This window comes from Phacochoerus africanus, chromosome 12 (assembly GCF_016906955.1).
Source record: "Phacochoerus africanus isolate WHEZ1 chromosome 12, ROS_Pafr_v1, whole genome shotgun sequence".
In the NCBI taxonomy this organism is placed as follows: domain Eukaryota; kingdom Metazoa; phylum Chordata; class Mammalia; order Artiodactyla; family Suidae; genus Phacochoerus; species Phacochoerus africanus.
In genome coordinates, this window is record NC_062555.1 from 36,511,032 (window position 1) to 36,628,742 (window position 117,711).

At 37.4% G+C, this 117,711-nt stretch overlaps 1 protein-coding gene across 2 annotated transcripts; it reads left to right on the forward strand.

Moving 5' to 3' along the window:
* Positions 1 to 3,264: 3,264 nt before the first annotated feature.
* Positions 3,265 to 89,345, forward strand: GKAP1 (G kinase anchoring protein 1). 2 transcript variants are annotated; one of them, XM_047755242.1, is made up of 12 exons: positions 3,265 to 3,517; positions 15,557 to 15,809; positions 19,171 to 19,314; positions 29,186 to 29,263; positions 35,253 to 35,376; positions 37,646 to 37,668; positions 62,451 to 62,603; positions 75,868 to 75,969; positions 81,222 to 81,285; positions 85,251 to 85,321; positions 85,813 to 85,890; positions 89,027 to 89,345. In XM_047755242.1, exons 2-12 carry the CDS (start codon positions 15,591 to 15,593, stop codon positions 89,072 to 89,074), a joined length of 1,104 nt encoding a protein of 367 aa, XP_047611198.1. In that variant the 5' UTR covers positions 3,265 to 3,517; positions 15,557 to 15,590; the 3' UTR covers positions 89,075 to 89,345. The 2 variants fall into 2 exon arrangements, with proteins under 2 accessions (XP_047611198.1, XP_047611199.1); XM_047755243.1 differs by lacking the exon at positions 62,451 to 62,603.
* The last annotated feature ends 28,366 nt before the right edge of the window (positions 89,346 to 117,711 follow it).

Below are 117,711 nucleotides of genomic sequence, written 5' to 3' on the forward strand. Positions count from 1 at the left end.
CCACATGGGAACTCCCCAATTTCACTTCTTTTCCTCTCTCCCTCTCCCCCTAAATCCCCTCTCATTACTTCTGTTAATAACAACACTAGCCATAGTAGGCTAAATTGTTATAACAAATAAACAGAAATGTGATGGCCCCCATTCAATAGAAATTTATATCTTGCTTACAGAATAATCCTGAGTGGGTGTTCCAGATCTGTGGGCAGCTCTCCTGCATCCCTGCACCTTCTTTCTGGTGGTCCTGCCAACCCTGGGGGACGTGCAGTCATCTGCATAATCCAGCTGGCGGGAAGGAAAAATTCATGAAGGAGGCACACTGGGCCGATAGTGGCAGACAGCATCTCTGCTCACTCTCCACTAGCAATAAACTTCACATGTGACCATACCTAACTGAAGGAAAGACTGAGAAAAATAGCGTGTGCCCAAGAAGAAGGGAAGAAATACATTGTGATGAACAATTAGCAGTCTCTCCAGATGATCCTGTTTTCTTATTTCACTGAGAAAATAGAAGCAATTAGAAAAGAACTTCTAGGAAGTTCCCATGGTGGCTCAGGGTAACAAAACCAGCTTAGTATCCATGAGGACGTGGGTTCAATCCCTGGCCTCGCTCAGTGGGTTAAGGATCTGGCGTTGCCATGAGTTGTGGTTTAGGCCACAGATGTGGCTCAGATCTGGTGTGGCTGTGGCTGTGGCCGGCTGCTGTAGTTCTGATTCGATCCCTAGCCTGGAAACTTCCATATGCCTCGGGTGTGGCTCTAAAAAGAAAAAACAAACAAACAAACAAACAAAAAACTACTTTGTTCCACTATCAAATCCACAAGCCTACTTTAATGAGTCCCATATATGTGGGGACTGGAGGGCTTATATTTCTAGGCTGTTCTCAATCACAAAGGGGCAGTTTTCAACCTTTCATTTGAAACAACATGGTCACGATGACCACACACCACCTAATCACAAAGTTTAAACATACCTTCTTTCCTTGCGCTAGTCCACCTCTTCGGTTTTGGATATTGTAATCACCATTTCTTCCTGCCCATCTTTGTGACACTCCAATTTATCTTGCTTTGGTGATTCCCCATTACTGTGGTTCTCCTCCTACTTCCTCCTCTCTTGGCTGGCTTCTCTATCTAGATTAGTTCCCTCCTTTATTCGTTGGCTTTTCTCAACTAGGTCTGAGCGTCTCTAGTTTTAATGTGATATAAATCACCTGGGGTTCTTGTTAAATCAAAGGTCTGATTCAGCAGGTCTGGGGGTCGGGGAGGCCTGAGACCTGGTGTTGCCAGTGCTGCTAGGCCCTTAACCACACTCAGAGCAACAATTTTCTAAAAAGCTGCTCTCCAAGATTCTGCCCTTTGTTTTCTTTTTTTTTTCTCACAGTGATAGCACTGCTAGGAGGATAGCTCCCCAATCTATTTTTCCAGTTCAATCTACTTTCCCTTCCTTCAAAATCTTTACATCTAATTTCTTAGTGTCCATTTCTAACAACCTTTCAAACTCATAAGATGTCCAAATCCCAAGTGATTCCTTAAAAAGCAGTTCCTATGCCTAGCTCCGTCTTTTTCTCCATCTTCTATACTTATCACCAAACTCAAAACCTCCACTACCTTTGATTTTTCTCTTCTTCCCTCATGTATTCTCGTGTTACCCTCTCTGACTAGAAATCCAATTAATCAATTGCCAAATTCTGTAGATTCTGCTTCCACATCATCTTTCAGCCAAGCTCTTTTAAATTCCGCCTGCCTTACCTTTAGTTCCAGACCTACCATTACCGCTTACCTGGTCTATTGCAAGTCTGCCTGACCATTTTTCCACCTCTAATTTCTATATTCATTCAGAGAGAGATCGAAGATTAGCAAGGCTTTCAAACCTTCAAACTTTTAAAGGTGAAAACAAAGTACTGAATTCAACACAAATTCTTCCACTTGGCCTCCCTCCGTGTCTGCCACTTCTTAATATGCCCTAGAATCTTACCATTTGCTTTTCCTGAACATCACTTTCATTGATTTACCTTCCTAATATATGCGTGTGTGTTTTCAGGGCCGCACCCACGAGCACATAGAGTTCCCAGGCTAGGGGTCGAATCGGAGCTGTAGCCGCCAGCCTACATCACAGCCACAGTGATGCAGGATCCGAGCTGCGTCTGAGACCTACACCACAGCTCACGGCACCGCTGGATCCTTAACTCACTGAGCGAGGCCAGAGATTGAACACACGTCCTTACGGATACTAGTCCAGTTGGTTAACCGCCAGGAACTCCCATACATTTTCTCATGGTCTCTTTTCTTGCTGTAAAACCATCCTCATCCCCTTCAAGGTCAATCCCCAGGGCAGCCTCCTTGCTGCCTTTCTTTCCTAATCCGCTAGACCGGTCTGAGCAGTTCAGTAATCTGCAGTACTCCCTGTATTTTTCACGTGGTACCTATCCTGGCTTTTCCTTACTCTGAAGACAAGGATAGCATCTTCAACTCCTCTCTGTAACCCTGCAGTGTCTCACCTATGGGGGCACCTACTAAAAGTTGAATCAAAGTGATTTGGGGAGATAATGTGATGTAACCGTAAGCAGCACAGAATTTGAAGTCAAGACAGCTGGGTTCCAGCTCTGCCATTTATTAGCTGCGAGGCTTTGAGTAAGTCACTCAGCTAGGCTTGTAAAGTGAGAGTCCTACTACCTGATGGAACACCAAGGGAGATAACGTGAAAGTGTTGTAACTCTACAGAAAACTGAGCAATATTCGTTATTTTCCTTACAGAGATCTGATGCAGTCTTTCTATTCAAACCTTGATCTGGAGGACCATCCTTACTTCACTAACAGGGGGTCGAGCCCCGAGTGGCCCCCACATTCCACCGACCCTTTTCTACCCCAGGGGCTCTCTAACTGCTCTCCGCGATGCAGGTGAAGCCGCAGAACTGCTGGTGAACGGCCTGGAGTCCTATTCTCTAGGGAGGCCTCCTTCCTTCCATCCGCTCCGGGAAAGCCCTTCTCTTCCCGGTAACCCCTCGAAGACCGCGGCGTCGCCGCCTACGTGAGACGTTTGGACCCTGCCCGGCCCCCGTAGCTCCCCTTCTCCAGCAGGTGGTTCTGGCCCTTTCCCCCAACTCCGGGCGCTCACGTCACCGGAGAGCCTCTACCCACGCGCCAGCGCCGCAACCAACCGAGAAAATAAACAAACCCCCGCGCGCGGCGGCAGACGCGCCAGGCCCCGCCCCCGCTCCGCCCCGCGGCTCTCACGCCGCCCCCTCCGCCGGGACTTCCCTCCCGCCCTCGGCTCGCGGCCGCGCTCTCCCCGCCCCTCACCGCAGCCTGCAGCCGCGGTCCCGGCTGTGGTCCGCCCGGTCCGGCGCCACGGGGCCCGTTAGTGCCCGGCGCTCGCCCGCCGCGAGCCCACCTCTGCCCCCCGACACGTGACCCAGCCCGGTCCCAACGCCCAGTGCGGCCGCCACGGGAGTCGAGTCGCGGAGCGGCGGCGGCAGGGGGAGGAGGGAGAGGAGGGCCGAACCGGCGGCTGGGGAGGCCCGGTGAGTACGCGGAGGGCGGGCCGCCTCGCTGGGTCCGCTCGGGCGCCTCTGAGGCGGTGGCGGTCGCTCAGCCGCGCCGCTCTGTGCGCCCGGGGCTCAGCGGTAGGGGACTTGGCCTGGGGGGCAGCGGGCCCCGCTGGCCACAGCCGCCGGGCAGAGTGCGCGGGAGGGCCGCTCCTCGGGAAGGGCCGCGGCCGCGACGCTCGGCTTCGGGCTCAGGGACGAAGGAGAGGGTCCGGCGGAGACCCCAGGCCCCGGCGCCCCGGGCCGTGCCTGCGCCTCTCGAGACCCCGCGGGGGCCGGGGTCGGGGGCGACCACAGTGGCGGGGCCGCCGGTTGACAGGTGCCGCCGTCCCCTCCCCGTCGCGGGGAGCGGTCTTCCTCCGGGGGAGGCAGGCGCTCGGAAATTTCTGGAGCGACGACCTGACTCGCCGTTCTCTCCCTTTCAGGTTTTGAAGCCGTTTCTCTGCCCGGGTTAAGTCTTGCCCAGCCCCGTTTCTTTCTCTGTGTACTTTGCGCGAATAAGTTTTGGAGCATCGGTTAACAGCCTATGGGCGAAATTTGGCTTTCATTCATGAATGAGTGAATTTCATTCATGAATTACTTTTTGAATAAAGTGCTCCTCCTCCACGCTAGCTGTTGAAAACTAAAAAAGAAGGGTGTTGAATTTTGTTGGGTTTTTTTTGCAATTATTGTTTGGAACAAGCAGTCTTCCAGAATTTTTGTCATCTCTAGCACTTAGGGTGCTTGGTAGATAGCCAACAAGGATAAAAATGACTTATTAAATTTTCTATCCACTTTCTTTTTAGAGTTTTCCATTCTTACCTTAGCCAGATTTTACAGTTGCCTACCTGCTACAACTTTCATTAGAAGCAGTACTGAAAGTGTCTTTCCTCTACTGAAAAGCCAGTGAAATTTTTTCGACACTGTTCAGTATTGTCAGTTTCTTTACATCGTAAACATGCTTGTGACTGTAACTTGAATCACCAGTTTAATAAATTTGACTTTCAGCTATAAGAATATTAAAGAAACTTTATGGCAATCAAAAATATTAAAATCTTTAATCTGTGGAAATACAGATGTTTTTTCTCAGCAGGCTTATATACGGCATTACATGGCATTAGCAAATCCTTATTAATGGAAGATATTCTTGTCATAAATGGTTACAACAAACTTAAGGTATCAGTCAGGTGGCTTTGCTCTGTGGTCTAAGAGCAGAAACCCAGAAGTTGACTGAGAGATCACTGGGGCAAAGGAAAATATGTGTGCTTTATTCAAGGGAGAATCCCTTAGGTCCTCACACAGTACCAGCTTGTGCTTTTTGCTCGGTTTTTCAGCCCGCAGAAATTAGGTGCTGCAGATTGGAGTGGGGAGGCAATATTTAACTATGAAGAAAGACATGAAATTTAGGGCATACACATTTATGTGATTTGTTTACAGCGAGTGTGTTGAGAGCAAAGTTTTTGGTATGCACTTGGCACTTGGTTGTGAACCTTAGTTTATAAGAAGTCAAAGTGGAGTTCTCATGGTGGCTCAGGGGAAACTAGTATCTGTGAGGACGGGGGTTAGACCACTGGTCTTACTCAGTGGGTTAAGGATCCACTGTTGCTGTGAGCTATGGTGTTGGCTGCAGATGAGGCTTGGTTCTGGTGTTGCTGTGGCTGTGGTCTAGGCCAGCAGCTGTAGCTCCAATTCCACCCCTAGCTGGGAATGTCCATTTGCAGCAGGTGCAGCCCTAAAAAGAAAAAGAAAAAGATATAAGAAGCCAAAGTGAAAGATGTTTAGTTGTGTTATTTGACATAATACAATGAAAATTTTTTTCACCAGATATGAAGTCACTCATACTCAGTGCCATTTCATTTTATGGCTTTTTTTTTTTTTTTGAATCTAAACTGTATTTCAGAGAAGCATCTACATTATATTCATTTCTTTTTTTTTCATAGGCTTACTGGTTGATAGGCTTAATGGAAGAAAGAGAATATATTGGGTTGTTCTTGATTGAGGATTTTATACATAATCAGTTTTGAAATGCCCTAATTGTGATTCCCAGGAATGAGGTATGGCTACTGCTACCATCTTTCTTGACCTTAGAGTGATTATAGTCTAGAGGGATGACATCATAGTGGCAGTGAACCTCAGAACCTTGGTAGAAGAGACCAAGAGGATCAGCTGTTTAGAAATCCTGCTGCTGGCAGTTGAGGCTGTTCATTTTAAAACGTAGTTTGCTTAAGCTCCTGTATCCTAACTCTTTTTAATCAATATTTTGAAACCAATTATGCTTCCTAAATGCAATTAATTGTGGTGATCAGTTAGAATGACACTTAGAGTAAAACAACTTTAAACTGCTAATAATCATTGTTAATGCACACTTGCTTCTAAGGATTCGGCATTATGTCTATCACACTTTGCATTTTATTTTGCTGTCCATTCTACTTGAGAGCACGTCTTTGAACGCATAGATAGTTGTATACTTGGGCAATTTCAATAATCCTTCTAAAAAACCAAATACAATAAATGTATCCTTTTTTGTGCCAGGTTTTATTTGGGGTGGAAAGAAAAAGCCTTTGTCTTTCAGGATGTTGAAATCAGAATTATGAGGGGCTAGGCACAGCAGCAAACATCATTTTAATGAACTCTATTCAGTAATAAAAGTAAATATAAAGCACAGAAATATCACAGAGGAGAGAATGATTAACTCAACAAGCAGGTTAGAGAAAGCTTTACAGAAATGTTGGCACCTCAGCAGGATTTTGAGGAACAAATACAAATTGTAAGTGGAAGATAGGGCGTTTTAGGCAAAAGACACAGCAGAAATATACGAACAACTAAATGTGTGGTCAGGAAATTGTAAGTAGTTTGTTTTGCTCGAGTACCAAATCTGAGGAAGGACTGTTGCTGTAGAAAGCTGTAACATATGCTCAAATGTTTGAAAATGGATTAGCTTTTTAAGTATTGAGTATATATAAAGTGGAGACTTCACTGTAATTTGACATAGCTGCAATCTCAAGTATAAAGGAAATAATAGTTTTTACTAATGGTATTCATTAAGAAATTATAGAATATTGCACTTAGATGTATATGAGCTGCCAGCATATTTATATTTGTGAACTTGTTTAGTGTACATTTGACCTGAAACATTTCTCTTAAAGTTATCTTGGAATTTTCTTTTGTCTTGCTTCAACTACTTAAATTAGCTTTTAAATTATTTTTAAAAGGAGACTCAGGAGTTCTCGTCGTGGCTCAGCAGAAATGAATCTGACTAGTATCCAGGAGGACACAGATTCGATCCCTGGCCTCACTCAGTGAGTTAAGGATCCAGCATTGCCCTGAGCTGTGGTGTCTGTGGCAGACGCTGCTGGGATCTGGCGTCACTGTGATTTTGGTGTAGGCCAGCAGCTACAGCTCCAATTCAACCCCTAGCCTGGGAACCTCCATATGCTGCAGGTGCAGCCCTAAAAAAGCAAGGAAAAAAAAAAGTAGACTCAAAGGGAAGAGGGAGAAACATAGGAAATAATCATTAAATTTCTGAACTAAAAAGCCTGATTTATGTAGTATTTTAGTAATATGTGTTTAATATAGAGCATTAGCCATTGCATTCCTGACAAAATGTAGATAGCTTAGTGAATGTCCACTATATTTTTGCATTGTATACTTTAATTATATCCATGTTATTTAAGTTTATGTATATAAATGAGCATTTGAATATCTGGATTTTAAAGACCATGTGATAGAGAAAGAAAGGGAAAATAGTAGGGGGAGGGAGAATTTTGTTTGAATCTATTTATTCAAGTATCTCTGAGATATGACTATAGGTGGAGAGGTAGAAGTTTAAGACATGAGACTGAAAGGAGTACTTTCTCTGAAATAGTATTTTTTAAAAGTCTGATGCTTATATGGTCAGCTTACTTATTTTCCTTTCAAGATTGGGAAAAAAAAAAAAAAAGCAGTTTCAAATGAATTCTTGGGTGTTCTTGTTGTGGCGCAGCAGAAACGAATCTGACTAGGAACCATGAGGTTGGGGGTTCGATCCCTGGCCTCGCTCAGTGGGTTAAGGATCTGGTGTTTCCGTGAGCTGTGGCGTAGGTTGGTGGTTGCAGCCCTGATTCGACCCCTAGCCTGGGAACCTCCATATGCTGCAGATGTGGCTCTAAAAAGACAAAAAGACAAAACAAACAACAACAACAAAAAACAAATGAATTCCTGGATTGTATAACATGGTTATCTTTTTGCAAATTCTGAAAACTTTGTTAATGAAGACAATGTTCTCCTAAAACCATGCAGCATAATCAGTCTTTGACAGTTGCTGTCTGTCATTTATCTTCTCAATCACTTACGTAAGGGACCAGAGGCATCTCATTATCAATTCTGACCTGTAGTTGCCCTTTCTAAGTTTTGACACAGGGCAGAAAAAAAAAAATCAATATTGCATTGACTAGATTATGTCTTCCTTCTTGAATTTGAGTGTAGATGACCTTGTTCCTTTTTTTTTTTTTGACCATATATGGAATGCTATTATATCATTCATGCAGTACAATTGTTTCATCTGTATCAAAGGGGATTATTGTCCTCTTTGCACTCTGAGCTATGGGATATTCCCCCAACTTTTTTCTTTTTAAAAAAAATTTTTTTTAAAGAAGTAACTATTGGAGTTCCCACCATGGTGCAGTGGGTTAAGAATCTGACTGCAGGGAGTTCCCATCATGGCGCAGTGGTTAACGAATCTGACTAGGAACCATGAGGTTGCGGGTTCGGTCCCTGCCCTTGCTCAGTGGGTTAAGGATCCGGCGTTGCCGTGAGCTGTGGTGTAGGTTGCAGTCATGGCTCGGATCCCGCGTTGCTGTGGCTCTGGCGTAGGCCCGTGGCTGCAGCTCCGATTCGACCCCTAGCCTGGGAACCTCCATATGCCGTGGGAGCGGCCCAAAGAAATAGCAAAAAGACAAAAAAAAAAAAAAAAAAAAGAATCTGACTGCAGCAGCTTGGGTCAGTGCGGAAGCGCGGGTTCGCTCCCCAGCAAGGTGCAGTCGGTTAAAAGATCTGGCATTGTTGCAGCTATGTTCTGGAGCTGTGTCATAATTCTCAGCTGCAGCTCGGATTCAGTCCCTGGCCCAGGAACTTCCATATGCTGTGGATGTGGCCTTTAAAAAAAAAAAAAAGAATGAAAATATTTTTAGGAGTTCCCTGGTGGCTTAGTTAAGGATCCAGTGTTTCACTTCTGTGGCTTGGGTCCTTGCTGTGGCATGGGTTTGATTTGTGACCTGGAAACTTCCACATGCTATGGGCATAGCCAAAAGAAAATAAGAATGTAACTTGTAGTTTGTTTTTTTTTTTGTTTTTTGGGTTTTTTTTTTTGTCTTTTTGTCATTTCTTGGGCCACTCCCGTGGCATAAGGAGGTTCCCAGGCTAGGGGTCTAATCGGAGCTGAAGCCGCTGGCCTACACCAGGGCCACAGCAATGTGGCATCCGAGCCGCATCTGCAACCTACACCACAGTTCATGGCAACGCCGGATCGTTAACCCACTGACCAAGGGCAGGGATCGAACCTGCAAACCTCATGGTTCCTAGTCGGATTCGTTAACCACTGCACCACGACGGGAACTCCTGTAACTTGTAGTTTTGATTCGCATTTCTCTAATAATTAACAATGTTGAGCATCTTTTCGTGTACTTTCAGGCCATCTGTCTGTCTGCTTTGGAGAAATGTCTATGTAGATCTTTTGCCTATTTTTTGACTAGGTTTGTTTGTGTTTTTGATATTAAGCTGTATGAGTTATTTGTATATTTTGGAGATAAGTCCTTTGTCAGTCTCTTCATTTTCAGATATTTTCCCCCATTCCTAGGCTTTCTTTTTGTTTATGGTTTCCTTTGCTGTGCAAAAACTTTTAAGTTCAGTTAGGTCCGATTTGTTTATTTTTGTTTTTATTTTCATTACTCTAGGAGGTGGGTCCAAAAAGATATTGCTGCGATGTATATCAAAGAGTGTTCTGCAATTTTTTTTTTTTTTTCCTTTTTAGGGCCACATCTGCGGCATATGGAAGTTCCTGGACTAGGAGTCGAATCTGAGCTGCAACTGCCGGCCTATGCCACAGCCACAGCCATGCCAGATCCGGGCTGTGTCTGCAACCTACACCACAGCCTCCAGCAACGCCAGATCCTTAACCCACTGAACAAGGCCAGGAATCAAACCTGCATCCTCATGGATACTAGTCAGATTCATTTCTGCTCCACCACAACTGGAACTCTCAAGTTCTACCAATGTTTTCCTCTAAGGGTTTTAGAGTATCTGGTTTTATATTTAGGGCTTTACTCCATTTTTACTTTATTTTTGTGTTTTGTGTTTGAGAATGTTCTAATTTAATTCTTTTACATGAGGCTGTTCAGTTTTCCCAGCTCCTCTTTGTTTGTTTTTTTGTTTTTCTGCCTCTTCTAGGGCCGCTTCCCGAGGCATATGGAGGTTCCCAGGCTAGGGGTCCAATTGGAGCTGTAGCCACAGACCTATGCCAGAGCCACAGCAATGTGGGATCCAAGCCATGTCTGCAACCTACACCACAGCCCACAGCAGCACTGGATCCCCAACCAGCCGAGCAAGGCCAGGGATTGAAACTGCAACCTCATGGTTCCTAGTTTACTAACACTGGGTCGTGATGGGAACTCTCCCAGCTCCACTTATTGAAGAGACTGTCTTTTCTCTATTGTATATTCTTGCCTCCTTTGTTGTAGTTTAATTGACCACAGGTGTGTGGGTTTATTTCTGGGCCTTCTATCCTGTTCCATTGATCTATGTTGTTGACTGTACTGTTTTCAGTACTGTAGCTTTGTAGTATGTATGATCTGAAGTCAGCAAGCCTGATTTCTCCAGTTCCATTTCTTTTTCTCAGGATTGCTTTGGCTATTTGGGGTCTTTTGTGTTTCCATACAAATTTAAAAATTTTTTGTTCTAGTTCTGTGAAAAGTGCCATTGGTAATTTGATAGGGATTGCATTGAATCTGTAGATTACCTTGGATAATATAGTCATTTTGACAATGCTGAATCTCCAATTCAAGAATATGATATATCTTTCCATCTTTTCATTTGTGTCATTTTCAGTTTCTTTCATCAGCATATTACAGTTTATATAGAATAGGTCTTTTGCCTCCTTACTAGGTTTATTCCTAGCTATTCTTTTTGATGTGGTGATAAATAGGGTTGTTTCCTTAATTTCTCTTTCTGATCTTTCATTGTTAGTGTATAGAAATGGAAGAGATTTCTGTGTATTAATCATGTATCATGCAGCTTTACTGAATTCATTGATGAGCTCTAGTAGTTTACTGGTAGCTTCTTGAGGATGTCATATATATAGTGTCATGTCATCTGCAAACAGTGACGGTTTTACTTCTTCTTTTCCAATTTGGATTCCTTTTATTTCTTTTTCTTCACTGACTGCTGTGGTTAGGACTCCCAAAACTCATTTTCATTTTTTAAGATGAATTTTTTTTTTTTCTAGAAGGAATATGGTCATTAGAATACTTGGGGAAATAATGAAAACTATAGAAAGGAAAATAAGCATAGTGAGTAGTCCCATGCATTTCTTTCTTTTTTTGGTATGTGAATAAGGAATATACACATTTACAAATTAGGGATTGTTTTTATGTTTATTCCCTTCTTGTAAAATTTGCATTTCCCCCTCTTCCACTTCTAAAGTACGGCTTAGTTTATTTTTTGACATTTTATATAAATTTATCTCATGGCTGTTGAGGTAGTTGATGTGTTGGCTGTTTATCCTTTTTTTTTCGTCAGTACAGTGTGTAGCATAGATGATGGAGCCCTTCAAATTATCCCACCTTTTTTTTCCCCTCAGCTGCTAAGTAGAGCTATTTTTTGCCTTCAATATTTACTGTTGTGTAAGGTATAGTGCATGTGGCTACCACTTTACTCTTTTCCCATCTGTACTGCTGACCAAACCAAGTGATCACTGGAGGTGAACATATCCCCCTTTCCATCTACCCTTTCATTAGTTAAAGTATTTTAAGGTGTGAGTTGCTAAGGCGTAGCATATGTAGCTGCTTTCTCAGTAAAATAATTATTTTGGATGTTTATCACAGATTCTTTCCTCAGTTAACAGTGTTTGTTCTAACACTTTCTTTTCATTTTATCTTTCGTTATTTCTCTTCATTAATTCAGGAAACATTTGTTGTTTGTCATGTGTGGCCACTGTGTAAGACAGTAACTCCTGTGATTCTTGGGTTTCAGGTAGATTGGTGTTTTCCTCTGTAGTATGTTAGGTATTATCTTTGACTCTTTTCAGTGGCCAACTGTTCAGCCATAACTTCCCAATGCCTAGAAACTTTTCCCCTTTCATTTAAAAAAAAATTTTTCTATGAGCTTTGGAGAGATGTTTAGAACATCTGTAAACATTTATTCATGCAGAACAATCCAAATATGAAGTTCACGGTTTTGATATCAGTCCTAAAATAGAAAATAAATTAATTTATGTAAGCTATCAGTGATGATAAGATTAAATTATATTGTAATAACAACCTAAAAGTCTCAGCAGCTTTAAAGCAGCAAAGTTGCTTTCTTGTTCAAGCTATATATCTATTACAGTTTAGTAAGGAGATACTGTTCATTGTAGTTTGACTCCATCAGACCTGACCGATGGAGACTTCATCTCAACATCTGCTTCTGCAATCACAGAAGCAGAGAAAAAAGAACATGGTAAACCATGTTCTGGGTTTTAAAGCTTTTATTATCTTTTTTTTAAATGATTTTCATTTTTTCCATCATAGCTGGTGTACAGTGTTCTGTCAATTTTCTACTGTATAGCAAGGTAACTCAGTCACACATACATATGTACATTCTTTTTCTCACATTGTCATGCTCCATCATAAGTGACTAGATATAGTTCCTAGTGCTATACAGCAGGATCTCATTACTTATTCACTCCAGAAGCAATAGTTTGCATCTATGGGTTTTAAAGCTTTTTTTTTTTTTTTGATCTTTTCTAGGGCCACTCCTGCGGCATATGGAGGTTCCCAGGCGAGGGGTCCAATCGGAGCTGTACCTGCTGGCCTAAGCCAGAGCCACAGCAACTCGGGATGCGAGCCGCATCTGCAACCTACACCACAGCTCACGGCAACACCGGATCCTTAACCCACAAGCAAGGGCAGGGATCTAACCTGCAACCTCATGGTTCCTAGTTGGATTTGTTAACCACTGAGCCACGACAGGAACTCCTATGGGTTTTAAAGTTTTTTAAAGCTTATATTTCACTGGTAAGTCACATGGCCATGCCTGCATTCAGCATGAGAGTGATCCATAATTCTCATTTGGGGAGGGGCAGTGACAGCTATCACATGTAATTTATAGTCCCAACAGTTAAAATTAACTATAATAATTTAGAACAGGTATGTAGGATACTGAATCTAAAGTGCTCAATTCTACTAAAATATAATATTTGAACATGGCATGCTGATTTTGAAGCAGAATGAATGTTTTCCATAATATTTTTGAGTCTGGAATTTCTATTTCATTTTGCAGTATTTTCTTCCTTGTAATAACTTACCAACTTTTAATTCTTACTTTTGTGGGAAAGATTTAAGCCTAAAAGTCATCATAATTTTATTGGTATGTCATCTCTGTGTGTTGTGGTATTTTCATCTTGATGTGTATATTTCTGAGTAGAGGAGCAACAGGGTATTAACACGGTGTTATAATAAAAATACTTTGATTCAATAGCTACTAGATGATATCTTCAGGTATCAGCTCTTCTTTTGATTTTTCTTTATTGGTTAACAAAAAACTGAAGGATTTCCAAATAATTTTCTGGCTTCTTAAGATGGACGATTGAACACATGCTTTTCATTTTTGTTCCCTCCTGAAAACAGGCAAACTGTAATGTGTGCTCAGCTTTCAGAATGGACCTCAGTGATCCTCACTTCCTAGTTGTCATACTTTTGCAAAGTCCCCTCCCGCAATAAATAGGGTGGACCTGTGTAAACAATAGGATATTGTGGAAATGACAGTAGTCAGTTCAGATGTGAGCACTGTGACCCAAGACAAAAACTGTAAACAAAGGAATAAGTAGCACAAAAATTAGAATAATAACAGGGTGGGAGCTGGGGGGATTCTTTTGGGGAGAGGCATGGGAGTGGGTTAACATTCTGTTAATCTTAGTGTTGGGTACTTGGAGTGTTCATTTATTTTTTATTTATTTTTTATTTTTTTTGTCTTTTTGCCTTTTCTTAGGCCACTCCTGAGGCATATGGAGGTTCTCAGGCTAGGGGTCAAACCAGTTACAGCTGCCGGCTTATGCCACAGCCACAGCAACGAGGGATCCGAGCCGCGTCTGCTACCTACACCACAGCTCACGGCAACGCCGGATGCTTAACCCACTAATCGAGGTCAGGGATCGAACCCACAACCTCATGGTTCCTAGTTGGATTCCTTAACCACTGAGTCACGAGGGGGAACTCCTCATTTATTTTTTTAAACTTAGTATTTTACTCAGTTGTTATGTACCTGATACATTTCAACCCCCCCCCCAACACACACAAATTTCTGAGTTTCACAGTCGGTTACTCTGTCTAGTCTATTTCTTTTGTCTTGAGAGAGTACTATGTCTTCTAGTAGTTAGTTACAAGGCTTCTTACTTTGAACTTGCAGAGTAAGGTTCAGCAAATCTAGTTTCAGGTCCTGACTTTGTCAGTAATATGCAGAATGACTTAACAAGTTGCCTTATCTGTGAAACAAGACAATTTGTGTTTGAAAATACTAGCGGACTTTTTTTTTTTTTTAATTAAAAAAATTTGGGGGGAGTTCCTGTTGTGGCTCAGTGGTAACAAACCTGACTAGTATCCACAGTGATGCGGGTTCAATCCCTGGCCTCACTCAGTGGGTTAAGGATGCAGTGTTGCAATGAGCTATAGTGTAGATCAAAGAAGTGGCTTGGATCTGGTGTTGCTGTAGTGTGGGCTGGTAGCTGCATCTCCAATTCAGCTGCTAGCCTGGGAATTTCCATATGCCACAGGTACAGCCCTAAGAGGCAAAACAAAACATTTTTTATTGAGGTATAGTTGATTTGCAGTGTTGTGTTTCTGGTGTACAGCAAAATGATTCAGATATTTGTTTATGAATATATTATGAATATATATATTCTTTTACTAGAGGACCTTTAATATCCTAAGTTTAAAAGGTTCTTAAAAAGCTGAAAGAGGTAGAGTGTGCTCAGACTAGTGAACTAAAACATGATGATGGAAGGTGATTTTGCAAAGTTTCTTTAGGTTGAGAGAATTTAAGTTCTCTATTTTGCTGTCAATTCTGAGACTGAGAGCAGTTTTCTGGAATCAAACTTAAGGCAGAATTTGTATATCATAAAAATGTTCTTCCTTTTCTACTCCTTTTTTCCTGTCCTGGAAGTTGGGGATAAGCATGTAGTTGAACCAATGGTTTCTGTGTACAGTGAAAAATGATATTGTTACTTTGCATTGTAAACCGTATTGATTTAGACTGTCCTCCATAAACTTGTATTATGACAGATTTAGGATGTCCTACATAAATATGTAAATATACAGCAGTACATTTAAAATAAAGAGGAAAATCATTAATTTTTAGAAACTGTATGTGGAAAAATGAATACATTGTATTGGTGGTAGTCTTATAATAACTGTGTAATCTCTGTATATACCATTTTTCTTTTTTTACGTTTTATTGAAGCATAGTTAATTTACAAGGTTGGATAATTTCTGCTATACACCAAAGTGACCCATTCATACATTTACACATATTCATTCTCTGATTCTTTTCTATATATCATTTTTCTGTTTTATATTATTCAAATTTATGTTGTTTACTTAAGTTTAAAAAGTATGTTATTGCCAGTGGGACTGTGGGCATAAATCCAAATGTTACTAAATCCAGTGTTAGGAAAAGTGTCTATATATACATATGTGTGTGTGTGTGTATCTATAGATACGTATATATATATATATATATATGTTTATATTCTAAAATGTAGAACAGATTTTGCTGACTGTGTTAACTCATTTTCCTCCTCCTTTCTCACAGGAATTATTCTTGACAAAAGTATTTTAAAAGAGAAATGTTTACAATGGCCTCAGCAGTACTTAGTTCTGTTGGCACTACGGCTTCTCGCTTTGCCTTGTTGCAAGTGGATAGTGGCAGTGGTTCTGATTCTGAGCCTGGAAAAGGCAAAGGTCCGAATACTGGCAAGTCTCAAACAAGTAAATCAACTATAAATGAGAAAAAAAGAGAGAAAAGAAGAAAAAAGAAGGAACAGCAACAGAGTGAAGCAAATGAGGTAGCATTGATAATTATTCATGTCTGCTTTCCATCTAGGTTGTAAGCATCGTGAGGACAGGTACTATCAGTTCCTGATCCATAGGTACTGGTAAACATGACTTGAATGAGTGGATATAAATTTGTATGTATTTAGGAGTTCCCACTCTGGCACAGCGGGTCAAGAACCTGACTGCAGGAGTTCCCGCTGTGGCACAGTGGGAGCCACAGCATCGTTGCACCGCCAGCATTTAGGTTCGATCCCTGGCCTAGTGGGTTAAAGGATCTGGTGTTGCTGCAGCTGTGGCATAGATCACAACTGCGGCTTGGATCTGATCCATGGCCCAGGAACTCCATATGCCGTGAGGTACCAAAAAAGAAAGAAAAAAAAAAATCTGTCTGCAGCAGCTCAGGATGCTGCAGAGGTGCTGTTTTGATCCCTGGCCCAGTGCAGTGGGTTAAAGGATCCAGTGTTGTTGCAGCTGTGGTGTGGGTTGCAGCTGCAGCTTGAATTCAATCTCTGTAATTTCCCTATGGCACAGATATAGCCATTAAAACAAAAATTTGTGTGTATTTAAAGTCAGATGTAAAGAAAGTTTTTTAAATGCCTTTTTTTTTTCTGTGTATGGAAGTTATCTGCTCATTCTAAAAAGTTTTTGAAAAACAAAGTTTTAAAAGGCAAAAAAGGTCATTGGTAACTATAACTAGAGATATAACAAATTAATGCTTTGCTATTTGTTTTCTGTAAATGTATGAAAGTTTATTTGAATATATAGATATGTATATACCCACATATCTATACATTCATATTTTACCTATATAATAGACTTTCATGACTGGCTTTTTAAAAGTTAGTATGAGCAGTTTTTCCTACAAGCAAATAAAGATCTATATTGTTTAAAATGATTTCACGTTATTTAAAATTATGTGACTTTGTCATAGTTTACTTTATTGAACCCTTGTGATGAACATTTAGGTAGTTCCCCCTCCCCTTTGTTTTTTTTCTTTTTGCTATTGTAGACAATAATCCTATGACTAGCCTTGAACATACATTTCTATCTATTTGATGGTCACCTGTTTCTTAAGGGTAATAAGTGCATGGCAGGCCCTTCTTCCCTAGACATTCCTAGCATGAGTTACATGACCAACATTTGCTTTTTTTTTTTTTTTTCTTCTTTTTAGGGCTGTACCCTCAGCGTATGGAAGTTCCCCACCTACGGGTCAAACTGGAGCTGCAGCTGCTGGCCTACACCACAGCCACAACAATGTGGCAGCATGAGTCAGTATTGGCTCCTTAACCCACTGAGCGAGGCCAGAGATCAAATCCACATCCTTATGGATACTAGTTGGGTTCTTAACCCACTGAGCCACAGTGAGAACTCCGTTACATGACCAACATTTAATGTACTCATTTATTTTGAGAAGAAATGCTAGCCTGTGTTTGTCTTTTACTAGGAGCAGTCAGGTATATAAGAATGGCAACCTACACCACAGCTCACAGCAGCATCAGATCCTTAACCCACTGAGTGAGTCCAGGGATCAAACCCACATCCTCATGGATACTAATCAGGTTCCTGACCCGCTGGGCCACAATGGGAATTCCCTTCAATATCATTTAATGAGAGAAGTAGTGAAAGTTTTTTTCTGCCTATATTCATTTCATAATTACCAAGACTTAGAAAAATATTTTCAGTTTATTTCTATTACATTTCCATCACCATTGCTTTAAAAAAAATTCTGTACATAGTCACTTTAAAAGACATATTTCTCACCGTACAATCTTTCAGAAGTCCAATCTTACAAAAATTTTGATTGCCTACCATTTTCTTTTTGGATTTAAAGATGATGTGGGGGAGTAGAAAATAAGATAATAGTGGGGCTTATGTGACATTACTGGTAATGAGCCTGAGCGTCCTCCTTTCCCACTGCCGCACTGTGGATCTGTTGGTCTGCCCTCTATAATAAATCCACAGTCTGCCTCCCAGGGCTTCATCTCCAGCAGCATCTCTCCTACTCTGCCTTTTCTGTGGCAGAAACCAGCTACTTAAAGCAGTGTTTATATCTCATCTCTGATAATCTCTTATCAGTTAAATTGTTAATCCTCTAAAACCTTTTTATTGGTTTCCTAGGGCTGTTGTAACAACAAACTAGGTGGCTTAATGCAACAGAAATTTATTCTTTTAACATTTCTAAAGGGTAAATGTCCTATCCAGAGGTCAGCAGGGCCATGCTCTCCCTGAGACTGAATAGAATTCTTCCTTGCATCTTCCTAGGTTCTTGTAGTAGCCATCAATCCTTGGCATTCTTTGGCTTGTGGTTACATCACTCCAGTCTGCCTTTTTTGTTACATGATGTTCTCTTTGTGTATCTTTGTCTCTACCCTTCTTATGAGGACCCTAGTCATTGGACTAGGGCCCACCTTAATTCAGTATAACCTCATCTTAACTCGATTGCACAGATTTCCAAATTAGGTCACGTTCTCAGACAGCAAAGGTTATGCCTATATTTTTTGAGGGAATACAGTTTAATCCATAATAGCCTTTCAGTATTTTTCTCACTATTTCAACTTCTATGTCTCAAATTAATCTTACTATCGGGAGTGGCTTGGCCAGTACAGTTTTAGTTCACTATGTTACTTTGTGGATGAGGCCCTGTATTTTTTCGCACTAGCAAAGTAGTTGCTAGAGTTCCATAAGCTATCTTCTCTCATTATTTAAACTTTTAAATTTGTAAGCTATTAAACTTTAATCTTATTGAATCCTATTGTTTTGCATTTTATTTTTTAATTAATTGATTAATTAATTTATTTTTGTCTTTAGGGCTGCACTCAGGCATATGGAAGTTCCCAGGCTAGGGGTCAAATTGAATCACAGCTACATCTGTTGGCCTCACCACAGCCACAGCAACACAAGATCCAAGGCGCGTCTGTGACCTATACCACAGCTCACAGCAACAGTGGATTCTTAACCCACTGAGTGAGGTCAGGGATTGAACCCACTCCCTTATAGATCCTGGTTGGGTTCATTACTGCTGAGCCACAACGGGAACTCCTGTTTTGCATTTTAAAAGCATACTTGTTATTCCTGATCTCTATTCCTATAAACTTCTCTTTAGTAAAGCTGAATCATTAAAATGGTGGTATAATAGAGTATAATCCTTTCTCACTTATTAATCATTTCATCTAGAAAGCCACCAAAATTATCTCAAATGCTGGCAAAATTAACATTTTACAAAAATTACAAAAAATACAAATAGTGACTTCATCAGTTAGCATAATGAGTATTTAGGAGTATAAAAATACTGATTTCTTAAATCCAAAAAAAACCATTGGTATCCCCGGATTGATAAACTGAGTTTAATATATTTTTTTATTTGTTTCATAGCTCAGGAATCTTGCTTTTAAGAAAATTCCCCAGAAATCCTCCCATGCCATTTGTAACCCTCAACATGAACTTTCATTACCAAACCCAGTACAGAAGGATTCACGAGAAGACAATTGGCAAGAGTGGAGACAAAGAGATGAGCAGGTACAGCTAAGTAAAGCACATTGTTTTGCTTTGTTTTTCAGTGAATTTTTATGTTTTTAAGATAGCAGTACATCTGATCATGACACCACCTTTCTGGGGATTGGATTAACTCACTTGTATTTGCTACTTTTAACAAAGAGATTCTGTTTATTATCTATTCGGAAAGCCAATTGACGCATTTATTGTTTGTTTGTTTTGGTAATTTCAAGCAGTTATTTTTTGGGGTTTTTAACTCATCTGCCTTTTTACAAATGAGAGATAAGGAAGGTAGAACAACAGGATTAAATTATTTCAAATAAAAAAAAATCACACTCCTAGAACCAGATGTCTCTTGGTAAAAAATACTCAATGACAGTTTTGCTTAAAGAAAGAAAAAATTGGAGGGGAAACTTTTCCTTTTCAGCCTTGTTGTAAAATAGCTTATGACATTTGTTTTTTTTTCCTATTTATATACTGTTTTGTTCTTTTATGCCTCTATTAAATGTGTCATTAATAACCAAAGAGATAATTTAATAAAGCCAATTTCTTTTTGTATGTATCATATCCAGGAGAACATACTAAGCCTGGAATGTACTCTAGGAGATGTTGTATGTATGGGAAATGAATATTTGTATATCTGTTAAGCTGTCATTTGATCTGGGTGTAGATACTGTTTTAGCAAATGTTTGGCTTAATGGAGTGGTTATACCTATGATGCTTGGGTTACCAGTTCTTAAAGAATTAGGCTATACTAAAACATTCTTAACATAAACTGTGTTAATTATAACATTTTCTGTAGAATTTTGTAGTGCCTCAGGCTTGTCATATGAGCATCAGTTACACATTAGAACTGTGCAAAAATGATATTTCCAGGCACTGGTAAACTGGATAAATCATCTTGTATTATTCTAGGGGAGGAGAATTGATTCTTGTTTTTCCTTCTACAACATTAACTTTCACAAATTTTTTCTGGCTTACAAGATCTATTTGTTTAGAAAGTAATAGAGGAGTTCCTGTTGTGGCGCAGTGGAAAAGAATCCGACTAGAAACCATGAGGTTGCAGGTTCGGTCCCTGGCCTTGCTCAATGGTTAAGGATCCGGTGTTGCCGTGAGCTGTGGTGTAGATTGCAGACTTGGCTCAGATCTGGCATTACTGTGGCTGTGATGTAGGCCAGCAGCTGTAGCTCTGATCAGACTCCTAGCCTGGGAACCTCTGTATGCCGCAAGTATGGCCCTAAAAAGCGGAAAAAAAAAAAAAAAAAAAAAGGGAAAGTAATAGAATTTCCCACTGTCTTCACCAGAGGGAATTTCTCCCAGTGGCCCAAGGAGCACTGGAAAATTAATGAAGGATAACTAGTCAACTTTGCACCAAAATAGATTCCATTATATTATGGGAACTTAAGTACAGATATTTGATTGCCCTTCTTCCTGCCCCTATTGATTGCTACCAAAATGACCAGGTAATTATGAAAAGGAAATAGTCAACTTGGCCCTGACCTTAGATTCCCGCTGTGGTGCAGTGGATTAAGAATCCTGTTGCAGTTGCTTGGGTCACTGCTGGGCTTTGAGTTTGATCCCCTGCCCGTCACAGTGGTTTAAAGGATCCGGTGTTGCCTTGACTGTGGCATAAGTTGTAACTGTGGCTTGGATTCAATCCCTGGCCCAGGAACTTTCATATGCTGCAGGTGTGGCCATAAAAAACAGATATCATCCAAGGCTCAGGCACTTTGAGGAAATTCTTCTGGATATAGTACTGATGGGGCCCTTAGGAAAACCCAGTACCTTATTTGGAAGTCTCACTTGTAGGAAAATAATCAAGGTCATAAGAAGTAGAGTCATTCCTGGGATAATTACACTGACAAGTGTAGAAGAAATAAGGGCAAGCCTTGGAACTGATGGGCAGTATACCACCTGGAATCATTTTAACTCAGTGGAGTAATAGGTTTTAAAAGTAGGAACCAGGCAGTGCCTGTAATAGGCAGAAGGCATAGGTTATGGTGGGTGTTCTCCCTCACAGAGAAAGGGCATTGTGAGAAGCTCTAGATACTGAGGACTGAGCCAGTCACAAAGCTGGACATAGAAATCTTGCCTGTTATGTGGCTGCTTGTTTTAAACATAATAGAGGAATGCTAGGACAAAGTTTCCTACTCCTAAATTATCAAAGCGATAATATAAATTTACTTCAGCTAACCCCCAGCATAAAATCTGAGGGCTGAGGAGTTCCCGTCATGGCGCAGTGGTTAACGAATCCGCCTAGGAACCATGGTTGCGGATTCAGTCCCTGCCCTTGCTCAGTGGGTTAACCATCTGGCGTTGCCGTGAGCTGTGGTGTAGGTTGCAGAAGCGGTTCGGATCCCGCGTTGCTGTGGCTCTGGCGTAGGCCAGTGGCTACAGCTCCGATTCGACCCCTAGCCTGGGAACCTCCACATGCTACGGAAGCGGCCCAAAGAAATAGCAAAAAGACCAAAAATAAATAAATAAATAAATAAATAAATAAATCTGAGGGCTGAGATTAAACAGCATCTAGGTAGATGGTAAAGAAGCATCCACTCTACCTACTTAGGGGCAAATCCTAGATCTTCGTTGATCTCGTGTCAGCTGAAGAAAAGCTTCTGCCTCATAAAAGGAAAAGAACATTGTATTTAATGTCCAAAGTGAAAGTGTACTTTGGAAAAGATTTGCTATAGGGAACAGAAATTGATTTTAGGCAGCACCATTTTTTTGCTTTAATAAAAACCAAGGAGCTAGAACATTTTTTTAAAAAGTCAAGGTGACAGTAATGTTATATGAAAAGGTGAAATAATAGTGAAAAATTGGGTAAGAGAAATTGAAGGAGAGACGGGTGAAAATTTTCTTTGCAGAGATGTATACATGAAAGGAAGTATATGCTTCACACTTGAAATGGGTGAATTTGAAATGGGTGAATTTTCTGTGATGTGTGATATATAAAATATATGAATTATATCTCAGTAAATCTTTTTTAAAAAAGATGAATAGGCCCTGACTTCGATTTGATTGTATTCAGAATTTTTACCATTTCTTTTACTGTTGAATCAAGATCAAGAGACATACTGTTCACCACGTTGTTGCCTGGGAATAAATCTCTGTATTGTTGTTCAGGTATAACATATTACATTCATGATTGTGCATTGTTAACACTGATTCGAGGGTACCTTCTTAAAATTTTACATTGTGGCTCAAAAATAATGAATGAATAGAAAAATCTCTTCTCATGGATTTTCAGTGATAAATAGATCAAATTTTATTGTGGGAGTTCCTGTTATGGCTCAGAGGTAATGAATCCAACTAGTATCCATGAGGATGTAGGTTCGATCCCTGGCCTTGCTTAGTGAGTTAAGGATACTGTGTTGCTGTGAGCTTTGGTAAAGGTTGCTATACAGTTTGGATCCCGTGTTGCTGTGGCTGTGGTATAGGCCAGCAGCTGTAGCTCTGATGCTGCAGGGTGGCCCTAAAAAGACCAAAAAAAAAAAAAAAAAATGTGTATTTCTGTCTCCTGTTGTGGTGGGTTTTTTTTTGTTTTGTTTTTTTGTTTGTTTGTTTTTTTGGTCTTCTTGTCTTTTCTAGGGCTACTTCCCACAGCATACAGAGGTTCCCAGGCTAGGGGTCTAATCAGAGCTGTAGCCACTGGCCTATGCTAGAGTCACAGCAACGTCAGATCCCAGCTGCGTCTGCGACCTACACCACAGCTCACGGCAACACTGGATCCTTAACCCACTGAGTGAGGCCAGGGATCAAACCCACAACCTCATGGTTCCTAGTCAGATTCGTTAACCACTGAGCCACGACGGGTACGCCTCTCCTATTGTATTGATTGAAACTCCACACATCACTGGTTTTGTCCATCTCTGAAGTGAAATATCTGCTGGCATGTGCATAGTAATTGTTTTATCACACTGTATACACCAGTTCATCTGATAAGGGCATTTTTGCCAAGAGCTTTTTCTTTTTTCTTTTTTTTGTTAGTTTGTCTGTGAGTGTGATATTTCTCATTAACCTCATGGATGGTATAATAAGTCTATTGGTGATAGTTTGTCTTGTATCTAGTGTACCTATAAGGAGTGCTCTGTGTTGTCGACTTTTTCTTGAGCAACAAAGTTCATCACTTCACTTTTGTTCTGGAAAGCATTACTTGGTACTTGTTCTGGAAAGACTCATACAGGTCATTGTGCTTTGAAAGTGAAACAAAAACTATAATGTTTTTAGGTCACTGCTCTGACCGTGTTTCATAGAAAGAAGCTAGGAATAAATAGATTGATGACTGAATAAATTGAAATGTCAAATTTTCACTATCTTAATTTTGTATTTATAGTTTTCCCTTTCAGTTGCTTATGTGATATCGCTCTTGTCCGGACACATACAGATTTATATTCTGTATTAACTGTATTGGAGTCCGGTTCATTTTTAAATTTTTTGTGTTTTCTTAAGTTGCATTATTTACTATTTTCATTACTACTTTTAATTCTTCAGTGATTCATGGAACCGTTTTTTTTTAACCTTGAAATGTAATCAAGTATACAGCAAAAATGCGGACTTAATAAACAGCACTCAAACAACATGAAGCTACATTAGCTGAGATGAACTGAACCTGATCATTAGTATAAACACATAGAAACAGCTTTTGTAGAATATTAACAATCTTTAAAATCATAATGATCATAAAACTTTTGGAAAAAATCTGGGAAAATAATTCCGCTTTCCACAGTAATGAAAGGTAATGTGGTCCGCACTTTGAAAATCACTTAATTAGAAAAATTGGGTAAGAGAAATTGAAAGGGAGATGGACGAAAGGAGGATTGGAAGGTGCTCCTGCTCCTGTGGTAAACGCTTGGCTGCAAGTGTTAGATGTCTTGAGAATGATGTTCTGTGTTGATTTATAATGATTCTGTTCCCATGATACCAATGGGAAATTCTTCATTTGGAAAATTTTTATGGTACTTCAACTTAAAATTTTTTAAAAATCTGAAATATTTTAGATAGTATCTGAAATATTTACTGTCCTCATTCTTCTTTTTTTCATTCTTTTTTTTGCCTTTTTTTAGGGCCGCACCTGCAGTGCATTGAGGTTCCCAGGCTAGGAATTGAATTGGAGTGTAGCTGCCAGCCCACACCACAGTCACAGCAACGCAGGATCCGAGCTGCGTCTGCCACTCATACCATAGCCCATGACAACACCAGATCTGTAACCCACTGATCGAGGCCTGCACCCTCATGGCTCCTCGTCGGATTTCTTTCCACTGCATCACAAGGGGAACTCCTACTGTCCTCATTTTTCATTGATTCTTCATAAGCCCCTGAGCTATAGGTTTGTTTAAATAGAAAAAAAAAATGTTTTACTACTAGGTGGGGGAGTAGGAGACTATGAGGAAGCCAAGAGGGAGGGAGGGGATCTGAAGTATTCCATCTTGGGCACATGTAAGTATCTTCTCCAGTTCTGTAGGCTATTTCCTTTTTTTCTTCTTTTCTTCCTCCTCCTCGCATAACTGTAAATAAAATGATGAACGTTCAATTTGAAAACTTAAATATAAGATATTTTCTTAAAAATCATGGTTTCATTTGCATTTTCTTGCCTGGTTTGTGTCTTTCAGGCCCAGACTCTCCTACCCCCACCCCCAGTTCTGCCTGTGCATGTACTGATTAATCAGATTGACAACTGTATTTACAGCAGTCTTGTGATTAAATAGTCTTCTAATTAAGACAAGGTTAGGGAATGTAGAATCATATTTTCTTTCTGTTTCCTGATACTGGAATCTTATGCTACTATTCTCCCTGTTGTCTGGAGTCAAAAAATCTTATTTTTGATTCTTTCTCTTTTCATTTTTCATATTTAATCAGTGTTCCAAAACTTGGTCATTCTTTGATGAGAAATGGGCTTCTTTGTTTCCTGCACTATTGTATTGAGATCCAGGTTCCTGCATGCTGAGACTGCACTGGTTTAGCCAGACATATAGATTCTAAGTTCTCATTCTTCTCACATGCCGATTTATTTCTTTAAACTTTACTTTTATCGGTGTTCCTCTTTCCTGAATGTCTAATTTTTAGGGAGTGTCTGGAATCTAATTCTACCCTTCTAAGCAATCTTATTTTATACTGTTCTCCAGCATAAAGAAGGAGAGTTCTGATTTTCTGTGTAACTTTTGTGCCAGGTAGGCATTGTACTAGGTGCTTTACATATACTATAGCCTTAAATCTTTGAAACTACCTTGCAAAATTGATATTTGTGTGTCCTTTTTATGTATGAAGAAACTGCGATTCACAGACATAACTTGCCTCAGGTCATAGCTGACATGGGTGGAACAGGAATGTAAATTATCCACCTGTATGATCTTCCAAAGACTTTTTTCCACATCTCTCTTGTTGCATAGAATTCATTTTTAATCCTGTATCCCATAATATATTCTTAATATCATACCTTTGTTCCTGTGGCTCTTTCCTCCTGAAATTCTTCCATTCCTTTTTCTACCTGTCCAAAGTATATTTATCTTATAAGAACCACCTTAAATTAGTTTCTTTTCTGTATGCTTCTTTGAGTTCTATTTGTTGTTTACCCTCAACTTTTGTAGCAGTTTTAATGTCTTATTCTGTTTTCTTTATGTTCTGTGTGTTAGTTTTCTATTCCCAGCTGGAGTAGAAATTCTTTGAGGGCAAAAGCCAAATTTATGCTGCTGCTTTAAAAGCCTACAGGCAAAGGTTCTCTGTGAATCCTTAATACGCTAATTGATCATACAGTAATATTTTTGGAAGTTTTTTTCTAGTTTTTAAAGAGTTAAACTGAAATCATCTTTGCCTAGTTGTATTTTTTTATATACTAGTTTTTGTTTATAATTAAAAGGTAAATGTAAGTTCTGAATTGCTGTATTTAGAGTTAAATGCTGGAGAGAGCTATATTTTTCACTTCAAAAGTTTCATTTCATTCATGCTCTTTTATCATACTCTTAGAATCAACTAACTTAATATTTAAGTTCTGTGAGATAGTATGAAAAAAATAATGACATTTTGCAAGATTCCCAACTTCCTAACTCGTTCTTCTGCCCAGTGATTTATTTTTGGAATATCTGTCAGAATATGTCAAATATTGGAAATAATCTTAAATGCCTTTCCTGTAAATGTTAAATGTCATTAATATGGATTAAAAGTTTAGTGGTAAATTGAACCAGTGTTGCTCAGAATAAACTCAAGTAGTTTTGTTACTTTTTCTATGTTGAGATGATACTATGCTTTAATTATAGTGAAATATTTTATACTCTGCTTTGAGTTTAGGTGGAGAAATTGATATAAACTTTTTTTGTATAACACTGACATGAATTCAGTTCTTTTTTTACCTTATAACTGTATATTGTTTTATTTTTTATATTTATTTATTTATTTTTGCTTTTTAGGGCTGCACTTTTGGCATATGGAGGTTCCCAGGCTAGGGTACTAATCAGAGCTACAGCTACCGGCCTATGCCACAGCAACTCAGGATTTGAGCTGCGTCTGCGACCTACACCACAGCTGACAGCAATGCTGGATCCTTAACCCACTGAGTGAGGACAGGGATCGAACCTACAACCTCACAGTTCCTAGGTGGATTCATTTCTGCTGCGCCATGACGAGAACTCCTGTATATTGTATTTAATATCCATTTGTATAATAAAGTATTTAAAAGGTTAACCTTTTAAAAAAGTTACTTTTTCCTGATTGTATGAATTTACATTGAATTAATTCTTCACTTTTTAGTTATTCTGTAAAGTATATATTTGAGGCTTAACCAGATTTTCTAGTGTTATATGCCCTTATTTTACCATTTTAATTCTAATCATATTTTTCTCTGGGTTAGATTCATTTTTTTCCATGATAAACCTAACTTTCCCTTCCTTTTTTTTTTCTTTTTTTTGTCTTAGTATAGGATTGGATGTTTTCAAAGGGATAACTTTGGTTAGAAAAAGTTTATTAGTTCATGGTGTCCAGTGTTAACATTTTTCTGATTTTTAAGGTATGCCTTTGAAACAGATTACTCCTTTTTGGAATTGGTTTCTATTTTGGTTTAGTTTTTTTAATCTTTAATCAACAGAAATGATTCGGAATACCTTTGGCAAAAATAATTTGACCAAAGGACACTGAGTGATTCACAAATTTGAATTAAAAAATAAAAACTAGGCCTTGGGAAAGATGGAAACTACGGAATTTTGGGGTGCTCAGAGCCATGAGCCTAGTAGAACTAGTAGTATACTTACTCACTTTTAGAGGCTGTCATCAGATGATGGAACTCCAGTTTCTTTGTGTTTGTTCTCAAGTTTTAATTCCTAGGAGAACACAAAAGGGTTGGGTCCTTTGCTCTGACGCTGTTTTTGGTGATGGCAGCTGGGATATTTGTGTGGGTATGGAAGTGGGTAGTATACGGGATTAGGTGATTGGCTGTCTTGCTAGAATCATAGGTTATAGGAATGAAGTGTAGTTATTCAAAAGAATAAAGGAAGGAATTATGGACAAACAAAAATAAGCAATGTCCACTGAGTTTATGCTTGTATATACGGTATATGTAGATAGACACAGAGATGTAGACAAATCCAGAATGTTTACTCCTATCGTTTTTCAACTATCCTATATTCAGCTACAGATATACTTTATTCCCAAAGGTTGACAACCCAAAGTCCTATCCTTTATACTGTAGCAGTTCTTTTTGGCAATTAGGAAAAGTAATTCTTGGAGAGTAATTTTATTAGAGGGTGGTGGAAGCTAGGTTGTAAGAAGTTAAGGTGAGATTGAGTGGTGAGAAAGAAGAACCAAAAGGTATAGATCACAAAGAATCATGTTATTATAGTATTAAATGATTTGAGGTTAGGGTAGTCATATAAGAGGAATAAAAAGATAGTGAATTCTGTAACATCAGGCATATACCAGAACAATTGGTCCCCTTATTTAAAGGTTCTATACATGTGGATTAGTTTGTATTAAGGAAACGGTATGTTTTGTAATGCTTATGAGTCTTCAGTATTCTTATATTTTTGAATAATAATCACTATTATATTTTCTGTGTCCTAAACAGGATACTGTCTTTGACATCTATTACAGTGTCAATTTCTTTGTAAAGTTTTTTAAATTTTTTTTGGTCTTTTTGTCTTTTCTAGGGCCACACTCACGGCATATGGAGGTTCCCAGGCTAGGGGTCTAATCAGAGCTGTAGCCGCCAGCCTCTGCCAGAGCCACAGCAACACCATTCCGAGCCTCCTCTGAGACCTACACCACAGCTCACGGCAACACTGGATCCTTAACCCACTGAGCGTGGCCAGGGATGGAACCCACAACCTCATGGTTCCTAGTCAGATTCGTTAACCACTGAGCCACGACAGGAACTCCAAGTTTCTTTTTTTTTTAATTAAAGTAAAATGATGGTGTTCCCATCGTGGCACAGCAGGAACGAATCCGACTAGGAACAATGAGGTTGCGGGTTCAATCCCTGGCCTCGCTCAGTGGGTTAAGGATCTGGTGTTTCCGTGAGCTGTGGTGTAGGTTGCAGAAGCGGCTTGGATCCTGCATTGCTGTGGTTGTGGTGTAGGCCGGCAGCTACAGCTCCCATTAGACCCCTAGCCTGGGAACCATGGGTGTGGCCCTAAAAAGACAAAAAAAAAAAAAAATATATATATATAATGATTATGTGATATATACACAGATAATTGACAAAAGAAATAAAAATCTCAAAATTAAAAATTTTTACTTTGTTATCTCCTATAAAATACAGAGTTCTCTCCTTTGGCTTGGATAGATAATTTTGGAGAACCCAGACTGTTTTTTTAAGTCTTTGTTTTTTTATCCTGTATGTATTGTCATGGTTACCTTGCTGGTGTAGTATAATGCTATCATCTGTTTATTGTGAAACTCTGTTTATTTTTAGCTGACATCTGAAATGTTTGAAGCAGATCTTGAGAAGGCATTGTTGCTAAGTAAATTAGAATATGAAGAACACAAAAAGGTATTTACACATCTATTGATTTAGCTATTTTATTAGATTTAAATTGCCTTAGTATAGGATTGGATTTCCAGAAGTTAGTACCTTCCAAAATTTTGTGTAAAAGTTTTCCTTTAAAGTTTGTCCTAAATAATCATTATTGTAACCAAATATTAACATAAGATTTTTATAAGATTTCTCTTCAAGGTTTGAGGGACAACAGAAACATGTGGACTAAGCTTTATCTGGTGATTTGGGATATTTAAGAAATTTCTCCTCCCAGAGTTTACTTTGTGACTCAGTGGGTTAAGGATCTGGTGTTGCCACAAGCTGTGGCATAAGTTGTAGATGCTGCTTGGATCCAGTGTTGCCAGGGCTCTAGAGTTGGTCAGCAGCTGCAGCTCTGATTTGACCCCTAGCCTGGGACCTTCCATATGCTGCAGGTGCCGGCATAAAAAAGAAGAAGAAGAAGAAAAAAATTTCTCTTCCCAAGGTGAAGGGAAGACAGGAAATGAACTTAATTGCAGGTGATTTATTTTAACTCATTTATTTATTTGTCTTTTTAGGGCCACATATGGAGGTTCCCAGGCCAGGGGTCAGATTGGAGCTGAAGCTGCTGGCCTACACCACAGCCACAGCAATGCCAGATTCGAGCCGCATCTGCGACCTACACCACAGCTCATGGCAACGCCAGATCCTTAACCCACTGAGCAAGGCCAGGGATCAAACCTGCGTCCCCATGAATACTAGTCAGGTTCGTTTCTGCTGAGCCACAATGGGAACTCCCCGATTTTAACTCATTTTAAATTAACATAGAAAACAATTAAATTTTTAAAATTTAAGTGTGAATACAGAGGCGTCCATTAAGAGACCTTCTGCTAGAGGTACACTGTAATTAACTAAATTAGAGGACAATTCTGATAATTTGACCTTGTGAACTCAGTATTTATCACTAAGCCTTGATATCGGACTGTATGCCAAAGTGCATTCCACAACTTGTAACTGTAGGAACATTTAAGCAAAATATAGTGTTGGTTTCTATTTTCTCTATTTTGCTTTTTAGGGCTGCATTTGCAGTCTATGGAAGTTCCCAGCTACAGCTGCCGACCTACACCACAGCCACAGCAACAGAATCCAAGCTGCATTTGCAACCTATACCACAGCTCACAGGAATGCTGGATCCTTAACCCACTGAGTGAGGCTAGGGATTGAACCTTCATCCTTACGGATACCAGTTGGATTCATTTCCGCTGAACCACAATGAGAACTCCCAGTTTCTATTTTCTTTATTTAAGTTGATCATTTATATTATCCATATTTAACGTTTTATTCCTTTACATATATAGGGGTTTTTTTTTTGGTTCATAATTTATTCACCTTGTGATTACTGAGTGGTTGATTATAAATGGTTTCTGGTTTAAGGGCCTTTAGACTATGTCATTGTACACTCGCTTCCTCACTCAAGGTGAGAGTTAACTAACATTTACCGCAGATGACTTTTTTTTATTTACGGCTCAAGGGAAGAGAATGAAAGTTGCTGTTAGAGCGGACATGGTACCCTTTGTATGTCAGTTTCATTTTCCATGTCCCTGTACCTGTTATCCCGAATAATCAGTAATTGTAATTGTTATTGTAACTTGTCCATTTAGACACAAAGCTGGCAATTACAAAAGTGGATATAGTTAGCTTTACTATGATTTAATCATTTAAATGGACTTTCAGATTACATTGAAAAAAATTCTGACTTGCTCAGTTCAAAAATAAAATCTATCAAATAGATATTATCATACAAATGATTCATTGTTGTTAGATATATGTCTAGATTCTAAAACTAAAAAGATTAGCTTTGCCTATAGAAAAGGAGTAGAGTAGATGGTGTTGGTAAAATATGCTTACAGCCAGTTTTCTTGGCACAGTCATAGGCCTACTATGTAAAAGCATTGATAATATCAGACTGTAATGAATCTCAGAGAATGGAAAAACTCCTTTTGTATGCAGTGGCTCGTTTGATGTGATTACATCGAATGTTAACTCAGTATTCCAATAAAATAATTATTTTAGCCTAAGGATTTTTATAATACCTAAAATTTGGTGTGGCATTTTCTATCCTGAAACTCATTCACCAAACATTTTTTTTTTGAATTCTCAGAATTTGCTAGGCACACAATACAAAGATAAAGACATGGTCCAAGCTCTTGAGCTTAGTGGAGGGAGACACACATATAATTGTTGTGTATAGTATTTAGAAATGTATGTTCTCAGTGCAGTTGGAAGTCAGGAAAATAGAATTTTCTGTGCCTTTGATGGGAGTGGGTTTAAGGAAAGGATTATTTTTAATTTGATAAATCTGATATTTTACAATTTATAAATTTAAGGTGTATAGTATGTTACTTTGATAATTTATATATTATAATATAATTGCCAGATAAGCAGTATTTATCATATTACATCATTATAGTATAGGGGTTTTAAAAATTTTTTTTGTTATTTATTTATTTATTTTTCGGCCTCACCTGCAGCATGTGGAAGTTCTTGGGCCAGGGGTTGAGCCTATACCACAGCTGTAACCAGAGCTCCAGCTGTGACAACTGGATGCTTAACCCTATGAGCCATGAAGGAATGCTTCTTATAGAATAGTATAGAAATGTATATAATATATATTTATTTATATATAAGCTATAGAGATCTAATACAGTATATATTAATTACACTGTACCTTGGATCTCTACAGCTTAATTATTATGCATTACACATTTGTATCCTTAAATACCATCAGTTTCATCTCCTTACCCCTTCCCCTGGTAACTACCACTTTACTTTTTTTTTTTTTTTTTAAGCAGGTTTGGCTTTTTTAAGATTACACATATAAGTGTTAGCATATAGTACTTGTCTTTGTCTTATCTCAGCATAATGTTCTCAAGGTCTACCCCTGTTGTCATATAAGTGGCAGAATATCTTAGGAAAGGGTTCTTTTCTTTTTTTCTTTTTCATCTGCATGCTCAGCATATGGAAATTCCTGGACTAGGGATGGAATCTGAGCTGGAACTGTGACCTGTGCCACAGCTGCAGCAGGAATCTGAGCCAGAGCCATGACCTAAGCCACAGCTGCAGCAAGGCCAGATTTTAACCTACTCTGCTGGGCTGGGGATGAAACTATCACCTCCACAGAGACAAGCCAGACCATTGACCCACTGTGCCACAGCAGGAACTCCAGGAAAGGGTTCTTTTTTTCTTTTTCTTTTTTCTTTTTTTTTTTCCCCCTCTTTTTGTCCTTTCCTAGGGTCACACCTGCGGCACATGGAGATTCCCAGGCTAGGGATCCAATCAGAGCTGTAGCTGCTGGCCTACACCAGAGCCACAGCAACTCGGGATCTGAGCCGTGTTCTGCAACCTACACCACAGCTCATGGCAATGCCAGATCCTTAACTCACTGAGCGAGGCCAGGGGTCAAACCCACAACCTCATGGTTCCTAGTCAGATTCTTTAACCACGACGGAAACTTCAGGGAAGGGTTCTTAAAGAGGAGTCGTACTGGGCTGTATAGCAGTCCATTGGTAGGCAAGATAAAGTAGGCCTTCCCAGTGAAGGAGTGTCATGTATACAAAATATGTGCATGTGAAAGAGTGGAGCATATTTGAAAAACTAATTTAGGGACTTAGAGTTGCTAGAGGTACTGCTACTAGAATAGGATATAAAGAACCTCGTGTACAGGTGAAGGAGATTGGGTTTTACACATTTGTTGGCACAGAGCTGTTGAATATTTTTAACGTGATTTTCATTATAGAAACTCATGCTATAATAGTGCGGAAGATGATTGGAGGGACTAAAATTAGAGGGTGTTGCAGTGTCAAGCTAGAAAAAGATAGGGGAAATGACATAAGTTATGAATAAAAGGGAATAGATTTAAAAGGTCTTTAGGAGATAAATTCAAAAAGACCTAGTTGCTAATTTGCATATAAAGTGCGTAGGAAGAATAGGCCAGGATGACTGAGGTTTCTAGACTAGACAGTTGTGTAGATGATGGTGGCATTAAACCAGGTACTTACTATAGGATCAAGTAAGGAAGGCAGGGTGAACATACTTAATTTGGAGATGCTTTTCGAACATTCAGGTCAAGTTGTCTGTACATACCCAAGTCATCACATAGAACTTTACGCTTTGAGTTAGAAGAATGAGTATAAAGCATAAGAAGAAGAGGTTAATAAAGAAATAATAGGAAGTTACCTGGTGGTGCAGTGTGTTAAGTATCCAGTGTTGTCACTGCTGTGGCTTGGGTTGCTGGTGTGAATCGAATTGGATCCCTGGCCTGGGAACTTGGGAATGCCGCAGGTGTAGCCAAAAAGAAAAAAAAAAAAAGAATAATAGTGAACAGAGGCTGCATTTTAAAGAATAGAATTAGGAAAAGAGAAGCCAGTGAAGGAGACTTAAGAATAGTCAGAAGTAGGAGTTCCCTTGTGGTACAGCAGCTTAAGGATCCAGTGTTGTCACTGTAGCAGCTTGTCGCTGCTGTAGTACAGGTTTGGTCCCTGGCCTGGGAACTTCCACATTCCACAGTGTGCCCCTCCCCCAAAAGAATAATCAGAAGTAGATAAATGGATAAAGAAGATATATTTATACAGTGGAATATTGCTTAGCCGCAAAAAGAATGAAATAATGCCATTTGCATTATTTCAGGTCATGGATGGACCTAGAGATTATCCTACTAAGTGAAGTAAACCAGACAGAGACAAGATTCATATGATACTGCTTATATGTAGAATCTAAAAAAAAAATGTTAATATGGGAGTTCTCATTGTGTCTCAGCAGTATCAAATCTGACTAGTATCCATGAGGATGTGGGTTCGATCTCTGGCCTCACTCAGTGAGTTAAGGATTCAGTGTTGCCATGAGCTATGGTATAGGTCACAGATGTGGCTTGGATCCCCCATTGCTGTGGCTGTGGCATGGGATGGCAGCTATAGCTCCGATTCCACCCCTAGCTTGGTAACTTCCATATGCTGCAGATGTGGCCCTTAAAAAAATGGTACAATGGTACAAATGAATTTATATACAACACAGAAACAGACTCACAGATATATAAAACATACTTATGGTCACCAAAGGGGAATGATGGGGGGGGGGATAAATTAAGAATTTGGGATTAACATATACACATTCTTTATTATAAAATAATCAGCAAGGACCTACTGTATAGCACAGGAAACTCTGCTCAATATTTTGTAATAACCTGTAAGGGAAAAGACTCTAAAAAAGTACATATACATGTATGTATAACTGAGTCACTTTGCTGTACACTTGAAACTAACACAACATTATAAATGAACTACACTTTGATTTTTTTTTAAAAAAAGCATTTATAACCAAAAAAAGAAAAGAATAATCAGAAATGTATTGAGAAAACAAGGGGTGCTAGAAAAAATGTCTTTGTATTTTACACTGTAAAGGAGGTTGACCTTAATTTTAGTGTCAGAACAGCAGATGCCAGATTTCAGTGTGGGTGAGAAAGGAAATTTATTGTTGAGTATCACCTAAAGTTTGGTCTTGGTGTTCCCGTCGTGGCTCAGCGGTTAATGAACCTGACTAGTATCCAGAGGACCTAGATTCTGTCCCTGGCCTCGCTCTGTGGATTAAGGATCCGGCATTGCTGTGGCTGTGGCGTAGGCTGGCAGCTGCAGCTCCGATTCGACACCTAGCCTGCGAATTTCCATATACCATGGATGCGACCCTAAAAAGACAAAAAAAAAAAAATTAAGTTTGGTCCTAAAGTGAAGAAGAGTGTGGCAACTAGGAGTTATAAACCAAAGTATAGCTTTTTATTTTAGTTTTTAAAAGGCAAGAGATTGAGTGTAAAAGAAAGTGTCTTTTTATATAGTTTGGATAGCCTATGTTTTGATTTTTTTATTTGCTTCTTATTTTAAAAAAATAAAATTTTAAGGAGCATATTACTTATTGGTAAGTTGATTTTACTAGTGTAAACCAAGCTTAATTATTGTTGGTAATTTTGCTTTTTTAGGAATATGAAAATGATGAAAATGTTTCAACTCAGACAAAGGTTATAAATAAAAAAGGTAAAAGAAAGACTCATCGTGGAAAAGTCAAACCTCTCACAGTAACATTAAAAGAGTTTCAATCTGAAGGTAATATATGTACAAAATCTCTTATACTAGGGGAACTATTCTGAGTCTTTGTATACTTAAGTTGTAAGTACTTTTCTGATTTTTAAAATAAGTAAAGATTGTCTTATTAATATTACTTAGAATGTAAAGAATATAAACCTGTTTGGAAATAAACTGTTTGGGGGTTAAAGTAGTTTAAAATCAGTCATTAAATAAAATTTCATTAAGGATTTATCTTTCTAAATTTTCTAATTTCTTTTCTAAATTTTCCCTTTTCTAAAACTCACTGAAAATAAAAATTGACATTTGTAGTTTTTGAGTCATCTTGAAAGATATTATTGTCCTTATAAAAATAAAGTGATTTGGCTTATGCTAGACCAGAAATACTATTTTCAGATTTCATCCATTATTGGTCAACCTCTTCAGGTTATCTGGAACTATATCTTAGAAAATTGAAATACGGATTTTTAGAATGAGACTTATTACCAGAAATCCCTATACAATATCGTTTGTATTGTTTTTATTGAGCAGGGAAGACCGAGGAAATTATACCATCCACCAGACTTGTTAAAATAGACCACAAAGCACATTATTTTTGGTATGGGAAATGGCAAAAACTTCAAGTCTATGCTGTATAATATGGTAGCTACGATTCATGTGTGGCAAACTATAAGTTAATTAAAATGCATTGAAGTTAAAAATGCCTTAGTTGCATTAGCCACATTTGATGCTCAGTGCCGTATGTAACTAGCAGCTTCCATATTAGACAGCACAGGTATGTTACATTACTGTCATCACAGAAAATTTTAGCGATGAGTGCTGTGCTAATAATACCAGTTATAATTATTGATGACCAAATGAACAGCTGCTTCTTCACTGACTGAGAGTTTAATACACTGGGCATTTGTTTCATGAGGATTAATAATACCTTAGGAATAATTAAAAGGTAAACAAAAGGACGTTTTCATTAACAAACCTGTGGAGTTAGGAATAAATTTAGAGGATTGTATTGCTTTCATTTAAAGATGAGGAAAGTTTTTCCTATAGCCTGCCTTGTTGATTAGGTTGCTTTGTTTGGGGATTAAAAGAAGAGATGTATGTTAAATTTCCAACTTTGGTAAGAAAGATTTTATATATGAATTATTAAAAACTAGGCAGAAACATGAAAAGAATGCTTTCTAAAACTTAATTTTTTTTCATGTGTTTAAGCTATGTAAATTTATTAGCTACATCGAGAAAGACATTAGTATAATACTGTTAAAAGGAAGCTACACAACTGTTTCAAAACCATGATTAACACAGTCATGATTCTTCCTTGGCTTTGGGCATCACGTTGTATGATGCTAAGTAGAACATGGCTAGAAGAATGACTGTATAGCCCACCAGGATTTGGGAGTTTGATCTGATACTTTTGATTTTGACATTTACTGTGTTTGTGGACAGTATTCTGGGTGCTTTAGAGAACTGGACCAGCTTTTAGATTCTCAAATAGATTTCTCATAAGAAACTGTTCTATTAAATTATTTTAGTCCTCATGAATGAAAAATTTCTGCTATGCATGAAAAGCATTATTAAATATTAGATATCCTGATCATCTCCAATTTAAATAAGAACACTTGCTTCCTATTTGTACTTCAGTTTCAACCTTATATCTGTGTGCATTCCTACAATATTTCAGAAACACTTTGTTGTTACTAAGTCAGTGATTTGTTTAATCTTGATATAGATATGCCATCTTTTTGTATTTATAAATATTCATCAATTTTAGGACTTTGCCACAGTATTATCAACTCACTATGATGTGTATTTTTAAAATTAACAAAAAACTAGCTAATAGTTTTAAAAGACACAAATTGCTATTCTGTGTTGTATTTATTCCACAAAGGCAGTGACCTGTACAATTTTTGGCAATAAGAGTACCCTGTGATTTGATTTTAGACATATTTGTTCCTCCTTCAATTCCCCCCTCCCGAATTATGTGAAGCCATAAACCTAAAATATATGGAATTCAAATGTTTAAAATTTAATAGTACCATTTGGTGTAGGTGGCATTTACTGGGATAAAAATCCTTAAGGAGAGAAAATTAGTAATTATGTGTAAATTTTAATAGCATATCCCTAGAAAAGTAAATCTGATGTGAGTCCTAGAGAACCTACAAATGATTTCTGTAACTATTATTATAATTTTGAAAATTTTTTCAATAATTTTGTTGAAATATTTTACATATTGAAATATTTTTATATGTTAATGTCCTCCAATGAAGTCTCACCATTTTTTTTTCATTTACAGATCCCATTAGTAAAAAGACTGAGGTAAGTGTTATTGTAACCGTCTTTATTCTAGAAGACATTTGATAAAACTTCTGATGATTTTAAGAATAATGCTTTAGTGTTTAGCAGTAAGTCATGAATGAACTCAAGCATGTTTCTGGCAATTAAAAGGATATAAATTACATTACAGTAGTATAAAAATACTATTTGCAGGAAGTATAATAGAATTTGATTTAGCGTCCTAATTAGTGTGTGTTTAAAGGTTACCACATGTAAGCTTAAAATTTTAGGGAAAAATGGTATAATATTCCAATCTTTATTAAAAACATCCTAAAACCATGTCTCAGGATTTTTTGGAATTATGGAAATTGTGAGGTAAACTGTGATTTTATAATTTATATCTGTAGATAAGATAACCTGATCGTATACTTCTCTTGCCATTCATTATTAGAGGGTAGTGCAGCCTACACATAATTTCCTAGTATTATAGGTCATTTTTTAAAGACTCTAATATAGCTTCTATAAACCTTTTAGAATTAGAAGATAACTACTATAAAATATCTTCTAATATTGAGGAAGGCACTAATAAAATGTTAAGAGTTCCTTTGACTTAAGTAGTAATTTGAAAGTTTCATTTTTCTTCAGTTATCTAGTATTTTTGTTATTCATTCCCTTAATAGATTTTTTTTTTTTTAGGCCTGCACCCATGACATATGGAGGTCCCCAGACTAGGGGTCCAGTTGGAGCTACAGCTGCCAGCTACACCACAACTCACAGCAATGCCAGATCCTTACCCCACTGAGCGAGGCCAGGGATCAAACCCACCCCATGGTTCCTAATTGGATTCATTTCTGCTGCCCCACAACAGGAACTCCTTAATTGATTTTTTTTAATGGTCAGATGTTCCTTGATTTCACTTTAGAAAACATACATGGTTTTGACCATTTTGTTTTTTGATGTTTCAGATATTTGCTTGACAGGTCAGGGAAATGAAATCTATCTCTGTGAAAACCACATCTTAAATAACTCTGTGACTATATTAGTAATATAGTCCTCAACCATACACACAAGCACAAAATCGATTTGTTAAAACGGATGATAGAAATTCTTTTAAAGTTAATTACAAACCACTGTCACCATTTTTAGATTAAAATTTAAATAATCACAAATATAGACTGAGTATTAATTTTATGTTTGAAAGTAGAAAACGTACTTTTGGACTGATTTCAATTTTTTTATTATGCATTGATTTATTTGGAAGATAGCTTTATACAAATGAGGAAGCAGATACCAAAGGTGCACCCTATTCCTAAGAGACTACCAGCAGCTATTAGTGGAAGGAATAATAATTTTTATAAACAATTCATGTTTACTTTTTCTTCTTCAGTGATTGAAAAGAAAAAAATGCAGGCTGGCAGGATCTCATCTATTTAATATATTTAATACAAAATTGTATTTAAACAGGCATAGGTATGTGATATAGCATATGTTTTGTCTCTCATTATAGTTTTAGAACTGTTTTATTTTTCTTCTATTAAATGATTTGCTATGTAATAAAATTCACTTTGAATAATCCTGATGATTAAGACATTTTGTACATTTATAAATGAAATCTAATTATAATTTATTTCGTACATAACAATTTTAAGAAATTGGTCAAAAGAATATGTAATTCACAGTATCTTTTGACACTTGTAAAAAATATACCAAAGTTGTGTTTGATTTCCATTGAGGTATTACTCACTTTCTTGGGACTGGAATATATAAATATGTAATGGTTATGCCATTACTCTAGGAATTTAGAAGAACTTTTAATTTTTTAATTAAACAGTAATTGATTTACAATGTTGTGCCAGTTTCTGCTGTACAGCAAAGTGACTCAGTCATAAATATATACACATTCTTTTTTAAAAAATATTATTTTCCATCATCATCTATATATACCAGAAGATTGGATATAGTTCCCTGTGCTGTACATTAGGACCTTGTTGTCTATCTGTTCTAAATGTAATAGTTTGCATGTATTAACCCCAAACTCCCAGTCTGTCCCACTCCACAAGTCTGTTCTCTGTGTCTGTGAGTCTGTTTCTGTTACATAGATAGGTTCATTTGTGCCATATTTTAGATTCCACATAAGTGAGATCATGTGGTATTTGTCTTTCTCTTTCTGACTTCTCTTAGTGTGGTAATCTCTAGTTGTCTTCATGTTGATGCAAATGGCCTTATTTCACTCTCTTCTTTTTCTTTTTTTAATTATGGCTATACCTGTAGCATATGGAAGTTCCTTGGCTAGGTGTTGAATTGGAGCTGCAGCTGAGGCCTATGCCACAGCCACAGCCACAGCCACAGCCACAGCCACACTCTATCCGAATCACATCTGCTGCCTATGCCACAGCTTGTGAAAACATGGATTTTTTTTTTTGCATTTTATTTTATTTTTTAATTTTATTTAAACAATTTTTATTATTATTAATTTTTTTTTGCTTTTTAGGGCCACATCCAGTGCATAAAGAAGTTCCCAGGCTAGGGGTTGGGTCAGGGCTACAGCTGCCAGCTTACGCCACAGCCACAGCAATGTGGGATCTGACCCGACTCTGCGACCTACACCACAACACTTGGCGGTGCTGGATCCCCAACCTAATAAGCAAGGCCATATCCTCATAGATACTAGTCACATTTGTTTCCGCTGTGCCACAATGGAACTCCATATTATACTTTATTTTTAGTTGAGTGAGTTTTATGATATTTATAGTTGTACAGCCATAATCACAACATAATTTTACAACATTTCTATCCCAAATCCCAGCCCATATCCTCCCACCTGTCTCTTTTCGGTAACCCTAAGTTTTTCAAAGTCTGTGAGTCAGTTTCTTTTCTGCAAAGAAGTTCATCGTATTCTTTTTTTCCCGTATAAGTGATGGCATATGATGTTTGTGTCTCACTGTCTGACTTACTTCACTTAGCATGATAAGTTCTAGGTCCATCCATGTTGCTGTAAATGCAGTTATTTCATTCCTTTTTATGGCTGAATAATATTCCATTGTGTATTTGTACCACATCTTTTTTATCCTTATTTTCTCCTCTGTTTACCACATCTTCTTTACTCATCTGTCAATATTTAGGTTGCTTCCATGTCTTGGCTATTGTATATAGTGCAGCAGTGAACATTGGGGTACCTGTATCTTTTAGAGTCATGGTACTCTCTGGATAGATGCCCAGGAGTGGGATTGCTGGATCATATGGTAGTTCCATTTTTAGTTTTTTGAGGCATCTCCATACTCTTTCCATAGTGGCTGCACCAGTTTTATTCCCACCAACAGTGTAAGAGGGTTCCCTTTTCTCCACATCCTCTCCAGTATTTATTGTTTGTAGACATTTTTATGATGGCCATTCTGGCTGGTGTAAAGGTGGCACATACATAATTACTCTAGTAATTAGTGATGTTGAACATCTTTTCATGTGTATTTTGGCCATCACAATGTAGATTCTTAACCTAGTGAGCGAGGTCAGGGATGGAACCTGCATCCTCACAGAGACAACATTGGGTCCTCAACCCGCTAAACTAATATGGGAACTCTTATTTGGTTCTTTTTATGGCTGAGTAGTATTCCATTGTATATATGAGCTACATCATCTTAATCCATTCATCTATTGATGGACATTTAGGTTGTCTTCATATCTTGGCTATTGTTAATAGTGCGGCAGTGAACATAGGGGTGCGTGTATCTTTATGAATTATAGTTCTGTCCAGATGTATGCCCAGAAGTGGGATTGCTGGATCATTAGGTAGCTCCATGTTTAGTTTTCTGAGGAACCTCCATACGGTTTTCCATAATGGTTGCACCAATTTACATTCCCACCAACAGTGTTAAGAGGGTTCCATTTTCTCCACACTCTCTCTGGCATTTGTTACTTGTAGACTTGTTAATGATGGCCATTCTTTCTTTTTTTCCTTTGCATTTTATGGCTGCACCTGTTGCATATGGAAGTTCCCAGGCTCAGGGTTGAATTGAAGCTGCAGCCCCCAGCCTACACCACAGCCATAGCAATACCAGATCCAAACCACATCTGTGACCTACCCCACAGCTTGCTGCAAAGCCAGATCCTTAACCCACTGAGCAAGGCCAGGCATCGAACCTGCATCTTCCTGGATACCTGTTGGGTTTTTAATCCACTGAGCCACAATGGGAACTTCAGTGATGGCCATTCTGACCAGTGTGAGGTACTATCTCATAGTAGTTTTGAATTGCATTTCTTTAATAATTAGTGATGTTGAGCATCTTTTCATGTGCCTACTGGCCATCCATATGTCTTCTTTGGAGAGATGTCTCTTTAGGTCTTCTGCCCATTTTTCAATTGGGTTGATTTTTTTCCTGTTGAGTTGTTTGTATGTTTAGGAGATTAAACACTTATTATCATTTGCAACTGTTTTCTCTCATTCTGTAGGTTGTCTTTTTGTTTTTTGAATGGCTTCCTTTGATGTGCAAAAGCTTGTTAAGTTTGATTAGGTACCATTGGTTTATTTTTATTTTTATTTCTGTTGCCTTGGGAGACTGACCTAAGAAAACTTTTTTTTTTTTAAGGGCCATACCCACAGCATCTGGAGGTTCCCAGGCCAGGGGTTGAATCAGAGCTGTAGCTGCTGGCCTACACCACAACCGTAGCAATGCCAGATCCAAACCACACCACAGCTCATGGCAATGCCAGATCCTTAACCCACTGAGCAAGGCCATGCATCGAACCTGCGTCCTCATGGATACTAGTAAGATTCATTTCTGCTGAGCCATGATGGGAACTCCCTCAGAAAACATTTGTAAGGTTGATGTCAGAGAATATTTTGCCTATGTTCTCTTCTAGGAGTTTTATGGTGTGATGTCTTATGTTTAAATTTTGAACCCATTTTGAGTTTATTTTTGTGCATGGTGTGTTGTAGTTTCACAGATTTACACGCAGCCATTCAATTTTCCCAGCACCACTTGCCATAAAAAGAAAAAGGCGGAGGGTAGCAAAGATATGATGCATATTGTTCTTGACAGAGGTTAGCAATTTTAGAGTATAGTAGGAAAAAAAAATCTCTTGGCATAAGTAACATATTAAAGATGGAAAAAATTAATTACTGAGTAAAATGTAAAATTAAATATTACATTTTAGGAGTAGAAAACAAATCTCATTTTAGAGTTGAAATCAGAATTTTTCCACACTTATTTTTTTGAACTTTTTGAAAAAAGTTTTACTAAACAAAAAGTACAGGATCAGATGGCTTCACGGACAAATTCTACCAAACATATAAAGAAGACCTTACACTAATTCTTTTTAAACTCTTCCAAAAGACTAAAGAAGAAGGAACACTCTCAAAGACATTCTTTGATGCCACCATCACCCTAATACCAAAACCAAAGATACTACCAAAAAAGAAAACTATACACCAATATCTTTGATGAATATAGATGCAAAAATTCTCAACAACATTTTGGCCAACCAAATCCAACAACACATAAAAAAATCATACACTATAACCAAATGGAATTCAACCTGAGTTCATTAGGATGGTTCAGTATATGCAAATCAACGTGATACATCATATTAACAAAAAGAAAAGTCAGAAACATATTAACAAAAAGAAAAGTCAGAAACCACATGATCATCTCAATAGATGCATAAAAAGCATTTGACAACATCCATTCATGATAAAAACTCCTACCAAAGTGGATATATTATCTCAACATAATAAAAGCCATTTATAACCCACAGCCAATAAAATACTCAATGGAGAAAAGCTGAATGAATGCTTTCCCACTAAAATCTGGAACAAGACAAGGATGCCAACCTACTCTCACCACTTTTATTCAAATGTAGTATTATAATTAGACAAAAAAAAAAAGGAAATAAAAGGTGGCCAAACTGGAAGAGGAAGAGGTAAAATTGTTACTGTATGCACAGGACATGATACTATATGTAAAAAACCCTAAGTACTCCACACAAAAACTACTTGATATGATCCATGAATGCAGAAAAGTAGCAGGATACAAAGTTAACATAAATTGATCGCATTTCTGTATACTAACAATGATTATAAAAGGAATATTAGAAAAGGAGTGTAACAGTGATTAGAAAAGGAATATTAAAAAGTACCATTTAAAATCACACCAAAAAAACCTAAATGCCTAGGAATAAACCTGACCAAGGAAGTGAAAGACTTACACGCTGAAAACTATAAAACTTAAATCAAGAAAATTAAAGAGGATTCAAAGAAATGCAGAGATATCCCATGCTCCTGGATTGGAAGAATATCATTAAAATGTCATACTACCCAGAGCAATTTACAGATTTAATGTCATTTCTATCAAAGTGCCCATGATATTTTTCAGAGAATTAGATAAAATAATCCAAAAATTGCTATGGAACCATAAAAGACATGGAACTGCCAAAGAATCCTGAGGAGGAGAAAACAGAGCAGCAGGCATAACTCTCCCAGACTTCAGACAATGTTACAGCACTACAGTAATCAGGACAGTATCATATTGGTACAAAAACAGACATATGGATCAGTGGAATGATTTGTTGCTTTACTGCTGGGTAATGATGAGTACTTAAACTACCTGTATATTCCTCTAGCTGCTAGCTAAACTTGTTCTCATGTTAATTTCATCATCCCCCCCCACCTCATTTTTTTCTCCATCCATCTTGGTTATGTGTTATTAATCTCTGTGTTTTCAGCCTTGAGTCTTGGTAATTTCTTTCATCTTATAACAATTATAATAATGACACTAGCAGGAGGACAAGTTGGGAACAAATTATCTTCATTAAATGTCCAGATGTTATACCTTTAATTCAGTACCCTCCCCATCACTTACTACAATAGTCAAGATCCAAGAGAACTGTAGGCAAGCAGAGTGAATAATAGAATAGGTCCTTATACATACCTCTTAAAAGCCTCTTAATCATGCCTTTAAGGAACATCATTTGATCCTTAAAGTGCTCCTGTTTTTTAATTTTGTTGCCTTTTTAAATTCCATTGCTTCTGGGTGGAGTATCTTATAGCTACTGCTTTCTCTTTTGTCCCTTTTTCATCAGGCCTCTCTAACTCCAGTCCTGCTCATGCCATTGAATAACTTTAAAAATTTTAGTGGTCATCGTGTATCTTGACATTTAAAAGGTCAAGTCTTCAACAATCTTAAGTAGACTGTCTCTAGAAGAGTCCCAAGAGGTTGTAACAGTGGTTGCGAAAGTGTGGGGAAGGAGGTATAACAGTTCCTGGGACAGGGATAGGAGAAAGGCTTACTTTTTACGTTATAAACTTGTGAATTTTCTATCTTGTCTCTGTACTCCCTACTAAAAATTATATTAAAAAGAAAAAGCACTGGATGAGAGAAGGAACTGGGGAACAAACCCAATTCTGCTGCTTCCACAGCCTATTTCCTTTTTTACTGCACTGTGCTTTCAGCATATCTACCTTAGATATATGAGCTTGTATAAATAATTTATTCATCTTATGCCTGAATTAGCTAAAAAGTAAAATCTGTTGATTTCCAAAATTATGATAAATGGTCAGTATGTGACTGAAATAAATATTAAAAAATGAACCCTATAGTCAATACTACTAAAACACAGGAGAATGGCAATGATAGCTCATTAAATTTTAAAAACAAATAAATTCTCCCTAGCTTTAAAAAATTTTAACCTAAAATCTGGCTAAATTTACCTAAGCAAATCAGCTTTTACCTTACTCCTCTCAGTGTTCCTTTTTTTTTTTTTTTTTTTTGCTTTTTAGGGCCTCACCCATGGCATATGGAGGTTCCCAGGCTAGAGGTCAAGTCGGAGCTGCAGCTGCTGGCCTACACCACAGTCATAGCAATGCTGGATCCTTAACCCACTGAACAAGGCTAGGGATTAAACTCGCAACCTCATGGTTCCTAGTTGGACTTGTTTTTGCTGTGCCACGACAGGAACTCTGTCAGTGCTCTGAATCCATTTTTGTGCCCATGCCTCTCCTTATTTGTATTTATTATATTTGTTAGCTCTCTTGGTTATAAGCAACAGAAGCCAAACTCAGTGTAAGCAAAAAAGACATTTATTTAGTTCGTATAGCCAAGCCATGAGAGAACAGGGAAATAACTGGCTCCAGATTTGACCAGAGCCATAGATTTATATAGCCTTAGGACTCTGGATTTTGCTACCACATCTCAATTGCCATTTATGGCTTCATCTCATGATTATCTGTGGACCTCAGGGGTACATAATTACAGGATTTCCTATAAATTGTTAATTATCTCTTGAGGCTTGATAGAGTCAATTTCAGGGTTTGTTTTTTGTTTTTGTTTTTTGCTTTTTAGGGCCACACTTGTGGCATATGGAAGTTTTCCAGGTTAGGGGTTGAATCAGAGCTGCAGCTGCCGGTTTATACCACTGCCACAGCAATGCTGGATCTGAGTCTCTTTTGCAACCTACACTGCAGCTTACTCATGGCAGTTCTGGATCCTTAACCCACTAAGCAAGGCCAGTGATCAAACCTGCATCCTCATGGGTACTAGTCCAGTTCATAACCCACTGAGCCACAACAGAAACTCCCTTTCTTTCTTTTCTTTTCTTTTTTTTTTTGAGAAGATGAGGGAAGCAAAAATATTTCCTTGGTGGTGCATCCCACTTTCTGTCATATCAGTATCAGGGGGCATAGACTGACTGGGTTATTGTTATGATGTTAAGATTGATCAGTGGGTCTAACATTCACCAATAAAAGGAACCAGGATTCCTTAAATGGCTCTGCTTCTAGGGCTGCAACAGAGCATATATAAGATGAGCCTGGAGCAACTGATAGTGCTATAAAGTAAGAAAGTACTCAAAAAACCAAAAAGATAGGGATTTGGGGCATGTCAGAAGGGCATGGGAACTAACCTACATACCTTCCAATGGCCAGAGCAGGGACACTTTGAGAAACAAAATCCCTGAGTAGATACTAATATAAATAAGTGGGAGATATATCTTCTATATGTAAATTTCAAATAACTTATGTAGATATTCTCTCTCCAGGAGAGGGAGCTTAACCCCTCCTCTTCCCTTGAGTGTGGGCTACACTTACTAACACTTCCAAAGAGTAGAGTACAGAAAAGGAGAGAGAAAAACAAACAAAACCAAAAGAAAAAAAAAAAAAAAGGAGTTCCCATCATGGCTCAGTGGTTAACAAACCCTACAAGCATCCATGAGGACGTGGGTTCGATCCCTGGCCTTGGTCAGTGGGTTAAGGATCTGGTGTTGCCAATGAGCTGTGGTGTAGGTTGCAGACACAGCTCAGATCCCGCGTTGCTGTTGCTGTGGCTATGGTGTAGGTTTCCTAGCCTGGAAACCTCCATATGCTGAGGGTGCAGCCCTGAAAAAGACAGAAAAAAAAAAAAAGGACAGAAAAGGAGAGGAACTGACTTTACACTGCAGAAACCTGCAAACACAACCATGACCAGGTGATCAATAATATTATTAGTGATAAGTAATGTTGATAGCATGTACCCTTGATGTGATGTGATAAGAATGGCTTCCCCCTGAGAACATATGTCTAATCATGAGAAAAACATCAAACAAACCCATATCAAGGGACATTCTACAAAATACTTGACCAATGTATTAGTATAACATGAAGATATCAAGGTCATGAAAAACAAAGTCTGAGAAAATACTATGGATCAGAGAAGGCCAACTCTACATAATAATTAAATGTAGTATATACTGAATGAGATCTTGGAACAGAAAAGGGATATTAGGGAAAAACTAGTCCTCGGGAAAGCCAAATAAAATGTGGAGTCTAATTATAGTAGTGTACTAATGTTGTTTCTTAATTATAACAAATATAATAATGTTAAGATGTTAACTGGGGGAAACTGGGTGAGAGAGATATGGAAAGTGTACTGTCTGCAACTTTTCTATAAATATAGGAGTATTCTAAAATTAAAAGTTTATTTTAAAATTGATCAGTGGGTTGAGGTGTTGTGAGCCAATGTTAAAGTTTCCCATTAGACTTTCACGCAATACTGTTAGCAGCTATTTATGATTATTTCCTTTTTTTTCTTTTTTTGTCACCCCATGGCATATGGAGTTCCCAGGCCAGGAATTAGTTCTAATTCCTAAGCTGCAGCTGTGGCAATACCAGATCTTTAATCCACTGTGCCGGGCCAGAGATGAAACCTGTGTCCCAGTGCTCCCAAGATGCCATCCATCCCGTTGCGCCACATTGGAAACTCTGGTGATTATTTCCTTGACCCATTATTTCTTCAGAGCTCATTCATTCTTCATTAAATTTAAATTTTTACTTCAGCAGTACATACATACAGTAATAATTATAGAGTTTATGAAACCAGTAGTATCCCAGTTATTGTCATTCCCATACTGCATTTAAAAAACCCCTCCTATTTCAGGATTGACTCTGTCAAGCCATGCAAGAATATTTAGAGTTTCTGTATTTTTTCATACTACCTTGCTTCCCATGTATTTATTCCCTTTCATCTTTCTCAGTGGTGTCTTGTCCATGAATAGTTGTTTGTTCTTGTGAGGGGAAGTGAAATAAGGAATGACCTATGTCACCATCTTGGTGACATCACAAACCTTGCATCTTTGTTTGGCTAACTACAGAACTTGGCCAAAGAGTCACTTTTTCCAGGAAAGTTTTCCTCTTCATGGTCTTACTTACTAGATGCCCAAATACCTGTATATACATCATAGCATTCAAAATCCTGTGTTGTTTTCTTCACTAGAATTTGAGTTCTTGGAAGACTGGGACCATATCTTACTGATTTAATGTCTCTGGTACTCCTAACTCCTTTCACATAGTAGGTAATGTAAATGAATGTTGGTTGATGAATGCATGTTCTGCCTTCCAACTAAAACTTTCTCTAGCCTTTTTTGGCCTGTTTCTTTTGTGTATTTTTAAAACACTGTAAGAGATGCACATAGGTTTTAATTCCTCTGCCAATTCAAGCACATTGTTAGGGCCTTCATGGAGCTCTGCATTGGGAATACTGAGACTACATCTTTGCTCAGCAAGAAAAGTGCCAGTACCAGTAAATTATGTTTGCCATTTATAAAAAGAGAAAGAAGTGGCTGCATGCTTTACCTGTATTTGCCATCCCTGATGTGTGTGGAAGAGTGCTTATAAATTATTGTGTTTATTATTATATCATATGTTAGTTTTTGTCTTTCTCAGTAAATTGTGAGTTCCCTAAGAAAGAGTAGCTGATGTGTAGCACTCTAACTAATTGCATACTAAGGGTTTAACAAATAGTTATTTCAAGTCAGGTTCAAGAATTGTCCATCAGAGTCTAGAAGAGACAAAAGTAGACTTATCCCATGTATAATGTCATCTTTAATATAATGCTCATGTGAAAACATAATTATTTAGATTTTCTCTTGGAATAAATTCAAAGCACTTAAGTGTGGCATAAGAGAAATAAACAGCATGTATAGATGGAGCTTTTTTTTTTTGCTGTCCTTTTCTTTCTTTTTTTAAAAATTTTATTCAAGTTGTGTCCAATAACCCGATCCCTCCCACTCCCTCCCTCTCCCTCCCACTCCCTCCCTCTTCCCCAGGGCAGCCGCAAGTCTATTCTCCAAGTCCATGATTTTCTTTTCTGTGGAAAGGTTCATTTGTGCTGGATATTAGATTCCAGTTATAAGTGATATCAGGTGGTATTTGTCTTTCTGACTGATTTTACTCAGTACGAGAGTCTCTAGTTCCATCCATGTTGCTGCAAATGGCATTATGTCATTCTTTTTTATGGCTGAGTAGTATTCCATTGTGTATATATACCACATCTTCTGAATCCAGTCATCTATTGATGGACATTTGGGTTGTTTCCATGTCTTGGCTATTGTGAATAGTGCTGCAATGAACATGCGGGTGCATGTGTCTTTTTCAAGGAATCTCTTGTCTGCATATATGCTCAAGAGTGGGATTGCAGGGTCATATGGAAGTTCTATGTATAGATTTCTAAGGTATCTCCAAACTGTTCTCCATAGTGGCTGTACCAGTTTACATTCCCACCAGCAGTGCAAGAGGGTTCCCTTTTCTCCACAACCCCTTTAGCACTTGTTATTTGTGGACTTTGATGGAGCATTTTAATTACAAGCCCTACAGAAACTTGCTGTTGTGTCCTAGGAACTGTGTATAGGAATGTTTATGAATGTGTAATAACCTAGCCCCCCTCCAAAAGATCCAAATGTTAATCTTCAATAGAATGGATACATTTTAAGTATAATCACACAGTGGTTTATGCAGTAGTAAAAATGGATATAGCTCTAGGCAACAAAATGGATGAATCTGAAAGAACGTTAAATGAAAAAGTCTTCTAAAATTTTTTAATTGATACCAATTTTATAAAACTTAAAATCAAGCAAAACTGAATACACTTCCCAAAAATGTTTAAGCTATGTATAAATCAAGCCTGAAGATCTGACTTCCATTTTACAGGAAATGTAGGAATTACAAGTTAAGTGTAATTAGTGGAAGCAATCAGGCAAATCTAGAATATGGTCACTTTGCCTGGTCTCTATGACAAGAAAGTATTATGGAGAAGAAAAGGTGGAATGTGGAGATGGAATGATCTGAATTAAAGGAGAGTTAAATGACTAATGTAATGTTTAGACCCTAATTAGATTAGCAATAAAAGATATTTTTATACAATTGAAGAAATTTAAATAGGGGTATAAGGTGATATTAGGAAATAGTTTTGTTAGGTGTGATGATATTATGGTTAAATTAGAAAATTTATTTCTTTGGAGCTAGCTGCATTTGAATTTTTGAGATGAAGTTGTGGGATTTCAAGTTCTCTCCAATGAGATCAACTCAAAGAGCCTCTGGCCAGGTTAAAAATTACCATATCCTAATGGCCTCTTCTATCCCATTGCAATTGTCACATAGTTCTCAAGCCCCTCTTGAGCATCCTGGCATATACTTCTAAGGGGAGTATATGCCCCCAACCAACCAGCATGTGTATCCTAAGACCTCTTCCCCTCTATTTTGTCCATGGGCTATAAAAACAGACATGACCACGCACTTGGGGCAGCTCTCCCTGATTATCAAGAGGTCGTCCTGCCGTGCTGGTAGCATTTCTTTTTTTTTGTTTGTTTGTTTTTTTTGCTATTTCTTTGGGCCGCTCCCACGGCATATGGAGGTTCCCAGGCTAGGGGTTGAATCGGAGCTGTAGCCGCCAGCCTACACCAGATCCACAGCAACGCGGGATCCGAGCCGCGTCTGCGACCTACACCACAGCTCACGGCAACGCCGGATCGTTAACCCACTGAGCAAGGGCAGGGACCGAACCCGCAACCTCATGGTTCCTAGTCGGATTCGCTAACCACTGCGCCACGACGGGAACTCCTGGTAGCATTTCTTATCTCAGTAAACTCCTTTCTTTTCACTGCAGTATGGGTCTGGAAGTTCTTTTTCTAACCTGTTCATGGACCACAACAGAAATGTCATAATGTCAGTACTTTAAAATACCTAAGTGAAAAAGAGGGTTGGATAAATTGTTAAGGAAGATCTTAACAATTGTTAAACCTAGATGTAGAGTATTTGGAAATTTTTCATAATAAAAAGTAAAACAAGCAAAATGAAAACATTGTTTCCTGACATATCTATAAAACAGTAATAAAAGATAGAAATGATATACACTAAATTTGTATCAACAGTTACTCTTGTGGAGGACACATGGTATAGGTAATAGTCCAGTTATTAAGTAAAATAGTGCAATCATGGGTGTTCTTTTTTAAAAAAGAAACAGTTTATTGAGTTATAATCTACATGCTGTAATATTCACCCATTGTTACGTGTATAATTCAATAATTTGTAATAACTGTGCAACCATAACCATAGTCTACATTTAGAACATTTCTGTCATCCCCCAAATTTCCTCATATCCATTTGTACACAATTTCTACTCCACTTTCAGCCTTTGGCAACTACTGATCTTTATGTCCCTATAGATTTGCCTTTTTTGGTAATCTAATGTGAACGGACTCATATAATATGTATTCTTTCATATCTGGCTTCTTTCACTTACCATAATGTTTTTGAGGTTTATCTGTGTTTTAGCATGTGTCGGTAGTTCATCTCATTTTATTGTTGAATAGCATGCCATAGTATAAATGTTATTTATTCACCAGTTGATGGACATTTTGCTGTGAACATTTGATACATGCCTTTGTGTGGAGGTATTTTCTCTTAGGTGGATACTTAGAGTGAAATTGCTGGGTTGTATGGTAATTGATGTTTAACTTTTATTTGTCTTGTTAAACTGTTTTCCAAATTGACTGTACTGTTTGTTGTTCCCATCAGTAATGTATGAAAGTTCTTCCAATTTGTCCACATCCTTGTCAACACTTGATGTTGTTTCTCAGTGTGGTTATAGCCACACTAGTGGCTTATGAGTGGTTATCTCATTAAATTTGCAGTTCCCTAAGTGACTAAAGATGTTGAACATCTTTTCATTTACTCATCAGCTATTCTTACATCTACTCATATCTTTTGCCCATTTTTAAGTACATTGTCTTGTTGTTTTGTCAAGTTCCTTTAAGTGTTCTGGGTAGGGGTCCTTCACCAAATACATGACTTGCAAATATTCTCTCCTAGACTTCAACTTGCCTTTGTACTTTCTTAATGGTGTCTTTTGAAACACAGAAGTTTTTAATTTTGATGAAGTGTAGTTTATTGATTTTTTTCTCTTATGGGACATGCTTTTGGTATTTATTTAATAAGTCTTTGCCAAACCCAAGGCCACAACGATTTATTCTAGAAATTTTATGGTTTTAATTTTTTCTTTAAACTCTGTGATCCATTGTTACTTTTTTTTTCACTGTGGTAAAGTATACATAGAATTTACTCTTTCGACCATTATTAAGTGTACAATTCAGTGGCATTAATTACATTCACGTTCTTCACAACAGTGCAGTCATCACCACCATGCATCCCCATAACTCTTTCCATCTTGTAAAACTAAAAATTCTACATCTATTAAACAATAACTCTTCATTGTCCTCTCTCCCCAACCCCTGACAACCACCATTCTACTTTCTGTCTCTTTGACGTTGACTACTCTAAGTACCTAATGTAAGTGGAATCATAAATATTCGTCTTATTGTGACTGACTTATTTCACTTAGCAAAATGTCCTCAAATTTCATCTTTTATAGCATACCGCAGAATTTCTTCTGTTTTTGGTTTTTCTTTCTAGGGCTGCACCAGTGGCCCGTGCAAGTTCCCAGGCCAGGAGTCGAATCAGAGCTACAGCTGCTGGCTTACACCACAGCAAAGCCAGGTCTGAGCCACATCTGCCACCTACCCCACAGCTCACGGCAATGTCAGATCCTTAACCCACTGAGCAAGGCCAGGGATCAAACCCATATCCTCATCGATACTAGTTGGTTGTGTTTCCACTACACCACAACGAGAACACACAAATTTCTTTTGTTTTTAACTCTGATAGTCCATTGTATGTATATACCACATTTTTCTTACTCATTCATCAGTTTATCACTTGGGTTGTTTCTGTGTTTCAGCTATTGGGAATAATACTGCTGTGAACATGAGAGTACAAATACAAATACATCTTTTAGACCTTGCTTTTAGTTCCTTTGGGAATATGCCCAGAACTGGAATTGCTGAATCATATGGTAACTCTATTTTTAATTTTTTTGAGGCATTGCCATGTTGTTTTACACAGCAGCTGTACCATTTTACATTCCCACCAACAGTGTGCAGGGGTTCTGGTTTCTCCATATTCTTGCAAACACTTGTTCTTTTTTTTTAGTAGTACCTATAGTAATGGGTCTGAGGTAGTATCTCACCATAATTTTGATTCGCGTTTCCCCAATGGTTAGTGATGGTAAGCATCTTTTTCACTTATTGACCAGTCGTGTATCTCCTTCGGAGAAATGCCTGTTCAAGTCCTTTGTTAATTTTTTAGTGGGGTGGTTTTGTCTTTGTTGCTGCTGTTGTTACTGAGCTTGAGAAGTTCTCTATATATTCTGTATCTATGTGTATATGAATCTGTCCCATTTTTTGTTTCGTTTTTTAGATTCCACGGATAAGTGAAATCATATGGTATTTGTTTTTCTCTGCCTGACTCATTTCACTTAGCATAATACAAGCAGCATGATACAAGCAGAGGCTTAATTTTGTTATTGTGCTATTTTTATATGCCTTATAGGTTTTTTGATCTCTTATTTCCTGCATTAGTATCTTATTTTGTGTTTAATTGCTTTTTTATAGTGAAATATCAATTCCTTTACTATTTTCTTTGCATATATTCTCCAGATACTTTCTTTGTGATTCCCATGGGGATTACATTTAACATTCTAAATTTATAACATTAATTTGAATTTATACCAGCTTAACTTGAATAACATACAAAATTTTTCCTTTATGTTGCTCTCACCACCCCTTTCAGCTTTTTCTAATTGAAGTAGAGTTGATTTATAATGTTTCAGGTATACAGCAAAGTGATTCAGTTATACATAATGTATTTTTTTCTTTTTCAGATTATTTTCCATTATAGATTATTATAAGATATCGAATATTGTTCCCTATGCTATACAGCAGGTCCTTGTTTTTTTTATTTTCTCTTTTTATATAGTAGTGTGTATCTGTTAATACCAAATTCCTAATTTATCCCTCCTTCCCTTACCCCCCTTTCCTTTTGGTAACCATAAATTTGTTTTCTATGAGTCTTTTCCTCTTTTGTAAATAAGTTCATCTGTATCTTTTGTCTTAAATTCTGCATATAAGTGATACATACCATATTTGTCTTTCTCTGTCTAAGGTACTTAGTATGATTATTTTTGGGCCCATCCATGTTGCTGCAAAGAGCATTATTTCATTCTTTTTTATGGCTTAATTTAATATTCCATTGTGTCTATATTCCACATCTTCTTTATCCATCATTTGTCAATGGATATTTAGGTTGCCTCCATGTCTTGGATATTGTAAATGGTGCTGTGAACATCAGGGTGCATGTCTATTTTCAAATTAAAGTTTTTGCTTTTTTCCCAGATATATGCTCAGGAGTGGGATTGGTGGATCATATGGAACTTTATTTTTAGGGTTTTTTTTTTGTCTTTTTGTTGTTGTTGTTGCTATTTCTTGGGCCGCTCCCGAGGCATATGGAGGTTCCCAGGCTAGGGGTTGAATCGGAGCTGTAGCCACCGGCCTACGCCAGAGCCACAGCAACGCGGGATCCGAGCTGCATCTGCAACCTACACCACAGCTCACGGCAACGCCGGATCGTTAACCCACTGAGCAAGGGCAGGGACTGAACCCGCAACCTCATGGTTCCTAGTCGGATTCGTTAACCACTGCGCCACGACGGGAACTCCGAGAGTTTTTTTTTTAAAATCATAAATGGATTTTTAATTTTAGCAAAAGCTTTTCTGCATCCATTGAGATGATCAGATGGTTTTTATTCCTCAATTTTGTTAATTATTTTTTCACACTGACTGATTTACAGATAGTAAAAAATCCTTGCATCCCTGGGATAAGTCCCACTTGATCGTGGTATATGATTCTTTTAATGTATTGTTGTAGTAGATTTGCTAGTATTTTGTTTAGGATTTTTGCATCTATATTCATCAGTGATATTGTCCTGTAAATTTCTTTTTTTGTGATATTTTTGTCTGGTTTTGGTATCAGGGTGATCGTGGCCTCATAGAACGAGTTCAGAAGTGTTCCTTTCTCTGCACTTTTTTGGCAGTAGTTTCAGAAGGATGGATATTTAGCTCTTCTCTAAATGTTTGGCAGAATTCACCTGTGAAGCTGTCTGTTCCTGGACTTTTACTTCTGAGGAGATTTTTAGTACTGGGCATTGTTCTGTTAATATTTTCTGTTTCTTTTTGGTTCAGTCTTGGGATATTGTACCTTTCTAAGAATTTGTCCATTTCTTCTGGGTTGTCCATTTTATTTGCATATAATTGCTTGTAATAGTCTCTTATGATCCTTTGTATGTCTTTGGTATTGGTTGTAACTTCTTTTTCATTTATGATTTTATTGATTTGGGCCCTCTCCCCTTTTTTTTTCTTGATGAATCTGGCTAAAAGTTTATTTCTTTTGTTTATCTTTTCAAAGAACCAGCTTTTAGTTTCATTGCTCTTTTAATTTTGGGTTTTCTTTGTTATTCTATGCCTAGTTGTTCTAGATATAAGGGTAGGTTGTTTATTTGAGATTTTTATTGTTTCTTGAAGTAAGCTTTTATTGCTATCAACTTCCCTCTTAGAACTGCTTTTGCTGCATCCAATGGGTTTTTGACTGTTCTGTTTTTATTTTCATTTGTCTCTGAGATTTTATTTTATTTTATTCACTTTTTAGGGTCACACCCATGGCATATGGAGATTCCCAGGCTAGGGGTTTAATTGGAGCTACAGCTTCCAACCTACACCACAGCTCATGGCAATGCTAGATCCTTAACCACTGGGCAAGGCCAGGGATCAAACCCACAATCTCATGGTTCCCAGTCAGATTTGTTTCTGCTGTGCTACGACAGAACTCCTCTAGGTATTTTTTTTATTTCTTCTTTGATTTCCTCAGCAGTCCATTGGCTGTTTAGTAGCATATTGTTCAGTCTCCACATGTTTGTGTTTTTTGCAATTTTTTTCCCTGTATTTGACTTGTAGTGTCATAGCATTGTGGTTGGAAGAGATGCTTGATACGATTTCAAGCCAGATCCTTAACCCACTGAATGAGGCCAGGGATTAGACCCATTTTCTTAAATTTACCAAGGCTAGTTTTGTGGCCTAGTATGTGATCTCTCCTTAAAAATGTTCCATGCGAAAAGAATATATATTCTGCTGCCTTTGAATCTCTCTAATGAATGTGTTATTTCAGTTATTGTACCTTTTTAGTTCAGGATTTCCTTTTGGTATCTTCTCAGGTTTTTGTCTCTATTCACATTTCCATTTTGTTGACACATTGTTTTCTTGATTTTTCTACACATCTTCCTTTACATATTTGAGCATCTTTTTTTTTCTTAATTTTTTTAATTTTTTATTTAGGGCTTCACCCATGGCCTTTGGAAGTTCTCAGGCTAGGAGTTGAATTGGAGCTATGGCTGCCAGCCTACACCACAGCCACGGCAACACGACATCTGAGCCAAGTCTGCAACCTACACCACAGCTCACGTCAACACTGTATCCTTAACCCACTGAATGAGGCCAGGGATCAAACCCATGTCCTTGTGGATACTAGCTGGGTTCATTACCACTGAGCCATTATGGAAACTCCTCTTTGAGCATCTTTGAGACAGTTGTTTTACAGGCTTTATCTCACATAACTACCATAAATAAATCTTTTTCAGGAACAGATTCTATTGATTTTTTTCCTTTCAGTGGGTTATACTTTTCTGGGTTTTGTATGCCTTGTGATTTTTGTTGAATATGAGATGTATGAATCTAGTAAAGTGGTAGTTCTGGAAATCAGATTCTCCTTCCTTCCTCAGAGATTGGTGTTTTTATTACTATTTTTCTTTTAAATTGTTGCAGACTCTGTTTCAACAACCAACATGACATGTAAATGTAATGTCTTAGGTCTTTTCTGAGCCTTTCCTTTGGCATTCGTAGCACTTTCTCATTTTCCCTTTGTAGGCAGTTATTTTTGAATACGCTAGGTTTTTTTTGTTTGTTTTCCTTTTTCTTTTTAGGGCCACACTTGTGGCATATGTAAGCTCCCAGGCTAGGGTCAAATTAGAGCTGCAGCTGCCACAACCACAGCAATATGGGATCCAAGCCACATCTGTGACCTGTGTCACAGCTTGCAGCAATGCCAGATCCTCAACCCACTGAGCAAGGCCAGGGATTGAACCCATATCCTCATGGATACTAGTCGGGTTCTTAACCTACTGAGCCACAACAGGAACTCCAGAATGTGCTAGTTTTTAAAGACTGACTCTCAAAGGTGGAAAAGCAAAAAAAGTGAAGTGGGGAGAAAGGGCACCAGCTTTTTATATCCACTGGAAGGCATGTCAGCTGGAACGGGAGGGGCTTGCAACAGTGAGGGGAAGTGCAGCAACAATGGCTGCCAGCCTCTTTTTCTCTTGGTCTGTCCCTCTGTGATTAGAAGCGGCAGTCAGTGATTCATAACACAGATCCTCATTATTTGGAACACAGGGTCCTGTCTGCCCAGCCTGGCTCCCATAAGCTGTGAACAAGGTACTCCAACGTGCACATAGCTGCCTATCACATGGTTGAGGGTGGGAGATGTGTAGTTGGCAATGTGCTAAGAGCTGAAATGGACAAAATATACTGCAGTTTACTATCCAAGTGTTTCCCTGAAAGTTGCAAGCCTTTGATAAACTTTAAAATCCCCAATTAGTTAAATCCAATTTAACTGTTGTCTAGGTGAGGAGATACCTTCGTAGTGCTTCCTCCTCTGCCATCTTCACAGAATCTTCTCTGTGATCTAATTTAATTTTTGTGTGTAGTATGAAGAGTCAGATTCACTTTTTGGCATGTTTATGTCCAGTTTTCCCATCACAACCTTTTTTCTTTAATGAAGTACCTTGACACCTTCATAAAAAAAATAAACTGACCATAGATGTGAAGGTTTATGTCTAGACTCTGAATTTTATATTCCAATGACCTATAAAGCTCTATTCAACACTAATACCATACTGTCTTTTTCATTATATGCTTGGCATATAATAGGTGCTCAAAAATTTAGTTAAATTGAAATTGAATTGGCTAGACTTATTAAAGAATCTGTGTTCTTATATTTGCCACATTTTTGTCTTTTTTCTCTTGAAGTGTGTGGCTGATTTATTTTTGTTTCATTTCCCTATAGTTTCCTAGTAAGGTATCTTTTGAAAAGTTCCATCCTTAGGCTGAAAAGAAACCAGATGGCTCACTAAAAAAAAAAATCTCAAGGACCGGGTACCCTTTGGGATAGGCATTTTGGTAATGGTAGAAGCCATCAGAAAAACAGAAGGCATTGGCTGGAACTGCAGTCTTCAATAAAGTAAAATCCTGGAGTTCCTGTTGGGGCCTAGTGGTAACAAACCTGATTCGTATCCATGAGGCTCGGGTTTAATCCCTGGCCTTGCTCAGAGGGTTAAGGATCCAGCATTGCTGTGAGCTGTGGTGTAGGTCAGATGCAGCTCAGATCTGGTGTTGCTGTGGCTGTGGTGTAGACCAGTAGCTGCAGCTCTGATTTGATATCTAGCCTGGAAACATCCATATGCCACTAGTGTGGCCTTATAAAGCAGGAAAAAAAAAAAGCCAAAAAAAAGGTAAAATCCAGAGGCTGATTAGTTGCCGTCTTCTTGCTATACCTTCTGTAGAAACACAGCAGTATTTAAAGCATTGCTATATTTATTGCTTTAAAATTAAATCTTACCAGAATATACTGGAAGTATTTTATGAAGCTGAAGACAGGTAGAATGACTCGTGGGAAAGATATTTAACTTTTTTGTTCTTTGATTACTTTGTAGGGAAATAATTCTTGCTATATCAATTTCTTATAGTGTTAATGAGATTTAAATTAAGGGATATTTCTGTAAATGATTTTCAAAATATAAAGTGCTGTACAAACATTTTAAATGTCATCCGTGGAGTTCCCATTGTGGCGCAGCAGAGACAAATCTGACTAGTGTTCAAGAGGATGTGGTTTTGATCCCTGGCCTGGCTCAGTGGGTTAAGGTACAGTGTTGCCTGAGCTGTGGTGTAGGTTGCAGATGTGGCTCAGATCCTGTTTTGCTGTGGCTGTGGTGCAGGCTGGAAGCTGTAGTTCTGATTCGACCTCTAGCCTGGGAACCTCCATATGCCATGGGTGCAGCCCTAAAAAGCAAAAAAAAAAAAAAAAAAAAAAGAAGCCATTTGCTTGTTAAGCACTGATATATAATTTTTTTTTAATTTCAAACACTTTCTAAGGTAATGTAAAAGGAAAGGATGAACAGTTGGGTCATTTGCTCACAAATACAGTTGAAATGGGTAAAATTGGGATATTAAATAAAGTTCAAGGATAGGAACATAGGTAAAACCAATGATAGTGAGGGGAACATTTTTTTGTCTGTTTCTTATAACAGGAAGTTGGAAAGGAAATGATACTTTCCTTGGAGAACATATAAAAATCCCTAATTTTACATAATTGAATAGATTGTGATAAAGTCTTTATCATTGGTCTGTAGAACTGATGTAAAAATTTTATTTTATTTTGTCTTTTTCAGGGCCCCACTTGTGGCATATGGAGGTTCCCAGGCTAGGGGTCCAATCGGAGCTAGGGCTGCTGGCCTACACCACAGCCATAGCAACGCCAGATCTGAGCCGCGCGTCTGTGACCTACACCACAGGTCACGGCAACGCCTGATCCTTGACCCACTGAGCAAGGCCAGGGATCAAATCCATTCCTCATACATGCTAGTCAGGTTCGTTAACCACTGAGCCACAATGGGAACTCCTAAAAATTATTTTAAAATGTACTGTAAGTGATTAAGTATACAAGGCTACAGTAGTTAAGGCAGTGTGGCATCTCATAAGGGTAGACATATAGGTTGACAGAATAAAATTAAGAGTCCAGAAAGAAGCCCTTACATTTATGTTCACTTGATTTCAGACAAGGGTGCCAAGACAATTCAGTGGGAAAAGAATAATCTTAACAAATGATGCTAGATATCCAAATGCAAACAAATGAATTTCGATCCATTCTTCACACCATATGCACAGAAATAACTCAAAATGGATTATAGATTTCAATGTAAAAGCTAAAACTATAAAATCTTAGAAGAAAATATAGGGAGTTCCCATCATGGCTCCGTGGCTAGCGAATCCGACTAGGAACTATGAGGTTGAGTTCAGATCCCTGTCCTTGCACAGCAGGCTAAGGATCTGGCATTGCCGTGAGCTGTGGTGTAGGTCACAGATCCCACAATGCTGTGGTTCTGGCGTAGGCCAGCAGCTACAGCTCTGATTGTTCCCCTAGCCTGGGAACCTTCATATGCCACAGGTGCGGCCCTAGAAAAGACAAAACAACAAAAGAAGAAAATATAGGAGTAAATCTTCATGACCCTGAGTTAGGTGGTGATTTCTTGGATAAATTGGACTTCGTCAAATCAAAACTTTCCTGATACAAAGGACATCATCAAGAACATGTAAAGACAACCCACAGAATGGGGGGAAATACTTGCAAATCATGTATTTGACAAGAAGCTTGTTTCTAGAATGTATAAAGAATGCCTACAACTCAAAAAATAAAAAGTAACCCAAGTAAAAATTGGACAAAGGATCTGAAGAAACTTTTTTGCAAAAAAGATATGCAGATATCCAATAAGCACATGAAAAGATGCTTAGCCATCAGGGAAATGCAATTCAAAACCACAGTGATTTCCTTCATACCAACTTTACAACCTGTGGGATGGTTGTAATAAAAAAGATACATAGGGAGTTCCCGTCGTGGCGCAGTGGTTAACGAATCCGACTAGGAACCATGAGGTTGCGGGTTCGATCCCTGCCCTTGCTCAGTGGGTTAACGATCTGGCGTTGCCGTGAGCTGTGGTGTAGGTCGCAGACGCGGCTCGGATCCCGCGTTGCTGTGGCTCTGGCGTGGGCCGGAGGCTACAGCTCCGATTCAACCCCTAGCCTGGGAACCTCCATATGCGTGGGAGCGGCCCAAGAAAATAGCAAAAAGACCAAAAAAAAAAAAAAAGATACATAATAACAAGTATTGATAAGAATGTAGAGAAATTATATGCCTCATGTATTGATACTTCGATAGGATTGTAAAATAGCAGGACTGCTTTGGAAAACTACTTGGGGACTTTTCAAAAGGGTACATAGAGAGTTGCCGTATGTTCTAGCAGTTCTATTTCCAGGTATATGCCCAAGAGAACTGAAAACATATCCACACAAAAACTTGTGCATGAAAAAAATAATAATAAAATAAAAAAGGAGTTCCCGTCATGGCTCAATGGTTAATGAACCCGACTAGTAGCCATGAGGTTGCAAGTTCGATTCCTGGCCTCACTCAGTGGGTTAAGGATCTGGTGTTGCCGTGAGCTGTGGTGTAGGTCACAGACATAGCTTGGATCCCATGTTACTGTGGCTGTGGTGTAGGCCAGCCGTAGCTCCGATTTGACCCCTAGCCTGGGAACTTCCATATGCCGCAGGTGGGGGCCCTAAAAAGACAAAAGACAAATAAAATAAAAACTTGTGCATGAATGTTTGTAGCAGCATTATTCATAATAGCCAACAAGTAGAATAACCCAAATGTCCTTCAGCTGATGAATGGAGAAATTATTATGTTGTGTCCATCAATGGGATATTATTTGGCAATAAGGAATGAAGTGCTGATACACGCTATGGTATAGATGAGCCTTGAAAACATTTTGCTAAGTGAAAGATTCAGTCACAAAAGATCATATGTTATATGATTCAATTTATATCAGATGTCCAGAATAGCCAATTCTATCCAGACAAACAGTAGATTAGTGCTGCCTTGGTGACAACTGAGGGAAGTTCTTGGAGGGAGTGGGGGATGTGCGCGAATAGGTTCTGGGTTTCTTTTTGGGCTGACAAAAACTTTATGAAAGGGTTATGGTTGTACAACTCTGTGAATATATTAAAAACCATTGAATTATGCAAAGTAAATGGGTCAATTATATATGGATAAAAAATAATTTTAAAATCAAACAATACCCAGCTCAAAAATATGAAGTAAGAAAAGAACATGTGCAAATTTACTGGTTATCTTCTGGAGACAGAAAAAAAATCAGAAGGTTGATTGTCTCTTAGTTATTTCTTTTATTCTTTATCCTAGTGGCTGACTAGATTTATTAAATGCATGCACTATTGTAAATCTTAATTCATTTTTGACAGGAATTGAGTTCTTCTCAGACTTTATCACATGATGGAGGATTCTTCAATACACTGGAAGATGATGTTCATAAAATTCTTATTAGAGAAAAAAGAAGAGAACAGCTTACAGAATATAATGGAACAGATAATTGCACAGCTCATGAACACAACCAGGCATGTAAAATGGAAAATTCTCTTAAAATCACAGTGAAATTATTTTTTAAAAAATGTAACCAATGGATTCCAATTATGATTGTGTAAATTTACAGTTTTAGGGTACTAGTCATTATTAACACATGTTTATATTAAAAATATGAAGTACTTCATTAGTGGTGAATATATATTGAGCATGTGCTAGAATGCTAGGTATTGTTAGGCACCCGTGTAGAGGGGACTGAGAAAACCAAGATAGATAAGACTGGCCTTGTCTTAAACATTCAGAGCAGAGGGGTAGGAGGAGGTAGTCCTGGAAAGAGAGTCGTCGTTCACCATGATGACAGCTTTAAGAGAGGTGAACAATCAAAGAAAGGTTTTCTTGTTATACGGGCCGCAGCTGTGGCACGTGGAAGTTACCAGGCTGGGGTCAAAGAGGAGCCACAGCTGCTGGCTTGTGCCACAGCAACACGGGATCTGTGACTTGTGCTGCGGCTTGCGGCAACTCTGGATCCTTAACCCAGTGAGAGAGGCCAGGGATCAAACCTGCATCCTCACAGACACTATGTTGGGTTCTTAACCTGCTGAGTCAGAACAGGAACTCCAAAGAGAAGTATTGAATGGAAAAGATACTTGGTTACTCTTTGGGTGAATTGGGAAAGGTATATAAAGAAGAGGCATTTGGAATGGATTTTTGGTGGTGAATAACTATATAAGCTGAGAAATGAAGAAAACCTAAGGGAGCTGCAAGACTTGATGGCCCAGAAGAATGAAAAGCCTTAGACTGAATATCCAGGAAATGGAAAAATTCTGTCTCTAAGAAGTAGAGATTTAAGTGAGTGTGGGAAAAACACGACTAGATAAATAGATTGGATTTAGATTGTAAAAGTCTTTTTATGTGAAATTAAGAAGTTAGAATTTTATTCTGCAGACCAGGATTTGTAAACTTTGGCTGGTCAGCAGTCTGTTTTTGTAAGACTTACAAGCTAAGAGTGGTATTCATGTTTTTAAAATACTGTTTGGAAAAATACAGAAAGAAAAGATCATATAGAGACCTCTAAGTCTGCATTTATTTTTCTCACCACATCCACCAGTCTTGTCTTTTCCTTTCTCTGTGAATCCGTTCTTTACCTTATATTGACCTCCAGTCCATCAATAAATTGTTCTCCCAGTCTGAAGCTTGTAATATGTAATTTCAGTAACATCTCCATGACAGCTTGCCCCTCATCGCCTTGATTTTCTGGTATTGCCTCCTTGCCGGTAGGCAGCATCAGCTCTCTTTTTCAGTACAAAGTCTACCTTCTTTATTGTAATTGAATTTCTGGGCAGCCAGATATTGCTGGACAATATATTTTTTAAAGCAGTGCTCATTTCTCTTCTGAAAAATCAGTGCTGTATAACTTTTGCCATATCTTCATTTTTACTTAATGGTCCTTTAATTCATCTCTTTCTGACTATAATAAATTCCTTACAATGGCCATTCCAAATTCAAAAGCCATTTTCCATCCTTTTACTCTCTTCATTGGACATTCCTTTTTTGTTTCCTCTGATAAACTCAACCATTAAACAAATTAAACACTTACTATGTTGTGTTTTATAGGACGCAGAAAAGCCAGACTCTTAAATAACTTCTTACTCCAATGCAGCAATAATATTGCTTTATAAAAACACTATACCACATGAAAATATATTTTCAGCTTAGTATGGGAAATCCTTAATTGCCCTGAGGTACTTGTGAGCTTCTTCCTTTCTGGCATTGAATTAAATGTAGTATGTTCCTGTCTTCCCTGTCAAATTTTATGTACAGTTCAAGCAACCATGTTAACACATGTAGTTAGCATATTTGTTTCCTCTTTTTCATTGATTATGATTTTCCCCTTTGTCTTTCATATCTTATTTTTAAGCCATCTCAGATTATTGTTTGATAGGAAGAATGATATTAATATACTTGAGCAAATAATTAGATATTTCAAATCCTTTGTAGAGCAAAGATAGGTACACATAAGTTTAGTTAAATCATTTAGTTATTATATTTATTAATGATATAATAAAACTAAAGTGACAGTGCAGTATAATAGAAAGAGAATAGTCTTAAAATCAAACTTAATAACACAAAATATAGCTCTGCAGCTTATCAGCTGTGTTACATTGGAATGAAATTACCTGTGTTTCATGCACTGTTATTAGGAAAATTAGCAACTATGATGTAAAATGTTTAGCACCCGGGAACTATATCTAATCACTTGTGATGGAATACTATGGAGGGGAATGTGAAAAAAATAATGTATATATGTATATGTATAACTGGGTCATATTGCTATATAGCAGAAATTGACAGAACATTGTAAATCAACTATAATAAAAATTTTTAAATATATTTGATGAATGAAAATAAAAAATAAAATGTTTAGTAGAGCATGGTGTACACAGCATGCATTTAATGGGTAATTGTTTTTGTATAAGGTAGAAGGTGTTAAGTCCGAAAAAGGTAATTAAAAGGAATAGAGATCAGAGATGGCTTTCTTAGGAGAAAATAGCCTTTGAATTGGAATTTAAGGGACAGTAGAAATTGAACATGCAGAGGTGAGGGAGAAGAAACTGGAATGCCAAGAGTAAAAGAATGGAGACAGTGAAGTATAAACCAGTTAATTAAGATAAGATTCATAGAGGAGCATATATAAGTTTGACAAAATGGGTTTGGAAGGATGGTGGAGGACTTTAAAACCCACTTATGATATTAGTCAGGAGATACAGAATTTTTGAAAGTTTTTGAGCAGAGAACAAAGTTTTATATGGTAATATTAATTTCACTGCAGTGCCTAGGAAAAACTGAAAGAAGGTAAAAACTAGTGATAGGAATCAGACAATACACAGTATTGGTAATGATGTAGAACAGCAGTAACATACTACTAGTGGTAATGTAAATTGGTATAAACATTTTGGAGAACACTTGTTTTTTGTCCTTTTAGGGCTACACCCACACCATATGGAGGTTCCCAGGCTGGGGGTCGAATCAGAGCTATAGCTGCTGGCCTATGCCACAGCCATAGCAACGCCAGATCTAAGCCACATCTGCGACCTACACCACAGCTTACAGGAACACTGGATCATTAACCCACCGAGTGAGGCCAGGGATCGAACCTGCATCCTCATGGATACTAGTCAGATTTGTTTCTGCTGAGGCACAATGGGAACTCGTTGGAGAACACTTTGGCATTAACTTTGAAAGTTGAAGATGATGGGGAGACTATGTTCTAGAAATTCTACCTTAGATTAAACCCTGGCGACATCTTCAAGAAGAATGTGCCAAACTCCGTTGTTTATAACAACAAAATCAGTGGGAAAAATGAAGGAGCTACAGCAATACATAGCAACATGAATGAATATAAAAAGACTTAAATGAAAACAGCCAGTCACTATGTATTAATAGTTTGATGCCACATATATAAATTTCTTTTCTTTCTTTCTTTTTTTTTTTTTTTTTTTTTTTTTGCTTTTTAGGGCAGGACCTGAGGCATATGGAAATTCCCAGGCTACGGGTCAAATTGGAGCTCCAAGTGCCAGCCTGCACCAGAGCTATAGCAACGCGGGATCCCAGCTGCATCTGCAACCTACACCAAGTTCATGGCAATGCCAGATCCTTAACCCACTGAGTGAGGCCAGGGATCGAACCCACAACCTCATGGTTCCTAGTCAGATTCTTTTCTGCTGCACCACCATTATATAAATTTCAAAAAACAAAATATTTAATATAATACTCAGGAACACATCTATATGTTGTAAAGAACTAAAAAAGGAAGAGAATGACAAACACAGAGTTCAAAATAGTGGCTATCCTGAGGACAGGGGAAAGGGATATGACTGGGGAGAGGCATGTGGGGGAATGCGAAAGCATTGGTAGTGTTCACATAATCTGTATATTGGGTTATTTTTATCTTACATGTGTCATTCATTTATATGTTCTTTTGCATATTCAAGATTTTTCATAATTAGAAAATTAGTATTTTTGTCATTATCATCGAGTATAGTGGGGGAAAAAAGGAAGATTGAGGCCATTAAGAAAAGATTCTACTCTCTTTATCTACTGCCTTCCTCTCCCCCTTGCACTCCTTTTTCAGAGAAAGCAAGCCCTTTTTCTTGCAAAGGTTAAAATCCTTTTTAACTGTACATTAATGTACCAAGAATTTTTAAGCGTGATAAATAGATTGATCCTAATTCAGCAAATCTTAACATTTGATTTCTTTTTGTTTTGTTTTAGTTAGTTTGTTTGTTTGGCTGTACCTGTGGCATGTGGAAGTTCCTGGGCCAGGAATCATACCTGAGCCATTGTAGTGACAATGCCACATCCTTAACCTGCTGTGCCACAAAGGAACTCATAGTTTCATTTTTGAATAGTGCTTTTGTAGGAAAATGCCATATGCTTAAGTATTTAAAAATAACTGTAACAATAAGGAATATAGTTTTCGATAGCCCCTTATGTAAATCATAGTTATGTTCTGTGAAATCAGCATGCTATAATTTGCTTGGTCATTACCCTATTATTGAGTATTTAGGTTGTTTAGAATTGGTCACTTAATATTCTTTGAATATATTCATAAATTTAATTTTTTAAATGAATATGTCCTTGGAATATATTTAAATTTTTTTATTAAAGTATAGTTGAATTACAGTATTGTGTCAGTTTCTGCTATACAGCATAGTGACCCAGTCATACATGCATATACAAACATATGTGTATATATATATACACACACACATTCTTTTTCTCATACTATCTTCCATCATATTCTATCCCAAGAGATTGGATATAGTTCTTTGTTCTGTACAGTAGGACTTCATTGGTTACCCATTCTAAATGTAATAGTTTGCATCTTCCAACCCCAAACTGCTCATCCATCTCACTCTCTTCCTCTTCACCCTTGGCAACCACATGTCTGTACTCTATGTCCGTGAGTTTGTTTCTGTTCTGAGGATAGGTTTATTTGTGCCATATTTTAGATTCCACATGTAAGTGATATCATGTGGTATTATTTGTCTTTCTTGTTCTGACTTCACTTACTGTCAGAATCTCTAGTTGCATCCATCTTGCTGCAAATAACATTATTTCTTTTTTTTATGACTGAGTAGTATTCTATTATATACATTTACATGTACCACATCTTAATCCATTCATCTGTCAGTGGACATTTAGGTTGTTTCCATGTCTTAGCTATTGTGAATAGTGCTGCAGTGAGCATAAGGGTGCACTTATCTTTTTGAATTATAGTTTTGTCCAGATATATGCCCAGGAGTGGGATTGCTGGATCATATGGTAGTTCTATATTTAGTTTTCTGAACCTCCATACTGCTTTCCATAGTGGTTGTACCCGTTTACATTCCCACCAACAGTGAAGAAGGGTTCCCTTTTCTCCGCACCTTCCTTGGCATTTGTTATTTGTAGACTTGTTAATGATGGCCATTCTGACTGTTGTGAGGTGGTACCTCATTGTCATTTGATTTACATTTCTCTAATTAGTGATGTTGAGCATCTTTTCATATGCCTGTTGGCCATCTGTATATCTTCTTTTGGGAAATGTCTATTTAGGTCTTCTGCCCATTTTTCTGTTGGGTTGGTTTTTGTTGTTGTTGGGTGTATGAGTTTTTTGTATAATTGGAGATAAGGCCCTTGTCAGTTGCATCGTTTAAAAAGATTTGCTCCCATTCTTTGAGTTGTCTTTTTGTTTTTTGAATGGTTTCCTTTGATGTGCAAAAGCTGGTAAGTTTAATTAGGTCCCATTGGTTTATTTTTGCTTTGTTGTCATTATTCTAGGAGGTGAATCAAACAAGAGGTTGCTGTGATTTAGGTCAAAGAACGTTCTGCCTGTATTTTCCTCTAGGAGTTTTATCTCTGGCCTTACATTTAGGTCTTTAATCCATTTTGAGTTTATTTTTGTGTATGGTATAGAGAATGTTCTAATTTCATTGTCTTACATGTAACTGTTCAGTTTTCCCAGCACCACTTATTGATGGGACTATCTTTTCTCCACTGTATATTCTTGCCCCCTTTGTTATAGATTAATTGACCATAAGTGTGTGGCTTTATTTCTGGGCTTTCTATCCTTTTCCATTGATCTGTGTGTCTGTTTTTGTGTCATTTTGATGACTGTAGTTTTGCAGTATAGTCTGAAACCAGGGAGCCTGCTTCTTCTATCTTCATTCTATCATCTGTATTGCTGTTTTTGTGCCATTCTTAATACAGTAATTACATCAAAGTGTGTAAATGTCTGTTTCTCTTGATATATATCAGCATTGTCTTCTAGCAGCTAGATGTAAGCTTCCTAATTTTCTCTGCAGCTTCACTGGCATTGCCTCTAATGTTGTTTGGGTGTCTTTTTTATTAATTGCCTTTGTAGCATATTTCACCCTCTTCTATGAATACCTTATACTCACTATGTCCAAATTCAAGGCCATCATTTTCTCTCCAAACCAAGCATTTGGCTTGACTTTCTCATTGCTGTTTTTGGTTTTATCATTTTATCTAAGATGGACCCTGATGGATCCTGATCTACTTTTCTATTTCTCAAGTTTTGGGAGTTTTTAATCTTTGAAATATTTCTCAGATCTTTCTTTGCTTCCATCCTTATTAACATTTCTCTGACATAGGCTCTCATTATCTCTTACTGGTATTATTTCAGTAACCTCATAAGTCTTTCTGCCTGCTTCCTTCTAATGCTAAGCAGTTTATCTTATACACTGCTAACAGATGACTTTTTAAAAAGCAAGCCTTCCCCTAACACACCATGTCCTTAAGCTTTAGTGTCTGTTGAATCAAGTGCAAATGTCCTTGTCCTGACATTTAAAGTCCTCAAGCTTTTCAGACTCAGAGTCCCAACCCATTTAACTTGTCTTCAAATCAGTTTAGTAGATTGCTACCAGTACTTACCAAAAAAGTAAGTTTGTGACATCTACTTATATTTTATGAATTTTTTTCTGTGTATATATGTATATATACATAACATATAAATGTATATACATACATTCACAGGTATGTGCATTCTGGTCATAATATAAAACATTCCTTAACATGGGTCACTGTCAAATAAGATTGAAAGCATTGTTCTTCAGACTAAATAGCTTCAGCTATATTCTTTCCAATTTTTTCTCCTAGCTAGGGCAGAGCACTCCTATCACAATACAGGATCCATCCCAGATTTTTTCATTTCACATGCCATCTCCACCGTGAAGGTCTCTCATTACCCTACCCCAATCCCAAACACCAACCACAGAAAATCTGGGTATGATCTTTCCTCTTTTTCTATATCCCATAGCATTTTGTTTTTCTTAAGGCAAACTTCATACAGCACATTTTTATTTGCTATCATTTTCAGTAGACTACAGATCCCTTGTGGACCTAGACTTAGATACCTTTTTATCTCCATTTTAGGATAACATCTTCTACTTGGGAGATAATTTTAAAATTATTTAATGAAATATAGGACCTTATCAAATGGGTATACATTAAAACAATATGATTTTCTGTTTTAAAAAGTATGTTTGGGAGTTCTCTTGTGGTGCAGCAGGTTAAGGATCTGGTATTGTCACTTCAGGGTCTGCTGTGGCCCAGGAACATATGCAGGCCAAGAGGGCACAGCCCACAAAACAGTAATGTTTGTTATAGAAATTTTAGAAATTACGGGGAAGAAGTAAAGAAATAATATTTGAGGGCTTACTATATATTTGCCAGATATTATAATAGGTACTTTAAATGACTATTTCATTTATTTCTCACAGTGAACTATGAAGTTGATATCTTTATTATCCCCAGTTTGCAGATGTATTGAGAAAAAACTGACCCTAATCTCATTCACCTGGAGAAAACCACTGTTGATACTTTGTTGTGTCCTACTTTTCTGTGGGTTTATACTTTACCCCCCAATAATGTAGGAATTTATATGGATCACTTTTCAGTTAAATACAGAGATGGTGAGCATTTCAAATCGTTAAGCAATACGTTGACCTTTGAACAACACAGGTTTGAACTACTTGAGTTACTTAAACATGCTTTTTTTTCAGTTGAGGTTGATTCAGTCTGCAGATGTGGAGGAACCACATATACAGAAGGCTGACTATAAGTTACAACGTGGACTTTTGATTTTGCAGAGGGTTGGTGCCCTTGACCCTAATGTTATCCAAGGGTCAACTGTAATACTTATACATTAAATAATTATGTTTATAGCTAAACAAAAATATACCAGGTTGATACAGCATTTCTTTGTTTACTACTGAGATTTGTACACTTTTTCACTTTTATTGGTCCAGTGCCTGCCATACGGGTGCAACTATTTTTTCCAGTTTTTCATTCACCTTTTAATTTTGTTTACTTTTTTTTTCTTTTGAGGCTGTACCCGTGACATATTGAAGTTCCCAGGCCAGGGGTCAAATCTGAGCCACAGCTGCAACCTGAGCCACATCCTTAACCCACTTCTCCAGCCTGGGGATCAATCCCATGCTGCCTCAGAGACAATCCCAGATTCTTTACCTGCTGCACCACAGCAGGAACTCCCTGTTTCAGATTTTGATTAAATTAAATCTGTCAATCTTTTCCTTTTTGTTTTCTCCCTTTGCTATTATGTTTAGAAGGGCTTTCCTATTCAAAGATGACAGCTATTCATACTTAAGTGCTCTCATTTAAAAATTAATATAGTATTTTATATTATTCAGTGAGATATGCTCAGTATAAAACAGTTTTGATGAAAGGAAAATTTTGAACTATAAAGTGAAATTTTTCATAATCTGGAGTTCCCATCGTGGTGCAGTGGAAACGAATCCGACTAGGAACTATGAGGTTGTGTGTTCGATCCTTGGTCTCACTCAGTGGGTTCAAAATCTGGTATTGCCATGAGCTGTGGTGTAGGTTGCAGACACATCTCAGATCCTGTGTTGCTGTGACTGTGGTGTAGGCCGGCAGCTATAGCTTCGATTTGACCCCTAGCCTGGGAAACTCCATGTGCCACAGCTGTGGCCCTAAAAAGCAAAAAAAAAAAAAAAAATTTTTTTCAATAACCTCACATTGTAATAGTTACAATATTTTGATGTATGTCCTTACAAAAGTTTTTCCTTGCATAAGGTATCACAATTTTGAGATCATACAGATTTATGATTCTGTGTCATCATTTTTAGTGATTTGAGTTTTCAGTTTTAAAAGTTTATCCTATATTTAGCCTATATCTTATTAGGCATTTAAATTGATGTCCAGTGTTTTTTTTTGTTTTACTATTTTAATTTTTTTCTGCTGTACAGCATGGGGACCAAGTTCCTCTTACATGTATACATTTTTTCCCCCACCCTTTGTTCTGTTGCAATGTAAGTATCAAGACATAGTTCTCAATGCTACTCTGCGGGATCTCCTTATAAATCCATTCCAAGTTGTATCCAATAACCCCAAGCTCCCTATCCCTCCCACTTCCTCCCTCTCCCCCTGGGCAGCCACAAGTCTATTCTCCAAGTCCATGATTTTCTTTTCTGTGGAGATGTTCATTTGTGCTGGATATTAGATTCCAGTTATAAGTGATATCATATGGTATTTGTCTTTGTCTTTCTGACTCATTTCACTCAGTATGAGAGTCTCTAGTTCCATCCATGTTGCTGCAAATGGCATTATGTCATTCTTTTTTATGGCTGAGTAGTATTCCATTGTGTATATATACCACCTCTTCCGAATCCAATCATCTGTCAATGGACATTTGGGTTGTTTCCATGTCCTGGCTATTGTGAATAGTGCTGCAATGAACATGTGGGTGCATGTGTCTCTTTTAAGTAGAGTTTTGTCCGGATAGATGCCCAAGAGTGGGATTGCAAGGTCATATGGAAGTTCTATGTATAGATTTCTAAGGTATCTCCAAACTGTTCTCCATAGTGGCTGTACCAGTTTACATTCCCACCAGCAGTGCAGGAGGGTTCCTTTTTCTCCACAATCCCTCCAGCACTTGTTATTTGTGGACTTGTTACTGATGGCCATTCTGACTGGTGTGAGGTGGTATCTCATGGTAGTTTTGATTTGCATTTCTCTTATAATCAGCGATGTTGAGCATTTTTTCATATGCTTGTTGGCTATCTGTTTATCTTCCTTGGAGAACAGTCTCCTGAAAGGTCTTTTGTCCATTTTTCCATTGGGTGATTGGCTTTTTTGCTGTTGGGTTGTATAAGTTGCTTATATATTCTAGAGATTAAGCCCTTGTCCATTGCATCATGTGAAACTATTTTCTCCCATTCTGTAAGTTGCCTTTTTGTTTCCTTTTGGGTTTCGTTTGCTGTGCAAAAGCTTTTCAGTTTGATGAGTTCCCATGGGTTTATTTTTGCTCTTATTTCTATTGCTTTGGGAGACTAACCTGAGAAAATATTCATGATGTTGATGTCAGAGAGTGTTTTGCCTGTGTTCTCTTCTAGAGTTTGATGGTGTCCTGTCTTATATTTAAGTCTTTCAGCCATTTTGAGTTTATTTTTGTGCATGGTGTGAGGGTGTGTTCTAATTTCATTGCTTTGCATGCAGCTGTCCAGGTTTCCCAGCAATGCTTGCTGAATAGACTTTCTTTTTCCCATTTTATGTTCTTGCCTCCCTTGTCAAAGATTAATTGACCATAGGTGTCAGGGTTTATTTCTATTCTGTTCCATTGGTCTGACTGTCTGTTTTGATACCAGTACCATGCTGTTTTAATGACGGTGGCTTTGTAATATTTTTTGAAGTCTGGGAGAGTTATGCCTCCTGCTTGGTTTTTGTTTCTCAGGATTGCTTTGGCGATTCTGGGTCTTTTGTTGTTCCATATAAATGTTTGGATTGTTTGTTCTAGTTCTATGAAGAATGTCATGGGTAATTTGATAGGGATTGCATTGAATCTGTAGATTGCTTTGGGTAGTATGGCCATTTTTACAATATTGATTTTCCCAATCCAGGAACATGGAATATCTTTCCATTTCTTTACATCTTCTTTGATTTCTTTGATTAAAGTTTTATAGTTCTCGGCATATAGGTCCTTTACCTCCTTGGTCAGGTGTATTCCGAGGTATTTGATTTTGTGAGGTGCAATTTTAAAAGGTATTATATTTTTGTATTCCTTTTCTAATATTTCATTGCTGGTATACAGAAATGCGACTGACTTCTGAATGTTAATCTTATAGCCTGCTACTTTGCTGAATTTATGAATCAGTTCAAGTAGTTTTGGGGTTGAGTCCTTAGGGTTTCCTATGTATAGTATCATGTCGTCTGCATACAGTGACAGTTTTATCTCTTCGCTTCCTATATGGATACCTTTTATTTCTTTTGTTTGTCTAATTGCTGTGGCTAGGACTTCCAAAACTATGTTGAAGAGCAGTGGTGAGAGTGGGCATCCCTGTCTTGTTCCAGATTGGAGTGAGAAGGCTTTCAGTTTTTCTCCATTGAGTATGATATTTGCTGTGGGTTTTTCATAAATGGCTTTGATTATGTTCAGGAATGTTCCCTCTATACCCACTTTGGCGAGGGTCTTGATCATGAATGGATGTTGGACTTTGTCAAATGCTTTTTCTGCGTCTATTGAGATGATCATATGGTTTTTGACTTTTCTTTTGTTAATGTGGTGTATGACGTTGATTGATTTGCATATGTTGAACCATCCTTGTGAACCTGGGATGAACCCTACCTGGTCATGGTGTATGATCTTTTTGATATATTGTTGGATTCGGTTGGCTAAGATTTTGTTGAGAATTTTTGCGTCTATATTCATCAAAGATATTGGCTGATAGTTTTCTTTTTTGGTGGTATCTTTGTCTGGTTTTGGAATGAGGGTGATGGTGGCATCATAGAATGTCTTTGGGAGTGTTCCTTTTTCTTCAACCTTTTGAAAAAGTTTATGGAGCATGGGCACCAGATCCTCTTTATATGTTTGGTAGAATTTGCCTGTGAAGCCATCTGGTCCTGGGATGTCCAGTGTTTTGTTGTAATAAATCTGCAGTAAAAACTTCCACAGATACTCCCTCCTCACTTACCTATTTAAGATAAATTCCTAGAAGTGAGATTCCTGGACCTACTAGTATGTGTATTTCTAATTTTGATCCACCAAGCTTATTCCTTAAACTAGAAACTTAACGTGTCAATCTTCCTCACCTGTCACCTTCAACCTCTCATCAAATCCTGTTGAGTCTGCCTCCAGATAATTTCTTACATGATATACTTCTCTCCATTTAAATGGCTTTCATCCTAATCCATGGCATAATCTTCTCTGACCTGGGCTTGAAAGATAAATTTGAAGAGTCTTTCTACCTGTTTTACCCCACTCTGATCCATTTTTCATACAGCAGCCAAAGTGATCCTTTAAAACATCAACCTAACAAGTATAATAAACCCCATAGTCCTGATGTTCAGTATCCTTCACTGCTTTTTGTTTTACTCAGAATAACATGCAGACCATTCTTAGGGCCTGCAAGGCCCTCCAGTATCAAGCCTTTACCTGTTTTTCCAAAGTCATCTTACACTGTCATGTTCTTAACTAAGCTCCAGCCATGCTTACCTCTTTCCTTCAGATTTTCTAGGCTTTTTCCTGCCTCAGGGCCTTTATGCATACTGCTCTTTCTACCTGGAGAACTCTTACCTTTCTCTCCTTTTTACTTAGCCAATTCCTACCCAGTCCCTTTCCAGAGAGAACTAACTATGGTATTTTAAAGAAGTGAAAAAAAGGCTGAATTACAGAATAATAGTGTAGGGTATGGGACAAATTGTTAACTTGGAAAAATCAAGTTACTCTTGTGCCATATATCAAAATATATAAATTTGGGTGCAAAAAATCAAAAGGGACAAGTGAAGAGGAGGGAGACGTGGGCTTAGGGTTTAGGATGGAATGTTCTAAAATTGGTTTGTGATGATGGTTGTACAATTATAAATAGCATAAAATTCATTGAATTAATTAAAACACCATTGGGATTCTTCTCCTTAAACTTTTCAAAAGGGATATTATAAAACCAGAATTGGTAGAACTATCTTAGTTCTAAAATGGTGTTTTCTGGAGTTCCTGTTGTGGCTCAGTGGTAGCGAACTCAACTGGTATCCATGAGGATCTGGGTTCAATCCCTGGCTCTGCTCAGTGGGTTAAGGATCTGATGTTGCCATGATCTTAGGTATAGGTCGCAGACGCAGCTTGGATCTAGCATTGCTGTGGCTGTGGTGTAGGCCGGCAGTTGCAGCTCTGATTCGACCCCTAGCCTGGGACCTTCCATATGCCGCAGGTTGGCCATAAAAACTAACTAAATAAAATAAGATAGTGTTTTCCCTTTTCAGGAAGTAGTTCTAAAAGATGGAAGAATTGAAAGACTAAACTTGGAACTTGAAAGGAAAGATGTTGAGATCCAGAAGCTGAAAAGTGTGATCACTCAGTGGGAGGTTTGTAAATATTTACTGTTGTAAACTAAAATAATTCTATAAATTTTTGTATCTTCTGTTTTTCTTGTATGTAAATATTTTTATATTTGATAGAAATAATATTTCTGCTATTTAGGGTTTTAAACTCATTAATTGTATAATCTGAATGACAGTATATTTTTTATCATAGTAAAATATCTATAACATTAAATTTGCCATTTTGACCATTTTTAAGTGTACAATTAAGTTGCATTAAGTACTTTCTCATTGTTGTGTAACTATCGCCACTATATATTTCCAGAACTTTTTCATCGTCCCAAACAGAAACTCTATACCCATTAAACTCCCCATTTCCCCTTCCACTACAGTCCTTGGTAACCTCTAATCTCTGTGAATTTGCCTATTTTAGGTTCTTCATATAAGTGGAATCATGATATTTGTCCTTTTGTGTTTGGCTTATTTCACTTGGCATAGTGTTTTCAACTTGTAAACACATGTAGCATGTAGCATATCAGAACTTTATTCTTTTATGGCTGAACAATACTCTACTCTATGTGTATGCCACATTTTTGTTTTTTCATCTGTTGGTGGACACTTGTGCCATTTCCACCTTGTGGCTGTCATGAATAATACTGCCGTGAATATTGGTGTATAAGAATCTGAGTCCCTTCTTTCAATTTTTTTGTTTTGTTATCTACCTAAGAGTGGAATTTCTGGATCATATGGTAATTTTATTTTTAACTTTTAAAAAATCCATCAAACTACTTTCCATAGCAACTATATATATATATACCACGTTACAGATCCACCAGCAATGCACAAGGATACCATTTTCTCTGCATCCTCACCAACACTTGTTATTTATATAATTTATTTTTACAGCTTATGTACAATTATTTATTTTTATTGAAGTGTAGTTCATTTATAGTGTTGTGTTAGTTTCAGGTGTATAGCAAAGTGATTCAGCTATACACACATATATATCTATATTTTTCAGGTTCTTTTCCCTTATAGGTTATTATAAAATATTGGGTATAGTTCCCTGTGCTATATAGTAGGTCCTTGTGGGGTATCTATTTTATACATAGTAATGTGTATATGTTAATCCCAGACTCCCAATTTATCCCTCCTCCTTTCCTCTTGGTATCCATAAGTTTGTTTTCTCTGTGTGTGGGGTCTATACAAACAGTTAATATAGTTCAATATCAAAAAACCAGTTGACCCAATCAGATATTCAGCAGATAATCTAAATAGATATTTCTCCAAAGAAGACTACAGATAGTCCAAAGGCACATGAAAAGATGCTCAGCATCACTAATTATTAGAGAAATGCAAATCAAAACTGCAATGAAGTATCACCTCACATCAATCAGAATGGCCATAATAAAAAATTTTACAAATAAGAGTTCCTGTTGTGGATCAGTGGGTTAAGGGTCTGATGTTTTCTGTGTGAGAATGTGGGTTCACTCCTTGACCTCGCTTAACGGGTTAAGGATCCAGCATTGTCTCAGGCTGTGGGGTAGGTCACAGATGTGGCTCAGATCCGGTGTTCCCATGGCTGTGGCATAGGCCTCAGCTATAGCTCTGATTTGAATGTAAAAAAGAAAAAAAAGTCTACAAGTAAATACTAGAAGAGGATGTGGAGAAAAAGGAACACTCCTGCCCTGTTGGGAATGTAAACTGTTGTAGCCACTGTGGAGAACAATATGGAGGTTTCTTAAAAAACTAAAAATAGAACTACCATATGATCCAGCATTCCCACTCCTGGGCATACATCCAGAGAAAAGCATAACTCTAAGAAAACATGCCCCCCAGTGTTCACTGCAACACTGTTTACAATACCCAAGACATGGAAGCAACCTAAATGTCCACTGACAGATGATTAGATAAAGACGATGTGGTATATTTATACAGCAGAGTATTACTCAGATATACAATTTATTTTAACCACAAGCTTATTTATTACTCTCTTCCTTCGACTTAAAAAAAAATCTCTTAATCATTTAAAGTACCATTCTTTTTTTTGAACTAATATTTATCCACTCAACTGTTATGTGTTAAATGCCTATAATATGCCAAGTGCTTTTCTGGGCCTTAAATATACAATAATGAAAAAAAATAAATCAAGTTCCAGGAGTTCCCACTGTGGCATAGCAGGTTAAGAATCTGGTACCATCTCTGCAGCAGCTCAGGCTGCTGCTGAGATGCTGGTTCGTTCCGTCCTTGGCCTGGTGCAGGGAATTAAGGATTCAGCATGGCCACAGCTTTGTGTAGGTCGCAGCTGTGGCTTGGATACAATCCCTGGCACAGGAACTTCTATATGCTGGTGTGGCCAAAAAATAAATAAATAAATAAATAAATAAATAAAGTTACAGCCCTGATAGTTCTTATATTTCCCTTCCGCTTTCACTCATGCCTTTAAGAATCATCCCTGCTAAAACCCTTATGGACTGCACCCACTTCTCTCTTAGCTTTTTCTGTCATTTATATTTTTCTTTGCTTTCATTGAGCAATTACCATGTGTTAGGCACAGTAAATACAAAGATGAGTTAGTAAGAAACTTATAGTCTAAAGGAGAAGATAAACATGTAATTGCCATATGAAGTAGAATTTGTGATTGAGGTTTGACATAGTGTTCCAGAAGCCAAGAAACAGGAATGAATCCATTGCTGCTATTGAAAATAGGTAAGGATTTCACAAAAAAAAGAGAGTTTTTCCAGATAAAACAGTGCATACAGAGGCATGAAAATGGTAGAAAAATACGTTGTTCTTGACATTTAGAGAAATGGGAAGTTGTAGGTGAGATTGGAGATGTTAGTTGGGGTCAGAATTTGAAGGCTCTGCATTTTAGACAGAGAGTAAAAGTTTTAGAAAGGAAGTGACATAAGAATTGTTTTGTGGGAGATAATGCACATAGTTTAGGCACAGAGTGAAGCTAATCTGGTAACATAATTTAACAGAAATTGAATGTAAAAGGAAGAACACATTTTGAACTCTCTTGGGGAATGGGAGCTAATAGATCCCATTTTGGACATGAGCTTGAAATGCTGTGGATGCAGGCATAGATGTTCAGGGTGTTGAACATCTGTGTTGGACGCAGTGGAGTCAAAGCATATGTGCATTTAAGTGTCCTCTTTTTCATGAAATTAAAAATACCAATGAAGGCACTGTATATTTCTTACTTTATTATAAATTGCACAGTACTAGGATTATATACTTTTATGTTTTTATAGATACATTTACTGTTCAGGATTGTATATACAAAACTATATATGTTGTTTTTATGGGCAATATAAAGAATTTTCTTGGGTAATTTTGCTCATTTGCAATTTTTGCTTTATGAGCTGGCTTTAGACCTTGGCAACTAACTAAAATGGTGTCTCCCAGGAGCTCCCACTCTGGCACAGTAAGTTAAGAATCCAACTGCCGTGGCTCAGGTTGCCACAGAGGTGCGAGGTCAGTCTCCAGCCTGGCGCAGTACGTTAAAGAATCTGGCATTTGCCACAGCTGTGGCTCAGGTTCAGTCCCTGGCTGGGCACTTCCATATGCTGAAGGTGTGGCAAAAAAAAAAAAAAAAAAAAAAAAAGCCTGATCTGGACCTTGGACAAAAGGCTTGAGTTCAAGATAAGAGTCTGATGAGCTGTTAACATTGATTGAAGCCCTGAGAATGGGAATCTCATAGTTGATACAGTTTTATATTCCCAGTAGATAGATATATTTCTGTATTCATAGTGAGTACAGTTGATTGTTTTTTTCCTTCATATTTTTATGCTTCCATCTGATGTATCTGTCTCCCTTCTTCATTTCTAAACTTCTCAAAAGTCCTACTCCCTTTATGTTTACTATGGTGCTTGCTTCTTCCATTCAGTGTATTTGTTGGCAGTGGTACTCAGTAACATTGATTTATCCTCAGTGATTTACTGGACAGAGTATTTATTAAAAGTCATCTATTGGACATAATTTAAAATACATTAAATTTGTTTTACAAGAAAGATTCTTGAATCTGGTAACTTCTGTACATATATGTGTACATGTTGAGAGCAGAAATGTCAAGTTTTGGGGTTTCTTTCTTTTCTTTTCTTTCTTTCTGCCGTAACTGCAGTATATGGAAGTTCCTGGGCTGGGGAAATCCAAGCTGCAGCGGAAGCCTATGCCACAACCACAGCAACACTGGATCTGAGCCACATCTGCAACCTGTACTAGTTCATGTATCAACACCGGATCCTTAACCCACTGAGTGAGGCTAGGGATCAAACCCACATCCTCACAGAGACAACGTCAGGTCCTTAACTCACTGAGCCACAATGGGAACTCCTATGACAAGTTTCTTATATTGATCTCTTTCTTTCCCTGACCTTTTGTATTTCTATAATTATTTAATATATTGTTTTATCTAATATGTTAAATATTTATGAATAATTCAGTGTGTGTTATGTCGAATAAGTGTTAGTATGGGGGGAATTCCCTGGAATATGGCTGTTCATGTGGGAATATAGTTCCTAAATTGTTCATAGTATAGAACTGTATCATTTATGTAGTTTGAAAAGAAGCTAAGCCATTTGAAAAAAAAAGTTGAAAAATAATTGAAAGACATTTCTGTAAATTATTAATTCGTGTCAAAAATTAACAATATTTAGTTAATTGCTACTTCAGTATTTAGTTAGTGAAATAATGAACTAAGAGGTAAGTAAAACCTTAGCTGAACAAATAGAGAGCCATGCTGTACGCAATCACTACCAGTGGTATAAAATTAATACACTACATGGATTTTAAATAAATGAAAAATAAAAAATTAGTTTTTAAGTAAAAATTAAAATTTTATTAAGTAAAACTAAATGAAATTAAAAATCATTTTCTCAGTCATACTGGCCACATTTCCAGTAGTTAGTAGCCACATATTGGACAGTGGCAGATATAGAACAGACACATTTCTAGTATAGTACTGGTATAGAACTATGAATCATTTTTCTTTTTGTTTTCATTGAATTATTTTGAATTGTATAAGGATTTTACTTGAGGAAGAAAAGAGAAAGACTTCAGGAAAATTTAGTATTCTACTCTTCTTTATTTTTCAATCACATATAATAATTATTATACCAAGAATTTAATTAAGCAATAGACAGTTCCAAATATCTTCCTCCATCTTGTTTCTTTCAGAAGTAATTTTTCTCTTTGAGCAAGGCTAGAATTTATAGCTCCATAAACTGGTAGTAAATCGTTTTAATTATATCATTTACTTTCTTAAAGTAAAATATTTTTTCTTTGACTATTAGGCAAAGTATAAAGAAGTAAAGGCAAGAAATGCACAGTTATTGAAAATGCTTCAGGAAGGTGAAAGTAAGTGATTTCTATGTTTTTTTAGAATTAAAAGTTAATCTTTAAAATAAGATAGCTTTTCAAGATATATGATTTATCAACTCAACAAAATAAAAAGGTTTCCCAAAGTGATACAAACTGGATTGTTGCTGACACTTTTACTATTACAAGTCTCTCTTACAGCAGCTTAGTATTACACAAGTTTACAACTATTCAGGTAAGAAACTTGAAAATTCAATTCTTATAAATTACTGGACTCTATTTAGAGAGAAAACAAGAACTTTTGCTTAAGATTGTGCTTATTATCAGAGGAGAAGGCCTATCATCATTTTAGATTTTCCTTTTCCCTCCCCTCTGGGACTCTTCATACTTTTGCTGCCACTCTAAACTTTTGGCAGTAGATCACCAGCAGGAAGCCAAAGAATCAGTCAAAAATGACTAGAGAATGTATAACTGGATCACTTTGCTGTACAGCAGAAATTGACAGAACATTGTAAATCAGCTATGATAGAAAAAAATGTTTAAAAAGTGACTAGAGATAATGAGTAAAGTTGATGTTATATGAAAACCCCCCACATCCGTTGCATTCCTCAATATGTGTATCTAGCGATACTAACCTGGAAAGCTCATAACAGAACTTTCCATTCTTAACAGAAAGCGAGTGTGTCTTAAGTTTGCAAAAGAAAATTATGAACCATGAAAATCTTCTTCTAAATAGATAAAGTTAAGTGTAATAAACAATTTCCCAGAGTTCCCAGATGGCTCAGCAGGTTAATGATCTGGCATTGTCATTGCTGTTACGTGAGTTTGATCCCTGGCCCAGGAACTTCCACATGTCACAGGACATGGCCAAACAAACAAACAAAATTTCCCATGTTAACAAAGTTTAATGAAATCCCCAAATATAGCCTCCTGTGTGTACTGTATAGCCCTTAAGAAATTATGAAACTTATCTTAAAGGATAAGTAAACAAGATTTCAAAAATTGTTTCAAATATGAAGATACTGGGTATGGAAATGTCCAACCAAAACTTAAACTATTACATAACAGTTATCAACAGTTAGTAAAAACCTGAAATCATGTCCAATTGAATAGAACATGTAGTCTTAGAGTCAAACATTTTTAATAACTTTACTATTTTTATAATATAACTGTAACTTAACTGTTACATAGCTTAACTAGGAAAAATTGAAGTTAAAGAATAATGGGAAAAAGCTTATTTGAACAATTTACATATCAATAGCCTGAGATTAATTTAGATCTGTGCATGTGAGTGAGCTCCACGTGGATCATTTAATGAATAAAATTATCAAAATCAGAGTTCCCGTCATGGTGCAACAGAAACAAATCTGACTAGGAACCATGAGGTTATAGGTTTGGTCCCTGGCCTCATTAAGTGTGTTAAGGATCTGGTATTGGCATGAGCTGTAGTATAGGTTGGCAGACCTGGCTTGGATCTGGCATTGCTGTGGCTGTGGTGTAGCCCGGCAGTGTAGCTCCAATTCGACCCCTAGCCTGTGAATCTCCATATGACGTGGCTGCGGCCCTAAAAAATTAAAAAAAAAAAAAAAAACCTAAAGAAACTGTCCACAAGATATATTTATAATTGAAGTAATTAAGGGTATCACTGGGCATTGGATGTATAATTTTAAAATATTAAAAATAAAGTAGTATTCCTTTATGAAACTTTTGTGGAAAGTAAGTTAACTGACAAAAACTTATGATCAAAAATAGATTAAAAATGGGAGTTCCTGTCGTGGCGCAGTGGTTAACGAATCCGACTAGGAACCATGAGGTTGCGGGTTCGATCCCTGCCCTTGCTCAGTGGGTTAACGATCCGGCGTTGCTGTGAGCGTGGTGTAGGTTGCAGACGCGGCTCGGATCCCTCGTTGCTGTGGCTCTGGCGTAGGCCGGTGGCTACAGCTCCGATTAGACCCCTAGCCTGGGAACCTCCATATGCCGCGGGAGCGGCCCAAGAAATAGCAACAACAAAAAAGACAAAAAGACAAAAAAAAATAGATTAAAAATGAACCAACTATAATGGAAAAAATAAAAATCATTTAAACTTTTAAAAAAAAGATTAAAAATAGCTACCAACACCAATGTCTATGCTCCATACTATAAATAAGTAGAATAATTTTACATAGGACCATTACATGAAAAACAGAGTATACAAAACTCAAAAGCATTTTTAGTATATACAAATACAGTTAGTTTTGCTATAATGCAGTGTGTTTTTCCTAAAAAATCACTAATCTCTACAAAATCATACAATTTAAACCAGAAGGATTATAGGCAAAATGGAGTTAGGAGTATACAATATTCAAAAATTTCATCATAGACACATTTAAAAAAAGATAGAAACAGGAACAGTTTTATACATATTAAATGGTTAAACACATAAATATTATAATAAACATGACACTTAACTCTGAAGACAACCTAAAGTTTGCTGTAGAAGTAGGTCTCAGAAGGGATGCTACTTGTGTGTATTACTGTTAAGTGATGGAAAGATGGAAAGTTGGTGTGATTCTTAACATAGTGACATTGTTAGTAGATATTTGAGGTGTGTGTGGGTGCAATTTTCTGTGTTCATGGAGTTGTGCTTAAGCACACAATTCATGTTGTGTTCAAGTTGTTCCCTGATAAATCAATCTCATTGAACACAAAACAGTATTATTGGAAATTGACTATAAGTGAAATATTACATAATTGTTAAAAATCACTAGTTCTCACTAGTGATTGTGTTTAATTCTGGGAATGGATGAGTAGAAAGTACAGTTTGTAGAAGTTCTCAAATTTTTTCTTGAGAGGCTTGTGATCCATTTCGTGACACAGCATCTTCCCATAGTTCGTATCACGTTAAACCATGAAAAATAAGTTTGAATGACAGTGTTATATGGAGAGAGCTGTGGTGATATCAGTACTCGTATATATTTGAACATTTTTTCCTTTTCTAATTTCATTAGTTTTACCTCTTCAGTCTCTCCTAGCTTGTTTTCAATGTTGATCTGTTAGTTTTTCATATATTAGCCTTTACCATAGGTTAAGGAAATTGACAGCCATGTGGAAATTTTTAAAGGTTAGGAAACATAGAGGCCAAAATATAGATCTTTTATTTCTCCAAAGAGGGAAAAACTTCTAAACAAATGAATAGTTCTGAGAGACCCCAGATATTTGATCATATGAGCTACATTTATTTGACAGTGCTTCACTGGTATGAAAGGTGAGATAAAAATAATTTTATGGGGAGTTCCCGTCGTGGCTCAGTGGTTAACGAATCCGACTAGGAACCATGAGGTTGCGGGTTCGGTCCCTGCCCTTGCTCAGTGGGTTAACGATCCGGCGTTGCCGTGAGCTGTGGTGTAGGTTGCAGATGCGGCTCGGATCCCGCGTTGCTGTGGCTCTGGTGTAGGCCGGTGGCTACAGCTCCAATTCAACCCCTAGCCTGGGAACCTCCATGTGCCGCGGGAGCGGCCCAAGAAATAGCAACAACAACAACAACAACAACAACAAAAAAGACAAAAGACAAAAAAAAATAATAGTTTTATGGGCCCTATACTATGCATGCCTTGACAATTTAACAAAACAAACCAAACAGAAACACACTACATTGTTTTTAAAATCTTGCTTTAAGATTAATCAAGCTATTTAAAGTTTTTTTCCTTAAAAATGTTTTATTTTTCTTCTGTCCTAGTCCTTTTTCATATAGATGGAAAAAATTAATATTTTGTCATATGTGTACAATTAATATTTTAACACCAAAGAAAATGTAAAATTTGCAGTTAAAACTGCTGTGGTGATAATAATGATCAGAATTTATCAGTGAAAATTAAGATTTATATATACATAGGGCCAAGAAATACATTCAATAAGTATGAGGACAATTAATTTGCCTGCCTTTCTGCTGTCTTGGTTCACTAAAAGTATTGTTAAAGTATCTTGGTGATTGAAAAGATTATTCTCCTATTTTTCCTTTTTGTCAGTGAAAGATAAAGCAGAAATACTTCTGCAAGTTGATGAATCACAGAGTATCAAGAATGAGCTAACTATACAGGTAAGAAAAACTACAGGTAGGCTATTCTTTAGTCTTGAATTGTGAAATGACTAAACAAAAACACAGCCCATCAATACTGTAAGAAATTGCTACAAATCATACTTCATTATTATGTAATAGCAAATGAGCGAAGATTCTGTTTACTGTGCTAAGGGAGGTATATATGTCCTAAAGAACAAGGGAAGATAAGGTTGTATTTTAGTTGATGTGGACTATGAACATAGAGACAGAAAGGACATACAGAATTTATGTCCTGTTCGTGGACTTGATATTCCCTCCTTCTTATCCTTATTCTGTGACCTTGTCTTAGAACAGTGAGTTTATCCCCCCATCTTTAATATACAGCTGAGCAAAATGCCTAATTGAAATTGTGTGTGGGGAGAGAGGTTCTCCTCTGATGGTCATTCATTTAGTAGTCAAAATCATCACTGTGAATAAATGTTAAGAATACCTGCCAAAAAAGTCTTTTTTAAATTAATGTTTGATTATAGGTAACTTCACTTCATGCTGCTTTGGAACAAGAAAGATCTAAAGTGAAAGTATTACAAGCCGAATTAGCCAAATATCAGGTATGCTTTTATAATTTTGAGAATGTTTTCATTACAGATAATTCATTTGGTATAGAAATATACATGTGAGAATAGGCCAAAATTTATTCACCAAACATATTAATACTTTTGTTACTATTGGTCATATAATTTACATTTTAGAAAATGTTAAGTTTATTCTAGATATTAGTATATACAGCAAAAAAGTAACTCAGAAAAATCCTCGGTACTACATAGATGGTGGGGCATATCTGCCAGTGAATCAGTCATAGTGGGGGAAGGTACATGGTGTCATTCATCCCATCATATAGTAAGTTCGATGCCTTGGCAGAGCAATGTCTCTGAGACATCTTCATTGTAAAGATACATTTTCCCCCTTGGTAACTAATAAATAATATATGAAGTTGTAGTTTGAGAATGTGTGAATAATCTTTTTACCCAATGGTTTTTATCATCCATTGATGATATTTGTATCAGTTTTAATTTTGGTAGTTGCAAAATAGTGATTTTTCTGATTCTGTCATTCCTTCTGCATTTACAAGCTACCATTCAGCATTTTTTTCTAGATGAAGCAGTTAACAATATCAGGGCTTTGTTTCAATACACATGTATATGTGTGATTATGCACACATATATATTTGTATACACATATGTATGTGTGTCATATAAAATGAGTTAATTAATACGGGATCACAGTCAAAAAAGTTTGAAAGCCTAGAGAACATAAGTTGTTTAGCTCTAGCTTTGACATCTCATTAGGCCAGAAAGGAAGAATTCACCATGCATGGGAGGCTTTGAAAATGATCCTTGAATTATTATCACTTTTTAAAAAATCTTGTTTAGAAGAAAGGTGAGAGTTTTAAGCTGTATAACATTGGTACCTTTGTATAGTGGGTATCTACCCTTGAAGGTTTTTAGTAAATTTATTTTTTTTATTTTCCTGCATTCAGGAAATAAATCTTGGTGTTTTTTTTTTTTTTGTCTTTTCAGAACTGCACCCACAGCATATGGAGGTTCCCAGGTAATGGGTCGAATTGGAGATGTAGTCGATGGCCCACACCACAGCCACACCAGATCCGAGGTATGTCTGTGACCTACACCACAGCTCATGGCAATGCCAGATCGTTAACCCACTGAGCGAGGCCAGGGATCGAATCTCCATACTCAAGGATACTTGTCAGATTTGTTTCCGCTGAACCATGACAGGAACTCCTAAATCTTTTTAATACATATCATTATACATCTCAGGTTTCACATAACCTCTTCATACTTTTTTTTCCCTCTAAATGAATCTTTGGTCTTTGCAAAACTTTATTATTTAATTAGGAGCGAATAACAGCATTCTTATACTTGATTTAAAAAAAAAAAATTGATGTTAAAATTTTTTGAACCACAAGGTGAAAGTTATAGGCAGGAAAAGGGTGAAACAAAGAGAAGCTGGCAACATTAAGTGGGTCTGGTTCCATGTGCCCCTGACGTAACACCACTCTAAGAAATACACTTCCACAGACCACAGACAAGCAGTTCCCAAATTTGGCTGATTGTCAGAATCTCTTGGGAACTTTTTGAATTAGATTATTCAGCTCACTCCTAATAATCATAAATAAGTAGGTCTGGGACAAAGTCTAGACGTTGGAATTTTAAAAATATTACCACTTCAGTGATTCTAGTGATCAACTAAGTTTGGCTGTCATTGCTATAGTTTATAAAAATGGATTAAAAAAACTATAAAATTGGAGTTCCCGTCGTGGCGCAGTGGTTAACGAATCCAAATAGGAACCATGAGGTTGCGGGTTCGGTCCCTGCCCTTGCTCAGTGGGTTAATGATCCGGCGTTGCCGTGAGCGGTGGTGTAGGTTGCAGACGCGGCTCGGATCCCGCGTTGCTGTGGCTCTGGCGTAGGCTGGCGGCTACAGCTCTGATTCGACCCCTAGCCTGGGAACCTCCAAATGCCGCGGGAGCGGCCCAAAGAAATGGCAAAAAGACAAAAATAATAAAAATTAAAATGAGTATTTGCTTTTTGAATTAGAATAAGGCAGAAAATGTTATGTTAAAAGTAGGTTATGAGTTCCCCTCATGGCGCAGCAGAAAGAAATCTGACTAGGAACGATGAGGTTGTGGGTTTGATCCCTGGCCTCACTCAGTGGGTTAAGGATCCAGCGTTGTTGTGAGCTGTGGTGTAGGTTGCAGATGTGGCTCAGATCTGGCGTTGCTGTGGCTGTGGCGTAGGCTAGCAGCTGTAGTTCCAATTAGACCCCTAGCTGAGAACCTCCACAAGCCGTGGGTGTGGCCCTCAAAAAAAAAAAAAATGTAGGAGTTCCTGTTGTGGCTCTGTGGTTAACAAATCTTACTAGGAACCATGAGGTTGTGGGTTCAATCCCTGGCTCGCTCAGTGGGTTGGGGATCCGGCGTTGCCGTGAGCTGTGGTGTAGGTCCCAGACGTGGTTTGCATCCCATGTTGCTGTGGTTCTGACATAAGTCGGCAGCTACAGCTCCACTTAGACCCCTAGCCTGGGAACCTCCATATGCTGAGGCAGTGGACCTAGAAAAGGCAAAAAGACAAAAAAAAAAGTAGGTAATGAAAAATACTTCCTGTCTTTTAAGCTACCTTTTTCTTTGTCTCAAGTCAAATACCATAGATGGAGATTCATTTGGAACAAATTAAATACAGATTTATATATGTCACTGGGCAATGTGAAATGTATTATCTTTTCATCCCACTGATGAAAAAAATCATATTTCTAATGCTAATATGAAAAAAGCTATACAGAACTTGAATTAGAAACTGAATTGCCCAATATGGTAATGAACTGAATTCCCAAATTTACTGATCATATGGAACAAATTGTTTATTTTATAAGGTATTGATCAATTTTTTTTATTTTTTAAAATAATATGGGACAGTGAAAATGAACTCTAAAAAATAAGATACTGGTGATCATACTAAGTCTAGACTAACTCAAATAGATAACTGTTTTCTACTATCTACTTCATTTGTAGAAATAACTAGTGGTATGTTCACTCAAATTTGCAACAAACTCAAGAAAGAAATGGCTTCCTTTTCATACTCAAAAATGCCATTGGTCTTATTTATTCTTAAAAAAAAAATGTCCCCAAAGTGTTTCTTCTTAAATAATTCACCCTATTTTTCTTTACAGGCTGGCAGAAAAGGGAAAAGAAACTCTGAATCCGACCAGTGTAGGTGATTCCATTAGCCTTTGAGGTCAACACAAAAATTAAAACTTTCAGGGTTTTGCAAAAATGTATATATTTAATGCTGTGCAACTGCTAAACTATGCAGTTTTTGTTGAGGAAACTTAAAATGATTAGCTAACAGTCTATAATTTTATGTCCTTTTGGCTTAAAGTGAAAAGAAGAAAAATAGAATTCCAGCAGAACTCAGTGATTATTGTCTACTATTCATACTTCTTATCACTTTAGTTTTTCATCAGTCAATAAAATTAATTTTCTCTTCCATTTATATGTTTGATTTTTTTAAAAATTTCAATGTGGAAGTATTATTTTTGCTTACAGCACATTTTATAGTGGATTTAAGCTCAGAAAATATTTACTCAGCATTTCCTGCATGCTAAATGCTATAGGACATACAAGATATCCTCAGATAGCTTCTGCTCAAGGAAAACAGAAGGTAAGAATGGGTAATGATAGCAGCAAAAATAACTACCATACATACTAGAATGTTCTATCGCATTGTTTGGAAATTGAGAAAACTTTCATTTGATAGTTTTTGGAGGGTGAATACCTTTTCTATAATTTTTTTGAGAAGCATTCCAAACTGAAGGAGTAAAATATGGGCTGAAATATTTGTATACAAACCAATCTGGCTTGAGGACTGAAATGTGACACACTGAGAATAGGAAGAGTGTTAATGCAGAGGAGGAATGAAGAGAGATTTTTTTCCGTCTGTGTAATCAATTAGTAGTTGTTGGGATTGATTTTTTTTTAGTGTAGTCAGTGAAATAACAAATATGATTAAAATACAGAGGTTTTTTGGTTTTATAACAAAGATAAACACATAAATACTGGGATTGGCCTTCAAAACCAGCATAATATGAAAGACTCCACTTCATGACAGTCTTTAAGAAAAAATAATGTCATCATTGCTTATATATCTGGCTTCTTCCATGAGCTTACATGACTCTTAAAAATAACACTTAGTTCTCTTTGTGGCACAAACTAGATGTTAAAAAATTATTTGTTTAATTAATTGATAAAATGTTAAAGCTTTTAAAGATAGTTTTCCCATAATTTTACTTTGATTAATAATAGGTACCATCAGAACCTAATTAATTTGTTAAATATAATTGGTAATCAGACCAAAACCAAAGATAGCACACACAAAAAAAGAAAACTATCAGCCAGTATCACTAATGAACATAGATGCAAAAATCCTCAACAAAATATTAGCAAATTAAATCCAACTATACATTAAAAGTATCAAAGACCATAATCAAGTGGGATTTATCCCTTGGATGCAAAGATTCTTCAGTATCTGCAAATCAATCAAAGTGATACATCACCTTAACAAATGAAGGCAAGAAACTATATGTCATTTCAGTAGATGCAGAAAAAGCTTTTGTCAAAACCCAACACCCATTTCTGATAAAACCCTACAGAAAGTAGGAACAGAGGTAACTTACCTCAACAGAGTAAAGGCTGTATATGACAAACCCAAAGCTAACATCATTCTCCAAGATGAAAAGCTGAAAGAATTCTCACCAAGATCAGGAACAAGACAAGGATGTCCATTCTCTCCACTTTTATTCAGCATAGTTTTTAGAGGTCCTAGTCATGGCAATCAGAGAAGAAAAAGAAATAAAAAGAATCCAAACTGGAAAATAAGAAGTAAATCTATCACTGTTTGTAGATGACATGATATTATACATAGAAAAACCCTAAAGATGCTACCAGAAAACTGCTAGAACTCATCAATGCATTCAGTAAAGTTGCAGTATACAAAATTAGTACACAGAAATCTATTGCATTTCTCTCTACTAACAGTGAAAGATCAGAAAGAGAAATTAGGGGAACAATCCCATTTGCCATTGTATCAAAAAGAATAAAATACCTAGCAGTACACCTACCTAAAGAGACAAAAAGCCTGTATTCTGAAAAGTATAAGATGCTGGCGAAAGAAATCAAAGATTACACAAACAGATGGAAATATATACCAGGCTCTTGGATTGGAAGAATCAATATTGTCTAAATGACTATACTGCCCAATGCAGTTTACAGATTTAGTGAAATCCCTATAAAGTTACCAATGGCATTTTTCACAGAACTAGAACAAAGTATTTTTAAATTTGTATGGAAACACAAAAGAATCCAAATAGCTAAAGCAAGCCTGAGAAAGAAAAATGGAGCTGGACGAATCAGACTCCCTGACCTCAGACTGTACTATAAAGCTACAGTCATCAAAACATTACAGCACTGGCACAAAACAGAAAGGTACATCAGTGGAACAGGATAGAATGCCCAGAAAATAAACCCACACACCTATGGTCAACTAATCTATAACAAAGGAGGCCAGAACATACAGGGGAAAAAAGACAGTCTCTTCATTAAGTGGTTCTAGAAAAACAGAACAGCTACATGTAAGTGAATTAAATTAGAACACTCTAACATCATACACAAAAATAAACTTAAAACAGATTAAAGACCTACATATAAGACCATATATAATAAAGCTCATAGAGGAAAACATAGGTGGAACACTCGCTGACATAAAACCCACCTCCTAGAGTAATGAAAATAAATAAATGTGACCTAATCAAACTTAAAAGTTTTTGCACAGCAAAGGAAACCATAAACAAAATTAAAAGACAACTCACAGAATGGGAGAAAATATTTGCAAATGAAGCAACTAATAAGGGATTAACCTCCAAAATATATAAACACCTCCTGCAGCTCAATATCAAAAAAACAAAAACCCAATTAAAAAATTGGGCAGAATATCTAAGTATACATGTCTCCAAAGACATACAGATGGACAAAAAACATGAAAAGATGCTCAACATTGCTAATTATTAGAGAAATGCAAATCAAAACTAGTATGAGGAACCAGTCAGAATGGCCATCATCAAAAAGTCTGTAAACAATAAATGGTGGAGAGGGTTTGGAGGAAAGGGAGCCCTCCTACACCATTGTTGGATATTGGTACAACCACCATGGAAAAAAATATGGAGGTTCCTCAGAAAACTGAAAATAGAACTACACATGATCCAGCAATCCCACTCCTAGGCATCTATCCGGAGAAAACCATAATTCAAAAAGATACATGCAGCACCAATGTTCACCACAGTAGTATTTGCAACAGCCAAGACATGGAAGCAACCTAAATTCTGACAGAGGAATAGACAAGACATAGTACAAAGGAATATTACTCAGCCATAAAAAATGAAATAATACATTTGTAGCAACATGGACTTAACTAGAGATTATACTAAAGTTAGTGAAAGATTAACATCATATGATATCACTTATATATGGAATCTAAAAAACAGATACAAATAAATGTCTTTGCAAAACAGAAACAGACAGACTTTTAAACAAAATTATGGTTACCACAGGGGATAGGTTGGGGGGAAGGATGGACTGGAGGTTTGGGATTGGCACATGCACACTGTGGTATATATGAAATGACTGGCCATCTGGGACTTGCTGTATAGCACAAGAAACTCTACCCCATATTTTGTGATAATCTATATGGGAAATTCTGAAAAAGAATGGATGTGTTTATAACTTAATCACTTAATTGTACAGCAGAAACTATCACAACACTGTAAATCAACTCTACTTCAATAAAACTTTTAGAAATAAAAAAATACTGAAATTAAGAAATGAAGATACACTAGAAGGAATCAATACTACATGCAGAGGAATGGATCAGCAAATTAGAAAACAGAGAATTGGAAATCACTTAAGCTGAATAGAAAAAGGAAAAAGAATTTCAAAAAGTGAGGGCACTTTAAGACACCTCTGGGAAAAAAATTCAAACCTAATAACATTATAGAGGTCCCAGAAGGAGAAGAGAGAAAGGGCAGAAACATATTTAAAGATGTAAATAGCTGAAAAATTCTCTAAACTGGGAAAGGAAATAGACATCTACATCCAGGAAGCACAAAGAATCCAAATAGGATCAACCCAAAGAGGACTACACAAATACACAATGTAATTAAAATGGCACAAATTAAAGAGAGAATATTAAAAGTAGCAAGGAGAAAAGCAGCAATCCCAGAAGAGAGTCCACTGACCTTGCAACAGAAACTCTGGAGGCCAGAAGAGAGTGCACAATATATTTAAGTTCATGGAACACAAAACCTACAACCATGAATACTTGGCAAGGCTATCATTCAGATTTGAAGGAGAGATAAAAAATTTTGAGACCAGCAAAAGATAAAAGATTTTAAAAAGTGGTTCAATCATTGTTATCCACAATAAGTAGTTAAGGGATACACAAAAAAGAGTAAAACATGATGTAAAAAACAGTAAAAGTGAGGGGGAATATAAAAATGCAGGGCTGTTAAAATGCTTTCAAACTTGAGACCAGAAACTTGAAATAATCTTGTGTATGTAGAAATTATATATAAACTTCAAGGTAACCACAAACCAAAAATCAGTAACAGACAAAAAAAGAGAAAGGAATCCAAACATGATAATAAGTACATACCTATCAGTAAATGCTTTAAATGTAAATGGACTAAATGCTTCAATCAAAAGACATAAAGTGGTTAAATGTGTATGAAAACAATACCTATATATACACTGCCTACAAGAGATGCATTTCATTTTTTTTAATTTGTTTTTTGTCTTTTTGCCATTTCTTGGGCTGCTCCCACAGCATATGGAGGTTCCCAGGCTAGGGGTCTAATCAGAGCTGTAGCTGCCGGCCTACGCCAGAGCCACAGCAATGCAGGATCCGAGCCACATCAGCGACCTACACCACAGCTCACGGCAACGCTGGATCGTTAACCCACTGAGTAAGGGCAGGGACCAAACCCACAACCTCATGGTTCCTAGTCGGATTCGTTAACCACTGCGCCATGACGGGAACTCCAAGAGATGCATTTCAGATCAAAGACAGAGTGAAAGGAATGGAATGGAACAAGGTATTCCATGCAAATGAAAGTAAAAGAAAGCCAGAGTAGCAATATTTATTTCAGACAAAATAGACTTTAAAACAAATACTGTAACAAAGGACAAAGGTCATTATGTAATAATCAAGTGATCAATTTATGAATATATAACAGTCGTAAATATATATGCACCAAAATATGAATACCTAAATACATAAAGTAAATATTAACAGCCATAAAAAGAGAAATGGACAGTAACACAATACTAATAGGGTCCTTTATCATACAATTCATATCAATGGATAGATCATCCAGACAGAAAATCAACAAGGAAACATGGTCTTAAACAACACATTAGATCAGATAAACTTAGGAGACATATAAAGAACACTCCATCCAAAAGCAGAAGAATACAATTCTTTTCAACTGTACATGAAACATTCTCCAGGATAGAACACATGCTAGGCCATAAAACAAGCCTCAGTAACTATAAAAAATTTAAATCATATCAAGCATCTTTTCTAACCACAAAACTATGAGACTAGGAATCACTATCAGGAAAAACAAAACAAAACAAAACAAAAAAACAACACAAAGGCTAAACAGTATGCTACTAAACAACCAATGGGTCACTGAAGAAATCAAACAAAATTTAAAAAAATGCATGGGAGTTCCCATCATGGCTCATAGTAATGAACCCAAATAGTATGCATGAGGATGTGGGTCTGACCCCCAGCCTCACCCAGTGGGTTAAGGATCCAGTATTGCCATGAGCTGTGGTGTAGGTTGCAGACATAGCTCTGATCTCATGTGGCTGTGGCGTTGGCTGGTGGGTATAGCTCCGATTCGACCTGTAGCCTGAGAACTTCCAGATGCTGCAGTTGCAGCCCTAAAAAGACAAAAAGAAAAAAATCATAAATACCTAGAGATAAATGAAAATGAAAACACAATGATCCAAAACCTATAGGATGCAGGAAAAGCAGTTCTATGAGGGAAGTTTATAGTGATACAGGCCTACCTCAGGAAATAAGAAAAATCTCAAATCAATAATTTAACCTTCAGAAGAAACAGAAAAAGAACAAACAAATCCCAAAGTCAATAGGAGGAAAGAAATTTTATATATGTGTGTGTGTGTGTGTGTGTGTGTGTGTGTGTGTAATGAGCTGGTTCTTTGAAAAGTTAAACAAAATTGATAACTTTTACCTAGACCAGCAAGAAAAAAAGGTCTCTAATCAATAAAATCAGAAATGAAAAAGGAGAAGATACAACTGACACCACAGAAACACAAAGCATCATAAAACATCACTAGAAATAATTGTAGGTGAATAAAATGTACTACCTAGAAGAAACTGGAAAATTCCTAGGTGTAAAGTATCCCAGTTCTGAATCAGGAAGAAACAGAAAATATGAATAGACCTCTTACCAGGAATTAAAACTGAATCAGTGTTAAAATAAATAAATAAAACCTCCCAATAAATACAAGTCAGGAATAGATGGCAGCACAGGTGAACTCTATCAAATGTTTACAGAAAAGTTAGCACCTACCTTTCTCAAACTGTTCCATAAAGCTACAGAAGAATGTAAATTATTTTTTAAAAATGGACAGATTTAAAAGGAAAAAAGCTGCAGAGGAAGAAACACTTCAGAACGCATTATACAAAGCCACCATCACTCTGACACAAAAAACACAGATATCGAGAGTTCCCATCATGGCTCAGTGGTTAACGAATCCAACTAGGAACCATGAGGTTGCGGGTTCGATCCCTGGCCTTGCTCAGTGGGTTAAGGATCTGGCATTGCTGTGAGCTGTGGTGTAGGTTGCAGACGCAGCTCGGATCCCATGTTGTGTAGGCCGGCGGCTACAGCTCCGATTCGACCCCTAGCCTGGGAACCTCCAATATGCCACAGGAGGCGGCCCTAGAAAAGGCAAACAGACAAAAACAAAAAACAAAACCCCCAAAAAATTATAGGCCAATATCACTGATGAACATAGATGCAAAAGTCCCCCCCAAAAAATGAGGAAATCAAATCCAACAATATATTAAAAGGATCACACATCATGAGCAAGATGGATTTATCCCAGAGATGAAAGGATGATTTGGTGTTTGGAAATCAATCAATGTGACACATCACATTAAAAAACTGAAGAATAGGAAGGAGTTCCCATTGTGGCTTGGTGGGTTAAGAACTCAACATAGTCTCTGTGAGTGTGTGGGTTTCATCCCTGGTCTTGCTCAGTGAGTTAGGGATGCAGCATTGCTGCAAGCTGCAGCATAAGTCACAGATGTGGCTTGGATCTGGTATTGCCATGGCTGTGGCAAAGGCCTGCAACTGTGGCTCTGATTTGACCCCTAGCTCAAGAACTTCTATATGCTGCAAGTGCAGCTGTTAAAAAATAAAAGAAAAAAAGAAAGAAAAGACCCCAAGTAATAAAAATCGTATCATCATCTCAGTAGATACAGAAAAAGCTTTTGACAAAAGTCAACATTTATTAACGATAAAACTCTCCATAAAGTGGGTATAGAGGGGACATACCTCAACATAGAAGAAGCTATATATGATAAGCCTACAGCTAACATCATACTGAATGGTGAAAAGCTGAAAGCATTACCCCTAAGATCAGGAATATTACATGGACATCCACTCTAATCACTTTCATTCAACATAGTATTGAAAGTCCTAGCCACAGCAAGCAGACAAGGAAAAGAAATGAGGGTATTCAAATTGGAAAGGAAGAAGTAAAACTCGCTGTCAATGATGTGATAATACACAGAACATACTAAAGAAACCACTCCCCCCAAAAAAAATTACCTACCATACAGAAACCTATTGCATTTCTGTATACTAATAATGAACTATCAGAGTAATTAAGTAAATAAGCCCATTTACCATTGCATCAAAAAGAATAAAAATACCTGAGGATAAACCTACCTAAGGAGGTAAAACACCAGTATTTGAAAAATTTTAAGAGAGATTCAAGGTGACAAAAACAGATTGAAAGATATACCATGTTCATGGATTGGAAGAATCAATATTATTAAGTGAGAATAGTACTCAAGAAAATCTACAGACTCATTGCAATCCCTATCAAAATACCAAGGGCATTTCTCACAAAACAAAAAGTTTAAAAATTTTGTGAAAACATAAAGGAAACTCAATAGCCAAGGCAATTGAGAAAAAAGAACAGAGCTCTCTGACTTCAGACTGTGCTCCAAAGCCACAGTAATAAAAACAGTTGTACTAACAAAAACAGACCATATGTGAATGGAACAGAATAGAGAACCCCAAAACAAGCCCCCAAACTTATGGTCAATTGATCTATTACACAGGAGGCAAGAATACATAATGGGAAAAATACTTTTGTGAAAACTGGACAGCTACATGTAAAAGAATGAAATTAGAACATTTCCTCATATTGTATACAAAAATAAACTCAAAATGGATGAAAATGTAAGACCAGAAACCATAAAATTTCTAGGAGAAAACACAAGTAGAACAAGCTTTGAAATAAATCATAGCAATATTTTTTGGATCTCTTAAAGCAAAGAATATAAAAGCAAAAATAAACAAATGGGACCTAATTAGACTTAAAAGCTTTTAAACAGCAAAGGAAACCATTGAAAGAACAAAAAGACAACCTACTGAATGGGAAAAATACTTGAAATGGCATGATTAATGAGGGGTTAATATCTCACATATATAAACAGCTTATACAACTCAACATCAAAAAACAACCTGGAGAAAAGGGAACCCTCCTACATTGATAGGAATGTAAATTGGTGTAACCACTGGTGCAGCCAGTATTGAGGTTCCTCAGAAAACTAAAAATAGATTTGCCATATGATGCAGTAATCCTACTCCTGGGCATAAATATATAGGAAACTATAATTCAAAAAGATACACACATCCCTATGTTCATAGCAGCATTATTTACAATAGCCAAGACATGGAAGCAACCTAAATGTCCACTGACAGATGAATGGAGAAAGATGTGGTGTGTATAGACACACACACACATACACACACACAACTGAATACTACTCAGTCATAAAAAAGAATGAAATAATGCCATTTGTAACAACATGGATGGACTTGGAGATTATCATACTAAGTGAAGTAAGTCAGAAAGAAAAAGACAAATACCATATGTTATCACTTACATGTGGAATCTAAAATATGACACAAACTCCTCTGCAAAACAGAAACAGACTCACACACAGATAACAAAATTGTGGTTGCCAAGGCGGACGGGAGATGGTGGAGTGATGTATCAGAAGTTTGGGATTAGCAGATGCAAACTATTATATATAGGATGGATAAACGATAAGGTCCTACTGTACAACACAGAGAACCATATTCAATATCCTGTGATAAACCAAAATGGAAAAAAATATGAAAAAGAATGTGTATATATGTGTGTGTGTGTGTGTGTATGAATGTATACCTAAATGTACAGAAGAAATTAAGACAACACTGTAAATCAACTATACCTCAATAATTTTTTTTTTAAAAAACTAAGCAACGCAATTTAAAAAATGGAGGAGTTCCCATTGTGGCTTAGCAAGTTAAGGACCCAACACTGTCTCTGTGAGGATGTGTGTCCTATCTCTGGTCTTGCTCAGTGGGTTAAGGATTTGGTGTTGCTGCAAGCTGTGGCATAGGTCACAGACAGAGCTCAGATCTGGTGTCTCAGCTACTGCCTCAGCTGTAGCTCTGATATGATCCCTAGCCTGGAAATTTCCATATGCTGCAGGTGTGGCCATAAAAAAAAATGGGCAGAAGAACTGAATAGACATTTCTCCAGAGAAGACATATGGATGACCAATTGGCCTATGAAAAGATGCTCAAACTGGTTAATTGGAATAATTAGTATTGTTAATATGACCATACTACTCAAAGTAATCTATGCATTTTTTGCAATCGATCAAAATATCGAGGGAATTTCTCACATAAAACAATTTTTTTTAACCTTTTCTTTTTTGGCCATGCTCACAGCATGTGGAAGTTCCTGGGCTAGGAACCCACACCATAGCAGCTACCTGAGCTGCTGCAGTGACAACACCAGATCCTTAATCTGATGCACCACAAGAGAACTCTTAGGACAAATAATTCTAAAATGTGTATGGAAACACAAAAACTCCAAATAGCCAAAACAATCTTAGCATTCATGACAATTTTATAAGTGATATATTCAAAAGAGGCCTATTTCTATATAGAGCAAGAAGATTACATTAATCATTTATGGTATACATAATGTTTAGTCTTCAGATGTTGACACTAGCCTGTTTTCCTTCTCTAACATGTACTGTGATACAGCTCATTATATGTAAGCTGCCACAAGCAGCTCTACCACAAGCTTCTTATTTGAATCCTGGATATTCCAAGAATATAGGTGCCCTTCACATCTTCACAAATGGCAGATATTTCCTCTTACACATCCCATGGATCCCAGGATCAGGAGTGACTTTTTTTACTCTCTGACTGCAGCCCAAGCCATTTTTCTTATGCTTTGTAAGCCAAAGCTCTTTTGAAGCTTAATAAGCATAATTTTCCAAAAATTAAAATATTTTAAACTATATGTGTAAGAGCTCACCAAACCAAACTCAAATGTAAGAAAAATAAAGGAAATTACACCAAGGCACAGCATACTCAAAATATTCCAGTGTAGCGACATAAAGAGAAACTTTTGTAAGCAGCCATGGCTCAGTGAAAATGCATCTGACTAGTATCCATGAGGATGCAGGTTCAATCCCTGGCCTTGCTCAGTGGGTTAAGGATCTGGCATTGCTGTGACCTACAGGTCGCAGATGCAGCTCGGATCTGGCGTTGCTGTGGCTGTGGTGTAGGCCAGCAGCTGTAGCTCTGATTCAGTCCCTAGCCTGGGAACTTCCATATGCCGTGGGTGTGGCCCTAAAAATAAATAAATAAATAAAGGCAAAAATAAAGACTTCTCAGAAAAAAAGGTGAAAGATTTCATTACCAGAAGACGTATGCTATAAGAAATATTAAAGGGAGTCCCTCATGTAGAAAGAAAATGAAAACAGATGGAAATATGAATCTATAGAAAGGAATAAAAAACACAGGGTAATAAATTACATGAGTAAATATATTTAATTTTTTCTCTTTACATAAATCTATAAATGATAAATCATTGTTAAGTAAAAATAATTTGTGGAGTTTATAATATTATTTAAAAGTATGACAACAGGAAGTTCCCACTGTGGCTCAGCAGTAACAAACCCAACCAGCATCCATGAGGATGCAGGTTTGATCCCTGGCCTCTCTCAGTATGTTAAGGGTCTGTTGTTGCTGTGAGCTGTGGTGTTGGTCGCAGACATGGCTCAGATCCTGTGTTGTGGCTGTGTGTGGCAAAGGCCGGCAGCTGCGGCTCTAATTCAACCTCTGGCCTGGTAACTTCTATATGCTGTGGGGGCAGCTCTAAAAAGACAAAAAAAAGAAAAAAGAACCCAACATAGGGTCCTTGAGGATGCGTGTTCCATCCCTGGCCTCACTCAGTGTGTTAAGGATTCAGCATTGCCACAAGCTACAGCGTAGACTGCAGATGTAGAGTCGACCTGGTGTTGCCATGGCTGTGGTCTAGGCTTTCAGCTGCTACCCCTAGCACAGGAACTCCCATATTCTGCAGGTATGGCTGTAAAAAGGAAAAGGGAAAAAAAAAATTATGACAACAAAGGTTAGCACTGAAGAAGTGGAAATATACTACTACGAGTTTCTTATACTATACATTAACTGGTATAAAATCATTTGAAGTTAAACCATGATAAGTTAAAGATATATACTATGACCCTAAAGCAACAAATAAATAATAGAACAGGATGTGGTTTATAGTCAACACAAGAGATAAAATAAAATCATAAAAATATTCAATTAATCCAAAATAAAGAAGAAAAAAAGAAGGAAACAAAGAATAGATGGGACAAATTCAAAAAAAGTAGATTGAAATCAAACCACATCAGTAATCACAATACACCAATGAAAATGATCTAAATACTCCAATGAAAAGACAAAGAAGGTAATCTTTGCTTTGAAAAGCTAAATCCAACTATATGCTTCCTTCAAGAAATGTACTTTAAAGATACAAAAAGCAATTGTATTTTTACATACTAGCAATGAACAATTGGAAACTGAAATTAAATGATGCAAACTCCATGGGCACTTTAACACCACCTTTTATTACCTGCTCAGTGGATTTTTGGCACAGGTAGCTTTCCATGGGCAATTTAACACTACCTTTTATTAGTGGATTTCTGGTGCAGGTGAGCTTTCTTATTGAAACCCTTTCTACTTATCAGCCAGAGATCAATAGAGAAAACAGAAACCATTACAGCATTTCAAACAGAAAAATATATAACACACAAAAGTAAGGAATTTGGTACCTACAAAATCACTGGAATGATTAAAGAGTGGCCTTCAAGGAGCTACTACTTCCAGAACTCATAAAACCATAGGAAATCACTACCATAGTTATGTGTCTCATGGCTTCGAAGTGATCAGTGTGGAAAATAGTGTCTAGGCACCACAAAAACTTAGATCTGCTAGGAATCATGCATTAACCAACACCATTGTGGGAAACATAGCTGGTACCTTCCAAGCCTCCATGCAAGCCTCCATACAATCTCTCACCTGAAGAACCTATATCATATCCAGAATCCTTGTAGAAAGGGAGTTTTGAAAAGGTGATCTCTAGTTTCCATCTTCTGAGCAACAGATTTAAGCATAGAAGGGTTTGAGAATAGATGCTGATCACAAATTGATAATAATAGACTATAGTGGGTTGACTTGTGTCCTCCCAAAAGATATATTCAAGTCCTAACTCTCAGTATCTGTGAGTTGACCTTATTTGTGGTAAGGATCTTTGCAGATATAATCAAATTAAGATGAGTCAGAATAGAGTAGGCACTAAATCCAATGGCTGATAGCTTTAAAAGAAAAAAAAAAAGGGAGACTTTTTTACAGTTTATAAACTTAGGGAAGAAGGCCATGCAGCAATAGAAGTGGCGATTGGAGGGATGGCAGGTATAAGCCAAGAGACACCAAGGATTGCCAGGAGCAAACCCGAAGCTGAGAGAGGTAAAGGATTCTTCCTAAGAGCCTTCAGTAGAAGCACGACTCTGCCAACACTCTGATTTCAGACTTCCAGCCTCCAGAACTATGAGAGTACATTTATGTATGTATTTTAGCCACACACACAGCATATGAAAGTTCCCATGCCAGGGATCGAAACTGCCACAGCAGTGACCTGAGTCATAGCAGTCACAATGCCAGATTCTTAACCCGCTGAGTCAGGGAACTCCTGTTCATACTAAGACACCAAATTTGTGAAAATTTGTTATACAAGCCTTAGGAAATTAATCCATCAGCTTCTGCATCATCAAACTTTCCTAATTTTCTTCCTATTTTACTTCCTACTCCTATGGTCTCCTTTGCAGGATATTTCTGACCTCTATAAATCTGTTGCTACATGACTTAGTTCTGGGCTGTCTACTTTTCTCACTCTACACTATGAACCTAGGTGGGTTATCCATTACCATGCTTTAAATACTAGAAATATGTTGATATCTCTCAAATTTATATTTCCATACCTGATTTCCCCTTTGGAGATAAGGTGGATATAGATAACATTGAACTACTTTATCCTCACTTACATATTCAAGAGACATCTCAAATTTTATTCCCTCCACTCCTAATTTTTCCTCTCAATAAATGATACAAACATCCATCCACATGCTTGTCAAAAATCTCTCATCACTGATCTCTCCCTCTCCATCATCCCATCTTATAGCAAACCCTCTCAAGTTTCCTCCAAATATCTCTCAAATTCACCCATCTCTCTCCAGCTCCATTGCCAACACCCTGTTCCAAGTTACCATCAATTCTATGTTGGACTAGTGCTAGCCTTCTTTTTTTTTTTTTTTTTTTTGCACTAGCCTTCTAATTGGATTTCCTGCTTTTGCTCATGTGCCCACATTACTTATTCACGTATAACCAGATCAGTTTTTTTGTAAATGTAAGTCAGGCCATGCCACTCGGCACAAAGCCACTCACTGGCTTTGCATTGCACAGAAAATAAAATTCCAGCCTACCTCTGTGGTGTACAAGACCCTGTATGTATGACTTGCCCTCTGTCTACTTCTCCCATCTTCCTGGGCTATAATGCTCTAGCCACACTGGCCCCCTTTTTGATCTCTGAACATACTAAGCTCTTCCCTACTTCAGGCAAGCCTTTGCACTTTACCATGGACTGAATATTTGTGTTCCCTCCTCCCTAAATTCATAGATCAAAACCTAATCCCCAATGGGATGGTATTTGGAGATGGGACTTTTGGACAGTGATTGGGTCATGAGGTGGGAATCCTCATGAATAGGATCAGTGCCCTTACAAGAGTCACAAGAGAGTCTGCTTCCCCCCTGTGCTGCCATGGGAGGACACAGTGAGAAGAAGGCCATCTATGAACAGGAAAGCGAGTCTTCACCAGATGCTGAATCTACCAGCACCTTAATCTTGAACTTCTGTCTCTGGTATTGTGAGAAATAAATTTCTGTTGTTTAAGCCACTCAGTCTTTATTTTTGTTACCAGATTGCAAACAGAGACACACTTATTGCTCCCTCCCCACAGTGCTCTTTCTTCAGTTCTTAATGAGGGAGTTCCCGTTGTGGCTCAGTGGTTAATGAACCCTACCAGCATCCATGAGGATGCCGGTTCAATCCCTGGCCTCACTCAGTGGGTTAAGGATCCGGCATTGCTGTGGTGTAGGCCGCAGACATGGCTTGGATCCCGTGTTGCTGTGGCTGTGGTGTGGCTACAGATCCAATTTGACCCCTGACCTGGGAACCTCCATATGCCATGGGTGTGGCCCTTAAGAGACAAAAACAAACAAACAAACAAACAAAAAACCTTAATGAATTTTAAATGATTCCAGCAAGTTTTTAGGTCATTAAACCTTCTAGATATTTACACTGAGATATGAATAAACTTTAAGGCTAATTTAAAGCCTTTGTCATATAAAAAAGGCCATAGCCAATTCTCCATAATCTAGCAACTCCTAGAACCAGAAAATGTTAAAGGTTGAATAAATCTTAAGAACATATGTAACCTGCTCATTTAGAGATGAGGAAACTGAGATCAAGGATTATGGCATGTGCATTGGTAGAAATACCCAGAATATTCCCCCTTTGGAGGACTTTTTTCTGCACAAAGAAATGCTACTTTTAACAATGATTATCTCTCCCCTTGCTCATAAGGTTAGCCCATAAAAGGCTATATGCTTTAGTAATTTAATAAGCAAGATGATAAAATTGCTTACACTGCAGTGTTTGGAATTGAGAAAAACATGCTGTCTTAGATACACACAAGTTTGAGTGACTTGACTGCACAGGGAGAGTCAAGCTCATAAATAACAATAGCTCTCACTAAAAGCCACTAGTCCACCAAGGTAGCCTGAAATAGGGGGTTCTATGGGCCTCTTCTGGGCAGACTGAACTAACAAAGCCTCATACCGCATGTGTTAAATATACTTGAACTCAGTGATTAAACTGTCCCCTCTCTGACTTCTTTAGATGCTCCTCCCTCACCCCCAGGTTGATGGAAAGATAATTTCCTCCAGCTCTTCTCACCACCGGAGTGTACTGTATCTGCCTGGAGTGGTGAGAGCATTTCTTCTCTTTACCCTGGACTAGAGTCTTCATCTTGGCTCCCCACTAAGAAGACAGAAAACAGCATTATTCCTTATGGATAAGTTTATATTATCTATGAAATGGCTCACTGGAAGAATGAAAAGGATCTGCTCTCACCTGTGGAAGCAGGACACTATTAATTTTTAGTTAAACAGTGACTTACATAAGATCTCTTAATGACAAAATACTGGAACCAGGTACTAAAATTCTGAATGTGGTTCCATTCCACCATATGTGTTTCTCAAACTCATTTGCAGATTGTCTGCATTAGACTTAATTAATGGTACTTGCTAAAAACATATCATTTGGGTCTTCACTCCAACTATGATGAATCAACATTTCTAGAGGTGGCTCTGGGTAGCTAAAATGTTAACAAATTTCCCCAAGAAATGCTTATGCATGTTAAAATCTGATAATCACTATACCACTACTGCTCTTTCTGATGTACATATTAAAGTAGTCATACCCATTGGTAACTTTCAAAGTATTTCTCAAGTATTATTAAATTCACAAAACTTCAATTTCACCTGTAAAATTTACCTTGATTTCTATATCTGCAAATTAAAAGTTTTATTAGATAATCTCTAAAATCCTTATAAAGTCTAAAGGTAAATGTTCCTCACAGGACTCTTCAAATTATAGAATGCACATTTAGTATTCAAACAGTCACTATCAAGATATACCAAATTATTGGAAATTATCACTAAGTGATGGAAAAGCACTTTAAAGTTTAAAGAATAAATTATTTACAAAAATTACCACTGTCTACAGATGCCTCAGCTCCGTCCTCCTTTGGATGAAGCAAAACCCCAACTGAAGAACCATATTCTTAATACATACAAAGGGCAAGTAAGACCAAAACTATATAAATAAAATATTTCAAAAATTAGTTACCAAAAATATTTTCTTGTAATAACTGCCAATTTTTTTTTCTTTTTTTTCTTTTTTTTTTTTTTTTTTGCTTTCAGCAACAGACGCACTGTATCTTGTGAAAAAAATGTCAAGTAGCTGTAGTTTGACTTCTCAAAAATGATATTTTTGGAATTCCCGTTGTGGCTCAGTGGTAACAAACCCAACTAATATCCATGAAGACACAGGTTTGATCCCTGGCTTTGCTCGGTGGGTTAAGGATCTGGTGTTGCCATGAGCTGTAGTGTAGGTCGCAGTTGCAGCTCGGATCTGGCGTTGCTGTGGCTGTGGTGTAGGCTGACAGCTGTAGCTCTGATTTGACCACTAGCCTGGGAACTTCCATATGCTGCAGGTGTGGTCCCAAAAAGACAAAAAGAAAAAAGATATTTTTCACCTAAAAATGAAGCACTTTATTAATGTCACCAGATTTATTTGTGATTTCACTAGGTACTGAATTTGCCGAAGTCAAGGCAACGCAAGACAAAAAAGTGTGGTTGATCTAGATCCAAAAAGCAAAACAAAACTGAGCGCAGGAGTAATCATACTAACTTTCAAGCAGTTTTAACTTCCGACAGCAAGGAGAATAAGGCTGGATATAACCTGTGAGTTCTTTTAAATATCCTACAAATCTCTCAATTTATTTAATGATAAATGTATATTAGGCCATGAGACTAGGAAAAATTGTCCTTCTCACTTCTAAGTAACAGCTGGAATTCAAAAGTTATCTGAACTAACCATTACCAATATTCAACATCCAATAATAAATCACAAGGCATGCTTAGGAAGCAGCAAAATGTTACCCATAATTAAGAGGAAAATCAGTCAATAGAAAGGTTTAGAATAGCACAGATAATGGAACTAGCAGCAAAGATGTTAAAATGGCTATGATAAATATGTTTATTCAAAGAAAAACATGAACATTTAGAGAGAAATTGAAAATATAAAAAAAAGGAACCAAACAGGATTTATAGAGATGAAAAGTATAATATTTGAAAAAAAAATAATTGCTGTATGGGACTAATGCATATTAGACACTGCTAAAGAAAGTATTAAAATTAAAGCCAGAATGATAGAAATTACCTAAAGTGAGACAGCGAGAGAAAAAAGACTGAAAAAAGTTGACAAATTCTTGATAATCTGTGTGACAAAATCAAACAGTCCAACATATATATATAATTTGAGTCCCAGAAGGAGGAGAAGAGGACAAGAAAATTGAAATAATGCCTGAAAATCTTTTAAATTCAATAAAACCTATAAGCCCACAAGTCCAAAAATGTCAACAAAACCCAAGAAGGTTAACACATGCCAAAGCAAAAGCAAGACAAAACAAAACACACCAAGACACACTGTAATTAAGTTGCTAATAAAACAGTGATAAAGAGAAACATTTTAATAGTAGCTGTAGGGGAAAAAAATGACTTAGCTGAATAAAGTTAAGAATTTACACAGACTTCGTGTCAGAAATGTACAAGACAGAAGACAACAGGATGGCATCTTTGAAATATGAAAGGAAAAAGTAAACTGTCAATCCAGAATTCTATAACCAATGAAAATATTATTCAAAAATAGTTGAAACAGATGAACAGAGGCTTAGATAATTTACTGCTAGCAGATGTTCCCTACAAAGAAATGTTAAAGAAATCCTTCTGCAGGAAGAAAAATACTACCAGATAGAAACCTAGAGCTAAACAAAGGAAGGAAGAGCAGCACCAAAATGGAAATATTAGGTAAGTACTTATTTTACCTCATGCTCTGATTTCTTAAAAAGATAATCATAAATCTAATACAGCACTGCAGGGCTTATTACACATATAATATAAAATGATGTTACCTTACACAAAGGACAGGAAAGGTGAATGGAAGTATACCCTCCTAAGACTCCTACATTATGTGTGAAGTGGCATATTATTATTTGAAGTTAAACTGCGATAAATTCAAATTCAGGGTTTCTTAATTTCAGCACCACTGGCTTTTGGGACTGGATAATTCTTTCTTGTTGGGGGAGGGGGCATTACCCTGTGCGTGACAAGAGGTTTAGCAGCAGCCCTGGTCTCTACCTATTAGATGCCAAGAGTAGCCCTACCCGCACCCCAGTTGTGACACCAAAAATGTCTTGGACATTATCCAAATATTCCTTGAGGGGCAAAATCACTCCTTGTTGAGAAACACTGCCTTAAAACCACCATAAAAAGGGGGAAAATTTTGCACATGTGAAGGCAGTGGTAGAGATCAAATGGATACTAAAAAGAAGGCAGGAAAAGCGGATAAAAGCAACAAGGAACAGCTGACAAACAGAGCACAATAAGGTGATAGATTTAAAACCTAACCATATTGACAAGTGCATTAAATGCAAGTAATTAAACACTCCAATTGACAGGCAGAGATAATCTGACTAGATTTAAAAAGCGATAGCTAATGATATGCTGGCTACAAGAAATGTCCCTTTAAAGACACAGATCAATTAATAGTAAAAGGATAGAAGTTCCCTGATGGCCTAGCGCATTAAGGATCTGGCATTGTCATTGCTGTGGCTCTGGTCACTGGTGTGGCATGGATTCAATCTCTGGGCCAGGAATGTCTGCATGCCACAGGTGCAGCCAAAAAAAAGTAAAAGTTCCCATCATGGCTCAGCAGAAATGATCTGACTAGTATCCATGAGGACAAAGGTTCTATCCCTGGCCTCGCTTAGCAGGTTAAGGATCCAGCATTGCCGTGAGCCGTGGTGTAAGTCACAGATGCAGCCCAGATCTGGAGTTGCTGTGGCTGTGGCATAGGCTGGCAGTGTGGCTCTGATTTAACCCCTAGCCTGGGAACATTCATATGCTGTGGGTGCAGCCCTAAAAAGACCAAAAAAAAAAAAGTAAAAGTTAAAGGATAGAGTAAGATATATTAGGTAAGCATTCTTCCTAATGAATCTTGAGCACCTACTAGCAATATATATTTACTATACGATCCAGTCATTCTACTCACAGGTGGAAAAACATATGCCCACACAAAGATGTGTATATGAGGTCACACCGGCTTTATTCAGAATAGCCAAAAAGTGAAAAATACACAAATGTCCACCGAAAGGTGAATGTATATATGTATGTGTGACTGGGTCACCTTGCTGTATGGTAGAAAAATCACAGAACACTGTAAACCAACTATAATGGAAAAAATAAAAATCATTTAAAAAATAAATAAATTTTTAAAAAAGGTGAATGGTAAAACAAATTGAGGTATATCCAATGTGTTGATGAAAATTAACTATCCAGTTAAGAAGGAAAAAAGGGAATTTTATTCGAACCAAACGAGGATTATAACCTGGGAAGCAGACTCTCAGAAAGCTCTGAGAACAGTTCGGCCTGTTAGAAGTCAAAGGCATAGTCGCATACATCTTTGAGACAAAGGATCTTATATCAAAATGACATACTGATATTTTACATAAAGTTCGCCAAGGATACACAGTCCAGTAGGCACCTACAAAGTGAGCATTAAGTCACCATGACCCCTTAAAGAGCTGGGAAAGAACACTATTCTTTTAAGAAGTTACACTGCTAGGGTTAGAAGAAAGGAAAAACAAAAACGGATCTTTATGGTTGAGCAGGCACTCCCATCTTTGAGGGGCTCTGGTTACTGTGTAATGCAGGTGCACACTACATGTTAGGGAGGGAGAGAGGAGGCCCAAACAACACAGAATTTTATGGTTTAATCTTTTTCTTGTCCTCCTTAAAATATAAATTTTATTTCATCACATGCAATGGAATACTAAAAGAACGACTGATATACACAATATGGATGACTTGTAAAATAATTTTCATGAATAAAACAAACCAGACACAGACTATTAATATGGATTCAATTTATATGAAACTCTAGAAAAGACTAATCATATAATGACAGTTAAGAGATCAATAGTTTCCTGGGGCCATGGTTAGGGGTAAGCATTGAGTGGGAAAGGACCAAAGGGAATTTTTCAGACCAATAGAAATGCTTTATAACTTGACTGTGGTAATGGTTACATAGATGAATATTAAGATTTTTGGAGGAGTTCCTGTCGTGGTGCAGCAAGAATTAATCCAACCCATGATGTTGCGAGTTCAATCCCTGGCCTCGCTCAGTGGGTTAAGGATCCGGCGTTGCAGTGAGCTGTGGGGTGGGTCACAGATGCAGCTTGGATCTGGCGTTGCTGTGGCTGTGGTGTAGGCTGACAGCTGTAGCTCCGATTTGACCCCTAGCCTGGAAACTCCCATATGCTGCAGGTGCACCCCTAAAAAGCCAAAAAAAAAAGATTCATGGAAATTCGTGCTTAAAATCGAGTGTGTTTTAGTGTGTGTAAATTACATCTCAGAAAAGTAAATTTTAAAAATTCTTGTCATATATGTTCCATGTCAAAAAAAAGTCTAGACAAAGAGTTCCTTTGTGGTGCAGCAGGTTAAGGATCTGGTGTTGTCACTGTAGTGGCTCATGTCACTGCTGTGGTGTAGGTTTGATCCCTAGCCTGGAACTTTCACATGCTGCGAGCATAGCCAATAAGAAAAAAAAAAGAAAAAAGAAAAAAAAAAAAAGGGCAAGAGATCTAAACAGACATTTCTCCAAAGACATACAGATGGCCAAAAAGTACATGAAAAGTTGCTCAACATTGCTAATTATTAGAGAAATACAAATCAAAACTACACCTCGCACCAGTTAGAATGGCTGTCATCAAAAGGTCTACAAATAGTAAATGCTAGAGAGGATGTGGAGAAAAAGAAACCCAGAGTTCCCGTTGTGTGCATCAGAAACAAATCTGACTAGTAACAATGAGGTTGCGGGTTTATCTCTGGCCTCACTCGGTGGGTTAAGGATCCAGCATTGCCTTCAGCTATGGTGTAGGTTGCAGATGCGGCTTGGATCCTATGTTGCTGTGCCTATGGTCTAGGCCAGCAGTGTAGTTCTGATTTGACCCCTAGCCTGGGAACCCCCACATGCAGCCCCAGAAAGTAGAAAAAATAACAAAATCAAAAAAGAAACCCACCTACACTGCTGTGGCAATGTAAATTGGCACAACACTATGTAGGATAGTATACGGGTTCCCTAAAAAACCAAAAACAGAAGTGCAGTCCCACTCCTGAGCATATATCCCGAGAAAACCATAATTCAAAAAGCTACATATAGAGTTACAGTTGTGGCTCAGGGGGTTAAGGACCCTATATTGTCTCTGGGAGGATGTGGGTTTGATCCCTGGCCTCATTCAGTGAGTTAAGGACCCAGCACTGCCATGATTGTGGCGTAGGCTGCAGGTGCAGTTCCAGTTCAACCCCCAGCCCAGGACTTCCATATAACTCGGATGTGGCCATAAAAAGAGAAAACAAAACAAAAAAGAATAAAGAAAAGAAAAGATATACTCCAATGTTCATAGCAGCACTATTTACAACAGCCAAGACATGGAGGCACTCTAAATGTCCACTGACAGCTGAATGGATAAAGGAGATGTGGTTCATATATACAATGGAATATTATTCAGCCATAAAAAAGAGTGAAATAATGCCATTTGTAGCAACATGAATGGATTTAAAGATTATCATACTAAGTGAAATAAGTCAGAGAAAGATAAATATCATATGATATTGTTTATATATGGAATCTAAAAAAAAAAGACAAATTGATTTATTTCTAAAACAGGGAAACTCAACAGGCATAGGAAAACAAACTCATGGTTACCAAAAGGGTAAGGGGGTGTGAGGGAGGGATAAATTAGGAGGTTGAGATTAACATATACACACTACTATACGTAAAATAAATAATCAACAAAGACTTACACATAGGTAAACAGGGAACATACTCAATATTTTGTAAAAACCTATAAGAGAAGAGAATCTGAAGAATATACATAACTGAATCACTGTTATCACCTGAAACAAACATGACATTGTAAATCAATTACGCTTTGGCTTAAAGTTAAATTATATAAAAAATAAATTTTTTAATTTAAAAAGATCTAGACAAGCAAAGAAAATAACTAAGCCATCTTTAGTCAAACATACACACACAAATTGTATTTTATTCCTATATGTCTCATTAAATAACTTAAAAGACATCATTTAAGATAATATAAAATGTATAGCACTAATCCCAAAACAGGTATGCAACACTGTTAGCTAACAAGATAAATATAAAAGCTTACTGAGGCATTCCCGTCGTGGCTCAGTGGTTAACGAATCTGACTAGGAACCATGAGGTTGTGGGTTTGATCCCTGGCCTTGCTCAGTGGGTTAAGGATCCAGTGTTGCCGTGAGCTGTGGTGTAGGTTGCAGACACAGGATCCTGCGTTGCCGTGGCTCTGGTGTAGACCGGCAGCTACAGCTCCAACTGGACCCCTAGCCTGGGAACTGCCATATGCTGCGGGAGTGGCCCTGGAAAAGGCAAAAAGACAATAAATAAATAAATAAATAAATAAAATAAAGTAAAATAAAAGCTTATTGAGAGAAAAGTATGATCTAAATAGAGTTACTATGCTCCTGGAGTAGAAGTTCTATTTTAAAGATTTTAATTCTCTCCAAGTGGATTTATGTATTTAAAGTCATCTCAATCATTCTCAACAGAATATTTGCTTTGTTTTGTAGTACTTGATTAGCTAAAGAAAAGGTCCAAGAAAAGCTGAGACACTCTTGAAGATGAATATCACTTTGGGGAGTTCCTGCTATGGTGCAACAGGACTGGGGGTGTCTCTGCAGTGCCAGGATGCAGGTTCCATCCCTGGCAGGCACAGTGGGTTAAGGACCCAAGGATCCAACGTTGCCACAGCTGCAGCATAAGTTGCAACTGTGGCTTGGATGAGATCCCTGGCCTGGAAACTCCATGTGCTGCAGGGCAGCCAAAAAATTTTTTTTAAATCATTTGGGAGGATTTGTTCTACCAGCTACTAAGACTTTTTTTAAATACTGCATTAACTATAACTGTGACATTGCCCCAGTAATAGGCAAATAAACTGATAGAATAGAGAGCTTATTGGAGCACATCTGTATACCAATACTCAGTTTAGGAGAAGAGAAGCACTGTAGATCAGTTGGGAAAGGACTGTCTTTTCACTATGTTGTCCTGGCACAATTGGCTTGTAGCTGCCTGATTCCAGTCTCTGTCTACTGACATGGCCTGGAAAAAGAAATGTTTACCTTATACAAAAAAATTAATTATGGATAGATTAAAGAGCTAGTTGTGAATGGCAAAAACCCTGAAGCTTTTAGGAGACAACTGTAACAGGTTGCATAGTGGGCCCCTGCAAAAGATATATTCATCTGGAACCCCAGAATGTAAACTTATTTTGAAAAAGAGCCTTTGTAGATATTTTGAAAATATGAATTTCAAGATGAGATTATCCTGGATTAGGGTAGGCCCTAAATTCAATGATGAATGTCTTTATAACAGAAAGACACACAGGAGAAACACGAGGGAGAAGGCCATGTCAATAGACAGAGACTGGAATCAGGCGGCTACAAGCCAAACACCAAGAGGTGCTGGCAAATAGCAGAACTCTCACTAGGAGAGAGGCATGGAACAGGTTCTTTCTTCGGAGCCTCCGGAAGGAACCAACACTACAGATACCTTGATTTCAGATTTCTGGCCTCCAGACCTGCACTGAAACGAATCTCTGTTTTAAGCCATCAGGTTTGTGGCAATTGATTACAGAGCTCTAGGAACTAGTAAAAGAGCAAAGGAGAATATCTTCATGAGCTCAGGTATAATTCAATACAAAAATGCACTAACCAGCTTGGGCTTATCAGACACAATTTAGAATAGATTTACAAGGAGATCCTGCTGAATAGCATTGAGAACTTTGTCTAGATACTCATGTTGCAACAGAAGAAAGGGTGGGGGGAAAATATAATTGTAATGTATACATGTAAGGATAACCTGACCCCCTCGCTGTACAGTGGGAAAATAAAATAAATAAATAAATAAATAAATAAATAAATAAATAAAAGGCATAAGGGGAAAAAAAAATGCACTAACCATAAAGGAAAAGACTACCTCAAATTAAAAGCACTACGACCCACCCCACCCCCCCCCCCGCAAAAAAAAACAAAAAAACTAAAAGAACCTCTTCAATGAACAGATACTATGAAAGAATAAAATGTAAGCAACAGAGTGGGGAAAGCTATTTGTAATATATACAACTGGCTAAAGACCAGAGTTGCAAAATGGGCAAAAGACTTCAATACTTCACAAAAGAGGAAATTGGAGTTCCCACAGTGGCTCAGTGGTTAACGAATCCAACTAGGAACCACGAGGTTGCGGGTTCAATCCCTGGCCTTGCTCAGTGGGTTAAGGATCTGGTGTTGCTTGGATCCCACATTGCTGTGGCTCTGATGTAGGCTGACGGCTACAGCTCTGATAAGATCCCTAGCCTGGGAACCTCCGTATACCAAGGGTGTAGCCCAAAAAAAAAAAAAAAAAAAAAAAAAGACAAAAAACACCCCCAAAAAACAAAAAACAAAAACAAAAGAGGAAATCAATTAAATGGCCAGTAGACATATAAAAAGGTGATCATTTATAAAGGGAAATGAAAATTGAAACCAAAATGAAATACCAGCACATACCCAGCAGACTGTTACAACCAAACAGAAAAAAACATGTACCCCAAATCAGGCTCTTTACATAAAGAGAAATCCAAATGACCAATAAAAATGTGAAAATATGAAAATGTGTTCAGTTTCATTTAAATTCAAACCAGAATGAGAAATCATATCTCTAACCAAAATGGCAAAAATGTAAAGAGCTGATCATACCAAGAGTTGGTAAAATTTGGGATTAACTGAATTTCTCATACAGAGCTGGTGGGATGTAAACTGCTATAACTGTTTTGGAAAATATTTTGGCATTATCATATAAAGCTGAAGACTCACCAATAATCTACCAATACCACCTATAAGTACACATCCTAGAGAACCTTATGTCTTATGTATACAAGGATATTCATATAAACCCTGTTTGTAATAGGAAAAAACTGGGGGAAAAAATCCATCTGAAATGGATTAACAAGCCCCACCTATACAAAACACCATGATGGATGGCTCTCCCAAACATAATACCAAGTGAAAGAAGGAAGACAGAAAAGGGTACCAAGTGTGATTTTTATGCATATGAAATACAAAAATAGACAAAATTAACTTAATTGCATTGATTAGCATGAAAGTCATTTTATTTTTCTCATAGATGGAAGAGGATTGTATTAGGAAGAGATACAGTTAGGGATCTACTAGGGTGCTAGGGATGTTCTCTCTCTCTCTCTCCCTTTTTCTTTTTTTGGTCTTTTTAGGGCTGCACTCTCGTCATGTGGAAGTTCCCAGGCTAGGGGTTGAATTGGAGCTGATGCCACCAGTCCACGCCACAGCCACAGCAACACCAGATCTGAGCTGCTTCTGCGACATACACCACAGTTCACAGCAACACTGGATCCTTAGCCCACAGAGCAAGGCCAGGGATGAAACCTACATCCTCATGGATACTAGTCAGATTTATTTCTGCTGAGCCATGATGGGAACTCCTGTTCTCTTTCTTGACTTTAGATATAATTATATCTACATTTATACCATTTTAAAATATATACATATATATATTGCATTTTCTACATACAATTTTGTATTACATATCATAAAATTAACTAGTATAAAAGGAGAGTTATTTATAAGTATTTCTTATTTTAATTCTTCCCACAGAGTGATTCCACACTATGTTAGAAAATGAAAAGGATCCTAGAATACCAGCTACTTAAATAAAACTATTTAAATGCTTCTGGGAAGAAATTAGGCATTTTCCTCCTAACGACTTATGTCTATGTCCAGGGTTTTGGAAGATTCTAAATGTCTACTTTTCAATTTTTATGTAAAAAAATTATCAGGGAATTTTTAAACACCATGTAAGTTTTTTTTCCCCCTAGCATGCAGAAGTTTCCTCTCTAGGGATCGAACCCACAACACAGCAGCAGCCTGAGCCAGATCCTTAACCCACTGTGCCAAAAGGGAACTCCAGGAACACTATATAAGTTTTTAAAGTACACTTTAGGAATTCCCGTTGTGGCTCAGTGGTTAACAAATCTGACTAGGAACCATGAGGTTGCAGGTTCGATCCTTGGCTTCGCTCGGTGGATTAAGGATCTGGCATTGCTGTGAGCTGTGGTGTAGGTCGCAGACGTGGCTCGGATACCATGTTGCTAATGGCTCTGGTGTAGGCCGATGGCTACAGCTCTGATTCGACCCCTAGCCTGGAAATCTACATATGCCGCGGGAAGACAAAAAAAAAAAAAAAAAGTACACCTTAATGAACACAGGTAATAAAACTATACTACATGTTGGGTAGTAATTTGTGACTTAAGATCTCAGTGATGTGTTGGGCACGACATTTACTGGCTGACTATGTGTGTCTCTTCCAACTCTGCAATCAATGATATCACATCACACTAATAGCCTGAAATTGGTCATACTGGTAGAAATATTTATACCATGGAAATTGGCACTGGATGAATGACACAATTCAGCACTCCCACATTCATCCCAACCAGTTTATCAGTACACCACTGCTTAAAGACTAAGAGTTCTGAATAAATTTAAGCTTCTCTTCATTAACTCTCTTATCTTCAGAGTAACTTAACATGTTTGCCAAGCAATTATATCAAGACAGTAAGGTATTTTCTAAGCCTTAAACAAGACAGCTACTCAAACAAGGAACTTAACTGGTGAAATACTTAGAAAATAAAAAATGGAAGAATAAACAAAACATGGCATGCATTAGACCTAGCCCTTGACATTTTCTGATAGTGCTGTTAATAAGAAAAAGAAAACCCACTGGCACAGATCCCTGTTCTTTAGGTAGTTTGCTCAGCAGCTGATTTCTATTTCCAACTCCTCCATTCAGGAGAGAATAAAACTGTTTTCTTTCTTGGAAAACATGAAGGCAGTTTTCCTGTTTGGAATATCATGATCCTTGAGGCTAATGTCTTCAATATTTAATGTAAATCTTTCTCTTTGCCCCGGGTCCCTCAAGATTTTATTTATTTATTTTCCTTTCAATCTTCTCTCTTTATTTTCTTCTTTTTTATTACTTAATGAATTTTAGATATTTAATAAAGCTCCCTCTGATTTATTCCTCTTGAATAACTCAGAGATAGAGAAGTATCATTTTTCCATAAGTGGAAAGTAACTTTTCTGAGGTGAGATGCAGATAGTGCTGAGATGCAGCACCTTTTAGTGCGTAAGCATCTAGTCAGAAGACACACTTGAGAACCCAGAAAACCAAGACTATGCATTTTGTCTGTGTTGTTCATTTACCTGGTGATAGTCATTTAGATGGTTATTGCTTTGGTCTCTCTGAAGTTTTGGGTTTTAAACACTTATCATATAATTCATAAGGATTTGCATTTATCTTTTGGAGTATTTTGGCATAAAGGCAATGTGAAGAAGAAAATGGTAAAATAGATTTAGTAGTCCAACTCTAAACAAAAAGCACCTTTTGGGAGTCCCTGCTGTGGCACAGTGGGGTTAAGAATCCAACTGCAGCGGCTCGGGTGTGGCCATAAACAGAACAAAACAAAACACACCTTCTGCATTTCAGTGAAATCTATGTTCTCTTCTCGTTTGCCACAATGTGACATGCTTCTTTTTTTCTATATGGTTAGTACACTAAATCCAACAGATCTAGTTTCTACTTTGAAGAGAAGCTGCTCCATTTGAAATACTTATTTTTCCTCCCAATGGCCAGCAGCCTACAAAGCATGCTTCCTCTTCTCCTTCTCCAACTCTCTCTCTCTCCTACCATCTCCATCTCTCCCTCCTTTTCTTTCCCTTTACCTCTCCCTCCTCCTCTTCCTTGCCCTCCCTCCAACCTTTCCTCTTTCCTTGTACTAGCTTGTATAGATGCATTTAAAGTTAGATCATTCTAAAAAACAGGTAGTTGTTACATAAGGTATTTTATAGAATCTAAACTCCTATAAAATGGGCTTAGACTCTATCTACCTATCCTGTAAAGTTTTCACTTAATTATTAAATTCAGCCTGTATTTACAATAAAAATCTAATTACACTGTTCCCTGAGATACATGTGTTATTCTGATTTTCCTTTTTTTTTTTTAACTCACAAATACTTTCAGATACTATGAATAGATACTATGCAGATATTAGGGCAAA

Bases quoted from the DNA above. Each gene is read 5' to 3' on its own strand.
- GKAP1 (XM_047755242.1), top strand. From the start codon at position 15,591: ATGTTTACAATGGCCTCAGCAGTACTTAGTTCTGTTGGCACTACGGCT. The intron at 15,810-19,170 runs GTAGCATTGATA...TTTGTTTCATAG, and splicing joins AACAGAGTGAAGCAAATGAG to CTCAGGAATCTTGCTTTTAA. The intron at 62,604-75,867 runs GCATGTAAAATG...TTCCCTTTTCAG, and splicing joins CAGCTCATGAACACAACCAG to GAAGTAGTTCTAAAAGATGG.